The sequence below is a fragment of the Leucopleurus acutus genome (assembly GCF_964270905.1).
Source record: "Leucopleurus acutus genome assembly, chromosome: 9".
In the NCBI taxonomy this organism is placed as follows: domain Eukaryota; kingdom Metazoa; phylum Chordata; class Mammalia; order Artiodactyla; family Delphinidae; genus Leucopleurus; species Leucopleurus acutus.
Window position 1 is genome coordinate 82,564,148 of NC_139144.1, and position 144,179 is coordinate 82,708,326.

At 34.6% G+C, this 144,179-nt stretch overlaps 1 protein-coding gene and 1 pseudogene across 5 annotated transcripts; both read right to left on the reverse strand.

The window, feature by feature from the left end:
* Window positions 1–15,964: 15,964 nt before the first annotated feature.
* On the reverse strand, window positions 15,965–97,672 carry POT1 (protection of telomeres 1). 4 transcript variants are annotated; one of them, XM_082846794.1, is made up of 21 exons: window positions 97,621–97,672; window positions 96,661–96,948; window positions 94,727–94,799; window positions 91,539–91,630; window positions 79,321–79,434; window positions 78,492–78,539; window positions 76,415–76,529; window positions 54,620–54,750; window positions 51,783–52,073; window positions 46,735–46,890; window positions 41,886–42,055; window positions 40,477–40,565; window positions 36,045–36,101; window positions 34,051–34,207; window positions 32,092–32,297; window positions 28,827–28,962; window positions 25,414–25,502; window positions 23,516–23,607; window positions 21,857–21,962; window positions 19,959–20,094; window positions 15,965–16,375 (listed from the first exon to the last, which is right to left on the reverse strand). In XM_082846794.1, exons 2-20 carry the CDS (start codon window positions 96,781–96,783, stop codon window positions 19,982–19,984), a joined length of 2,358 nt encoding a protein of 785 aa, XP_082702920.1. In that variant the 5' UTR covers window positions 96,784–96,948; window positions 97,621–97,672; the 3' UTR covers window positions 15,965–16,375; window positions 19,959–19,981. The 4 variants fall into 4 exon arrangements, with proteins under 4 accessions (XP_082702920.1, XP_082702919.1, XP_082702918.1 ...); XM_082846793.1 differs by lacking the exon at window positions 15,965–16,375 and adding an exon at window positions 18,624–19,452; XM_082846792.1 differs by lacking the exon at window positions 15,965–16,375 and having other exon boundaries at window positions 18,624–20,094.
* Window positions 97,673–134,936: 37,264 nt separating this feature from the next.
* LOC309966634 (developmentally-regulated GTP-binding protein 1-like) lies at window positions 134,937–139,437 on the reverse strand (annotated as a pseudogene). The gene is made up of 3 exons: window positions 139,181–139,437; window positions 136,619–137,874; window positions 134,937–135,005 (listed from the first exon to the last, which is right to left on the reverse strand). The product of its transcript is annotated as a developmentally-regulated GTP-binding protein 1-like (transcript).
* Between the last annotated feature and the right edge of the window lie 4,742 nt (window positions 139,438–144,179).

Here is a 144,179-nt window from a genome sequence, read left to right on the forward strand (position 1 = left end):
TGAACTGATGTGGCCTGTCAGATATATGTTCCATAAATGTTCACCTAAAATTGCCAACAGAAACACTGCAGACAGTTCAGAACTGCAGTAAAACTATGTAAGTGCTTTCAATAGCTTTCAAGTTAACCTAATTCCCAAACTTGATGTTACAAATGGGAAGAGAAAAACAAATAGTCTCCTAGACCCTCTCAAGCTTACTGATAAGAAATGATACAGACAAGAAAGCCTCATCTTTACTTATCTATATTTTTAACAGACGTGTAGCCTTGGTCAAAATATTAACTCTAAGAAGCACAGCGTTTTAAAAATTTCTAATTATACAAGTAAAGTCAACATTGCATTGGAGAAAGTCTAACACATCTTAAAAATCTCTTCCCATTTTCCCATTTTATTTATTTTTAAGTGGCCATACAGAACTTGAAAGTAGTCATATCAAGAACTGTTTTAGGAAGAGAGCAGAATTCATTACATGGAAAAGTCACGCAGCCTTATTTGAAGAGCCTCTCTTGGATCTTCAAAACCAGTGCATGAAAACTTGGCAGGACTTATATACACGGCCAAATGTAAAATAGATAGCTAGTGGGAAGCAGCCACATAGCACAGGGAGATCAGCTCAGTGCTTTGTGTCCACCTAGAGGGGTGGGAGAGGGAGGGTGGGAGGGAGACGCAGGAGGGAGGAGATATGGGAACATATGTATATGTATAGCTGATGCGCTTTGTTACACAGCAGAAACTAACACACCATTGTAAAGCAATTATACTCCAATAAAGATGTTAAAAAAATAAAAGGAGGCGAAGAACTCAGAGCCCTGGCCCTCCTGGCTCACACTAACCCCATGGAGGCATCCTGAGTCTCTGGCCTGCTTCATGCCACCCTCAGGAGTAGCTGTAACATATTTATTTATCTTTAAGTACCCATCCTAAGCTGCAATACAGAATGCATACAAAGGAAGGAGAGGGACTACAATTTTCTGTAGAGACCTCCACTACCTTAATAATATGCATATCAAGGTACTACAGCTCTAAACACACACCACACTCCCCCTTTACCTCCCCCATAAACCCTTCACATTCTCCTAAGTATTATTACTCAAAAGTCTTGGACAAAAAGAAGCCAGAACATATTACAAGCCATTTTTGCTTCCTGCTCAGTCAATGTTTCTGAAGAAATGAAATGCAGAACTGATACCTACTTAAATTGTGGATGGGGGAGGGAAAAGATAAAGGAAAAACATAGAAAAAACAAATGATAATCTCAAAACATTATCTACTCTCACTGATATTTAAGAAAACTCATGATTTGGGAATAACTAAACTTTGTTCCACCAGTTTGCTGAGTTGTTGTGATTAGTTCTGATATTTAGTTTCTCAGCACTTGGATTTGCTAATGTCATAAAGATTTTTGCAAATATTTAAATGTTGTGTTTTCTTTTCCTATATTTATACTACTGGTTCTGCTTCATAAGTTAATACATTGGCCATGATCTCCAGAACTTTAAGAAGCTATAGAATCATTATGCATACTTTTACTTTTCCTAAATGTAACAGAAGTGCTTCCTATAATTCTCTATTATTTTTGATGTTGACTATGTTTATGAAAAAGATATTCATTGTCATAAGAGACCAACAGAAAAGAATGGAAAGTTCAGTTATAGACAAAATACACAGGGTCTTGTTTTTTGTTTCTGTTTTTTTCACATGCTAGAGGTAACATTCTAATAAGCTGAGGAATTTGTAGTTTACCTCATGTCTTACACCAAAATAAATCCTAGGTAGATTTAAAAAGAAATAATTAGACTATAAAATTACTTGAATAAAATTATGGAATAAATATGTTGCTCTTAGAGGCCTAAAAATTTTCTACATATTATATAAAAACCAGAAAGAGTAAGTGATTTTTAATAAATTTAACTTCATAATACATTATTTTGCATGACAAAATAAATAAAATAAAACCCCTAAGCAAAGTGACAAATAGGAAACATGGATGAAGTTCAGCGCTATTGTTAAAAATAGAAATGTCCTGATAGAAAAGTGGGCACAATATATGACAAATGCATTTGAAAAGAATTTCAGCCTCACCATAAATCAAATACAAGTTAAAATGAACTTCTTTTAGGTCTTGAAAATTATAAAGTTGTAAAATTTTGTAATATGACTGACATTGTTTGAATTCTAGTATGGCCACTTACTAGCTATGCAAAGTTGCTTAACATTTCTCTGCTTCAGTTTCTCTATCTGATGAAACCATTCCAGTCACACAGGGATCCATCCATCCTGTATGCCAGTATGTCATCTGTAATAAAGTGTTACTTTCCTTATGGCTGTCCTGTGAATTAAATTAACATATGTAAATACTTAGCACTGCGCCTGGCACAGTATAAGCATTCAATTAATGGCAGATAACTGAAAAGTCTAAAAGTGTAAACTGATTAGGAATGGGTGGATGCAGCTTCAAATAACAGAAAACAGAAAGAGAAGTTTAAGCAAACAGGGATTCGTCTTTCACACAGAACAGTTAAGTCTTGAGATGGGAAGTTAGTTCAGCTTCTCAAAGATGCTATGCGGGGACTTTGGCTCTTTTTTAACGTCATACCCCACCGTCTTCAGTGGCAAGGCTTATGTACTCATACTTACTGCCACCTGATTGTAAGTGATGCTGTGTATCTGGGTCTGCATTCCAGACAGGAGAAGAAGGAACAAAAGGCATAAAGGTGAGAATGCGGCGCCAGATCAATGTACCTCTTTTTATCAGGAAAGCAAACCCCTCACATAACAAACTTCTACTTATATAGCTCTGACCCACAAATGTATTACATGGTCATCACTAGCTGAAATGGATGGGTATTGGTTTAGCCAGCCAGTAGTGTTTGCCATAAACAGTATTGATGGAAAAAAAAACACAAACATTAACAAAGACATTTAGCAGTGGCTTTAACCTTTACACTCCTATTGAAAGTCTTCATTGCTTTGTAACAATAAAACTAATTATTAAAAAAATAAAAGAATTCTGATACTTACATTTCTCTCTCCACTGCTCTATAACTCTCTACCCCAACACATATCCCTAAAGAAGAAAAAGGACGAGGAAGATATAGGATTACTAGTATCTGACATTTCAAAATCATTTTGGTACCTGAAAACATCCATAAATTTCAGTCTCTATTGCCTGTAGAGTATTAGTGACATTTTTTGTATTTGTGAGGTAATAAGAAGAGTTGAGACCACTCCCTTGTATCACATGCATGCATCTTTCTCTCTTTTGTAATAAATATGAGAAAACAAGACAAAAAATTGCACATGTTTCAACTGATTTCTTTATTAATGTTTCCCTCTGTTACAGATACCCACTTCAAGTACAAAGACCTGAGGACTTTCACACCTAAACAATGAATAAGTATTGGAAAAGATGACACAATGCAGTTTCTTACACAGAATTTTAATCTGATTCATTTTAATCACATAATCTCTCATTTCTAAGAAAAGGTAATCAAAGAAGAGAATGTATAATGGAAATAATCAGAGCTCCAAAATAAATATATTAAGGGAGTGAAGAGAAGTCTCACCAATTGTTAAGTATGGTGAGAAATATATAAAGAGTAATTATTTGATGTGGCAGAGGTTTTAGCTAACACTATAGTGGTAATCATTTTGCAATATATAAGTGTATCAAATCAACACATGGTATGCCTTAAACTTACACAATGTTATATGTCAATTACATCTTAATAAAACTAGATTTAAAAAAGAATGATTGAAGAGCCTATGGACAACTATCAAACTGTATTAGGCTATCTCTGTCTCTGCTTATTTGAAATAAAATCTATTTCAAACAAACCAATTTTCTCAACAAAATTTTTTCCTTATATAATGGTACACATCTATGAAATATTTATTTTGCTGTTTTGTACTGGTATTTAGGACAAAATTGTGAATAATCTTTGTTATTTTGATTTAAATTATGGAGAAAATTTAAAAGCCAAATGTATTTGCATTTGAGATCAGAAAATGAAGATTTCTGAGATCTTGAGTTTTCTGCTGACTTTAATGAAAATGCTTTGCAATAATTTTATAAAAGGCAAATACCCTGGTAAACTTCACAAAAGCTTCTTCTTTAGTTCTTATAAAAGTTCACTACAGAAGACAGGTAGTAGTACTTCAGAAGATGGCAAATATATTTATACCTGAACTTGAAAAAAAAATGTAGTCCAAGGACGCAGTTGTTCGTGGTAGATCACATGCTAAATTAATCCCCAAACCACTAAGACATTTGAGTCTAGCTGACTTTTCTCAGTTACAAGAACATTCCTGGCTCACTGGATATTTCCATTCTTGTTCAGAATCTCACGTATACAGAGTTATTCAATTTGTTCTTGATAATCACAGTGGATTATGTATTATTATTGTTACATGGCAGATTCATGCATATATGTTAAATGAATGGACAAAAGACTCACCTAGGGCTTCCCTGGTGGCGCAGTGGTTGAGTGTCCGCCTGCCGATGCAGGGGACATGGGTTCGTGCCCCGGTCCGGGAAGATCCCACATGCCGCGGAGCGGCTAGGCCCGTGAGCCATGGTCGCTGAGCCTGCGCGTCCAGAGCCTGTACTCCGCAACGGGAGAGGCCACAACAGTGAGAGGCCCGTGTACTGCAAAAAAAGAACCAAAAAGTGTGAGATCAAACGTTTCTAAACCCATCTAAATTCATTCATGATTTTTAACTTTTAGACAGATATTGGCTTTCCCATAGACACAATTTTTTTAGCTTATTTGTTCTATCAGGATAAGACAGGACAAGAACAAGGACAGCTTGGTTTGGATTTAATGCAAGATTGATCTCATAGAACTTCTGATATTTTTACTCATATTTGAGATCAAAAGATCTTTAAAGAGATGTGGATAGTGGCTACATAGAAAAACCAGTCAGTATTCTGACATTCTGCCTCATATTCAAGACTTGAATGTTATGTTTCTGATACAAAGTCAACATTTTAAGCTGTTGAAGTTGAAAGCACGTATTTGTAATATGTGCAATAAGTTTCTTTAGCATTCACAATCCCCAAATTCATCCCCTTCTCCTTTTGGAAAGCAGTTGCAAATGAATTTCTGATGGAGGAATAATCAAATCCAAAGGACACAAACCGTATTTGCTCAAAGTGGGTGAAATAGAAAATTTTGAGTACTGCAGAAAAGATCTATCAAATGGATTATTTTCTGCCTATCAAATTCAGAATCACTCAAGTGAAGACAATGAAATGTATTAATTACCTTAATTTTATGAATAAGGCTTAAATGGTCTACTGCCAGCAGAAGTGTGAATTTCCTTGGTTATTTAAAGTTTACTGTTATTTTCTCTGTTGCATGATTTTGGTATCTATTTAAGGGTGTAACAAAATTTAATCATTGAAATCATGGCCTAATTCACAACTTAAAAAGCTCCTGTCAAATCTTTTAATATTAATTTGAACGTATATTCATCTACAAAGTCCTAACAAAAATTAACCTTCTCATCAAGGACAAAAGAAATAATGAACATGGGTTCATGTGAAGCTTATGCAAAATGTAGAAGACTTATTTTACATGATGTTAACTTAAAATCAGCAAGGCTTTTTTTGAATTATGCATTACATCTAGAAACCTAGTGGAATCAAAAAAGTTTTTCCAATAATAATTATAAATTGATAAACTAGTGAGACCATTAAATGAGATTTTTTATCATAATTAAAAATGACAGACCATATGTGGTGTTCTACTTTATTGAGATGTTAAATTAAGTGATTTTATACAAATTTTGAATAGCCAAAGCATTAATAATATAGTATTGTTCTTCCTTTTTTGTATCAATTCTCCCTGGAGACATATGACAATTTTTAAAGAAAGCCTCTCTTAGTTGCAAAATGAAAATACCAGAAAATTGTATGATCTTTCTTCTTTTTTTTGGCTGCGTTGGGTCTTCGTTGCTGTACTCGGGCTTTCTCTAGTTGCGACGAGTGAGGGCTACTTTTTGTTGCAGTGTGCGGACTTCTCATTGCAGTGGCTTCTCTTGTTGCAGAGCATGGGCTCTAGGTGCGTGGGCTTTAGTAGTTGTGGCACGTGGTCTCAGTAGCTGTGGCACGCAGGCTCTAGAGCACAGGCTTCAGTAGTTGTGGCACGTGGGCTCAGCAGTGGTGGTTCGCAGGCTCTAGAGCGCAGGCTCAGTAGTTGTGGCACACGGGCTTAGTTGCTCCATGGCATGTGGGATCTTCCCGGACCAGGGCTCGAACCCGTGTCCCCTGCATTTGCAGGCGGATTCTTAACAACTGTGCCACCAGGGAAGTCCAGTATGCTCTTTTTATTAGTTTTCCTTCTTATTCTAGAGAGTAGCAACATGTGAAGATTATTATAACTGCTATGATGTAATGAGACTGCTTTCTTTCTGCTGGAATTTCTCCTCATCTAAGCATAAAATGATTAAAGTTACAAAAATGAGTTTATGCTTTAGTCCAAATATGAGTCAATACATGATCTTCATGGGATTCTGAAAAGTGTAGACAGGTTCAAAAAAAATCCCAAACTGTTAGCATTCTGGTTTGTTCTACCTGTAATTGTTGGCATGTGTATGATTTTGAGGGAAGGGGCTGTTTTGTTGAGAGCTGTATTGCCAGTTTTCATCACAGTGCTCTGAACAAAGTAAAGGCTCATGAAATGTGCTCACTGAATAAATGCACAGACACACATACTGAAATGGGGTCAGATTGTTAGTATATGCCTTTCTTTTTACCTGTAACAGTAAATATAAGAAGGTTCTTAAATATTCTTCTGAAACATGTTATTTGAGGGCTGCATTATATTACAATTTGGGGGTATGACTTATAATTTATCTAATTAGTATTCTGGGGCATTATGGTTGTTCCCACTTTTCCTAAATAGTATTTTTGGGACGCTATTGTCATTCTCAATTTTTCATAGTTCATAAAAGTAGAATAACCTGGAGAGAGGTAGACACTAAATAAACGTTGTAAAATCATATTTATCCCTTTATCTATTTAATTCATACCACATACATGGAAACGTATTTGTGAGTTCTCTCTACAAATAGGGAAGATCAAATCAATTATTACTGCAAGGTTGGAGCGGGGACATAAGAGAATCCAGGACAAATCAATATTACCATCTATACTCCATGGACATGCATTATAATTTGTGAAGGGTTATTTGAATGTACATTATTATTTCTTTAAGTCTGTAAATTTCCATTTAAAATATCACCTATTTCCTGAATGAACTGCCAAGAATTAAAGAATATTAATGATTCCATTTTGGTTTGCCAGAACACTAGTGCTCAACTTGTTACAGATTGAAATTAATAGTACAAAAACTCCATTCAGATGAAGAAGGATCTCAGTAATTAATTTTCCTTTTTCTGAAAACACTGAAATGAACACAGATAATCTACAGTTCTCCAAGAAAGATCTTTCAGATGCCAAAGAGGAATTCTTATCTTGGAAGAGGAAAGAAACCCAACAGGAAAGGAATTGTGAAACGAATAAAGGTCAGTGGTGAATCTGAACTGGTGATAGTATTTTGGGGTTCTATTTACTTTTTCGTTAGGCTGCTTTAGGGTTTGTTGGTTCTTAAATGATGTCTGACAGGCAGCCCTCTATTGTTTCCTTCCCTCTTTCCATTGCAAATGCTCATTAAGTTAAGCCTTTTAGTTAGATAGTGTAAGACATTTGTTACTGGGTAGAGCAAAGCCCTATTTCAGGGCAGCTAACAATAGCTGAATACAACAGAAGTGTCTCTGGCAAAACTGAAACCAAGATTCATTAAATCCAAGAAATGTGGATTTAAAATGGGAGGGATTTTAAAGATCATCCCAGTTCACTGCTTTAGCATCTGGACTTCTGAACTATTAGAGGACTTTAAAGGAGCAATGAGTAGAAAGTGGGGTTCCTAAACCATTTTCAACTTTTCAAAAAGCTTAAAATGTTGGACAATTACTCATGAGAAATCTGCACTGATTCCTTGCTTTTGCTTAGGATTATATGAATTTAGTTAGACAGCACTAATTATATTAATCAGACCAAAAACACTTATTAACTGTTGTTTTCAATAAATAAAAATGAGAAACAAATTCTTATTTAATAGGTGAAATTTCACAGGTATAACCTTTTCTTTTTTTTTTTTTTTTTGCAGTACGCGGACCTCTCACTGTTGTGGCCTCTCCCGTTGTGGAGCACAGGCTCCGGACGCGCAGGCTCAGCGGCCATGGCTCACGGGCCCAGCTGCTCCGCGGCATGTGGGATCCCCCCAGACCGGGGCACGAACCCATGTCCCCTGCATCGGCAGGCGGACTCTCAACCACTGCGCCACCAGGGAAGCCTGGTATAACCTTTTCAAACTAATCAGTGGTGAAAACTTGGCAACAGATGGTCTATAGATGAGAGTCCAGAGAAGTTAAGAGCCTGACTCAAGATTAAGTGAATTAGTGTGAAGGCAGGGACTGGATATCCAGTTTGCTGACTTCCAGTAGGTGAGATGCAGGGTTAGCAACTTCATCTTCTAGTTCTGCCTCTTCTTCCAAACTTCTTAGAGGCTGGTGCCACCCCACTGCAGTCTGTGAGGGGCCCTCCCCAGATGTGGGCTTCTTACTTCTGTACCTGGGAACCCTGCACAGTCCTCTATTTCCAATAAAACATCACTGAAGATTTTATACTAATTCTTTTTTTTTTTTTTGGCCGTGTCTTGCGACATGTAGGATCTTAGTTCCCCAACCGGGGATCGAACCCGTGCCCCCTGCAGTGGAAGCGTGGAGTCTTAACCACTGGACTGCCAGGGAAGTCCCAGATTTTACACTGATTTTAAATATTTATAACAACAAAATTTTACCTTCTTTCTACACTTATTTGCATTTTATGAAGGTCTAAGGCCTTGAACCAAAGAACTGAAGCTCTTCCAAGAGAGGTTCAACCTCTCACTAGGTATTCTTTTGGCAGAGAGGAATTTCTGGTAAAGAGCCAATGATTACGGCAAGTATGAAGTGGATTTTAACTTTCCAAAAGAACACTGATCTATTTAGAGTGGATCTAGGGAAATCGTGCTATGAATATTTGCAGTGTTGGCTTCCCTTATAAGGGAAGTAACTGAATTGTGCCATGGGGTTTAACCCCCTCTGCCGTGATACTGCAGGTATGGTCTGGTTCTGAAAGACTGGTTTTATCACTATCTTACAATAAGCAAGTGTTGTGTCAGAAAGACTGAGGGATACATGGAAGCCAGGTTTCAGTAAATTTTAAGCACCTAATGTGTGTCCTCTCTATAAGAACCAAAGCTTATTTTCTGAGGTAGATAAATTATGATATGTATCACATACTTGTTTTGTGACCTTAGAGTAGAAAGTACTTTGCACATTCAATACTGAAAATTCAGTGCTTTCAAATAGGTGTCAGTTTTAGTCTGTGGAACCATAAAATAAGCATTTAAAATATCTCACCAAATACACTGGTATAAAACATGCATTTTGATTTAGATTTAATAAAACCATAGGGACACAACATTAGTAGTGTATTACATCATTATTCTTTGTTCAAATTGCTGTTATACGAAGAAGAGACAGGTATGTGGAGTCATATAAGCCCATTCCAAAATTAGATCCTATCCAATATTAAGAAAAAATTTCCTTGATGACTCTCTGAACAACTAATGGCTAGTGAATAAGTTATTAAATATAACTACTTCTGAATGATATAAGCATTGGGAAATCCGTAGCTTTATTTGTATTTTAGTTTTAAGTGACTCAAATGCAGAAACTGAAGAGACTTCTATAAACTGACTACAATGCAAAAAAATTCTCCATAAAATTTACATACAATTGTTTCTTCCTTTTCCACCATTGTTTCAGAGTTGTGGATGTTAATCAGAAAAAATATTTTCAACTTTCTCAGTGATTGCACACTTGGACCTTCAGATTCCTCCTCTTGTCACTTAGTCAAGCTATCCCTCTACTTAAAAATAAAAGTCAGTCCTACAGACCCATAATGACTGTTGTTTATCTTACGTTTCTTTGTTTCTCGTATTTTTCACAATAAAAATGAGATATTGAGAAAATGAGATGAAATAATAAAACTATCCAAGATAATCCTCTTAGGAGAGGATTCTTTGCTCAATTGGTCCAATGATATTCACTCCATTCCATTCCCGTTTTTGTAACAGCTTCACTAGACTGGGTCTGGAGTGACCCCAAGTGTGTAGCTGTTTCCCTTGGCACCACAGCAGCAGAGCTTGCTTGGATGTTAAGGAATCCAAAATAGAAGGATAAATAAATTTCAAATCTTGTTTCTAAGAGAATAGCAATAAAGACTGGTTTTTGTCACCAAAGCTTAGTAATCATATCTAATCCTTTATGAGGATTTCCTATGTGCCAAATTCTAAATGTTTTACATATATTATTTCATTTAATCCACTCTGCCCCACCCTTCCACTTCCCCATGGTTTTCTGAAGTGGGCACTATTACTATTCCCAGTTTTCATGTGAGGCTAACCAATTTGCCTAAGGTCAAACAACTAGTTTGGGGGTGTAGACAGGGGTTGAATCCATGCAGTCCAGAGCAAGAGCCCAAGGATCCAATGCTGCTAAAGCTCCCTCCCAGGCGATTATAATACGAAGCCAAGGCCAAGAACCACAGACTGGCTCAGATTCTAGTTCAAGGTGCTTCAAATCAAATGCTTTCAAGACCAGGCAGTTAAATTAAATGAAGCAAGCAGATACAGACTTCACACTCTAAATAATTTCTAAAATAATGGTTCTGAATCTTTTACCTGAAACGTATCACCTGGGGAGACTGCTAAAAATGCAAATTACTGAGCTTCAGACCCATAGAATCTTTGTTCAATCTGCATCAAAGTTACCTAGGTTTTAATTTATTCATTTATTTTAACATCTCTTCAAATATTTTCTCAGTCCCTTTCTTTTTCTCTTCTCCTTCTGGGTCCCCTATAATTCGAATGTTGGTGCATTTAAGGTTGTCCCAGAGGTCTTTGAGACTGTCTTCAATTCTTTTCATTCTTCTTACTTTATTCTGCTCTGTGGCAGTCATTTCCACTATTTTATCTTCCAGGTCACTTGTCCGTTCTTCTGCCTCCGTTATTCTGCTATTGATTCCTTCTAGAGAATTTTCAATTTCATTTATTGTGTTGTTCATCATTGTTTGTTTACTCTTTAGTTCTTCTAGGTCCTTGTTAAACGTTTCTTGTATTTTCTCCATTCTATTTCCAAGATTTTGGATCATCTTTACTATTATTATGAATTCTTTTTCAGGTAGACTGCCTATTTCCTCTTCATTTGTTTGGTCTGGTGGGTTTTCACCTTGCTCCTTTATCTGCTGCATATTTCTGTGTTTGGGGTCTCTTTTTTGAAGGCTGCAGGTTCATAGTTCCCATTATTTTTGGTGTCTGCCCCCAGTGGGTAAGGTTGGTTCAGAGGGTTGTGCAGGCTTCCTGGTTGGGGGGACTAGTGCTTGTGTTCTGGTGGGTGGGGCTGGATCTTGTCCTTTCTGTGGGCAGGGCCGCATCCGGTGGTGTTTTGGGGTGTCTGTGAACTTAGTATGATTTTAGGTAGCGTCTCTGCGAATGGGTGAGGTTGTGTTCCTGTCTTGCTAGTTGTTTGGCATGTGGCAGCCAGCACTGGAGCTTGCTGGCTGTTGGGTGGAGCTGGGTCTTAGTGTTGAGATGGAGATCTCTGGGATAGCTGTCGCCCATTGATGTTACGTGGGGCGGGGAGGTCTCTGGTGGTCCAGTGTCCTGGACTCGGCCCTCCCAGCTTGGATGCTCAGGCCTGCCAGCCGGCTGGAGCACCCAGACCCTGCCAGCCACACAGCTCAGAAGAAAAGGAAGAAAGAAAAACAAAAACAAAAAAACCAAACAGACAGAACCCTAGGACAAATGGTAAAAGCAAACCTATACAGACAAAATCACACAAAGAAGCAAACACATACACACTCACAAAAAGAGAAAAAATATATTTACATATACATTAAAAAAAAAAGGAAGAGAGCAACCAAACCAATAAACAAATCCACCAATGATAATAAGCACTAAATATTAAACTAAGATACACATAAAACCAGAAACAAATTAGATGCAGAAAGCAAACCCCAAGTCTGCAGTTGCTCCCAAAGTCCCCCTCCTCAATTTGGGATGATTCGTTGTCTATTCAGGTATTCCACAGATGCAGGGTCCATCAAGTTGATTGTGGAACTTTAATCCGCTGCTCCTGAGGCTGCTGGGAGGTGTTTCCCTTTCTCTTCTTTGTTCTCACAGCTCCCGGGGCTCAGCTTTGGATTTGGACCCGCCTCTGCATGTAGGTCACTGGAGGGCGTCTGTTCTTCTCTCAGACAGGACGGGGTTAAAGGAGCAGCTGATTCGGGGGCTCTGGCTCACTCAGGCCGTAAAAGAGGGAGGGGTACGGATGCGGGGCAAGTCTGAGGCGGCAGAGGCCGGTGTGACGTTGCACCAGCCTGAGGTGCGCCGTGCGTTCTCCCGGGGAAGTTGTCCCTGGATCCCGGGACCCTGGCAGTGGCGGGCCGCACAGGCTCCCCGGGAGGGGAGGTGTGGATAGTGACCTGTGCTCGCACACAGGCTTCTTGGTGGCAGCAGCAGCAGCCTTAGCGTCTCATGCCCGTCTCTGGGGTCCGCACTGGTAGCCGTGGCTCACGCCGTCTCTGGAGCTCATTTAGTTGGTGCTCTGCCTTCTGTGGCCACACAGGGAAGGAATCCACTCTCCTTGTGCACCCAAAACAATGGTCTCTGGGCTCTTGGGCAAGTCCAGACTTTTCCCGGACTCCCTCCTGGCTAGCCGTGGTGCACTAACCCCCTGCAGGCTGTGTTCACGCTGCCAACCCCAGTCCTCTCCCTGCGATCCGACCGAAGCCAGAGCCTCAGCTCCCATCCCCGCCCGCCCCGGCAGGGGAGCAGACAAGCCTCTCGGGCTGCTGAGCGCCAGTCGGCACCGATCCTCTGTGCGGGAATCTCTTCACTTTGCCCCCCGCACCCCTGCTGCTGCGCTCTCCTCCGTGGCTCTGAAGCTTCCCCGCTCCGCCCCCCGCAGTCTCCGCCCACGAAGGGGCTTCCTAGTGTGTGGAAACCTTTCCTCCTTCACAGCTCCCTCCCACTGGTACAGGTCCCGTCCCTATTCTTTTGTCTCTGTTTTTTCTTTTGCCCTACCCAGGTACGTGGGGAGTTTCTTACCTTTTGGGAGGTCTGAGGTCTTCTGCCAGCGTTCAGTAGGTGTTCTGTAGGAGTTGTTCCACATGTAGATGTATTTTTGATGTATTTATGGGGAGGAAGTTGATCTCCACATCTTACTCCTCTGCCATCTTGAAGGTCCCTAGGTTTTATTTTTAAATGCAAATTTCTGCGTGCCAGAAATCCCTTTAAATGCTAGTATCACTTTAGGTGCTAATAAATTCTAGTATTGTCAGATTTTGAGTCTCAAATATTTTGTTGGTTCTAGGAATATTACTAATCAACTATTATATGCCAGGAACTTCTAGGCACTGGGTAAATAGCAGTGAACAAATAAAACTCCCTGTTTCTAAGGAGCTCATTTTTCTTTAGGAAAGCGAAACAGTATGAAACAGTAAAACGATGTCAGATGGATAAGTGCAATAGAGAAAATTAAGTCAGGGGTGGGGAATGAAGCATGATGGGGTAGAGTGGTCTTTACATGATCAGGGGAGGCCTTCCCATAAGGTTGGGAAGGCCTAACCTTATATGTTACAGAGGATCGGGGGGCGAGGTGGGGGGAGGTGGGAAACAAGGAACCTGGAAGAGTTCAACAATGTCCAGACTAAAGTAACAACATCAAGTTACAAAGTCCATGAAGGGAGAGACTGCCTGGTACGCAAACAAGGGGACCAGTGGAGAGGAGTGGGAAGAAAAATGTAATAGTAAAATATGTCAGAGAGGTAGCAAGGAAATGGCTCGCGTTGGGTGGTGAAGGCCATGGTAAGCTCACTGGGTGACATTAGAGAGCACTGGGAAATGATGGTATTGGCCTTACGTTTCAATCAATCAGTCCGGCTGCTGTATGCAGAATATTCCATGTGCAGAAATTGTGGAAGCAGAAAGGCCAGTTGGGGAGATATGGCTGTAGTCAAGGCAGAAGATGGTTGCATGGCCAGCATGGTAGCAGAGGAGGTGCTAAGTAGTAGTCAGACTCTGGATGAACTTTAAAGAGCGATCTATGATGATTTTTCAAGTGGATTGGCTGTGGGCTGTTAATGAAAGAGAGGAATCAAGATGAGTAGATCTCATGTTTGGGCAGTTAGCGCTTAGTAACTCTGGTGTAGATAAAATACTCTCCCAGCAAATTCCCAGTTGGGCACCAGTGTGAAGCTTGTTTTACTTATGACTAAAGCAATACCTTCCCTGGACCACTGAAGGTGAAATACTGGAGCATATTATCTTCCTAAGGACTGAGATTCATTAAAACCCATATTCTTCCTGACATGAAACATTGAATACAAGACATCTCTTTTATTTCATTACCTGCAACTAGAAAAGAAAAAGGTAAAAAGAGCTCATTTTCTCAGTGATATTTGCATCTGAAGGGAATTGATTTTTTTTCTCCTGTGGTAATTCATTAATGCTTCTAATAATTCTTGAATATGCATAGGTATTTGAAACACTTTAATCACAAATAACAAAACAAACCAAAAAAAGTGCCTCATATAAAAGCCAAAAGGTGGATAGCCAATGGGAAATTCCCTGCTTTATTTCTTCCATTTGCAGAGCTTACCTCTCTCACCATTTTGGATCAAGTTTCAAGTACTATTAATTCAAAACTTGTTGTTTCACATTTTTAAAAATCCACCTTGTCTTAAAATTGAGACTAATAAAAGGTTTGTATCTAATAACATCATTCTTGTTATTTAATAAGAACTACGTAACCTGTTGCATCTTCATGTAGAAGTATTGTTCAAAACCTGTAGTAGCCCATAGGTTAGGAATTGCTCTTCTCTTTATTTAGCTCCTGTCTTCTTGCCCTAATTCTAAAGGTTGTGTCCCATGTCTGTCTTTTATTATAAACCACATCCAACTCTTTCTGGATAGACACAGTATGAATTATAAATGAATGTATGAGCTGACTTTTAAGTGCCTATTCTGTACTCTGTATTCTTTATCTTAACCTCCATTTAAGCTTTGATCATTGTGCAGAAATATTTGTTAATGATTCCAAAATTTAAGGGCAAGTTTATCATTCGAGAACCCCATCTAATGGGGAATAAGCACATAGGACTTCCTATCCAACCCCATAAAACCACAACCATGCCTATCTATCACAAGCAATATTTTCATCTGACTTCAACAACTGTGATTTTTAAATGTTACCTTTCCTATGAACTCTAACGGCAGCTTGGGACAGAAAATCATTTATGAGGTAGCTAAACTTGGCAAGAGAAGATCTAGAAGGACTTTGCCCTCTAAGGGAGGACAAAAATCTGCTGAGGAATAGAGTTATATGTAAAGACAAATCGGCTTTTATCTGGGAGTTCATATTTCACAGAAGGGAAAAATGATTCTGAAGGTACAGGAAAAAAAAAAATAAAGGTATATACCAGGGCTTCAGGGTTGTATATGAAAAGGTACCTGTTTAGAAACTGCAACAATATTTGATGGAATATTTTATTAATAGAGATAAGGCTTCAATAAACACATGCTCCACATCTTCAAAGTATTGTGAATAGATGAAATAAAAGAAACTTTCACACAAGTTGCAAATGTCTTTCTTTGGCAGTTGTGGACGAGGTTGTCAGGTAAATTCCAACATAGTGCCCTGCAAAGTGAACTCAAAGCAGAGAACAAACGCGCGCACACACACATGCACATAAATACAAATGTGACTTTGTGGCCTAGATTTCAAGGGGAAAAAAATAGACATTCATCAGGATGTTGTTATGGTCTAAAAATAGCAGAGGCGTCTCTGAACTATCCACGTTGCACCAATCAGCACATCTGAGGGAGCATCAGGACACTGATGCATTATCCTTATCATTGTAATTGATGCCTAATAGTTCTCTACCCGTCAAATGCAGCCCTGAATGGAAGGGCCATTAATCTCCATGTAAGATGATCATCGCTTTGAAAGCCTAAGTGATCTCAAACTTTCTAACAGCTTAAATCACAACGCTGCAGGGAAAAATAATACACAGGGCTACTGATTCATTTCCTGACTGCCAAAAGATATGATCTCACATACCTGAGCATGCTGGTGAGTTCCGATACTATTTCCAAGTACCCGAGGGAAGAGAAGAAAGATCACTCTGCCCAGATTTTACAAGCTGTCTAGTTCCCCTCTTTCTAGAGTGGGTGGGAGGCTTTGCCACTATCCGGAGACACTGAGGGACCAGCAGAGGAAGAAGTTTTTTTATTTCACCTAAAATGATGTTCTAGAACTTGAGTGTGACTCATCGTATCGTTCATAGAACCTGAATTTCCTAATGAAAAGCACTACAGGAGGCGTTTTCCTTTTTTATATTAACATAATTCTTTTCACAATGAGTTCTTTAAAGCATAAAAGAATATTTCAAGACAGCTATGTCACAGCAGCGTCCTAACCTGTATTAGGAAGTCTGGACAGACTTTCAAGATTCCGATCACTTGAAAAACTCCAGGAGATATAGTGAAACCAGGTCCCAGGGGCTCCAGATTTATTTAAAGGGAAAATACACCAGATAAAATACAAACTGGGTAATAAAAATAATATTATGAATAACTATAAGGTAATAAAGTCAACAACAGAATACATTCTATAAAAATATGAAATTCCAAAATTGGCATAAGAAGAACACTTAGACCCCAAACCACTACAAAAATAGAAAATGAAATGATAGGAGAATTCCCCACTAAAAAGTGACTTATGCTGAATGATTACAAACAAGTTTCTCTATGTGTACTGACATAAAAAACCAAAATCCACTCTACGAAGTGACAGAGGCAAGTTGCAAAATATATTCATAGCATAATGCTATTTAAAAAAATGTATATATACACATACTTACATGTTCTCCGGGAAAACAGTCTGGAAAATTATACACCAAATTGTTAAAAGTGGTTTCCTCTGGGGTACTAGTTAAAGCACGAATTAGTTCAACCTTATATACTTTATGCTGTTTCAAATTCTTACAAGTACATATCACTTTCATTAAACAAAAATTCTAGATGAAAACAAAACTTGATGAAATGCATGGTCAAAATTCAAAATACTGAAAATAATCAGAAGAATGTAGCATTTTCCCCAGATACCAATGAAAGCTTCCACAGAGTATAGAAGAGATTGGCTGGATTGAGAGTCACAATTAGTGACAAATGCATGCTTTGACTTCAGAAACAAAAGAACAGTCAGCTGGGGAACAGGCAGGAGAAAGATTTTGGCCCATTCCTGTGTGTGCAAGTAGCTTGGGTACAGGATCTACAGATTTGAAAACCGGGCAGCCAGTATTGTGTGGAGACTGCTTTCCCAGGTAGTCAACGATGTATTCAGCTCCTTCTGTTCCATCAACACCGGCCTTTCTCTATTTATTTAGAAACAACACCCAATGTGCAACATGACCAGGGTAAAACGAAATGGGGAATGATGCACTCCTTCCCGGCAGGTGTAGTTCCCTCAAATAAAGCAGTATGAGGTGGCCACAGAAAGAGCCTGTGAGCACTTTTCATTATCACATCTAGATAAAGAGGAATCGGCTGCCTCAGATTTTCTAAGACATGCGCTCTCTTCCTCATACAGAACAGCATGGGGGCCTCAAGAGAATCCAGTAGTGTCTGAAACGACGGATGCTGCGGAGACTGGAGACTGAGGAAGAAGCTGTACGCATACTACATTCTTAAATTTGTGCAATTTAAAATCGGACAGGAAGATTCTACCAATATTCACAGACTACAAAGGGGACAGGGCTCAAAATTGGGCACGATGAACTATCATCTAGTTGTTGCTACAGAAATGGAACTCCCCTTACACTTGGGTTCCCGATTAGGGTAAGGCACATACATCACCACTGGATAAACACTAGGGGCTGACAAACGCTTCTTGTTCAAAACTGAAAAGTTAAAAACAAAAATGATGACAATGTAGGGGTTTACTAAACAAAACAAAAGGTAAAGAGAAATCGTGAAAATTCATAGTTTTACTTTATTTACTGGCAGACAGCACAGGCTGACACGTGTGGCACTCCCTGCACCTCTGACCCTCACTCTCCTAGACTGGGTGCTTCCCGAAGGAAGTGAAATGAAAATGCCTCTCTCACTTTTGTGTCCCTAGCATACCACCAATACCAAAATTTTCTTAAAACATTTCTTAAAAGTTTTTCCTTGAATATGTTTTGAACCAAGAGTGTACATCTCCAAAACAGCAGCATCAGTCTCTTTCATTGTCTTGAACAAGCTGATAATTCAGCGATGGGGCAGATGGGTAGTTAGGTCTGGAGATGTGCTAATATACTCAGGAATTTGAATTTAGAATTATTGTGAGCAGAGAAAATCAGATATTCAATCTTTTTGGCCAGTAAGGTGTGAAAAGCCTTTTGGTTCTATCTGTGATATTACTTCAGATATTTAAGGGAGAATTCACTTGCAGAAAACCCCGTACCAGCTTTTGCTCCAGAGGCCTGAAGTGGCTAACAGTGCAGCCCCTGAGCAGAGACTACCTGAATTCAAGTGCTGACTGGCATTTAATAATTGTATGCATTTGGTCAAGTCAGCTTATCAGTGAAACCTTAGTTTTCTTATCAGGATGATGGGTTGTTTTGAAACTAAAATACATGTTAAGGGCTTACTTAGTATTGTACCTGGTGTGTAGACAGTCCTAAATATCTGCTATATTGACACACTTGCTTTGATTCTTCACCTCAAATCATGCCTCAGCTCAACATAGGGCAAATAAACGAAACAGTTGAAATGTGTACATTTATTTATTCTTCACTAATATTGAACTAGGCAGATCTGTATCTCTCAGTCTTCAGGAAATAACATACATATATCTTTACATATATATAAATATACAGAAGCATTTGTATAAAACTGAATATTCATGATTTTAAATTTGACAAATATCATCAGGTAAAAAGCAGACTATCATACTGAGTTAATTTCTCATTCAATGTTCAACCTGAAATTTAAGTATATTTTACATAAGACCCTAACAAAAAGGGTAACATACCTAAGTCACTAACATTGCAGATCTGACCACTTGATTAGGTTGAGGAGGAATGGAATCACTTCTAATATCATGTAGAGAAACAAGCAATCAAAGCACATAATTCAGGTCTGAAAAAATGGATTTATCCTCAATTGGTCAAAGTCAGCACCCAAAGAAAGCAATTCTGCTACTTCCACTTAAAGCAAATCACTCTTTTCAAGCACACTGTAGCCCACTCAGACAAGCACTTCTTCAAGGAGTACTTGTTCAAGCAGATCCCTTTGCATGAAAACAAAACAGATCAAATCCTTGTGCTCAGTAAGAGTGGAAGATTTAAGGTAAGGACATTTCCTAATCCCATATACATGCTAAAATCATCCAAATTGCTGATATAAAAATCAGGGCAGAAAAAGCAGCTCAACCAGGCATGATGGATGGCAGAGAAATCAGTGGCTGATACATGGAAAAACCAATAGGGAGAGTGACTTCTAGGGTAGGGTAACAAAATAGCTTCTCCGAAAGGAGGAGAGTAAAGAGTAAATGAAAACACAGTCCTTATTTATTCGATGTCTCTCTTTTATATCCTTCACAGCCATCATACTGAATATTTTGAGCAACAGGAACATTTTTAACTTATAAGAGGGCATTAAGATAACACAATGCCTATCTGTCAAAAAATTTTTAAATACTGGTTAAAATGGAAAACTACAGAGCTAAAATCTCTTATGTCTTTTATAGCAATCGCATAGAAAATAGTAATGTCTTCCAAAATTATAGCATTTTACCTATGGTAAGTTGAATGTCAAAATTAGATAAGATCTTCTGCAACTGTGGTGTCAAAAATCTGATAGCAAATTTGCTGCTCTGCTCCACTTGTGACATTATATGACTTGATGAAGCATTCCAACCATGGATATGCATCTACAAATCAAAAAAAGAAATGCTATTTAACCATCAAAACTAAACAGATAACTCTGAAATATGTATCTAAGCATAATGCTTAGCTAGTAAAATCAACATATTTAATTTAGCTTGAAAAGTAAATAAATACACTCACCACATTTACCATTATCTGCTCTTCCAAATACACACTGGATTCATGTTATTGTTTTGTAGCAATTCTGACTAATTTGAATTTTTCCCCAACAACAGGAAAAAGTCATTAAATGTGGGGTTTTTCAAAATATTTGATAGCAAAGGTAGTAATCTACGTCATTCCCAACTTTTATTCTTTTTTTTCTGCTTATCACTTACTGATCTGCCTGTTTTGTTTTTCTTGGTTGACTGCAAAGAAACCAGGTCGCCCTTATATCTGTCTAGTTGAAATTCCCGTCAGGTACCAGGTGTTGTGTCCAGGCAATGTTGGCAGCCAAGCTTTGGTCATGACCACAGTAAATCTGTTTATAACTTCTCGAACAGTCTGTTAACATTTCTTGAAGTTTGAATTTGAAAGACATTTAATATAGTCCTCACTATTGGCAAGGGTCAAGCAAGACAGGCACTCTCCTACACTGCTGGTAGAACCATAAACAGGTAAAATGCTCTTGAAAAGCAATCTGGCCGTATGTAGCAAAAGCCTATCAGGCCTATGCTTTTTCATATGGCAGTTTTTTTTTTTTTTTTTGCGGTACGCGGGCCTTTCACTGTTGTGGCCTCTCCCGCTGCGGAGCACAGGCTCCGGACACACAGGTTCAGCGGCCATGGCTCACGGGCCCAGCCGCTCTGCGGCATGTGGGATCCTCCCGGACCAGGGCACGAACTCGTGTTTGCTGCATCGGCAGGCGGACTCTCAACCACTGCGCCACCAGGGAAGCCCCGATATGGCAGTTTTATTTGCAGAAATTTATCCAAAAGAATCCAAGCAGCCAACAAAAATAAAAGCTGACATCATATAAAAGTATGTAAGTTAGACTTAGTTATGGATGTACAAAAACTATCTTTTTGGAATTGTTATAAAATGCAAAGACTGACCAGGGGAAAATAAAACCTGACTTAAAATAACCTATAAACGTTAAACTGACAACAGCTAGATCTGCAGGTGGTAAAATTTGTTACTGATGAAAAATTGTTAGAAGTCAAGTTATCTTAAAATGACTTAGATCTGCAAGTTTCAATGCAAAGAGAAATAATGGCCACAAAAGGAAAAATCAGTGGCAGTAGGTGTAATCAATACAATTTGACCTGAAGACTGGTTGATGAATCAAATGTTACACAGAAAACAACTAAAGCTGACAAAAATATTTAGTAAAATAAAAACTTGTAAAATCTGAAACTAGTTAATATTGAATAGACAATTTATCAATGAATTAAACAGGCTAAATGAGTTTGTTATAGGAAATGTTTCCTGTCAAAATTTCATCCTTGTTGGTTTAATTTCAACTGTTTGTATGCATAAGCATCATATCAAATGTGCTTGTGATCAAAATTGCCTCTCCCTTATTATATCAATATTTCAAACTATTTTAAAAAACTTTTTTCATTTCAGGAATTATGATTCATACCTATTTTATCCCTGCCACTATCTTCATCAGTAGGTAGATCATACAGTATAAACAATCACTTAGTAATTTATTTGGATTCAGATTTCAAAGTTTTTAATACCTCTAAAAGTCCATAGCTTAGCCATATGCTAGGTATTATTTCAAGGAAAAGAATGAATGGATTGTTAAATATTACTGCCTACCAATTTTTAATCCTGGAGGACAAAACATATCCATGATCATATCCATAATTTGCTGAAGGCCATCTTTGATTAGGACTTCTGATGCTGGAATCTGGAAAAATTTTTCCTTAAGAAAAATATGAAGACACAAGGAAATGATCTTTATCTTCTTCAGAAGCTATAATCAATACAAAATTATTTGAATATTATCTAATTAAAATAATCTCGACTATTTCACCATATCAATAACGTAGAATTCATAAACTAGAGTGCTAGTCTAAACTCTAAAATCTGATTTACTACTTTAATCTAAAAACAGCTATGATACATATATATAAAATCAAGTTAAACCACTCTGACTTAATGATAAGAATGATTAGAATACAGTGAGGCTTACTATTCTCTTGATAGCATATGTATTGAGCACCTACAATGTCTAAGTGTTAAGTTTAAAAGAGTTTAATATATAGTATATATTTATTTAATTTTTTTTTCTCCTCTCCTATTTATAAGTTCCAGGAGGGAAAGGAGTTTGCTTGTTTCACTCATTGCTATATCCCCATCACAAAGAGTAGCACTTGGCATACAGTAAGTGCTCATTAAATACTTATTTAATAAATGGATAAATAATTTATTTAGGCAGGAGAAAAACTGTCCTCAACCTTAACCCAGATTTTTTCCAATGTGTGTAGTAAAAAATTTAACCTCATTGGCTTTTGCCCTCGGTTTCTGAGAGGTAATCTAAGCCCTTGGAATGTCATGCCTCATAGGAGTATTCTTTTTCGCCTGGAGACCCTGGGTCACTCTAACATTGTGATTTAGGGTGGGCAGTTTGGAGCATGTGGTTTTAACTTGACCACTGGAGGGGCTGAAGATTGAGATCAGTCACATGGGCAGCCAACCATGACTACATGATGAAGCTCCAAAAAAAACTCTGGACACTAAGGCTCAGTTGCACTTCCCTGGTTGGCAATACCTCACGAGTACTGTTACATATCATTTCCAGGAAAGTAACACTGTCCACTACTCCATGGGAAGAGAACAAACGGAAGCTCCATGTTAGAAACTTTCCTGGACTCTGCCCTATGCACCTCTTCCCTTGAGGATTTTAACCTATATCCTTTAGCTGTAAGAAATTGTTAACAGTGAGCATAATAGCTTTCAATAAGTTCTGTGAGTCCTTCTAGCAAATTATCAAAACTAAGGGTGCTCTTGGGGACCTCTGAACTTTCAACTGGTGACAGAAGTAAGGGTGGTCTTGGGAACCTCCAAACATGGTACTGTCAGAAATGAAGGTGGTCTTGTGGACAGCTACCTAGCTTCACACATAACTATCTCCCTAACAGAGTAATTTCATTCTCTCTAATACGAAATGTGGAGGCTTAAAAAGCCCAGTGAAATGCTAATAGATAATGCCTGAGGGGGTGGCCATACCTCTGCCTTTGGCTCCTGGAATAGAACTTCCTCAATTTTTCATTATTCACATATTAAGATTTACAGTGTCAAATCAAAAGAGAGATAAATACATAGACAATTTAAGATTTATGTGCTTGTCTTTTATTTATTTTTCAGAGTTGCCTTAAATCTCCTCAGTAACAAAGTATGCATGAATAAATATATTAAAATTTTAAAAAGTACTATTTTTTAATTAGAAGTATCTTCACTACCTCTATTACTTACAGAATCCATGAGGTAAGCTTCCAGTACTCCTGTTCCATCGTCAAGAGTAAATGTCATCACAAACACATGTTGGAGAGGTACAATACCCAGTACTAATGAAGGAAAAAAGTTGAAACCATATGAATCTCCTATGCCTTAATCAAAGTAAAGAAAAAATTGTTTTATGATATTAGATACCTGTTAGTCTTGTTTACTAAAATAACTCAAGAGATTAAAAAAACTTATCCCTTTCTGTTCTCTAATACCAATATATTAAGCTAATTTTAGAAGGGTAATTTTGGAACATTACACTACACCTGTATAGGGATAATGACTCATGAGCAATAGTATCTTTTTTAAATTAAATATCAATACAGCATTATCTTTAAAATGAGTTGATCTTGATAAAAAACATAAAAACCAATTCATGAAAGGCAATTCAGAAAAGCATACAGTTCGATAGTTAGGATTTTTTTAACATGTCTCTCTCCTTTGTATTTTAAGCATAGGGATCGATTATTTTTTAAGAGATATCATCTGGTTGAATGATGTGAGAACCTGAGATTTCATAATTTGGTAAGATGAGGAAAAAGGAAGAAATTAAAGAGATGCTAAATCAGGAAAATTTACAGGTTAAAATGAACATCTTACTTTGTGTCTGGAAATGGAAGACATTCAATATGCTTATATAATGGAATATTGTCTTCCATTTGTGGAATCCATATTCAGTAATAAAGGGAGCAACTAAAACAAATAAATTAGGGCATACAGACATGAGAGAAATTGCTAATACAGAGGAATTGATTTTTAAGATTCAGAAGTTCTCGATAGGCATAAACTGTGAGCTAAAACCAAGAAGGATGAACATAAAACCTACCCCGAGGGACCATATAAGCAAACAAAAAACTACATTTAGTACAGGATGAGGAGACCAAGCCTGAAGCACATAGTAAGAAGCTCATGCAAAAGTAACCTGGAATTTCACTGGACCACAAACAAAATATTAGTTAGCAGTATTATATAGCTGGATTAAAAGAGAAAGGAAACAAAACCAAGTATACAAATAAATATCTACAGAATAAAATTTTCAGGCAAGTAGGAGCAGTATCCAGTCTTAGGTAAATAAAGGTTTTCTTCATATTCTGAATTGGCCAACACCTGCAGCTCTATTTCTAGCTTTGAGGACCAAACTTTGAGAAGAGCATTAGTAAAATGGAATGTTTACTGAAGAGGAGAAATAACATAGTAAGGAATGTGGGAAAGTACCAAAGGAAGTGAGGGTACCTGCTTGGAGAAATAAAGACTCAATGAAAACTTGACAGATTATCTTCAAATGTACAGTTTGTTGACTTTATAGAAGAGGGAACAGATGTACTTTAATTCTAGTACACAGAATGTGGCCCATGTTAAAATTACAGGTAAGCAGATTTTGCCTCACTGTTAAGTACTGCACCTAAAAAGTAAGATATGTTACCTTGCAATGTGATGAGTCCCCAGTCACTGAAGAGTTTTAAGCCAAGGCTGGATGACCACAGTTAATAACGTGATATAAAAAGATTCTTGTTGCTCCAGCTAAAGACTTGTATTGGGTAAAAAGTTGTAATAGCTATCTCTACAACTCTTTTCAATCCCAAGATACTATAAACTGGAGAGATTATTCACAAGTTGTATTTATGATTACTAAATTATTAAAATGTAATAATTGAAAAACATTGGCAGATGCTTGAAAGTAAGTTTTCAATTATTTTAAACATTTATACTTTTATTATGACCACTGTGAATGGTTATACTTAAGGACAATTAAACTTTAGTTCAGCCTTTGCTCTGGTTTTACAATATCCACAAATACTGAAATATTCTCAGTGAGATCACGTTATACAAAGACAGTTACAATGACAGGACACAGAAACTTAGCTTACCTTCTGCCACAGAAGAAGGAATCCATGATGTTTTATCAACCAGGGAATTCAGATTCTGTATTGGTCTCAAACTAGAACACTGTTTACATCTAAATTAATAAAAGAAAAAAATGATTTATTATAAGTAATTATTACAACTCATTTAATTATTATAACATTTCTGTCATTCAAGCATGCAGTTTAAAAAGTATATTATTAAACAAAAGAGCACTGCACTTCCTGTATTGTAATGTGCATATTACAAACAGAATTACTAAAAAAAATAAGCTTCTTACAATAGAAGCAAACTAAAAAGATAGTACAGTTCAGAATAAACAACTCTAAGTTGACAATGAGAGAGGTTCCAGGTGCAGATTGTTAATTAATTTGGCTAATTTCCTTATCTGGTAAAACAAAAAGTCTAAAGAGACAAACTCTAAGGACTCTTTCATTTTATGGCTCTGTGCACAATATGGAATAGCCAAGGTCTTAATTTTATAAATATAGCAACAGGAGAAAATTATTCTAAGGAAGTCAGTACTAGCACATATTTAGAGGATCACAGTTTATGATGCCTAGTACTATAGTTATCCTTTGTATACAAATCAATCTAAAATTACATAATACACTAAAATTGCATATTATCTAGTATAGGTATTTTGCTTTACTTACAAACATTTTAAGTATAAGCAATTTAGTTTTTACTATATGTAATAATGTTTAGGAGATGTTGATGAGAAAATATGCTTGGATAAAAATATAAAAATCAACATTCAAAAAGTTCATGCAGATTCCTTTTCATTTGCAATCTGGGGGAAAACAGAGGGTAACTATATTAAATGTTATCCCCTTCCATTCTTTAAATACATAGAAGTTTTTTCTTTAACAGAAAAAGGTAATTGAATGACGAGTATTAGTTTCTTAAAAAAAAAAGGCTGTGATATTAAACGTTAGACATTGATAAAGCAAGTATACAAATTAAAAATTAAGAGTAATAAGCATAAATTAGAGAATTCATTACTTCCGAAGTAATAAAAGAGGAAAAAGGAGAAAAATGAGAACATTTTTATAAATTAATCCAATAGAAGACTGGAAAAAAAAATAAAGTAATAACAAAAAAAGGGGTGGGAAGAGAAACAATAATAGTATGATAAGTGGAAAACAACAAGAAATACAGTATAGAAATAAAACCTAAATGTTTCAGTAGTTAACATATTTTAAACTCATCTATTAAAAAACAACTAAAACCTACTGATAAGTATTTATTTATGAGACCTACTAAAATATAACAACAAAGAAACATAAAAGCAATGGGATGAGAATAAGATACACCATGCAATTACCAACCAAAAAAACTCTGATATAGTAATAAGAAAACGAGAAAAAAATAAACCTTACAGCAAAAAATCACGATTAAAGATGAAGTCATTACATAAGGCTATACAGTACAATGAATTCACCAGAAGATGAAATACCGAACCTGAGTGAGCAAGCAAAAAGGACTCAAAACATATAAAGCACACATTGACAGAATAATAGGTCACAAACCTACAATCACAGAGGACGTTAAGCACAGTCTCTAAGAAGTGATTAGACAGATAAAGTTACAAAGGAAAGATAAGTTTTGGATACGATTAACAAGCTTGTCTAATGGACATAACTAAACATTATTAAACACTAAACACAACTGTTAAAGAATACACATTCTTTTTAAAATCTATGTAATATGTACAAATTATGAAGAAACACATTCTAGGATAAAGCGAAACTAAACAAATCTCAAAGAATCATTATGAAATGCATCACGCTACTTGGTTAAAAAGTAATCTAACTAAAATACAAACAAAAACATAGCACCTAAAATGAGTGTGTGGAAAAATTTAAAATACACAGTGAAATAATTCATGGGCCAAAGAAATCATAATAGGAATTGCGAAACATTGAGAAGTGACAAGAAAAACACTACATATCAAATCTTCGGTTAAAGCTATGGCTATTTTCTCAGGAGGTATATTACAGACTTAAATACAAATATTTAAAAACATATTAAAAATAATGAATTAAGTGAGGTAAACATTCAATTAAAAACATTACAAAAAAGAATACCAAGGAAACCTATAGAAAGTAAAGGAAGAAAATAAAGTTAAGAACAATAATAAAAAAAATAGAGAGCATCAACAAAAACAAAAGCTAGTTGCTTTGGCAAAAAAGTCCAAGGGAAAAAAAGGAGCAAATAATATGAAGTGGATTCAAGAACAGATGAAGAGGAGATTTAAAAATCATCAGAAAGTACTATGAATTATTTTATCTCAATAAATTTAAATTTAAAAGATAAATGAAATACTTCTCTAGAAAACTTTCATTAATAAAATAGATGCAAGAAGAAACAGAAATCCTTAAAAGATGTGTAACTAGTAAGAAACTGAAGCATTAGTTTCTGTTCCATTAAAAAAGCATCAGATCCAGAAATCTAAGTAAAGTTTTGCAAAAACTTTGTCTTGTCAAACATTTTGGCAAATATGACTATATTAATATTTTAAAAATCTGTAAAACATAAGGAAGCATAGAGTTAAAAAGTACAGGACTAGAAGTTTGATGAAATGCACATAACTGACAAATGTTTAGTATCTCTCATATAGAAAGAATTTTTACAATCATCTAAACACACACACAAGAACCAAAACAGAGACCGTAATTGAATAGAAAAATGTGAATATGGAATTCACAGAAGAGAAAACCTAAATAGCCAATAAACATGAGACTTGTTTAAACTCCCCAGTCATCTAGGAAATGCAAACAAAAACAACATAGATACTATTTGATGCTCAGCAGTCTAACAAAATTACAAGTTAGACTAACACCAAGAGCTAACCCGGGGTAAACAAATTTTTACACACTGCTGACTGGACCATAAAATGTTACAATCATCAGAAAAACAATTTGGTATTTTCCAATAAAGCAGAAAATATTCTATAATCCAAGGTTTCTCAAAGCAGAGCACTTCCAGGGTGCTTGTTTCATCAAGTGGAAACAGAGATTCTATCTATATTGCCTCCTTCCAAACCTAGACATCTGTTTGTAGCTCCTAATGTATTCTGATATCTTCCAGTTTCTCAGTGGCAACTCATTTATAACTTTGTGGCACAAAAATTCTGGAATTCAATCACTTAACTTTTACTAGGATACAGCTTTGAACTTTCTCTGTAACTAATATCTAAATTGTTATGAAAGAAAGCAAATGAATATTAGCCTTTGGGACAGCCTTAAACTTAGCATACTGTAGGCACTCAATATATATGGTATCCAAAGAATAGATACATGCCAAAAAATCTAGTACCTATAAATTGGTACTAAATAAGTATCCACTGAATATATAGTAACAAGTGGAATAAAGTAATAAATAAAATTAAAAATTCCCATTATTGAAGACATACCCATAGTGATGTATTTTTCCTTGTATAAGGAATGGTGCTGCAAGGTCAAGGACTTCCAGGTCTTCATGGCCAGATCTCACAGGAATTACACTATGAAACTTGTTTGAGAGTTTGCAGATTTCATTAAGTGTACCTCCTATTAAAAGAGAACAAATAAACCCTTCAAGTAGTACAAATATAAAGTAAGCAAACTGGGGTACTTATTAAGTAACACATGATCAACAGTAAAGGACTAAAGGGATTGACAGAAAAAGACAACAAATACCATGAATTTAAGAGATTTAATGCACTTATACATTTATTGTTAAAAATAATAATTTGTAAGCTTAGGATCCTATTCATTGATTAAAGAAAACACTGAGCAAAAATGCTGAGATTTGAGCAAAATATAAGGTTTGTGAAATATGAACTTTTAAAATTTATACAAATTGCTCTTTATGCCAGGAATACTTTGGTTCAAATGATCTAAAAAGAATGAAGTTGAGAGTCAAAATATGACAGGATTCCCATTATTAAATTTGCTATATACTACTAATGTCTAGACAACTTTGGTCTTGAGTTTGAAATAAATCTTTTCAGTTTAACACTGAATTTAAATATAGATGCAAACAGTTTATGTAATAGGAATTCCTGTAGAGTGTTTATTCATTTTTCCTATGGAAACCATCACACTTACTTACCCTAATGCTACGACAGGGTGGGTATTAAAACCATCATGTTGGCTGAGAAGAAAGAGTGTGCTCAACGGTGCACAATTATTAAAAGGCAGCATTATCTCTGATTACTCAAACCCCCCGGTACCTTTTCTGGTGTATTTTTCACTTAGATTGATAATTCCTCCTCTCCAGGGAAAGAGAATATGATTTATAAAAATACTTCTGAGTATTTCCTAAAATTTGTGTAAAATTTGTAATGTTAAAATTCAATTGTGAGGAGGAAGCATTTCTGGCATAGCAGAGTAAGGACGTCCAAAAATACACTTCTCCATAATAGCAAAAACAACTGGCAAAAATTGTCAAATTCAACTTTTTCAGAACTCTAGAAATTAACCAAAGGCTTGCAACAATCCAAGGAGTGTTTATTCAAAAAAAGTGGATAAATCTTATAAGAACAGCAAGTTTCATGGCATTTTAACTTGCCCAGCTCCCATACCTCTTCCCTCAGCTCTGTGATAGCTGGAAACCACAGGTTTGCTGTGTCATCCTACAGTTAGATCTTAGCCTATGCTTAGAGTTACAATACTCAGAAATATGATAAAATAAAAATAGCTTACATTTTGATGAAACCCTTTTAAAGTGCTTTCACAAACACTTCCATTTGACTTTTTCAAAAGGCTCTGTAAGGTAAACTGTTACTACTTTGGATGTACTTATACATTCAATAAATATTTACTGAGAGCCAGTTACATGCCAGGTTTACTACTCTAGGTGCTGAAGATACATAGATTAAAAGAACATGTATTCTGACCTTGGGGAATTTACATTCTAATAAATAAACAAATCTACAAACAGATAAAAGACAAATATAATATAAGAAGTGCTCTACTAGAAGTTCATACAGCATGCAGTAAGAACCACTCAAATCTGCCTGATAAATCAGAAAAGTACTTGATGCATGTAGGTGTTTGTTAAATATTTTATATGAATTGCTGAATAAAGGGAATTATTGAGTTTACTTCTGAAGACGTATTAGAGCAGAATTTCTCAGAACAGTGACAGAATGGCAAAGAGGCCCAGAGGAATATACTAGGTTTAGGAATTATCACCAGTTCAATATGGCTAGAGGGTGGGATGGGACCTGCGATAGGAGGTGAGACTGAAAGCTTGAGGGTTGACTGGTAATTTTAAAGATAGGATCAGGAACTAAGGGGACTTCTTTATTCAAGCTTCCTTTGGACCGTCAAGGCCAACATGGCTTCAGCACAGAATTCTGTGGGAGGCAGCAAAGCACAGAAGGAGCCGAAGGCATACTTGACATCCTCTGAGCTGGCCCTACAAGGACAGTTCTAATAAAGCCTGATGGGATCACAGCTTTATTTTATTTTTAGGCCATATAAATAGATTTACTCCATATGTATGTGTGTGTGTGTCTTTGTCCTTCTGTTTTTACATCTATCTCCTGGTACAGATTAAAATACTGCTAATGGAATAAAATGTCACATCTCACTCATCAAAATGGCCAAATTTTTTAAAGCTAGTATATTAGGAGGAGGGTAGGTGAACAGATAATCTCACATGCTGCTAAAGCATGTGCACATTATGATAACTTTACTAGAAAGTAATTGGGCAACATTCACTTAATTCCTTGTGCCCAAATACACTTCAGACGGGAGATAAAGTTCATCACAGAGTTGCTATGTAAAAAACTGGAAGCAATTCAGTTTCACCACCCACTACTAGGGAAGACATTTATCTCCTCTGTGGTTCAGTTTTCTCATGTATAAAAAACAGCTTATAATAGTACCAACTTCACAGGATTGTTGTGATGATTAAATTAATTAGTTTCTGGTATGCTATAAATGTATTAAAACAAGTGATGTTCATAAAAATAATATCAATGTTTATATACATGTGTATTCACATATATACATTATTTTCTAAAATGATTATGTGTTACTTTTATAAACAGAAAAATGCCAGGAATAAAAATGATCATAATCCATTGTAAGAAAGATCAGTTCATTCACAAAATGAAAGATTTCTCTAATGCAAATTAAAGATGATGGTCCCCTTTTATTATGGATTATTAGATAAATATTAGATAAAAATAAGACAAAAGTATAAAAGAAATGCAGAATTAAATTTGACTCAAAGTTTCATTCTCTTAAAATATGTCAGGTTATCGTTACTTGATTTAACTATCAGTAGATGACTTTCATTCTATTTTTATGAAACAAGAGTGACATCCAGAGGCCAAGATAACAGCAACTATACATAACAAGCAGCTTCTTGATTATTATTCAGCTCAGCAGTCACCTTGGGTCTCATTAAGATGACATGTAGGAATCCAACAAGATGGACAAATGCAAACACTTGAGTTTAATGTGTAATTTCAAAATGTCATTCAGATAAATTTACATATATATGTGTATATGTATGTATTTGAATCTAGTTGCTATATATATTACATTATTTGAAATTTAAATTAACAGTATTTTGACTTTACATGTCCCAGGTTGCCCCTAAAATATACTTAACAATAATCAATCAGAGAAACACATAAGCAAAAGCTATATTCTAATAGAACAGCAACTTAAATATCATACCTTCTATCAAAATTAGACAGTCATTTGAAAGTGGGAGAATACCATTATTTTTCACAAAATGAACAGCTACTTTTCGTTCTCCTTGATCTTTAGTGGTCCAGATATTTGAATCATATAATGATGTATTTTGTAGTTTGCTATCTGGGGTTTTGGTTGCACCCTCTTGCAAAATTATATCCAAATCACCCTCATGTGGAACTTCTTGCCTAAAATCATTGACAATGAAATAATACAAAAACAATTGGTATAAGCTTGGAAATTCAAATTTAACAAACTATCCAATAAAAAAATTGTTTATATGCTTATGAACCAGCTACTTATTTTAAAACATGGAGATAACACTCTGCAGATTACATGGCTCATTCAATAGAAAGATATTTGATGACATTTTATGGCTAATTAGATCCATATCATAATTACATTAACCACCAGCAATTTCCTTGCCTGGTTTTGTGACACCATTATTTCTAGCACCAAACTGTTCTCCTCTGTAAGGAATGCTAAACTTCCCAGCAGGAGCCCCGTCTTCACTCCAGCTAAATATCCACTTACCACTTAAGTAATATCACTTTCATAGGGTACCTACTTTGCAAACCAATATTCCATTTGATTCCTTTTAATCTAGAATATAATTTTCAAAAGTCATATGGTAAAATATGATACAGTAGAAATCGCATAATCTGGAATCAAAAGGTCTATTTCCTTGTCTTGGTTCTGTCACCAATCAGCTGTGTAAATTTAGGTAAAACCTCTTAACATTTCTAAGATGATTTCCCTATTTGTTAAAAATATTATCATAGAGGGTGGTTTTGTTTGGCAAAGCTATATGATTTTTACAGAATCTTACGAACTATAATTTGATAATACTTCAAGACTATCTAAAATCTGTACTTATATTTTAATTCCAACTACCATTTCAAGCCAAAATGGGTAGAAGATGGTCCCCTGTTTTGTATAAGGAGACCTGATGATCAAAAATCTCCACAAACAGTATTATACTTAGATTGTGAAGGGGAAAATATATGTACATTAGTGTACACAGCACACACACAATGTACACACACATAAATATAATGGAGATGTATATACATGTTCATGTTACATATATAGAGGGAAGACAGTCAAATTGCATAAAAGAGGGATTAAAAATAATTTTCAGAATATGTCTTGAGTTAGTAAGTACATATTCATTCTAATGTCTTATAAATTTATTTACTTATTTATAAAATAATTGATGTTTAGAATAAAGCTTTTGAGGAACTGAGAAATCCTTAATCACCAACAAAAGTTCAAATTAATGTCCACTGTGTGGTAGTTATTAAGCAGGACAGGAATATTTCCAACAAGGCTTTCTCTTAACGCTTAATTAGGAATTTCAACTAACCAGAAATCTTTTCTATTTAAGGATTTTAGCTAACAATGGTTTACTTTCAAGATTGTTTTGTGACAAATGAGAAAGCCCCCCCCAAATATTTTCTTTTTTTAAATTATTATATTTATTTATTTATTTTTTTATTGGAGTATAATTGCTTTACAAAGTTGTGTTAGTTTCTGCTGCACAGCAAAGTGAATCAGCCATACGCATACACACATCCCCTCCCTCTTTGACCTCCCCTCGGCCCCATCCCACCCAACTAGGCCATCACAGAGAACCCAGCTGAGTTCCCTGTGCTATACAGCTTTTCACAGTTATTATTTGTCTGCATTTATCAGAGCTACTAAATTGAATTTCAGATCTGAAAACAGCAACTACTTTTATTTACTATTACTAAGAAACATCAAAAGGATTTATTTTCTAAGAATTAGTGTTTTCTCTTAAAAAGATTACCATTCTTTCAAAATACAATACATTAAAATCACAATTTACTCATTGTCAGGACTTAAACTGACACATAAGAAAACATATATACACAAATTTCATGAAATGAAAACTTTGGTTTTGTTATGGAAAATACTTACAGTGAATGACACTTAGGACAATAAAGTTTAACAGACTGAAAGAGTCTTCTGGGCTTATATGACCTCAATTTTGCTCGGATACGATATTGTTGAGGAGCTTTTTGTTTCAAAATAGCACACAGTGGGGTTTTCTCCAAATACTGATGATCCGTAAGTACTATAAAGAATTTTTGAATTAAGTTAGAGAAATCTGCAAGGATATAAGTATATTCATGGCATGAATCCCCGTGAAACAAACATACACAATCAAATCCAATTAAGTTGTATTAATTGTCAATTTTGGTAACATTTTGCCACATTTATCATCATCTCCAACTGTCATTATCTCCATCTCTCCATATATACATAAACCTTGCAGATACGTGATAGTAACTTCCATACATTTTGTCCCTTTTCCCCTAAGTACTTCAGTATGTATTTCACAAGAACAAGCAATTTCATTAACATATTACAATGTAATTTTCAACATCAGAACACTTAACACTGATTATCACGGAATCAACAGACATTATTCAAATTTCTCCAACTATCCCCATAATGCTCTTATTTAGCATTTTATCTTCAGATCTAGGACCCAATCCTGAACCATGTGTAGCATTTATTTTTCCTGTCTCTTTGGAGTCCTTCAATGTAGAGAATGGTTCCTCAGCTCTTCTTTGTCTTTCAGGACGCTAATATATTTGAGGAGTAGAGGCCATTTATTTGGGTGTGTCTGGTTTTTCTCATGATCAGATACCAATTACACATTTTTGGTAGGAATACTACTGTGTAAGTGATATTGTGGCCTTCTCATTGCATGACATCAAAAGGCACATGATATCAGCGTTTTCATTCCTGGGTATGTTAACTTTGCTCAGCTGATTAAGGTGGTGTTCAGCAGGTTTCTCCACTATAAACTTATTATTTCTCCCTTTATAACTAATAAGAAAGTATTTGATAAAATATAAATATCCCAATTTCATTAAACATTTAGGATCCTGCTAGTTTAAGATCCATTGACGATTAGCAACTAAATAATTACTATCATGATTGAAAAACGGTGATTTTTCTCTAACTTCATTATTCTTTACATTTATCTGCTGCCATTCTATTTTAAATAACAGTTTTCCATTCAACCTCATTTATTTATTTGTTTTGTTCATTTATTTACTATCCATATGGACTCATAGATTCCTACTTTATTCAATCAGTTCTATGCCATCACTAGTAATTTTTATTTTGATACTCAAATTGTATGAGATTTGACATCTGCCACCATTAACCTGAGAAATTCTCTACTTTCTGGCACAACAAGATGTTCCAGAATCACCTTATAATTCTCTTGTCCCAACCCTGGAATCTGCTATTTCTCCAAGAAGCCCTGATTGGGGATATTACTTATAAACTAAGATCTGTGCACTAGGTGTACTCATTGCTACTGGGTGTCCTTGTTTTTATGCCCTTTCATCAACAGAGCTCGGGCACATATGCACACATGTTCATACCTATACTTATACACGTGCACCTGCATGTGTATGAATGCATATGTGAGTGAATACATATATACAAACACCCATATATCTATTTCTGTATCTGTCTCTAAAACCATGAGTACATACTGACACCTCCAATTCTAATACAATACCACAGCTTCTTTCTTCTAGCCCATTTCATAATTATATGTCCTTTCTCCAATAATGAGAAACTCATATCTTTATAATAGTATATTACAGAATTTTATTTAATAGACTTGTGCTTAGAAATAGTTAATTTTTTTTTAAATCTTAGCTGAAGTATCAGAAGGTGGGTATCTGATAGATTAACTATCATTGCTTACATTAAAGTTTTGGGGCATATTTTAAGGAACTCCTTTATGGACACACCACTAAATACATAGTGTGAATTGATTAAAATTAACACGGATATGTTTTTGCCCTCGTGGATAGGTAAGTATAAGGACAGACTTCATAATACTCACTCTTGTGCCCATAATACAAAAATGAAAATGGTCTTACTTGTAGCTGACAGTTGTTGACATCTTTCTAACTCATATAGTGATACTGATCCAGAGCCTATCAGGAAAAAAAGAAAGAGGAATTACAGTTTTAAAATCCATTAAAAGCTCAATGTGGCATTGAAAACTATAAAACATTACTGAGAGAAACTGAAGAAAATCTAAACAAATGGTGAAATTTGTTTATGGATTCATGTCATTTGTTCATGGATTGGAAGGTTCAATATTGTTAGGAACTGACATTCTTCCCAAAATAGATCTGTAGATTCAATAAAATCCTAATCAAAATTGCATAGGCTTTATTATAGAAAAGCAGATTCTATCACTTAAGTGGAAATGGCAAAGAATCTAGAATCTAATCTTGAAAAAGAACAAAATTGGAGGTCTTATACTATATGACTTCAAGATTTACTATAAAGCTATAGTAAACAAAAGAATATGGTACTGACATAAAGAATGACAAATAATATTATCAGAATTAAATAGAAAGTCCAGAAATACACCCACATTTACATGGTCATTTGATTTTTAATAAAGGCAGCAAAGCAATCCAAATGGAAAGCAAAACGCTTTTCAAAAAATGGTTCTGCAACAACTGGAAATTAGTATGAGGAAAAAAAAATGCTTACTTCACACCACACTACTAAGTACTGAACACAAAGCTCAGAAGTAAATCCACATTTATACTCATTTGATTTTTGACAAAGACACCAAAGCCATCTTTAAAAAAAAAATGGTGCTGCAACTGGAAATTCATATTTTCAAAAATGTCTATGTCATACCATAATACTAAGCATTAAAAAGGAATAAACCACTGATATATGCAACATGGATGAATCTCAAAAACAAATAGTATGTACAAGAGTACATAACATGTTATTGCATTTATCTGAAGTTCTAGAACAGGCACAATTAATCTATGGTGGAAAAAATCAGGACTTCTGGGGTAGGGATGGGGGTGAGGATTGATTGGGAAAGAGCACGAGGGAGATTTCTGCAAAAAGGTAATGGTCTTGATTTTAAGAGGGACTTAGGTTTTGCAGTTTATGTGTTAGCCAAAACTCATGAAATGATACACCTAGGTTGCCCATTTCATTGAATATAATTTACCTCAAAAATAAAAGAGAATTCTAAACAAATATTTAACTCTAGATAATGATGTTCATTCATTGAAGTGTTTAGGAGATGTACTTATGTCTGCAAATTACTTTAAATGCATCAAAAAATAAACTGGATTGATGCATTAAAAAAGAGATAAATGACACAGCAAAGAGAATAACATGTTAACTAGAGAATCGGATGGTGGGTATATGAGTGTCGACTATACAATTGTTTCAACTTTTCTGTGTGTTCGAAAATTTTTCTTATGTTGAAAAAATACATTGAAGGGAATAAAGGGATAGGTGGATAAAATAATATATTTACCAAACTTAATAGGATGACTTGATGAATACCATAAAATATGATTTTACTTTAACAAAAAAAGCAAAAGTAGTGATCATAGCAATAAGTCTTTTTTTTTTAACATCTTTATTGGAGTATAGTTGCTTTACAATGGTGTGTTACTTTCTGCTTTATAACAAAGTGAATCAGCTATACATATACATATATCCCCATATCTCCTCCCTCTTGCATCTCCCTCCCACCCTCCCTATCCCACCCCTCTAGGTGGTCACAAAGCACCTAGCTGATCTCCCTGTGCTATGCGGCTGCTTCCCACTAGCTGTCTATTTTACATTTGGTAGTATATATAAATCCATGCCACACTCTCACTTTGTCCCAGCTTACCCTTCCCCCTCCCCATGTCCTCAAGTCCATTCTCTACGTCTGTGTCTTTCTTCCTGTCCTGCCCCTAGGTTCTTCAGAACCATTTTTTTTTAAATTTAGATTCCATATATATGTGTTAGCATACGGTATTTGTTTTTCTCTTTCTGACTTATTTCACTCTGTATGATAGACTCTAGGTCCATCCACCTCACTACAAATAACTCAATTTCCATAGCAATAAGTTTTAATAATGCTTTCCAAAATGAAGAATTTAACACTTTAAAAAGTATCCATATTTTGCAACTACTTTAGCTTACTACATTCTATTATATATAATAGTATGTTATATTTTTATAATTTATTGTATGTGGCATCATATACAAACATATGTATTACTTGTCCATCTTACTCAACATCACTAATAAATGGCATAAGAATCCATGGCAAGAGAACCTTAAGCGAGCGAAGTATAATTTCAAAGAATCTGATTACTTAATATCTGCCATTCTGCATGAAGTTAAATAATAAGAAAATAGAGAAAATATTGCAAAATATATACAACAATCTCCCACAAAACTGATAAGACAAAAAATAAAGAATCCGACAGCAAATCAGGTATAGGGTAAGAGCAGACAATTCAAAGAAGGAGTAAAAAGGGCCAATATATACGTAATAAGATTTTTAAGTTTCCATGTACTCAGAAAAAATAAATAAGATATCACCTTATACCTACCAAATTGTCAAAAAATTACTTATAGTGTCAACGGCCAATACCACTGAGAGTGTGAGGAAAGGACATTCTCCCACACTGTTATTTGCATATGAATCCTATGACATTTTGGCATATAATCTGGCATCATTTATGAAAATAACAGATGTGCTTACTCTTTGATCCTTCAACCCCACCTTTAGAAGTTTATTTTAGAGAAACAATAAGCATGAATGTACAATTGTTCAAGGGTGTTTATTAAAGAAGTATTTGTAAGAGTAAGAAACTGGAAACAACCTGAATGTCTATCAAATGGAAAATGGCTTAATTAATAATGTTAGATTCATATAAAATATAATGTAACTATTAAAAAATGAGTTTGAGCTATATGAATTACGCCAGAAAGAGGTCTGTGATACACTGTTAAATAAAGCAGCTAGTCTAGTATCGTCCCATTTTTGTAAAACTTTTAAACAGAGGGAAAACTCGTATCTGTTTATGTAGAAGTATATATATTCATACAAACATGTTGATGTTGAAGAAATCACACTAAACTGTTAACTTTACCTCAGCAAGTGGGCATAAAGGCATGGGAAGGCTACGTACCTTGATACTGTCACATGTACTACTTTTGTAATTTAAAAACGATTAGAAAAACCTTTTAAAAGGAGAAAAGGGATTTCAAAAAGTATAATTACAAATTAATACTGTCTCCAAATGATTGTCAATTGAAGTAAACTGGCCTCTTAATGGCAGCTTAAATAATCACAGATTAGGCCAAAATGCTATCACCAGCGTGCTAGGAAATATGAATAATTCTAAGGCAGAGAAAATGAAGAAATAAATATGTACAAAAAAATCAAATAGCCTGCATTTGAATCTGACTGACTTTGCCATCAGTTAATAGCTAAGTGACCCTGGACAGATTATATGACTCCCATCACTCAAAGCCTCAGTTTCCTTTCTATAAAAGGGAAGAATAATATCAACCTCATAGGAGTGCTGTTAGGATTAAATAATAATGGCTGTAGGCACTGACTAAGTGCCTATCAAGTCACACATGTTAATTTTAATGCTTATCATTACTGATACAGAAACAGAGTAAATACTCATAGATCATAGTAGGGAAGGAGTTAGGTTGTAAAAAAAAAAAATAGGGGATAGAAACATGACATAGATTCTAGGTGTCAGAATGTATAAGCAAATACTGACACAAAATGGTAAAGAAAAAAATCTTACAGATTAAGTGTTTTAAAATTTAGATTTGAATAGTCACCTGTTCAGGTAGGCAATAATATAAATACACAACCAATTGTTTGTTAACATTTTGTAATTAGGTACTTAATAAAACTGGGAACTCTAAGATATGTATGATCAAAAAATACTTGGGCTATTTGAAATAAAGCAGCAAAAACAACCTTTGTTCCTTTTAGAAACTGATGAGCAAAACTGTTTACTAGGAAATAAATACAGATTTATAATAAATTCATATATAAACACATTAACACTACATATATCACAAATCAAGTAATCCCTACCACCGCAATTTGAAAATGTAACTATACAGGTAAGGGAGGAGTAACGTTTACCTTTGCACAGGACACTGATAAAGATTTAGCATGTTTCTTTACAATGAATATGGATTTAACAACAACAAAAAAATAGAGATAGGAAGATATTAAAAAAGAGAATTTATGTTGATAAAGTCATTTTACTTAGCAGAAACTAAACTGGCAACATTAAAAATCATCCTTACTCATTAGGAGCATGGGATTAATAAATAAACACCACTATATATAAAATAGGTAAACAACAAGTATTTACTATAAAGCACATGGAACTATATTCAATATCTTGTTAATAACCTGTAACAGAAAAGAATCTGACACTGTACACCTGAAACTAACACAATATTGTAAATCAACTGTAGCTTAATAAATTAAAAAACTGTCCTTACTTGAAATATTTGAAAAGCTGTCCTCATGTTCTGATTGACATATACCCTCTAAACGCTGATTGGCTGGCAAATCTACAGATTCTAAAACCCTGTAATTGAAAGAACAGAATTTTTAATTGCATAAAACAAAGTCAAACAATGATCAGCTTAGCTCTACCCAAAGAAACCAAGAGCTCAATGAAATTGTATAAAAAATTCTGTGTGTGTATGCATTTTTCAGGAAGACTATAGTTTTTTAACAGATTATCAGGGGATTCCAAGAGACCCTCAAATTTTAAAAACCTAAGTCTAGAAAGACACAAGTACAATAGTGGGATGATGAAATACTGCAAATAAGCTGGGTATTTAATGGATGACATTCTAAGTCAGAAAAATCTCATTCTAGAGTCAAGTAGTGAAATACTATGTGGCTATATATTGCAATATGAGAAATAAAGTAGGGAAACTGATAGAAGGTTATTAAAATAGCTAATTTCATTGATGATAAAATCATATTGATTTCAATATATTAAAACCTGGAAAATAGCTATGTCATTTTAATTTACTGAAAAGGATATTTTCTGTAACTCTTTGAAAATATGTAGAAGAATTTTTATTTCCCTAGAATACGGGTCGAAGAGTTTCTGCACACATCATTAACAGGAGTACTTCAAGGAAAAGGGAACTGCAAGTGTAGCAGGATTTAAGGTACTATTCACTTTCTGGGCACACCTAAAAGTTTTAAAAATATGATACCCTGAAATATTTCCATTACCTATTTTCTTGGTTATACGCACTTTAAAAAGGCAGTATTGGGGCTTCCCTGCTGGTGCAGTGGTTGGGAGTCCGCCTGCCAATGCGGCCCCAGTCCGGGAGGATCCCGCATGCCGCAGAGCGGCTGGGCCCGTGGGGCTGTGGCCGTTGGGCCTGCGTGTCCGGAGCCTGTGCTCCACGACGGGAGGGGCCACGGCAGTGAGAGGCCCGCGTACCGCAAAAAAAAAAAAAAAAAAGGCAGTATTTTGTCCATGATTGATCAAGTATGTTTGGCACCCTAGACATATATATCAAGTTTTCCAAACTTTAGCTAAGCTCCAGTTTCCACTGTTTGTTTCTGTACCTGGAGAAGGTGGCAAATGGTAGAAGAACATGAGTGCAAAGAGTAGAGGTAAGAGCATAAGTAACTATTGGAAAACCTAGACTATAAACCCAGCTCTGCTACTATGTAGCTATTTGAACCTACAATCACTTGATTTGTTTCATTTGGTTCATCTATTTAAAAAAATGAATAATGAATGGCAAGGAAGGCTCTGAGGATCAATTACAAGAGACCTCTTAGAGCCCCCCTTCCCACCTCAGAACAATATTATCCTAGAAACCAGCTTAATTAATACCTTATTTACAATTTCTAAATAGGTTTATAATATGCTTACTTTTTCAGTTGATCCACATCAGAGTTACTTTCTGGCAAGACTCTGATTCCCCGACCGTAACTGGTGCCTCCATGGAGATGAAACTCTAGGGCTAAAAATGTTGCCAGGTTCTCTGAATTGACTGACTGAAGTTTGGTATGTAGGCTATAAATTCTAAGAAAGCTTCCAACCTAAAAGCAGATGATTTATTATTTAGAAAATGGAGAAAAATCAAACAATTTTTGATACAATATTTAACTACTAACATGGGGCACAGACCAATAACCCGGGATGTTGACTCATCAGAAAGGAAAGTGGTATGTTCTACTAATGTGTACTCAATATCAGCCCCAAGGACACTGTATCAAAACCAAAACGTGTGTGTGTGTGTGTTTGTATACATACATATGCATGTATAGATATGTATGTATTTTTCAAATGTAAAGGCATATTTCCATTTTAGAGATATTAAAATGTTAAATAAGATTGAGTCTTAGCATTGGTAAGATATGGTAGCTAAGAAAACTATTACCTAAATCAAATCCAAGCCCTCTATTTGATTAAGAACCTATTTGGTTAAGGTTTCTGAAAATAACCTACTTTAACTAATTTAAGGTAAGATTTAATTAAATATGATCACTAAAACACTCTCATTATGAGAATACTAGAAAGTATGTTGAAATGTGCTACTCTACCAAAATAATAAACCCCCTCTATTCCACAAGTTCTATGGAAATAAAATTTCTGTAAATATTTTTCTCTGTACACCATAATGTGAAAGACCTTCTATGAGTTCAAATATAGATTTAAACCAATTATAGTTTTGAACGAAATGTCCTATAATTTTAGATGTTTTGCTAAACTTAGTCTTAAAAATATCTTTAATTACGGAGTATTTGATATTCTTTTAATGTAGAAGACTTAAAAAGAGACAGATGCAGAATGTTTATTAAAGAAACACATACTCAAAGGAAGAAGCTGTATTACCTAAATCACATTTTTATGAAAAAAGAGTTATAAACAAAAGGAGTTAGTTACCAACTAGGAAATTTAATTCATTTGTATAAAGCAGCACTCCTGACTGCTGATGACTGTGGGACTACCATTCTTTTTTTCCTACAAGGTCAAGATTAACCGTGGTGAGATTCTGTGTAACAGAAAAGCTATACATGGGGGAAAATAAAGAAAGAGAAGGTAGTAAACCAACCTCCCACCTCTGCTTACTGCTGTTTCAGTTCATTGTATTTCTCCTCATCACCCTCTGGATGTGATGGAGGAGAGAAATGGGGGGAAAAAATAAGGGGAAAAAATCCACACTCCCAGAGCTACTCCTTCATCCTCAAGGATCTTTTTCCCATCCAATCATGGGTTTTATAAGGAGGTAAGGCACTTAGTCTTTTCTTCTCTGACTTCTTCCACTGACAGAACAGCAGGGGAGCAGGGTAAATAGAGTCAGAGAAGGAAAACACACACACACACACACACACACACACACACACACACACACACACACACACACACACACACACACACACAAGATGACAAAACTGATTTTCCTCATGTTCTCCAAAGTAAGATGATGGAAGGAAATATGTCTATTTCTATTTACTTTTATGTCATTCTTTTTGAACATTTATTACTCTGTAATTCTTTTTAATATACATAATATATTAGTGCAGTAAATGTATATAATCTACAAAGGACTTAAAGAAGGCCAGACACAAGGCGAAAGATACCATAATCATAAATGAAAAGTTTCAACATTATAAAGATAATTTCCTAATTAATTATTTTTTAAAATCAATGCAGTTTCTATCTAAATCTCCAGTGCCTTTCAAGGAATTGTAAAAACTGATCTGAAAGTGAACAGTCAAGTTACTTTTGAAGACTGAACTGGGAGTGAGGGCTTAACCTATGAAATATCATTTAAAAATAAAGGTATGATTATTAAGACAGGATGGTATTAATGCAGACATATATGAACACGGATAAATCTTACAAATATAATGTCAAAGGAAAAAAGCAAATTATAGAATGATACATAACCATATGCATTTTTGAGACAAAAGTATATAAAATAAAAGCATAATAAACATGGGTGTGCACACGTACATGTTAGGATAAATAAAAAGAGTATATTTGGGAGCAAAAAATTAGAACAAGCAGAGGTACAAAGAAGGTTCCACATGTAGAAATTTCATTTCTTAAAATTAAAAGTACCTGAAATAAGTGTGCAAAACATTTAGAAATGTTAAGTTTGGATGATAGGCACGTAGATGTTTTTTATACTATCTTCTTTACTATTGTATTTCATAATAAAACAAAATTATACTTTAAAGACCAAGAGAAAATTTTATATATATAGGCTATAAAAATGACAAACTGTTATTTCCAGAAATTCCTTCTGGAGGCAGCACTGTATATTTTTTTAAGCTTGCTAAATATATTATAAAACGTGCCAGATGCTCTGTTATAATAGACAAATACATAACAAACAAATCATCTTATTGGTAATAACAAAAAAATTATAAAACATACCTCTAAAAATTGTTATAAAAGCCCTTTTTAATACAGAAACAGTAAAAATAAAGCAAAGCAAACTGGCTATTAAGAAATGTTTATTCCTTTAGAAATAATTTAAATATTCCTTATAAACTTTCAAAAATTTCCCTTTAGGTTTAATATTTTTAATTACCTGTATGTGTCTGAAAATAACCAAAATATAGTTCTTGGGTCACTGAATGCCAAACATAATTAGAACTACGTGTGTTTTATAATTATTTTTAAATTGTGTCAGAATAAGTCTGGGGATTGAAAATACACTGCTTTTGTTTGTAGACAAAAGGTTTGAAGTATGTGTGTGTGTGTGTGTGTGTGTGTGTGTGTGTGTGTGTGCGCAAAATGTTTAGGGAAGGAGATAACTTACTTAAAAAGCAAGGTTTAGGAAAAATGTTAAGGGCAACTTTAGCTGTAAAATATATCGTATATAGAGTTCAATTATATTGTGCTTTACAATTGCCTTAACTGTCCTCTTTATTACATAAAATAAAAATCACATTTTTTTCCTGTTCCTATTCAACAAAAATACATGTAATCCATGCATTTCAATATAAATATGCAATTTTAAGCAGTTATTGTCGAGTGTTGACAAGAATTAATTGATATCAATATCATTTGACTCTGGGCACTTCTTAAATAAATATGAAATGGTTAGTATAGAGGTTGCCTCAGAACAAATAAAATGTGATGTCAAGGTACATTAAATAAAAGCCTACAGTTATACTACTTACACATAGAGAAAATCCTTTTCATTTTTCTATTACATTGTAGATAAATGTCATGATATCTTTAGAGAAAAATTAATTGCCCTACATTTTCTTAATTATGTATGCTCATAGCACCCTCTAGTGGGTGAGATAAAGCAGACAAAGGAGATGAAAAAAATCTGAAAAAAATTCACAGCGCTCATTGATTCATGCATTCACCAGCAGATATTATTTACTTAACCCTTACTACATGGAAAGCACTGTGGCAGGTGCTGTCCAGGACTTGGGACAAGGAAATCAGGACAAGAGAGAGGAACAAAAGACCTATAGAAACAGCATAGGGAAAGAGAAGGGAATTAAAACAGTGAAAGTCGAATCTAAAATGTAAATCTTTTTCATTCATAAAGAACTATATCTGTATTTTAAAAAGACTTTAGAATTGGCTTTATCATTACATTTATTTTTGAAATAAGCTAATCAATGCAGATAAAATCAAGGAAAAGCATCAAAAATATATTTTCAACAGTCAATTTTCTGATATGAAAGGTATGAACACACTCATAAAGGACAAAAGAGTACAGTTATCACCTTCCTTGACCTGGACTTTAACCTAATTTATTGAGTTGGGTGGGCTTCTTTGTAACACAGTGTAAAAGTGGAAATATTTCCTTCTCCAAGAACATTTATTTGCAAAAAAGAAACCGGGCACTAAAATTCAGATTTAAAAAAATTACAATTCACTTTCCCTATTTTCTTCCCATAAGTAGGTTATATACCTCCCTAAATGTAGGATGGAAGCTATTTGCAATAAAGAAATTCATTTCTTTATACTGCTTAAGAAGATTAGCTCTGGAAACAGACATACATTCAAATACAGGCTTCACGCAAGTAAGTGCGAAATCTTGGGCCTCTGAGTGCCTCAGTTTTCTCATTTGTAAAACAGAAATGATGATAGTACCTACAGCACAAGACAGTGCTAAATACATATGAAGTGCTTTAACAAATGTTACTATTATTATCATTATTATCAATGACAGCATTCTTTGCAAGAAAGATTACTTGCAAATAAATGGCATGGTAAAATGAAGAAAAATATTCCTTAAAATGTTACTAAGAAGCAAGAAGTGCCCAAACTAAGCAGCGTTATTTTACCTAGAAAACTGCATCTCAAAAACAGTGAGCAAATTCTAATAAACTGTATGGTATACACAGACAATTTATCAATATATTTTAGAGGTGGATTAAAAAGTTGAAGACTGGATTTTATCAAACCAAGTAAAAGAGCTTATCATTTAAGTTTACAAATATTTTATACATCCTTTGTTATTTTAAAGCAAATTTTATGGCAGAAAAAAATTTTTCTTTCCATAGTAAAATTGGGCACAGCTTTAAGATGTTCAGGAAACATTCTTTAATTTTAAAAAAGCTGTTCAAGCCATTATAATTTAATATATCGTCTAATAATTTAAATACACATTTTACAAATTAAAGAAAAAAATTAATCTGGAGTTAATTTCTAGACCTCAAATATCATCTAACATGTGATTTACCCTAAAATTTTTAAAAATACAAAAGAGCAAAACATGCTTGCAACACAACATCACCTTTAAAGATTTGGCCACTTGAACATGGTTGTCATAGACTAAAATGTCTATTGTCAGATTCTGCACCCGCTGGATGTGACTTAAATCACCTTCAAGAACAAGGTCTTGTATTAAGACTCTCCAAGATGGGAATGGGGTCCTGGTGCCATCCCATACCTGCATAAGAAGTAGAACAAAAGTTTAATGATCTTTTTGTAAAACTGTGGAGGCTAGAAGAGTTTTATTTGCTGGTAACATAGCTTAAAAGTAATTAAATATATTCCCCCAAATATCTGTTAAACTTTGAATATGATGTATATTCTTTCCTGATTGTAAAAGGACTACATATGTATAGGTAATGAATAAAATGTAAGGGAAAAAACTCAAACAGCTATGAGCTTAGAAAAACTATTAACATATTGTTGAATTTACTTATCTTTTTTTTCTTCTATGTAGTTATAATATATATGTCTTTTCTTCTTTTTACCAAACTGGCATTCTATTCTGCTTTTCATTTCTTAATTTATTGCTGGGCAGTTTTTCAGGCAATTTAAATATTCTTCTAAAATAGGACTTTCAATGGCTTCACATTACATTATAGATGCAAACAAATTTATTAAACCAATCCCTTTTCTGGCCATTTGTTTCAAAATTTTTGCTATTTTAAATAATTTAGTAATTACCATCTTGTATATAAACCTTTACAAGTATCTCTGCTAATTTTCTTAAGTATAAATTCCTAGCTTTTAGGGAACTAATCTGACCTCTGCCCATTTTTCCACTTTGTTCTGATTTGGAAAAGGCCTTTGAAAGCACAGATATGAATATTTTGTTTATGTTAGAGGTTATGAACACAAGTGAATTACAATCATGGGTGATGGAAAGGGAAAGGTAGGTTGGATTGCTATTTAAGTCACCTTGAGGTAAGGATGGGAACAGGGGCCCAGGACGAGTATGCACTATCCCATCCTTAAGACCTGAGCTAGCTTGTGCTGTGCTAGGGCTGGAAGAGATGAGCTTGAGGCTATGCTATGCTATAGAAGGGCTGGACAAAAGACATTTGGAGAGAGGTGAGAATGCCTCTGCATGTCAGAAGTTTGGCTGGGTAAGAGTGAACAGTCTACTTAAACAGAAAACACCACATTTCCTTTTCTTTTTAACTGTTATTTTTTTTTTAATTGAAGTATAGTTGATTTACAATGTTGTGTTAGTTTCAGGTGTACAGCAAAGTGATTCAGTTATACACACACATAGACACACACACATATATCTTTTTCAGATTATTTTCCTTTATAGGTTATTACAAGATATTGAATATAGTTCCCAGTGCTATACATAGGTCCTTGTTGCTTATCTATTTTATATACAGTTGTGTGTATCTGTTAATCCCAAACTCCTAATTTATCCTTACCCCCATCCTTTCCCTTTTGGTAACCATAAATTTGTTTTCCATGTCCGTGAATCTATTTCTGTTTTGTAAATAAGTTCATTTGTATCATTTGCTTAGATTCCACATATAAGTGATATCATATGATGTTTGCCTTTCTCTGACTTACTTCACTTATTACTATAATTTCAAGGGCCATCCATGTTGCTGCAAATGGCATTATTTCATTCTTTTTTTATGGCTGAGTAATATTCCACTGTATACATACACCACATATTCTTTATCCATTAATAGACATTTAGGTTGCTTCCATGTCTTGGCTATTGTAAATAGTGCTGCTATGAAAATTGGATGTATCTTTTCAAATTAGAGTTTTTGTCTTTTCCAGATATATGCCCAGGAATAGGATTGCTGGATCATGTGAACTCTATTTTCAGTTTTTTAAGGAACCACCATACTGTTCTCCATAGGGGCTGCACCAATTTACATTCTTAACAACAATGTAGGAGGTTCCCCTTTCTCCACACCCTCTCCAGCACTTGTTATTTGTAGACTTTTTAATGATGGCCATTCTGACCAGTCTGAGGCAGTACCTCACTGTAGTTTTAATTTGCATTTCTTTAATAATTAGTGAGGTTGAGCATCTTTTCATGTGCCTGTTGGCTATCTGTAAGTCTTCTTTGGAGAAATGTCTATTTAGGTCTTCTGCCTATTTTATGGAAAACACCGCATATCTGTACAGGTATCTGCCAGGGTCAGATTACAGAGAAAGTACTGAATAATGTTGGTGACAGTACTAAGTTGTAAATAAACAATCATGAGTTTGTGTCACTCACTCTGTTTCCTAAATTATTCAAAGAACCAGGACAATCACTTTGGGAGTAGTAACATTATGTCGCATTTTTCTTCACTTGGAATTTGTTCTTTCATTTTGTGTACATGTTTTTGAGACTTTAAAATGGCTTTACAGACCAATCCGTGAGTCTTCTGAAGGAGGGGTTGAGAGAGTAGAGTATAAGTCAGACCTTGTGTTGAAATTCTGGAACTTTTGTAATCTTGTATCAAAACTCAATCTGTTAGGTATCTGCATATTTTATACAGATCTAATTCTTTTTTCCAAATAGATAACAATCACCATTTAACAATCCTTTGCCAATTTGAAATGTTATTTTTATTATTATAGCAGCACGGGGACAAGAGAGGAAGTCAAGGAGAGAAATTTTTTTACTATATATCACTTTAAAATATCTTTTAAATTTCTGGGCAATGTTAAAATTACCTATCCCAAAATTAACTACCTTATTAAAATACTACCTCAAACTTTCTATAGTTGTTTGTTAATTTTTCAATTTCTTGACTTGAAAGATTATTCTGATATGCTATACTTTTTTTTCTTTCTTTGTTCATCAAGACATTTAAGGCTCTAAATTTTATCTTTGAGTATACCCCCAACCATAGCCTTTAATCTCTTCTTATCAACATTATAGTCTTAATAACCTATAATTAAAATTAACTTCTTTTAGAAACAACAGTATGTGGGGGAATCATATCTGCTAGAATAATTAAAATGAATGTATTGTAGTTACTAATAAAGAGACCAATATTAGCATCATAGCTCAGTTGAGACAGGAAATAATTATGCTATATTCCATGCTGACCAGAACTCATTTGGAGTAAGGTCTGGCTCCTTCTGTTTTCAAAACAAAATTTTAAAAAATTATTCATAGTTTGGGATAGGAAAACCAATTTCAGAAAAAAAAAATCACTTAAAATTTGACTTCCCATAGATAAAATGAGCAAAATATTGCTATATAGTCCTCTCAATATATTTTTTGCTATGCATATAATACATTTTTAGTATATAAATGAAAGCACATTAATCACTAAAGAGAATATTGTGAATTTCTATATCAATAAGTATGTCTACAATGTCATTTTATAGTCACACAGTATTCCACAACACATAAATAATTCACAAAATTCTCTATTGCTAGTATGCGAGTTTTTTCTGATTTTTGTTACTGCAAGAAATATAAGGATAAATATTCCTTTAAAGGCATTTTTCCACATTTTAAATTATTACTATAAAATAAATTTATGAAAATAGAGTTTGAGACGAAGAGCATAGAAAGACTTTTGAGATTTCTTTTAAACTGTCCTCAAGAAAGTCTTACTAATGTAATTTCTTACATTCACTTCTGAATGCTGTATTTTAAAATAATATCTACATGAAAGCTGTTTTTATTTATCCGAAAAGGCTATCTATAAAAATGGGATGCAGGCATGTTTTCTTGCTTTAGAAGGAAAATGTAGATTCAGCTACGTCAGCTAAAAGGTGGCAGGTTTTATCTCAGAATTTAAGAATTTACGCTCAATACAGCAGCCAAAAGGTGGAGAATACTTCTCTGCACAGCTGATTTGTTGCCATTGGAAGTGTTCAGTGATTAGCAAACACTCATTTGTTAAATATGTCACTTTGGGCATAAAGTATGACTGGCTGACCTCCTCATTTTGTTTGGATGATTTTATGTTGCTTTAGCTTCAATTTTGTCATACTTAATTTATTTATGTTTTTTTATAGCATGCATTTACTTTTTCAGAGTATTTCATGGGTATATAAATATGTGCTATTTTCAACTTCAAAAACTTTGTATTTTATTCAATAATTTCTATCTTCACTATTCTTTAATATGGGCAAGGTATAACTGATAATAATGCTAAACCCCAATATTTGTCCAAGGGCCACTGTACTCCATTTCCTGTTCCATCGTTCCGAAGAGTCAGAAGCTAAAGAACCAGAGAAGCAGGGCTGAAGCAGTGTTTGTTTAAATGCATCCTGCCTAGGCTAGGTAGGTGAGGATGGTATCAGACAACTGTCCTCTCCAGAAGCTATTCATGAATAAATTGGGATAGGTGTAAACAAAGATTAGATGGGTCTTATGTCACTTTTTTTTCCTACAGATTTAAGAACAAAATAAAATATAACAAGAAAAATAAACACTTCAAAACCATCCATCATCTACCTATGAAGCAGACAGTGAAATAACATGGGAAGAGAACCCAACATCAATGGGCCAAGAAGAAGGCAAATGAGTGAGAAGGAAGGCTACATCTTGATAGGGAAACAGAAATATGCATTTTTAGAGCTGCAACTTAAAAATAGCAATAGAAAACAACTCATTTTGCTAGTACTAATAAGAAATATATAAACACAATATAAACAATACTATATTTAAAATGTAGATCTGGTAATACTATTTTTCTCTAGAAATATAGGATAAAGAAGAGAAGTTCAAGAGTAAAGTTGCATAGAAATTACAGGCTCATTAAAAATGGTTAGATTTTAAGTTCTTAGTACACAGTATGCATATTTATTCCACCAGAATGCTGAAAATATAAGCTCTTTACAGGCTTATAGGTCATGGTAACTTACAAAACAATTTCCAGTATTTAAAAATATCTACCTGTGCTCGCTTTGGCAGCACATATACTAAAATTGGAACGATACAGAGAAGATTAGCATGGCCCCTGCGCAAAGATGACACGCAAATTCGTGAAGCGTTCCATATTTTTTTATAAAGCAGAAACTAACACACCATTGTAAAGCAATTATACTCCAATAAAGATGTAAAAAAATGATTAAAATGATAAAATAAATACATAAATTTAAAAAAAAATCTACCTTTAGAAGAAATGATGCTCCATCCACTTCTGCTTTGCCCAAGAGCTGACAAGTCAGGTCAAAATACTGCATTGGCTGGACATCACACAATTTCACTAATGTTGAAGAAGGTGAAATATGAGTAGATGCCCAAACACGTAACGCTTCTACCATTTTGTGGTCCTCAGCGGTGAAGTTAAAACACTTGCTTGAAGTACGAGGTATGATAGGAGCTCCCAAAGTTCCCTCAAATGTTAAAGATGCAAAGCCAGAGCTGGTGATACCCTGAGTCTCCTTTTTATATACTTGGATCTAAGAAAGTGGCAAAGTAGAAAACAAAACAGAAACAAACAAAACAGGTTTACTGATCCAGAACCTAGGAATTGGAAACACTTGTGAGATTATAAAATCCTGCCAGCATAGTTAATAGAGGACATAATTCTTTAAATATTTCATTTAATTAGCATAAGAAATTATAAAATCTACTGGGCTATATCAAAATCCACAAGCACCATGTAAACCGTAAAACACTATGCAAGATTATTTTTATTTTTTAAAGAGCTAGGTGGCAGCCTCCCTAATACTATCAGGCTTGCAGTTTTACTAACAAAACATTTATTAGTTATTTTATTAAGGTATAATTCATAAAAGGATAATAAGTAACAGTTACTTATGAATATTATAGGGAAAACTAGAACACTTAAAATATAAGAGTTTGAAGTGAGTAAAATGTAGCTGAGGCTAAGGGCTCATCAGTCTGACTGAGACAGCTGGGATATGCCTTAAAAACATTGGCTTTCTGAATTTCAAGGCTCAGTTATTAGATGCACATGCATTTATGACTGTTATATCTTCTTCATAAAGCAACCCTTTTGAACTTATGAAATACCTCCTTTAGTCTCCTGTAATACTGTCTGATATTAATAAATGTATTTATATATTTACTGGAAATTAGAAAATATATTGAACTGAAGGATACTTAAGCTGTGATGTGCTAAAACTTGTTGGATATAACTAAAGTAGTATTCAATACATAGAGAAAAATTTACAGAAATAAGTGAATATTTTACAAAAGAAGAAAGGTTAAAAATCAGAAATTTAGGCTTCTATCTCAAGAAGCTGCACAAAGAATATTATTTCAAATCCAAGGAAAGTGGAAAGAAAACATAATCAAGGTACGAGAAATAGAAACATACAATAGAGAAAATCAAAGCTAAAAACTGGTTCTCTGAAGAGATTTGGAATTCTCTTATATCTCTAATGGGAGTGTAAGTTGGTAAAAAACACTTTGGAAAACTAAAGGCTAATATATGCACAACCCTGAACTCACGAACCACACTCCTTGGTATACAATCAACTGAAATGCATATATATCTATGCATTATACAATATATAATATGTAATATATATTATAATTACATATAAATGTATATATTATATTACATATAATTATATATATTCAGTAAAAGGTATGTACTAGACTGTTTATAGCAGCATAATAACCTCAAACTGAAAACTACCTAAACGACCAACAGAATAAATATATAAATTCTGGTGTATTCAAACACTGGCTGGACAGAATACCATTTAGCAGTGAAAATGAACAAAGTAAAACTATATGTAATAGTACAGTTGACTCATACAAGCATAAGCCAGAAACTAAAAAAAAAACAAAAACAAAAAACCCCCAAAAAACTATAGTGTATTTCCTTTATATAAAGAACAAATACATAAGAAACTATATATGTTGTTAGAAGTTGTGAGATTATTTACTCTTGGCAGGGGGGAGTGTGAATGACAACCCCAGGTAGGGGTACAAAGGACGTTTCTAGAGTGTTAGTAACATGAGCATGCTAATACTGTGAAAAGAGAGATGTATATTTTACTTCAGTTAAACAATAGCAAGAATTACAAATACAGTTGGCCCCTGAACATGGGCGTTAGGGGCACCGACCATTTGTGCAGTTGAAAATCCCCTTATAACTTAACAGTCGGCCCAAAATCCCCTTATAACTTAACAGTCGGCCCTCTATCCTCAGTTCAGCATCTATGGATTCAACTAACCGTGGGATCCTGTAGTACTGCACTGTTTACTACTGAAAAGAATCTGCACATCAGTGGACCCAAGCAGTTCAGAACTGTGCTGTTCAGGGTCAACTGTACTACAGGAAACAGCAGTGTGTGAGAAATAAGCTATTTTTTTGAAGTTTGGATAAGCCTGTAATATAGTGCTACAATAGTAATATTTCTAGTTCTCTTTATCTTTAAGCAAATGTTCTCCAATATTCTTCTATTCTCAGGGAAAAGGCATTAATAGAGCAAGAGAGCTGTTTCCCACCATATCTTAAGACTAGAAGACATCTGGACTATTGCACTCATTTATGAGCATCAGTGACCATGAGGACCACAGATAAACTGAAGCAATAGAAGAAAAGACAACCAAGATAGTGAAGGGGTTGCGTGAAAACCCATGTAACAAAAGCAAACTATGAAGGGACTGAAATGTTTAAAACCTAAAAGACTGAAAATATTAAAGGGTTAAAAAGCTGATTTTTTAAAAATCACATACTATTTAATAGCTCTACCTTTTTATTGAATGTTTTCTAACGGAATGCAACTAGTCGGAATCGCGGCAGCTAACACATTTCTGTGGAAGGATGTCAGGTAGTTTGCTCAAATGAAGAGGTTTCCTAATATAAATCATTTGAAGTCTGATACTATTTACATTTCTTCTTGTCGCTTGAAATGCCTGACGTCATGTTCTAACAAAGCAACCACATAATTAGTGTAACTAGTTTTAGTGAGCAATACAGCGTTCTCTTCAAACAAATATAAGTTCTAAACAGTATGAATTATACCTTCAGCCTGTGAAAGCGAACAATATCTCCATTTTTATAAATCATTGGAAGGGCTTCATAATTTCCACTAAAGAACAGGCAGGTTAACTTTACGTGTGTCTGGTCCACAATTGTTACAACTGAGCAATAATCTGGAAAACACAAAAATATTTTACCTGACTTTTCGTATTTCAAACATTTGACAAAATAATACTGAGTTCAAAACACCAAACATTATTCTACCCTTTAATCAAGTCTTCTAAGAATAGGATCAAAACATAAAGAAATTTTCTTGTCTCTCAAAATGCACTGCCAAATTATTTTGCAAAAGTGTTCCACAAAAATTCATTTTAGAAAGTTTAATGAAACAAAAATAAAAACCGTACTTATAAATGTCTGGAGGTGTAATAACTTTATTACCTCAAAGTTTAGAAACCATGAAGCAGATAAACATATTCAAATAATATAATTTCTAAAATAAACATAATTAAATTGAGAGTGAAAACAAAAAACTAGAAGATATTTGCAGCAAATGTGATGAAGAGTCAATATACTGCATAAAGATACTATGAAAACTGGTTATAAAACCCAGATTTTACAGTAAATATGAAAGTCAAATGAACAAACAACTCATAGAAAACTATATGAGAACAACTCAAAAGGGAAAATGATGATTTGCCGGTTATCTATAAAAGGTTACACATTAGAACGAGAGCAATTTTATATAATTTAAGCTGGCAAAAAACCCCCAGCAAATTTAATGATAGTTGGGTTGCTATGAAAACAAGTAACTTCAATCACTGGTGGCAGCAAAAACTGTAGTTTCAGAAAATTGCACACTGAGAGTATGTCTTGACTTCCTTCCTTCTCAGTAATATACTCAAGACAGTATAGACATAGAAAAGGATAAACCCAGAACAGTGAAGGGAGAGGAGAGGGGATTGAAGGAGAGGGAGAGACGATATCAACATATTTCAGGAAGTTGGGAAAGTAAATGGTTAAGGGATCAAATGGACAGAGGAGGATGCATCCGGAAGATACTCTAAAGTAGCTACAGCAAAGATGGCAGCCATTGGAATTAAGGGTGACAGTGAAAAATAGAGCCAAAATCAGGGCTCATGAAAAGTTTACACATAGGACAACTGTTTCAATGAGCACCCATCCTAACCCTCACTCCCCTTGAAAATAATTCCAGGTAGGCAGGTAGGGTATCTCAGTGTTTAACACCAACCCCTTCCTGCAACACAGGCTGCTTTCCAAGGAAGTTTCACTGATAGACCAGGAAGTGGTAAGGCTTCTAATGAGTGTGTTAGCACCCAGAATAAATCCATCTGCATTATCACATTAGGGGGTCTACAGTCAGAAGGCTCTCTTCCCACCCACCTTAGACTGACACTTTCAATCAATGTGCCCTATGTAAGTACTATTTGTCTCTGTCAGATTTCCAATTCAAAAAAAGAGATCAAGTTGAAAAAACAAACTCATTATATACAAAGCAAACAAATGTCTACAACCTAAAATAAACCATAGCTACATTTGTAAATTTGTAAACAGTAAGCCATTACCACACACAGAACAATAACGAATAGAAGGAAGGAAGGAAGGAAGGAAGGAGGGAAGGAAGGAAGGAAGGAAGGAAGGAAAGAAGGAAGGAAGGAAAGAAAGAAGGACGGACACTGGGGAGGGGAGGGAGTGGAGGAGAAGAGATGAGTGGAGAGAAAGGGGGAAGGAATGGGGGAAGTGGGGAGAGAGGAAAGGAGAGGGGAGAGGAATGGAGGGCAAGAGGAGAAAGAGAAACCTGATTCTGTGAGGAGGGGACAATAATTCAGAGAACATAAAAAAACTTTAAGAACAAAACCTTAATAAGCATCTTCAAAAAGAGTAAAAAGATATTACATCTTCGTCTCTTGATATACAGGATCTACTGGACCCAATTTTAGTTTTGGAGTTTCCATTTTCAGTAGTTTTAACTATTTGTAAGGAGTGTTATTTCAGGACATTTTTCTTTCTTAGAAGTCTTCCAAAGATTAAAGATAAATTTTACTTATTTTTTAATAGAATAAGACACATTCTTCTTGTAATGATCATACGGCTCTACTGCACCCTTTTATAAATTTAAGATACATTATGGAATCTTAGTCATCTATTTTCCTTTATCTCAAAATATTTTGCTATTTCATTATCCTATAAATTATTTCATCATTATTCCTACCTATGCTTAAAAAAGACTAAATTAATTTTTAAAATGGGAAAATGAGAAATTTGCCTAGAGGAATGATGCAAGAGTGAAATTAATCATCCCTATTGCACTGCACTGCTCAATGTGTTATAACACCTTTCAAGAAGATATAAACCAGGTTTGAAAACTATCTTTGAAGTTTCTTCTTCAGCCTTAAGAATTCAGAACTGAAATTTTTTTGCCAATAGTCACAGAGAAGAAAATTAGATGGATCAGAAGCTGAACGCAAAGACAGGTATAGCAGCATGTTAGATACTATGGATAATGATGAATGTACTTTGAATAAAATACAAATGCTCTGAAGGTTTTAAGTTTCATATAATATCATGACAGACTAAACACAAGGGCAAAGAGATCACTAATCTAATGAAACACATGAGACCTTAAATTAAATTTCATACCATGACTGAAGTTTAATCAGAGTCTGAAATTATGTTTAATGTTAAAGAATATATTTTGGTAAAAGGTATTTACAGTCCTAAATACAGTTCGGGGTTATCAAATAATAATTAATAATGTACAAAATGTCAATATTCTAAATTAATTTACAGAAATGGAATAATCCACTTTACTTCTCAGACAGAAAACAAAACAAAAATACAGTACTTATGTTAGCAAGATATCTTATTCCCAGGCCTATAACTAGGGGGAAACTACATTATTTAGCAGTCAGCAATTACTGAGGGCTTACTATATGACAGGTAGTGTGCTAAGCAATTTATATGCATTATCTCCCTGAATTCTTAGATAGTTGTATGTAACAGTTTACAAACGAGAGAACTTAGTTTCTTAAAAAGTCCAGGCAAGGTATCCAAGTGTGAATGTCTTATAGGTCACATATAACTCAGCATATCTGACTCCTGTTTCTTCATTTAACCAGAACACCACACTGTCTGTATGTTGCACGCTTTTTTAAACATCAAAAACAATCCCAAAGAAAGTAAAATATTATGCTTAAAACTGTGATGGAGGGTTGAGAGTTTTCCTAAGTAGGTAAAATTATACTGAATCTTAACTCTATATTATTTACTATTTCATGCATTTATCTTGAAACATACTAAAGGAGAGTTCATTACTGAAGAATAACATATCATTATAATGAAACTTCACCTATAATTTACTCCAGAGGCATCACAGAAACCCCACGAACATCACAGAAAGATTCTACAATAATTCATTCTTATGAGGTTTATATGCATTTGTACATTCTTTGTAATAATTATTTTTTGACTCATAAACTGAAAGAATAAAAGAAGAAAAGGAGACAAAAAAGAGTATCTCCTGAGGTAGCTGAACAAGAGTTAAATCCTAGTGGAAAGACAAAAGCAGTAAAAGAAGATGTATGTTTAAGGCTACTTAAAGAGGAGTTAACTGAATTGTGAGTGTAAGAGGACAAAGGAGAGAGCACAGTACTATAAATCAGGAGTTGGCAAACTATGGCCCATAGCCAAATCCATCCCACCACTGGTTTATTATCTTTACAAAGCATTCAACTTAAGTTTTCCAAAAAAAAATCTTTTCACATTCATATTCAGTTGGTTATATCAGATTTAATGAAATTACTTAATTAGAATAACAAGTAAAAGGAGTAGAAAGAGATTTGGGAACCAAATTGTAAGAATGCAATTCTTTTGAGAATACAGTTCCACTAGTGGGAGCAGAAATGAGCCAGAGCATCAGGGCTAGGCAACTCCCAGTCACCAATTCCTAGTTGTGAAAGCTTAGGATGACAAAAGCATCAGTAACAGCGTTTTACAGATGGAGTGTAGAACATTTGTTCATTGTCAAATTAGATAAGAAGTTGCTTAAGAAAGTTTCTAATTTAAATAATAACTTAGCTGTAGAAAAACACCCAATGTGTCATGAAATAAATTACATATATTTATTGTGTAACAAAGATATATGTGTACATAGTAAATAATTTTCAGAAGTGATTATAGAAGTGAGTATATAGAAGATTTCTGAAGAATACCAGAAGAAAAGTAGACACTCTTTAATCAGAAAACATAGAAATAGGCTTCCAGATTTACGTCTTCACAGTTCACAGCATCTATAACACATAGTAGCTGATCAACCATCTTTACTAAATTAATGCATGTCATTACCTACAGCAAATATACAGTACTTGCAAAATATCTCCCTCTCTGAAGCCTACTGCAGACACTGAAAATCATTTAGCCTCTTTATGCCTCAAATTCCTTACCTAAAAAACGGGGAAAATAATACTATTCACCTCATATGATTGTTAAAATTAAATAAGTAATTACATGTAAAGTATTTAAAATAGCACCTAGAACATGGTTAAATGCTATGTATAAGAGGTGGCCAGTGGTGGTAGTAGCAGCAGCAGTAGCAACAGCAGCATTTCTATTACTGATAATTAATCATAACATTTTTTTCTAATGAACACAGACATGATTTTAGAATCTGTCTTAACGAAGTACATGAAGATACTTTGCCAAGATACAGTGCCAAACGGATCACAGTCAGAACATAAAATCAAAAGTATAGATGTAAGGGATTGCAAAGGAATTCCGATTTTAATTTCCACTGGAATCTCAATGAGTTGTTTTTAGATATGGTGCTATCAACCTTCCACAGAGAAATATCTTGTAGTTAACAAGAGCACCTGGTCCTCAAGAGAAATTTCATTTGGAACACAAAGAGTTTCTGAAAAAAACTATAAGGTGGAATATAGCACTAACCACTTATTCAAAAATTACAAGATAATATAGAACAATTTTAATGGATCAAAATGGTAATCAAGGGCCAAGAAGACCTAATACCTCACTTAAAAATTAGGATAGGGCTTCCCTGTTGGCGCAGTGGTTGAGAGTCCGCCTGCCGATGCAGGGGACACGGGTTCGTGCCCCGGTCCGGGAAGATCCCACATGCCGCGGAGCGCTGGGCCCGTGAGCCATGGCCGCTGAGCCTGCGCACCCGGAGCCTGTGCTCCGCAATGGGAGAGGCCACAACAGTGAGAGGCCCGTGTACCGCAAAAAAAAAAAAAAAAAAAAAAAAAAAATTAGGATAAAGAAGTTCACTGTGTCAGCTTGAAGAAATGTTCAAGTTCCTGTAGGGTAACAGTTCTCAAAGTTTGCTCTGCAAACCACTGGGGGGCTCCAAGATATGTTTATGGGGTCCATAAATTCAAACCTATTTTCATAGTAATATTAAGATGTTATTTGCCTTTTCAATTGTGTTAACCTTCGGACTGATGGTATAGAAGCAATGGTGAGTAAAACTGCTGGTGTCTTGGCAAGAATCAAGGCAGTAGCCTCAAACTGTAGTAGTGGTCACTGTATCCTTCATCAACACACACTAACATTAGAACAAAAACCACAACAGTTTTACTAAAGAATAAGGCCATTCTTGATGAAGCATTAAAAATTTCTTATATTTGATCCTTGAGTACATGTCTTTTTAATATTTTACGTGGTGAAATGGGAAGCAAAATATTTCAACTGCTTACCAAAGTATGATGGTCATCTTAAGGAAAAACACTTGTGTGACTGTTTATGAGTTACACTAGCCACATTCTTTTCATGGTACAGCATTTTTATTTAAAAGGATGACTGACAGAAGAATTTTAGTTATTCAAGCTCTGGTATTTGTCAGATGTTTTTACAAAAATGAATGGAATTAATCTTTCAGTTCAAAGAAAACTGGCATTTTTTTGCCAATGATAAAACCAAAGTTTTTAGGCTAAAATTACAATATTGGAAAAGTTCCACCTTCTACCATGATATTGATGGTTTCTCAATATTCAAAGACTTTTTAAAATTTAATTTAATTTTATTTTTAACATCTTTATTGGAGTATAGTTGCTTTACACTGGTGTGTTATTTTCTGCTGTATAACAAAGTGAATCAGCTATACATATACATACATCCCCAGATCTCCTCCCTCTTGCGTCAAAGACTTTTCTGATAAAATTGACTGGTGACAGAAATAACTGTTATATTTTGGTATTGTATGATACTGTACAATGAAATGGGTCAACATATAGAAGATCTGCATACCTTAGGAAATGTTTTTTTTCAAATGACCTATGCACTACAAATCATGCATGATTTAAAGATCCATTCAAACTGCAAGATGGATCAATGGATTTTAATTCAATAGAATATGAAAGTTCACTGCTATGGTTTCAGATTCCTCATTGTAACCAACCTTTAAGAAGGTTATCAAAGAATATCCAAAATTACCCGAAGACTTTTATAAAAGTCCTCTTCCCTTTTCCAACTACATAGCTGTGTGAAGCCAGAAATTTTTATGTATCTCAACTGAAATAACATGTTGTAACAGACTGAAGGGATAAGAGAATCCTGCTACTTTCATTATTTTTTAAAGATAAAAATATCATCAAAAATGTGAAACAATACCACACTTCATAGTTTTGGAAAATACATTTTTCATTAGTTACTTATGCTTTACAATAGACTATTTTTGGTTTAAATGAATTATTAAATGTCATTAAATATGTTAGTTTTTCACTTTCAATTTCCAGTATGTTTAAATATCTATAACTGTGATCCATAAAAATATACGCTCCTTGAGATCCTGATAATTTTTAGGAATATAAAAAGCTTAAGAAGCACTGATTTAGGACATCAACAATATTATACTTTCTGAAAGTGAAAATTCATAAAGTACTACATTTAATATAGATCACTACAGAGACAGTCCCTTGCAATTCTACGATAATCAAAATTGCAAAGAAGTAAGAATTGGTCCTACCCCTTCCCTGTTCACAATAAATAAAGGTTAAAAAAATATGGATAATGAATTGCTTGAAAGTGAAGCTCTATCAACTTTAATCTAGGTCGATAATCTCTAAGCTTGATTGTATAGACAATAGTTTCAGCAAACAAGAATCAGAGTACATTAAAAAGGGTTCCATGTCAAGTAATTCCAAGTAAAATTATGTTAAAAGTAAAGTTAAACAGATTCCTTTATTAAATCTTTTCAGAGGTGATAACGTGTTAATAATGCACCGTGAATCTCAAGAGCCAGATACAGTATGCAAAATTTCCCACTTTTTCATGGAATGTTTCACAGAATTGGTAGTTCTCCCACTGAAAATGCTTTGCTAAAAGCTGATGTAGATTAGATCCCCAAGTTATTTTAAATGAAGTATTACTGAGAAAACTAGAGAACTTACAGCCTCACTTGATGAAGAGGCAGACAGCTCTTCAGGACTACAGTTCACTGTTGTCTTGGGACATTCTCTTCAGCAGTTCCTGTCTCCCCATTATCTACCCTATCTCCTGGCAATCCACTGTTCTAGACTTTCTCTTTCTTGCCTTCTTATCTCCCTCTTTGTTATTACTTACAAGAGAGAGAGAAAAAAATAATCATAAGAGTAAAATCCCATTTTGATGCTTCCTGATACCAAACCAATTGACAGTACTATGAAGGATAATAAATAAATCAATAAACCCTAGTTTTGATCTTTGTTCTTTTCTCAGCTTGGAGTGTTCTCCTATCTATAACTCTACATGAATCTTCTTTTCAGTTATATAAGGTAATTGTGTGTGATGATACCAGTTTTTCAAAAGTATCACGTATACTGGAAATCAGAAGCCTGATGATTCAGCTAAAAACTGATGGATAGCTGCTAAGGTGGTGGTAGAGATTGGGGTGTATACATTCTGTTTATGATTAAATGATCAAAACTATTTCTAGTGTTGATAGAAATTCATTTGTATTTCTAAGTTCTTATTCTATGGCTGTTACATGTTCCCATTAATATTTTGCTTAAATCTAACTTATATAATACATATAAATGACAATAAATCTTTCAAATATTTAGCATAAAATACGAGCTTTCTTGTCATGACATTTCTGCAAAGCAGAGAATATGTATTCAGTTTATCATTCCACTCTAAAAATCAAACTCACTGTTTTTCAACTAGTAATAACATCCAAGCATATACACAAATCCTATGAAGTCCGGATACTGTTTTCCAAATAAAGCAAAATATTTCATATCCCTAAAACTAAAGAATTAAAAGTATAAAATAATTATAAGAAATACTCCAATGCATAAGCTACTTTTCACTGGTTTCTCTATTTCAAACTCCTACTTTTTTTCTTAATTCTTTTCATTTTTTAACCAAAGAGAATTTTTTGTGTGTTTTCATTCAGGGAGGGGGAGATGGGAAGGTGGGGTAACATTAATATATCCCTACCCATTGTAATTCTGTGTTATGTTAACGCTTCCAAAAAGCATTTCAAAAGTATTCACAACAAAGCTTAGGACTCCACATCAATAAATTAAAATGTTTTGCCTTATTCAAGTAGTTACAGCAGTGTATTTTATAAACATCTGGTGCAGTGACTAAGGGAAAGGGTACATAAACTGCACTCACAAATACTGCACACTGGAAAGATAAACTGAAAAATTATAAAATCCCCCCGTATGTACATTATTTCTCAGATTCGTTTTATTGCTCTGTTTCCACAGCTTAATTTTGGACTACTGTTATAATGTGGAATTATTTTTCCTGCTCGTATTTTGTTCTCCTCATACCAAATTACAAACAATTAAAACAGCATCCTTAAAATATTTCACTACTCTTAGCAAAGACTTTTAGTGCTACCACATTATCTATGGATATTTCTGAGTTGTTAAAAAATGCTTATATGTAACTATATGTACAGATACACAGATGTGTATATAGAGAACTATCAAGTAAAAAACTACTTTCTTAATATCAAGGATTGAAAAAACAGAATTTAAAATGACCTCACCTAAGTTTACTTCTTAGTATATTAAATCTAACCTTAAGTATTTTCTTTACAGGCATGCCCACACACACAATCAATTCAATTACTGAGCTGCAGGCCCAGACAGACTTACTGTAGCAATATTCTTCAAAATAGCATCTACCTGCTACAAGGCAAGCTCTCCAGAATAGCATAACTAAACATGAGGAAATTCTCAGAGTCTCCTAAGGTTATCTATAAAATAATGAGGAGTTTCAAAATAAAATTTTATATACATATTTTATATACATATTTTTGGGTTTAGATATGTATATAGTTATAAAAGAAGGAAACAAAAGTTCAGATTCAAGAAACAAGTGGCATTTTAAAAAATCTGTCCAATAATTTGCTCTCAAGGACAATAAAGAAGTAATATAAATGAAATATTAAATAGCTTTCAGGTTCTTTCACAAATTACCATTAGATTCATGACATAACTGGAAACCAAGCTACTCATTTTAACAAACACTAACAAGGCAAACTGCTAGAGTAAGTTTTATTTAACTTCTCCAAAGACGTAAAGTGTTTCACCAAGTAAGTAAATAATCCTTCAATAATGACTACATAAAATGATAAAAATATTTATTTTCCCCATGCCTCATTTTCTACTCATTCCCAAATGAAAGAAAAATCATCTTGTAAAGTTAGAGTCAACTTACAAATTAATATTTTAATAATAAAGTTACAGAGCTAAGAGGTAATTTAAGTCTACTTTCTTGATAGCCTGTATCAGCAGGGAAGGTAGGGAGAGTAGAGAGACATTTAATAAATCAGTATTCTTTCTTAGTTTATCTAAATAACAACCTCTAAAAATACATATTTAAACTTTGATAAAGAACTGACTTTAGGGCTTCCCTGGTGGCGCAGTGGTTGAGAGTCGGCCTGCGGATGCAGGGGACACGGGTTCGTGTCCCGGTTTGGGAGGATTCCACATGCCGCGGAGCGGCTGGGCCCGTGAGCCATGGCCGCTGAGCCTGCGCGTCTGGAGTCTGTGCTCCGCAATGGGAGAGGCCACAACGGTGAGAGGCCCGCGTACCGCAAAAAAAAAAAAAAAAAAAAAAAAAAAAAGAATTGACTTTAAAGCTTCAGTAAGACTTCATCTTTAAACTGTTGACGAAGTATTTTAACTACTTTAACACTTAGGTAATACTTCATTTAACTTGATGTAAATCTAGAAAAGGTAACAAATGATAAATTAAGCCCTACATTCTGCGATCTTCAGCAATTCACCTAATTTCCTCAGTATGATTAAGTGTAAATTGCCTTGGAGTTTTATTATAAGGGAAAGCTGGTAGTTCATCTAAGTAAGGTCTTTAATCAAAGAAGCATGCATGCATGCATGCTTATGTATTTATATAATCCACAAAAAAATTCCTCCATGAAAGTTGCTTCACCACCTTTTTATCTACTAGGGTGCTGTTGTTTGTATTTATTTATTTTTTTGAGGTAATTCGGCATTTATTTATTGAAAGTAAGTTGAAATCTATTCTATCGTATATTATTACAACAAGTGCTGTTCTTCACTGAGGCAATCTATCATTGATTTTCTAACTATGTTTTCTACATATGCAATTCAAGATTTGAAAATTAAAATAATATTTACCTTACAAAGAATTCACATATCTATTAACAGCTACTGCAACTGGCTGTTACCATATTACAGGTACAGTTGCATATGTTACTTCAATTGTTACAGCAAATTCCATGAGAGACCATGACCATCATCATCTCCATTTTCAGATAAACAAATTAAGCAAGAGAAGCAGAGCAAGTTGTCTATGGTAAAACAACTAAAAATTTCTCTTAAGCTTATGTTGTAGAGTGTTGTTGTTTTTAAACCAATCAGTACTTCATCAACAGTTTTCCACTTGTATAAAATTTTATTATTGAAATACTAAAGTAAAAGCCATGAAGGCAAATCACTGAGCTAAGGCAATACTATATGCTACAATCTTACTTGTTTACAAGTTAAGGATACTTGCTATACAATACACACATAACAGCACTCTCTTTATTATGCTGGTGTGAGGTTAACATAATTTCCACTCATGTTTTTATAATGTTGAAAAAGGTCATGGGAGGCAGGAAAGAGAAGCGTAAATATTATGATAGATATAAGTTCTAATATATAGATATATATACATGCACACACAGATGCGATAGGTAGACAGATATATTTATGAGTTCATAAATGTTATTCTGAAATTACACCTGGGGGAGTTTTCCTCTTATGTTTTACTCTATGCATTGAGCAACCATAGGTCATAGATGGTACACCTAGGTGTAAGAATTTCAACTAAGACTAGCAATGGTCTTTATCTTCACAGAGTTTGTGTTTAAAATAAGGGAGACAAAACAGTAAGATTAATTTTTAAAATAACTATAAAAGTATATTGCTATTCATCAATAAAAAGGAATAAACTATTGATACATGCTATAACATGGAACCTCAAAATCATTATGCTAAGTGAAAGAAACCAGAAGCAAAGTGAGCCTATCTATATGAAGTGTCCAGAAAGGTACAGAGATAGAAAGCAAGTTAACGGTTGCCTAGGACTGGGGATGGCAATGAGGACTGACTGCAAACAGAATGGAGATCTTTTTGTATGGTGTTGTTTGCTCATGGCCATAAAAATGAAATTCACTCTTCGTGGTTGAATCAGTTACCATCAATCATACAAATGTCAGCATATGAAGTCTTGCTGATATCTTTTGTTAACTATGATCTCCTCATCCATTTGGTTTGACATTAAAAATTATCTTTTTAAATCATCATTTTAATTGTAACTTGGGAGCAAATATAAACACATGTGCTGTACCGTCTGAATCCTTCTTAAAATTTGACAAAAACCATAACCATGAATGAGATCAGAGGTCAGCAAACTATGGCCTGTGGGCCAGCTGACTTCTGTAAAATCAAGTTTTATTGCTACACATTCATTTCCACATTGTCTATGGCTGTTTTCATGCTATAAGGCACAACTGAGTAGTTGTGACAGAGACTACCTGTCATGCAAAGCCTAAATTTTACACTATCCAGTGCCTTAAGGAAAAATCCAACTCTTAAACTAGATTAATGGTGGACATACAAAAAGGATACTGGAAATAAAGGACTAATAGCATAATACTCTGAAATAGGAAAAGAAACTAAAGTACACTACAATGTCTTTATTTAATACTTAATCTTTCAAGAACTCAATTTTTCAAAGTAATGGTACTAGTATGTAAACAGTCCAGCATCAAATGCAGTAATATTTACACGACCAATTTAAGAAATTTCAAGATGAACTTAGTATAGAAGATAAAAGATCATGATATTCAAAGCAACTCAACAATTATTTCTGATAAGAAAAACGGCCTACAAGAAAAAAAATACTCAAAAAGACTGTCAATTCCACTCTTAGGTATATATCTAAGAGAAATGAAAACATGATGTCCACACAAAAACATATATATGAATGTACATAGCAGCATTATTTGTAACACCAAAAAACAGAAAGAACCTAAATGTCCATCAAGTGACAGATGGATAAATAAAATGTGGTCCATCCATGCAATGGGATACTTTTCAGTAACAAAGAGAAATGAAGTACTGATACATACCACAACATGGATGAACCTTGAGAGCATGCTAAGTGAAAGAAACGAGTCACAAACTATCAGATATTATGATTCCATTAATATGAATAGTCTAGAATAAGCAATCTATAGACAGAAAGTAGATTAATCGTTGCCTAGGGCTGGGAGGAATACGGGGAATTTGGGAGCTAAGAGATGCAGAGTTTCTTCCGGAGGACATGAAAATGTTCTACAATTGACTGTGGTGGTAGATGCACAACCCCATGAATATACTAAAGCTACTGAACTGTATCCTTTAAATGAGTAAATTAGATGTGAATTAAATCTCAGTAAAGCTGTTTTTAAAAAAAGGGACTATCAGTATCTGGTTAAATAGCTGCTTTAAGGCACTAAATACATGTTTAAGTGCCATGTAATTTATAGATATTATTTATCTTGCTTGTTCATATTTTTCTTTCAGCTCTTAGGTACTACTAAAACTACTCTAACCTATTCTTAATCACAACCAAACTCTCCTCAAATTTCAAAGAGGAAGTTACTAGTACAGCTACCAATTAGATTATTATCCTAGGAATACTCCCCAACTAAGCCACCTGATATTTGTTTTGCTGATTCTAAGACTCATAAAATTGGGCTTCAAGCTTCACATTGATGAGCAACAGCCAGGAATGCCCACAAAGAAGTGGCATTCCTGAACAGTGTATGATACTGCGAGCTGGTAACTGGCAAAATATGTGATTTGTTTAAAAGCCTTTTGGAACAGGAGAAAGCATGACCAGTGCCACTTCCAAGTTTCCACATCTATAAAATAGAGGCGATGCAACACCACACTTAGGGTATTTTGTAAAGCAGAAACGATAATCATATGAAAGACATCATAGAATTTAGTAAATAAGAGCTGCAATGTTATTATTTAGATGGCCATGCCCCTGAAGAATGCAGGCAATACAAATTTTACAGAACAAAAGGGTCAACCTCTGTGGTTCACAAACAGAGGTATTATAATACCTTTGAACTCTTTTTATTCTTAATTTTGTATTAAAAAATTTCACTAGCTGGAGATGGGAGTGAAATTAGTCTCTCAGTGGAAAGAGAGAGTGTTCTTCATGACTTTAGAGCCTTATGTGGTTTAAAAGTAGCAACAGGTTCAATTATTCAAAGATCAAATCTATTGTGGAAATAGGACAATTAATAACATATTCAGCAGAACTTCAATATACTGGACTAGATATAGCAATGCTTAGCATTTATATGCATTCGAGCTTTCAAACAATTTCACAATAAATATATAAACATGAACTTAGTATAACATAATTTTATTTAAGTCTACTACACTTCAGCTTCATTTAAAGGAAAATTTAAAAGCTATATAAGTATCTCAAATATACAGCATATTATACTTCCAAAAGAAAACTGACACTTGTAGAAATAAAAATACTATGATTAATGTATAAATAAGGAGAATAATTTAAAGTGATAATAATAAAAGTTCAAATGAGAGGCAAACTACTTTAACTTCTAACATATTCCTTTATAAGCTAAAACTCATTATACTTCTTCATTAAAATCCAAGCACTAGGACAAGTGACTTGTTCCTCTAGTGAATTAAATGTTATTTTATGAATTTTATATTCATTCTATTAAGTACTGATAAATTATTAATAATACGTACGTTTAACATTTATCTTACAAAATGCACTAGGGATATATTACACACACACACACACAGACACACACACACACACACACACACACACCCTTTAAGAACCTGACACCATTTATTCTACCTGTAGGAAAAAAAAAAATCACAACTTATGGTAGAGTTTCATATAAATCCTAATCTGATTTCAAATATTTTTAAATCCTGATACCAGTATGTATATGGCAAATGCACCCAATATATTTCTGTAAGGCTTAAAAGTATATTAAAATTATGAATGAAGAAACAAAAAGACTGAGATTAACAAGGAAACTATATTATTACACAGTAAATCAGAATTGAGGATAAAGAATCCTACCAACCCAAACATCCTCAAATATTCATGTAGAGATTGTAGCAAATACTCTGCCTAATGATTAAAAATTGGGCAACATCTAAATAGCCCTCCTTGTTTTTGAGGAGACCTATTGCAGGTCACATATTGGAAGAAGAAAATTCACCTCAGGCTCTCTGTTAGGTGTTGCTCCACGGATCCTTATATAGCGGTATAGAAATTATACATGATTTAAACATGACATTATTTAATAAATGATTTTGAAACAAGGCAGTTACCAACAAAAAGTGAGATCACTGCACACTACATAAAAAACAAAATTCCAGGCAATATATGCAGTTTTAAAAAATATATAATAATAATTTTAAGGAAATATAGGGTAATAGTTTTCAGATCTTCTAATAGGTAAGCCTTTCCAAACAAACAAATTATGACTCCACAAGCATTTTAAAGATTTAAATTTCAAAAACTGCCAGCACAAAACTAAAATGCTGCAAAAAGCATCTGTAACATAATGACAAAAAAGAGATTATCATTTATATATAAGAAGCTGCCAGAAACCACTGCAAAAGGACGAACAAACAAACTGAAAAATAAGGAAGAGAATATACTTGGATTTTCTTAATTGATGATATGTAAAGTTGGGAGGGAAATTAATACACTGAAGTAGAAGAAAATCCTAACAATGCAGATGGAAATCAAAGTAACTTGTAACTCGAAAGTAATTTTTGTGAACCTGAATATTACCAGAATCCATTTGACCTGAGAAGTAATGTAACAAAGCATTCCACTGATAGCCACTTGAGATATATTTGTAATAATTCTGAACACATAATCTTTCAAAGACAAATTGCCAACTACATGACAGCTATAGCATATAAATAAAGCTGATTGCATATATAACCAATACAATCTGAACAAGCCAGTTTTACCACATATGGAAACCATAAAACATAGAATTAAAAAAAAATTCAAGAATATAAACAAAATGTACACCACAAAAGTATCACAGGTCCTTAATAACGATCCCTAAAAAAAGACTGCTACAAGTGCATAAAATTATGCATCAATATATTGTTGACATTCTATTGCTTAAAATTATATTTAAGTCAACTGCTTCAGCACTAGTTCACATTTTCATTATAAATCTGACAACTTTTGTTGCTATTTTCAAACTCTGGAATGTTGGCCTCTTCTTCCTCATCTATCAAAATCCAATTTACCCTTTAAAGTTCAGCTAAAATGCTACATCTCTTAGAAGCTTTTCCCCTGTTAGCATTAATCTCTCCATTCCCACTCGGAAAGCACTTTGCTTATTCCTTTAGTCACAGCATAAGACTGTGCCTTCTATTAGCTAGCTGATTACATTTGGGTCTCCCTCACTTGTAAACTCTCTGAGAGTTATTTTATCTATGGACAACAACCTATGAGTCTATAGAAAACTACTAAGTACAGTACAGTGCTACACAAGGCTAGCAAACATATTTTTTAATTTAATGAATAAAAGAATATAACACGAGTTTCAAGAAAAAATGGGAAAACAGTACTGATTTTATGATTCATGAAAATAATTCAAATTAAAAAACTCATGAAAAATAAGGGTAACATCCTAAATAAACAGGCTAATAATTTTTAGAGGAAAAGGTCATGAGAGACAGATTCTTAGGATATGGACAGGAAGCCAAATAGAAGCCTCAAGCTTCATCAAAGAAGTCATTCTTGAATATAAGAAAGCAAGCCACACAAAGGTTCAGTGACAGGGGAAGAAAGATCTTTCTTCACCTTCTTTCTCCAAGTGGAAACCTACTTCCTACTGGCACGGACAGAATAGCTGGAAAACAGTGCTGAAGAGAGGCTTAGCTCACCTTTCCAAATCCTTAAAGAGATAAGTGATGACTAGCTGTGCCCTGGATGCCCTCCATTCCTGAAAGCAAGACAGCCAAGCACTTGAAGATTCTTACCTCACTCAACTAGATATTATCATTTTTTAGCCCTTGCGAAATGGAAAACTCTGTGCCTGCCCACAACCTGCATCTTATATAAAAGGTAAATCCGTCATTCAACTTTAAAACACACATTCAAAAAGCATGGTACATTTTACAACGAAGATTCTGCTTTACATAGTCAACAATAAAATGGACAAGTAGAGTTTTACAAATTGGGGAAAGACTAAAACCAAAGTGAAATCATGAATAATTATAATCATTGATTTATAATGGTTATCTGCTTAACTACAGACTTTAATTTCTTGAGGGTGGAAACAATCACATAAATCTTTGAATGTCTCATGTCTATAAAATATAACACCTGGCACACAGAAAGTTCTCAATAAATGTTTGCTGAATAAATGAACAAATGAGCAAACTGAAAAGCAAAACTGTGCATTCATTTATTTTGTTTTAAATGCCATACATTAAGCCAAAATGTATGTTGTAGTTTTGACATTAACTGAATAGTCAAGTAAGTGAGTATGAACATACCACAGATCAGGATTTTGCAATCTGAGGCTCAGAGGCAGCAGGGAATGAACTCTGATATTGCATATTTAAGTGCTTAAGCATGCATGTGAATTTTTCTAGGACAGGCTCTATAACTGTCATCACATTTTCATAAAGGTGTAGGACTACAAAAGGGTTAAAAATTCTAAAGATGCGTTATCAATTTTAAAAAATAAAAAATATAAGTAAATATTACATACAATTTTATGTTGTACTAGAAGTTTTAATCTCCCTTTGATGAATCAGAAAGGCTCCTGGATCTTATGGAATACCCATGAGTCATTAATCATTCAGTAATTAATAAATTCTTTTTCAACCATGTTACTGTGGAATATGTGGGAGTTAATTATTATACTTTAAGAAATTAAAAGACACTAACTACATAATAATTAATAGGCAACCAATATTACTCAGGCAAAACAAAAATATTCAAACGATTATGCTACATAACATTAATGCATAAATGGCAAGTCATTCTCATAAGTGAAAATAGTACTTTTACAGAGCCAAAATTAGCAATCCAGAGTTAGCTGGAATGTTTAACAGAACAGGAAAAGAAAAAATCCTAGGGCTCTATATCCTATCACTCTATCCTAAGAACTAAAAGTAAGTGAAACAGATAGGAGCTCTTAGAAATCCAATGTTTTGGATACAATTTTAGTAATTTGATGATAATGCTCAGTAAGTAGCTAAAACAGGTGTCCTTTTTCTAAGAAACTGAATAGCATAAGTCTGCTTGTAGAAACACTGTAACATCCAAAACTGTTCAGTTTAACCAAGCTGCTTTTCTAATATTGAGAATTTTTGATGGGAGGAGGTGTGAAAATAGTTTAGCAACATAGAGCATTCCTGAGGAAAGCTAGGGAGCCACAGGTGATGTGCCACATTGTGTGGCATGAAAAGGCTGAGACCTCTAGGGTCTCAAAGTTGGACAGAGAAGAAAATAAAAAAAGAAGTGAACAGTAAAAACTGATGCTATGAATACTCTGACTATTGTCTCCCTTCCTCTGGACTCAAATATTAGGAAGAATAAGCACAAACAGTGTTCCCTCTACTCTTCGCATTTGCTCAGAGTGAGCAGGCATTATGATATTAACCAAGCAAGCAGGACCACATACTATTAACAGGTCTGGATGGATATGTTTTATGGCCTGCCTCTACTTACCTTATTTAGCAAGAACAGACAATAAGAACAGAGTAAAGGTGTCTCAAGTTTCAAAAAAAAATTAAGATACTCCTTAAAATCTGAGACAAAGCTAAAATTAAACTCCTTTATACATGTTATCTAAGAAAAATGCCCAATGTTATCTGTGCAGGGCAAAACACTGCATACGTAGCTCTACCTACCCAGCTCTTCAAAGCAAAAGTAACTGTGCGAGAGAAGGAGAAGTAACTGCTTTCAGAGAAGTAACTGCTTTCAGAGAAGATAACTGCTATAAAATCTCAAAATCCCAAGAATGTGGCAATAACCTTGTCTTCCTATATGAAAGAGGCCACATTATGTACCCCTGCTGAGTCATGATCAAAATCAATTTTGATGATACGATGATCTTTTAATATATGCTGTTTCCATAATCCTTGAGATTCTCAGTTTTCATGATGAATCTTATCACAGATGAATAAGAATGTGAGCATCGACAGTCCTTTTAAAAACAGGACTGATAGACTTCTGTAAGAATAAAAGCTACAACTCCTCGAAGACTGAAGATAAAGCTTGGGAAATAAAGCATTTGCTACAGAAATAAGATAGCAGTATGCTACAGGTCATGTATAATCATTATTACAGAGGATGAGAGGAAAGTCAAGAAAAATTTTAGTCAAGAAGGATGCTAAATTGCGCCAAATTGCTTCTACTGCATTGAATTTAACATTTATAAAATGAATTTTAATGAAAAAGTCTAGCTAATGATATGTAAGAGAATCAACTTTTTTCCATCTATCTAAATTTGAGTTGCATAAAGGTAATTTTCCTACACATAACTATTATGTACATCAAGATGTAATATTTAGGTTGTGGCCCTGTATTTGTGAAATAATGTTGCTTTATATAGTACAAAAAAGGCTCAGCTGTGGATTACTCCTGTACATTTATTTTAGTACTTCTCAGTGGTAATACTAATGAAGTTGATTCTTTCCTGAACACGAAAATCAGTGCTATTTGTCTGACTCTCCTGCAGCATGTTGAAGGATAAATTCTATCAACAGAAAAAAATGTTAAGTGTAACTAAAATTATAAGACAGATAGTTTTAAAATGTTACCATCTTGGTAGTAGTAAAGACATCTCGCTGTATCTTCAGACAAATTTTAGAGTTTTAATGAATATATTCAGAAAAAATTGATGACATTCATTTTAATTTAGTATCTCAGAAGAAACAGAGAAACACATTATCTTTATAATAAAAGTTGGCTTATTACTACTCATGAATGTTTTTATTAAAGGACTGGATCTAACTATAAATATACCTAAGAGATACAGGATACATAGAATATATAATAAATACTACAGTTTCCCAATGTTTTCATTATATACACATGATTTAATAACATTGTCAGAAGAAAATGATTATGCTATCTAATAACAAACTAAAATTGAGTCATCATAGCTGTTTTAAAAACAGCTATCATTTTATTCTGTAATACTTTCATTTCATGATATTTTTGAAAATAATGTATTTGCTGATTTACTAAAAACTTTCAATGATAAGCATTTGAACCATACCAAGTGCAAAAAGGTTTTAAAATTATATCTTCTACCAAGTTAGATGAACATTATTACCAGTATTGTAGCTTATTCCTGAATTTGGCAGGCCTATTAAAGCTAGCCAGATAACACTGGCAACTGGAAGAAGACTGCAGTGATTACACTCTACAGGGAATTCACAGAATGGGCAATGTAAAATTCAGGGAAAAAAATTTGATGATGAGAAGAAACTACTAAGGTGAAAGTATGCATATGTATGTTGAATGGCATGATGGGGTGTGGAAAGTAGACCGCAAGAGTAAAGCTGAATGAAAATATTTGAGAAATTCAAACAAAATTTCTCTGCTTCAACCTTAATGTTTAATTCTTCCCCTCCTACTGAAACAACAGAAATCAGGGTTTTCAATAAAACATCCTTCTGTGGTCTTCAGACTTAGCTACCACCTATTTCAAACTTCTCATCTCTAGATTCAATAGTCTTCACATAGTCACTTGCACATAAACTAAGTCTTTACACATTATCAAAATATTCTGTCAACTATACTCCAACAAAAGTTAAAAATAAATGAATAAAATAACGGAAGCAAATATGGTAAAATCTGCCCAGTAAATATAATATAGGGGTCATTTAATTATTTTCTGTATGTTTGATATATTTCATAATGTAAAAAAAATCAAATAATGCTCAAAATAAAATTTTAAAACACACTAAAAAAAAAATGCTGACCACATGAAAATGAGACTTCCCCCCCATCCACCCCACCAAAGAGTAAACTTAGAGCTCATGCCACAATAAAATTTGCATATGTATAATTTAATAAATTAAATCTTTTAAAAATATTAACTCACTGAGAACATCTTTGTGTTCGCAGCATGAGCCACAGCAGCTGGCAGACATACAGTCGATAAAGACAGTATTTCATCAACACCACCACTGTTTCACATTTTTAACATCTCTACAATATGGTTATATCTTACAATTGACAGTGAAGCATAGCTTTTCTTAATGATACATAAAATAATGATGCCTCTTACAAATGTTGCTGTTTCAAATTAGACTAAACAGAGCAATAAACGTTAAATTTCGTTGAACTAAATTAAACCAAGGTGAAAGTGCCTGTCTGTTAATTACATTAACTCTCAGAAAGCTGAAATCCACGTTTTTTTGATTCATTCTTTTACATGTTAGTCTGTTTAAAAGCTTACATTTTTATATAGAATAGGTTATATCTCCTTAATTCTCTTTAAAAACAACCCAAGTACTATGCCTTTTGACTGGGATGTTTAATCCTTTTACATTTAAAGTAACTACTGATAGGGAAGAACTTACTCTTGCCATTTTGTTCTTTTCTGTCTGTCTTGTAGCTCTTTTGTCCCTTGTTTCCTCTCTTATGGTCTTCCTTTGTGTTTCACTGATTTTTTTTGTCATGACCTACTCTGATTCCTTTCTCATTTTCTTTTGTGTATCTTCCATAAGTATTTTCTTTTTGGTTACCACAAAATTTACATAAAACACCTTACAGTTATAACTATCTTAAACTGATAAAAAATAAATTTCTATCATATACAAAAGCTCTACACTTTTACTCCCCTCCCCCAATACATACTTTATGTTACCTAGTCACAATTTACATCTTTTTATGTTGTAACCACTAACACATGTTTACAGGTAGCTCTTTTTTATACTTTTGTCTTTTAACTTCTATGCAAGAATTAAAATGATTTACATAACAGCATTACATATTCTGTACGTGTCTATATATTTACCTTTTCTAGCTTATTCTATACTTTCATAGGCTATTTTATACTTTCATATGCTGTCATGTTGCTGCTTAGCATTCTTTTCTTCATTTATTCTCTACAACTTACTTATTTTATAAGTAAAAATGGCCAAAAAATTTGCATCAGTATTTTTTGACAATTATAAATCACAATTAAGTTTCTAAGACTTAGAGTACTGAAGGAGCTGTGTTCCTGAACCAATAAAACAGTTCCAGTCCATTAAAATCTTGACCAATTTTAATAATACCTACCTGTTCCTTTGCTCAGATATGGAGGCTTAAAGAACTTCACAACACCATAGACATTGACAATCATGCCACTCTTAAGTTGATTCAGGGGTGTATATACATAATGTGTGGCTGGAACCTAAAGAAAGACAGTGAATATAAGTATTAAGATTTTAGAATCATGTTATGATCAAATTTGTAAGTTAGCAAACTGATCTGCATTTTTTCCTTCTAAGTGTCTAAAAAGAGACTGTAGCCTGAAAAAAGGAGAAATGCACAGCTTATAAAGGTTGCTATATAAACCATCTAGTTTTTCATATAAATAATTTTGATTATAAATGGTGTAATTTGTACACAGCTCTAAAAAATGCAGTTTAAGAGACTTTTGTTCTGGTTTTTAACCTTAACTAATATCACTTCAAAACTTGTGGCATATATTTATTTTTTTTCCTATACTGCTATGAAGATTTTAATAAGGCCTAAATAAAGCCAGATTTTGATTATAAATGATATAAAGACATTAAACATGGTAATAAAAGAAAAAATTTTTTTCTGAAATAACTGTACAGAAGTTTGGAACGAAAAGGGGAAGTGATTTCACAAGAACGTCTGATGTTAGTCAAACAATCCTGAAAAGGGTTCAGACATCTGGCCCCATCACCCACCCACTTCACTCCCAACTGGAAATAAGGTTACCTATCACATTAAGAGTTAAAATTTTAAAAATCAAATCAAAATGAATTGTTTTTTTCAAGGAAGCTGATCCCTCAGGCCAAACACAAGGGCAGGGCTTACTTAGAAATCTCATCAAACCATGATATTAAAAAAAAGTAATGAAAGAAAAACAATGGTCAGCATATGGGACAGAACAGAGACAATAGGTACTCAGCTGACAAACTAACTGGATCCAATATATTATCTTAACAAATATCTCCCTAATGTGGAGATGAATGGGAAGGCCAGCACAGCTCAATGACCCTAACCATTATGGTTTTCCAAGTAATGTACTTGTTAATTCACAACCAGCAATCAACATCTTGATTGTAATTTGGCTCTCAATGTAAATAAGCCAGTATGTGTGTGCAGAGCAGCTACGTTATATTCTAATAGTTCAGAATACCTGAGCTTCCTGAAAAACCGTTTTTGCCAAGTTCAGAGGCTCTCTCATTTACTTCTGCCTTACTACAAGTGCATGGATGTATCAAATATTTGAAGCTGACCTATCTATAACAATTTTGAAAAACACTAATATCAGAGTTAATTCATATTTTTTAAAAAGTACATCAATACTTTTATTGGTTACAGTTACCCTAAATAACAAATTTAAGTTATACAATTATGGTAGTATTCAGAATTTAAAACCTGTATTCCGTAGTCACTGTCAACTAGAAGCAAAGTCCTTGAACTCTGTCCAATAGAAACTAAAGGTAGAACATAAAATTTATTTTAAGGAGCCCATGGGTCGCAACTAAGGAGCCCATGTGCCACAACTAAGGAACCCGCCTGTGCAACTAAGGAGCCCATTTGCCATAACTAAACTTTATCAACATATTACCTTCTTTCCAGTTTCACTCAGCTACAAGTAGCTCACCTTTAAAAATGGGAACCTTCCCATTGCTATGAGATGACAAAATTTTATAAAATATTGAAAATATGATTTAAAAGAAAAAGCAAAATATATCAAAAGTGTAATAAAATTCTCTACTTAAAATTACATAATTTGTCAAATCACAATTCAGCACATAACAATCTGTTTAAATATAAGCTGATGAAAAGCAAAAGAAATGAATTTGCCTAAGATTTAAAAGGAGTAAAAATCCCAGTGTCTTCACACAATAAAACTTCTTTTCCATTTTAATTTTCTTGTGTACGTAACTTCTGCAAAATGCCAGCAAATATTCCAGACAACAGATGAACCAGGTATTAATTACCAGGGAAATATATAACTCAAATGTAATATCATTATATATCAAAAAAGTAGAGATTATGTTTTCCCACTGTATTGATACTATTTCAAAATCAGTCTATAAAGTGGGTCAAATACATATATGTATGTGTGTGGGGGGTGTACATTTTTAAATTAAAATTAATACCATCTTACCAAAGACATTGATTCTGTAGAAAAATCTCTTACGGATTTAACATAAACCTGAAAAAAAAAGAGAGGACTTATTTGTATACAAACATGTCCAATGTGATTACAGACCTTTAATTGTAGTAAAACTACACACTTTATAATATTCCAGTTCACAGAATGGCATAAAGTTATAGCTTACAAATTAAGAGTCGCAGGTACAAAGTTGTCTAAGCTAAGCTTCAGTTTAATTCACCAATTTTAATATCACAGAACCACACCTGGCCCATAAAATGCCCTGTTCAGACAAAAAAATAAAACAAAACAGGCAGATGTTGGTCTGCAGGCACATAGCTTGACCCAACTCTACTTCTCCACCTGACAGCCTTGACCAAACAGGCAGTCTCCAAAAGTGTATGTGTGTTTGTGTGGGGAGGGGGCGGGGGGTGGTGAAGTGAGAGGGAGAGGATGAAGACCTTCATAAAGAATGAAATAGGAGGAAATCAGTTTTACCTAAAAAGGGGCATCTGATCAATTTAAGATAAAATCAAGCGGACCACCAAAAGAGGATGACAATATAACTGCAAAGAATATATTGATCAGGTTTAGAGTGTCTGTGAAGCTTTAAGAATTTCAGTAACAAATAACTATCTTTAAGGGATCCTTCTCTGCTACCTGGAATCATTCTAAATATAAAGCCAAGAAAAGGATTTTTATTTTTTAAACTTAAAATATTTAATTACAATAATTCAGTCAGACTAAGTAGTTTATCTGCAGATACACAGAAATACTACTTCTATTCCATTACTTTAGCTCATTAAAACTACAATTAGAGACTAAAAAGTTGCATACTTACATAAACAGTTGATTTGAAGTCCTCAGATGCTTTCAAAAATAAGCAAAGTTTACCATCTCTGCTTGTAGATGAAGATGCTGACAAAATAACAAATCCGGCCACTGCAATGGTGTCCTATATAGAAAAAAGTAATTTAAAAATCATCAAAATACCATAATTCTGAATGCCATATAGATTCTTATTTTTATTACTATGTAAAAACAGGACTCATTTCTATAAAATGAAAAGCTGGTTAGCCTAAACTTGTTTAATGCTTTCTGAATATAAGATTGAGACTACCACCTCCTACAAAAGGGTATCAGCAATGTAGCCATAGATAAATACAGTGCTCCTCTTAATGGACCAGGAAAACACTACCTAAATCACTTAGAAATTTTTATTTATCTAGTAGGGCTTCAAAAATCAATGTTTATCTCAATTTATGTGAATAAGTGTGCATGAATAAACACAACGAAGAGATAGTAATGAGCCAACAGTATTAAGAATGGAAATTAAATGAAACTAAATCTCTGAGAGACTACATTGAGAAAGGCATGTCATTATTGCAAAAACTCCATATTGTTATAAAACTAACATGAGCATAAAGATCCAGGGTATGAGACATAAATAGGACATTTCCATTTACATACTAATAAGAACAAAGATACTTTCTTTCCACGTAGGTTTATAATAGTAAGAAGAAGCCAATCTCCATGTATTCCTGCCTCTCTCATTCTTTAGTTAAATCTCTTTTCTTATTTTCCAAATACTGGAACATCCACACTTAGTGAGTCTTGTCTTGCTGTATTTTATATATATATATACACACATACACACACACACAGACATACACACACACATATTATTATCTTACTCCTCTAATTTTAACACCAAAACCTTAAGATAAACAGAAATTCCTGGGCTTTAGGCAGCTTCCTTCAATAATCTTCATTTCTACCAAATGGAACTCCTCTGCATTACTGATTTTTATTTTGCACATATGAGTGTGGTGTCAACCCCCAGGAGTCTCTATTTAGGTCCATTAATTAGGCTGTAAGCACCTTGAAGACAAGGGTCATGTCTTATTCTGCTTTGTATTTACAGGGCTTGGCACAAAGTAGGCCCTCCATAAACTATCTGTGAATCAAAGGAAGGATCATAAATGGCCTTTCTAAGATCTCTGGCCCTATCCAGATATTTTAGCTCTGCAAATTTCTGCATTTTATTTTCTTCAGGTGAGACTGCAAACATAATTGTGTCTGTGCTGTTAATGCTAATTAAACACAATGCTTCACAGTTAAGTGGGAGAAAATTTTCCTTCCCACTGAAGATTTTCTATGTTTGTACCACGGTTTAGGCAGTTTTAAAGGGGAATAAAATAAAGAGCAAGAGTGCTTCTGGAATAAATTACTATTATAACTGAAAAATATGCAGTTTTTCCAATTTACCTTTGAACAGTATATTCTGATTTAAATGAAAACTTAAGATTTCAGTCAAAGATGTAAAGTTGTTTAATCAAGCTAACACAGGAGAATAAACAGAAGTAGGGAAATCATTGGTCAGTTCTAAATTCTCTTCAAAACACAAAAAATAACATATCTCATTTTATTTTTTATTTTACTTTAAAATGTCTTAAACATAAATATATGGAAAGATATACACTAAATCAAAGTGTTAGGGGAAGAAATGCATATTTTTCAATTTTTCTGTATAAACCAAACTTAAAGAATAAAAGTATTTCTTTTATGATGGAGAAAACATTTTTAAATAAAGAGAATAAATCATTAAAAGCAAGATATCAGTATTCATAACAAAAATTTTTCAAAAGTCTATTCTAACATTAGCAACAAAACTCAGTAAAAGGTTACAACTTTTCCTCTAGCATACAATCGACAAAATGGAAATAAGAACCAAAAATACTTTTTAAGAACCTACATGCCTGTTGACAGACGAATGGATAAAGAAGATGTGGTACATATATACAATGGAATATTAGCCATAAAAAGGAAATTGGGTCACTTGTAGAGATGTGGATGGATCTAGAGACTGTCCTACGGAGTGAATTAAGTCAGAAAGAGAAAAACAAATATCGTATATTAACACATATATGTGGAACCTAGAAAAATGGTACAGATGAACCAGTTTGTAGGGCAGAAATAGAGACACAGATGTAGAGAACAAATGTATGGACACCAAGGGGGGAAAGTGGCAGCGGGGGGCAGTGGTGGTGTGATGAATTGGGAGATTGGGATTGACATATATACATTAATATGTATAAAATAGATAACCAATAAGAACCTGCTGTATAAAAAAAAATAAAATTCAAAACTTCAAAAAAAATAGTTATTAAAAAAATTTTTAAGCTACAAAATAAAGCTATAAAAATAAATGTTCAATTTATTACGTTTGTTTTATTTTTTTAATTTAATTTTACTTTTAATTTTTATTGGAGTATGGTTGATTTACAATGTTAGTTACAGCGTTAGTTTCAGGTGTACAGCAAAGTGAATCAGTTATACATATACATGTATCCACTCTTTTTTAGATTCTTTCCCCATATACATTACAGAGTACTGAGTAGAGTTCCCTGTGCTATATAGTAGGTCCTTATTAGTTATCTATTTTATATATAGTAGTGTGTATATTTCCATCCCAAACTCCCAATTTATCCCTCCCAAATTTATATTTATAAACATGAATTTATATTTAATTTACACATATAAATTGCATTGAAGGCCCTCAGTGATCTCATCCCAAGTTACTTTGCCTGCTTTATCTCCACATACTTCCATTCAATACAAAATAAATCAGATTCTCTTATATACTCAATGTTTTTCCACATATATTTTTTGCATTTTCTGAGTACCTATCTTTTAAAATCTGGGCTGTAAATGCTTCTTCCCTGGGAGGTTTATCTTAGCTTGTACCCCAAAGAAGGAAGAAGGAAAAATAAGTCTTCCTTCCTCTGAACTCTCCTATGCCGCATTTTAATATTTTTCATGTGTGTTATTTATAAACTTTCTTAATGTTTTTACTGCCCTGAAAACTCTGTAAGATCCTTGGGACTAAGAATGTCTTATCCATCTGAATATCCCACACAAGTGACTAGTGGAGGCTTCTGTTCATAATCAGTGGTCAACAAATATTTGTTGAATAAATTAATCAACACTGGTAGAAACTGAAATACAGATCTAAACAAAAGAGAAAAAAAATAAATGGCTTAGGATTCATGTCCCATCAATTTATTAATCATAATGACTTTCAAATTAATTCAAATACACAGAGGATTAGAAACATAAATATATAATAGGCTGTTTTAGCTTGTATAAACACTCATTAGATTGAGTTGAAAATGAGATTTAACACACACTGTTCTAAGTTTCTGAGAAGAGCACAGCATACTGAAGCCATTCAAACAAGAATGGGAATTACACAGTTCAGTGGTGAGACTAAAGTATTCTGATATGTCAGAGTAGGTGCCTATCTCAGTCTGCTGAAAACAGTATTAGAAAACCAGCTTGAGAAGCATAACCCTGCTGCTAAAAATGATAAGGTTTTAATTGCTATCTTTGCATCAAAGTTATAAAAGTGAAAACACATTTGAAATGAAATCTTTGAAATAACTCGGCATACTCAGATATCAGCAAAGCAGTCATTTCCCTTTTGTCACAGTGCCTTAGATAGATTAAGCCCTCATCATTAGACAATTTTCAGTGTAGCCAACAGGAATATTTCTACCGCAAACGAGTTGCAGAGAAAATGAGTGAAATCAATACGGGTCTTTTTAACGTAAGTGTTCTTTAAAAATGAACAATTGAAGGAAAAAAAATCAGACAACTTACTTGCATATAAACAACCATGGTTTTTACATGCTAATATCTCCCAATGAGGAACACAATCAGTGGTGAAATAGGAAGCAAACCAATAGGTAACAAAAATACACAAAACCAGTGTATTAATTTGCTTATTTTTAATGGATAACATACTAAAAATTCTCAAGTCATCACTGAGCAGGAAAAGGGCAAAGAAAATATGAAACAGTTGATAATCCAAAAAGAAAAACTTATCTGACTTTAACAGGCATTAAGTAATTTTTACTATACTGACCTTGCAAATACTGTTAGGTTATCACATCTTAAAACACTGTTAAAGAGTGAAAGGGTACAGGGAAAAACCAGGGACCTGATGTCATTGATAGTGCAGTGACTGACAGAAAATGTTTCTTTAGCATAATAAATGTATTTCATGTGTATTAGCACTTATTGGATCATGTAACACCAAGGACATAATTGGAAGTAATATATGTAATATTAGCATAAAAACCAAAATCTTTAAATGGTCTACAAATCATTTTATGATCTGATGCCCACCCAGCTCACCAGCCGCATTTCGTGTGACTCACTCTGGAACTCTGCCTTACTATAATTCCTTAGCATTCCAGGATCCTCACTCAGGGCCTCTGTATATGCTGTTCTCTCTTACTTATCTACTCTCCCCGTACCCCTATGTTCATTCTTTCGGCTATTTTTCTCATTCTGCTACTCAATCTTCTTAGTACATATCATATCTGGATAAAATAATTAATTACATAATAGTTGTTTAATTCCACTCTTCTCCATTGAAAACTATTCCATGAAAGCAAGGTCCATAACTGTCTTATTCAGTTAAAATGTCTCTGACATGGAGCAGACAAAAAACATTCAGCAAGTGTTTAGACAACTCAATGAATACCTAAATATATGAATATACACACACAAACACACAGACATTACATAAAATATACCTTCATTAAATCTTAACATAAACTATACAACTACTACAAAACTTACTTCATAGAATCTTAGCATTTTAGAATTGTGAAGGACCTTAGAGATCGCATAATCAAACACCTTCATCTTTCAGATAAGAAAATAAGGGCCAGAGAGAATAAATGAGTAGTTTAAGGTCACACACAGCTAATTAGTTGTAGACTAAGACAAGAACCCAGATCTCCTGACTTCTACGGTAGGTACTACTCTATCTCCTCTTTCAGAACTAAATCTTATAGGAATGGGAAAAAACGTATTAACAAATGTCTGTAACTTTGACAGTTTTGTAATAAGACCTTTTTTTAAACTTTTAAAATACTTTGGAAAAGTCTTTCCTATTTTGTATCTACATATTAATGTTAAAACTTTCTTTAAATGAAAGTTAAAACTGAAAAAAATGCCTGAGATGGAGGGAATTTCAATTAGACCATTTGTATTCCCACAAAATGTACCATTAATCTAGCAAAGCAAAGATGTTTTAGGATTGCTGTATTCAAATACAGAGCTAATCTTAAGGAAACAAGTGACAAAGAAGAAAGGTGTAAGAATCGAGCTATAAAAATTCATTCTTTTTTTTTTTACCCTGTGTATGTCCACATTTATTTTTTATTTTTAAAAATTTTTTTAACATCTTTATTAGAGTATAATTGCTTTACAATAGTGTGTTAGTTTCTGTTTTATAACAAAGTGAATCAGTTATACATATACATATGTTCCCATATCTCTTCCCTCTTGCATCTCCCTCCCTCCCACCCTCCCTATCCCACCCCTCTACGTGGTCACAAAGCACCCAGCTGATCTCCCTGTGCTATGCGGCTGCTTCCCACTAGCTATCTGTTTTCCATTTGGTAGTGTATATATGTCCATGCCACTCTCTCACTTTGTCCCAGCTTACCCTTCCCACTCCCCGTATCCTCAAGTCCATTCTCTAGTAGGTCTGCATGTTTATTCCCGTCTTGCCCCTAGGTTCTTCGGACCTTTTTTCTCTTTCTTTTTTTACTTTTATTTATTTATTTATTTTAATCTTTTTTAAATTTAGATTCCATATATATGTGTTAGCATACGGTATTTGTTTTTCTCTTTCTGACTTACTTCACTTTGTATGACAGTCTCTAGGTCCATCCACCTCACAATAAAAATTCATTCTTTTATGCAAAAAGTTTTACCTTTGATTTGCAACAATCTTTAACCTTAATACTATAAACTCTAAAATAAATAGCCTAATTAGACCTCCCAAATGATCAACATTCGTGATTTTAACTGCAGAAAGAATTTAAACTAAATTGTGACCTCAGTCTTCACACCATTATATTTTAAAAGGAGAAACCTTGACTTACCATTACCAACATCCTATTATCTGACAAGTACTAATTAGTTGTATGGTTCTATTTTAATGAATACCTATTTAAAATATATTTCAAAAGCAGAAGACACCTTTCATATCAGTTAGGAAAAATAATAATATCTAATATATCATACATGTTTTATAGATAAATGTACATGTTTTGCTAACTCATTATATTATAAACCTTTTATATTATTTTTCAGGTAAGAATTTAATAAATACAAGAATGTTAAGGAAGGATAAAAACATATTTAAAATATAAGCAAACAGATCCCTAATATTCAATACCATGTATTTATTTTTAAAACACTTCTCTAAGACGTCCAAGATACATTGTGAAAAAAGCAATTTACAAAACATGGATTGTATGATGTCATTTGGTAGAAAATGTACATATATGTTTATATGTATATAAAGATACACACATACATATGTAAGTATACATATATACACACATATATAAAAGCTGGAAGGATACCAAAAAAAGAAAAAGACATAGCAGTGGTTTTATCTAATAATGGGAGTAGGTAATGAGAGTGGGTTCAGAGGGAGTGGGGCAGCTTTTGCTTTTCTGGTTATGCCCTTCCATGCTGCTTAAATGCTTTTAAAACCATGGCCACACAAGAAGAACAAAATCTTCTAAGGCAAACATTTCCAAGACCTAATTCAAGTCCACAATATCTCCTTGAGGCAGGACAAAAATACAGTCGTGGAGACAGAGCAGCTTCTGTACTTACTACAAGGCTAGCTTTAGAATAACTGTACTACTGACCATCAGGACAGAGGGTTACTAATGGCTCAAACGATAAACGTATATGGAAGCACTTTGCAATCTGTAAAGTTCCATACAAATGTAATACGATATTCTCAATAAAAGATTAGTAATATAATATATAAAAGATTAGTACCATATTTTAGTAAAAGATTCCAAAAATCTGATTAAGCATTAGAAGCTAGCTTTAATAGATGTTTGAAAAATAAACAAATGTGTTTTGTTGCCTAAACTTAAGCAAACTCTAACAGCCTCTTAAGTATGGCCTTTGCTATTGAACTACGTAAAATAAAGGACAGAAAAAGGAACAGAAAAGTAAGTTCTTTAATCTCCTTACATCACTAGAAATTAGAATTTACGATCTCTTTATATAATTTCACTTCAAAACATCCAAACATGCCAGCCAGAAGAGCTCTTTAATTATGAACCCCTCCAAAAACAAACACACACATTCATATGCACACACAGATACACAGTCAGAGATACCCAGGACTAATGAGGAGGAAGGAAGTATAAGATAAACAGATATCCATGCACTAAGGTAAAAAAAAAAATTAATATATGCATAATAAATGTAATACACACAAACCTCTCTAATAGCAACTCTACCTAGAACATTTCCTCCAAAGATTCTTTTGTATTGTCTTTGTAAAATGTTTCAAAAAATTCTTTAAGAAGATTAAAACATTACATTCATATTAGCACTTGACTCTCATGAACATAAAACATTTCTAAAAATAATACAGGAAGATTTTTGTAAGATACCAAATTCTAATATCAGATCATTATTATTTCTGTGGAGTTCAATATTAACTCAACTATATACTGTGATAGAATCCTGAAATTGGGCCTTTAAAAAGCAGTTCTTGATGATCATACGTTCATGGATCTCTTTGAGAATGAGGTAAGAGTTACAGATGGCCTCCTCAGAGGGGGAAAAAAAATACATAAATACATTTACATACACTTTTAGTTGATTGAAGAACCCTTTTTGGCTATCTATACACTGTTGGGGATTCACTGGAGACCCGAGCACCCTAGGGTCTCATCTTCATCTATAAACTATAGGCCCTTTCATAAAAATGAAGCAGGCTTTAGTTTTATTGCCAGTTGACTCTTAAAACAGGATGCTAAAACCTCTTCCTGATCATGCATTAAAATCAACTTTTCTCCCCTGAAGGAAACGAAGCACAGAGTGTAATGTCGTACTTATTAAAAAAAATATCAGGAGCGAAGAAAAGAAAGGCAACTTTAATGATCTTAGCAAATTGAAAGGAAGTAGGCTATTATTTCCTGGCCCAGGTCCTTGAAATCTCTAAAACTGTTAAAAGTGTACTTCTTTACAAAAAGGAAAGAGTTCATCTTAAATAACATGAAACTACATTTCATGTATATTTCAAATATTCTATAACCCATGAAAACTAAATATTACTAATTCAATGTACTATCGCAAAACTTGCCTATGCATACCTAACAGCCTGAAGAATGAGAAAGCTATTAATACACTGATTTGGGGTTTTATTCGTTTGTTTTGAAGGATGGGCAGCCAGAGAAAATATCTGTTATAACTTAGTATCCACACGCAAATTAGGCATTAAACTGATTTTTTTCATTTTCCCCTATCTCATCAAAGTATTATAATAGAGAAACTGTTTTCTAGATCAAGGGAAAAATATGTAAGCTATTTTTCTAAATAAGTGTATCTTTCCCTGTTAAACATCTACTTAGCATTCTCACTTTCATTCCTCTCTCTCCCTCCCTCTCACTCTCATCATTTCTGAGGAATATCTTCCTTAAAAAATGGCATGGGGCTTCCCTGGTGGCGCAGTGGTTGAGAGTCCGCCTACCGATGCAGGGGACACGGGTTCGTGCCCTGGTCCGGGAAGATCCCACATGCCGCGGAGCGGCTGGGCCCGTGAGCCATGGCCACTGAGCCTGTGCGTCCGGAGCCTGTGCTCCGCAACGGGAGAGGCCACAACAGTGAGAGGCCCGCATACCAAAAAAAAAAAAAAAGCATGATTTAGGGAGTTATTAAACACTGAATTCTTAATAATTCAGAACTGTCATCATAAACATTAATTATTTTAACAAAGCTGAAATAAAGTCATGCCTTTAAGGGCAAGAAGAATAATAATAAGGAACAATAACAGGCCTTTACTGGAGCCACCCACAAAAGTGCCTCATCAAAATAGCTATGTAGAGATACTGGATCCTACCCTACCTAAACGGCCTCAAGCAGGTATGAGTGTGTGTGTGTGTGTGTGTGTGTGTGTGTGTGTGTGTGTGTGTGTGTGTGTGTGTGTGTGTGTGTGTGTGTGTACACATGCTTTATATACTTTATTTCCTAGTCCCCTTTCTTGATAAGACTGTCAGATAGTACTTTTTTAGTATACTTGCCTCTAGAACTTCACAGTGCCATACCAACCATATTAAAACTATATCGCATTCAAAGTTTTTAAAATTGCATCGAAAATAGTCCAGTTATCATTCTGAAGAGAAACAGTCTAATGAACTGTCCTAGGAATTTCTGGACATGAATTGCATGGCAACTATTTGATTTCATGAATTGCATGGCAACTCCTATTTGATTTCTTCAAATTGTGAAGTAAGATTTTAAGATATACCACTGACTTAATAACAGCTTTTCACTGAGGAAAAAAATCACTACACTAATTCTTTTCTTTGTTCAAATTATAAATTAAGAAAAAATTAACTGATTTACCACCTCCTTACAGAAACTTAGCAAAAAACTCCTAGGAGAGAACACAGGCAAAACGTTCTCTGACATAAATCGTGCAGTTTTCTTAGGTCAGTTCTCCAAACTACAAACACACACACATATACAACTAATCAATTCTAGGTCAATTCAACAAATGCTTTAGTTTTGGTCTTTATACATCCACAATAGCTTCTGAATTACTGTTAAGGTCTCCTCACTGAGTTCCCTACCTAAAGTCTCCTCCTGGTAGAAGAAAATAAATTTAAAAATAACTTATGAGATAATCAGGGAAATTGGAACACTGACTTGATATTTGATTATATAGAGGAATTACTGTTAAATTATTTAGGCATAATGATGAAATTGTGTTTATTCAAATAGATAGTAAGACACATAGATATACATAGATATGTGTGTATATATACATGAATACATTGATGATATTTCATGGTTTATAAAAGCTGATGTTAATATTTCAGTAGTATAAATTGTACTATGGTATGTATTCATTTGTATATATACATATACACATACACATATAATTTTAGGATGCTTTCTCTTTTACATACTGAAATTTTTAGGATTTAAATTATATAATTCCTGATATTTGCCTCAAAATAATCCGTGGCAGTAAAATGAAAAGATGAAACAGATGAAATAAGAGCCTGAATGCTGATAACTGAAGTTAGATATTTGGAATATGGACAGTCGTTATACAATTCTTACCACTTATATATATGTTAGAAATTTTTCATAATAAAAAGTTTAAAGACAAACAAATAAAATATTCCACTAAAAAACTAAGTGCCTACTCGTTGATGTTTCTCCCCAAATCCTCCAGGCAGATTCAGTCTATTGAGGCTGCTATTCCAGTTCTATTATAGTTACCACCATTAAATGATTTTCCATTAGGCTAGAGATAGTGGACTCCATAAGGTCAAGCACTGTGTCTTATTCATTTTGGTTTCTCCAGAGCCTAGCACAGAGTCAAGCAAAATGTCAGCACTTAATAAATGTTTACTGAACCTAAATGAAAAAAGAGACAGAGTACAGACAATCTCATCTGACTGTGCCATTTTGCAGAAACCACTGTTTTTTCCCACGTCATTTACTTGTTAGTAACAACCATAAATCAAAAAGGATTGAAACCGTATATCTAATATTCCTGCAACATCATTATAGAAGTACTGTCTAACTCTGAGCAACTTATTTGGAGACTTATCAATGACTCAACAATGTTTTACAGCTATATGCTTCAATATTGTTTAATTACCAAAACTGGTTTTGCAAATATCTAGAGGATCTCCAATTAACATCAAAGATGTTATGAGATTCTTACAGAAAGTTAATTTTAAATCATTTTAATACGCATGCAGAAAAAATCTGTAAGATTATACACCAAACAGTGGTTAATTTCTGGAGATGTGCTGTCCAATACAGTATCAACTAGCCATATGTGGCTATTTAAATTTAATTAAAATGATATTATACAAAGTTTAAAATTTAGTTCCTCAGCTGTACTAGCCATATTTTAAGGGCTCATTGGCCAAATATGACTAGTGGCTACCATACTGACAGCACAGATATAGAACATTTCCATCATCGCAAACAGTTCTACTGGATGGTGCTACTGATTTTAGTGTGCTGATCTTGTAACCTGCAACATTGCTGAATTCATGTATTAGCCCTAGTAGCTTTCTTTGGGATTCTTTAAGATTTTCTATATATCAGATCATGTCATCTGAGAAGAGAGATAGTTTTACTTCTTCTTTTACAGTTTAGATGTCTTTTATTTCTTTCTTATTTAGTTGCTCTGGCTAGAAGTTCCAGTACAACGTTGAATAACAGTGGTGAAAGCAAGCATCCTTGTCCTGTTCCTAACCTTGGGAGGAATGCTTTCAGTCTTTCACCACTGACTATGATGTTCACTGTAGGTTTTTCATAACTGATCTTTACTATGTTGAGAAGTTCCCTTCTATTCCTAGTTTTCTGAGTGTTTTGATTATGAAAGTGTGTAGAATTTTTCAAATGCCTTTCCTGCATCAATTAAGATGATCGTTTGTGTTTTTTTCCCTTTGCTCTATTACTGTGATATATTACAATGACTGATTTTCTTATGTTGAACCAAACATCATTTCTGGGATAAATCCCCCTTGGTCATTGTGTTTACTCCTTTTAATATGCTGTTGTGTTTGGTTTGGTATTATCTTGTTGGGGATTTAGCAGGCATTTCTTTTTATAACAATTATAGAAAATATTATAAAAATACAGAGTTATAGCTCATTATTTTTTAGTTAGTGAGAATTATTTTTTAATTAAGTGAAGAGAAAATGTATATATCTTTAAGCTATTCTATTGAACACTAAAAATTAAACTTAAGTGAGAGGAAAAATTGTCCCTTTTTATGTCAATGATAAGTTTTACTAACCTCTTACAAGTGTTCAATTTTAAAGATGTTGCTTTTTTAAGTATAATTTTTTATATACCTACAAATATATAATGAATCACTAAAATATGGCCTATGGGATAAATACAGCATCTTCAATAATTCTAAGCCTACTGCAAAAAAGATAAAGTAATATAAAAATACTTTACCCCTTCATAGAAAACTTTAGCACAGTCCTTTGCTAATTTTCCAAAAAATAATACACTGAGGGTGTTGATATCCGAATTTGAATTTTCTTGTTCTGTGGAGAAACACAGACACACAGAAAAACACTTTAGATATAAAGGTGTTCTAGACAAGAAAATTGATGACAACTAAATTCTAAAAACTATAGATAATTCAAAATATAATTATGAAGAAGAGTAATTAAAACGTTTAAAATTCACTTGTAGTTTACTCTTAACACCTTAAGTATCATAAAAATAATGTATAGAATGCTACTAGGTGTTAAAACCAAAATTATAACTAGTTGCACCTAAAATACGTTTTACAAATTTCTGTAAATACTACATTAACATCATATAATGACCACTTTCAATTTATTTTCACATGGTTATGATCAAAAGAACTGAATAAGTTACAATTATTCAATTTTTATAGTGTATAACATATCACTCCCCAAATACTTCATTTTTACTGATCTTCTGGTAATCTATAATTATTAGAACATGAAGTTTTAATCTAGGGACGTGTGTTCTTCTCCCCCAGCACCCGCATGTTGAAGAATAAAAGAGCATGTGTGTGTAAAAACCAAGCTATTTGTGATTTTGACAATGAAAATTACTAGGAAAAGAAGAAACAAACATTTTACAGTAATCTCATTTGTATATTCTAGGCTTTGATAATGTCCATAATCTTCATTCTTCAGAGGCCACCTCCTAGAACCACTGAAGCAAGTCCAAATACTAAGATTCAATTACTATATCATCGGAGGGAGGTCACATTAATATAAGCTTTCAAACATTCAACTACTCGAAGAAACTGCCTTTATATCAGACTTTCATGTATCTATGAAGTACATGAAAGATCTTTCTAAAATTTGCAGTGTTACTTAAAACTCCTGAATCTGCTACTTTATCACCAGCAATGAAACAACTACATCTGTCTATTGCCTCCTTTCACTTACCTCTTTCATCCAACTCCTCGAAACAAGTATATACATAAACTGAAACACTAATGTTCCTTAAAAACAAAAACACAATGGCTTCTAATCAAGATATAACTTACTTCTTTAATATCTTAAATGACCTATCAAATGTCTATTTCTGGCCATGACAGAGTAACAGGGACGGGATTTGCTCTCCGGCCTTAAAGCAACTAGAGAAGTAAGAAAATATATATAAAACAACAGTTTTCAGACACTGGACAACAGTAAGTGCAGGTAAGTGATCTCTTTGAGATGCAAAACAAAGCAATAGCCCCAGCTTACTTCCTGGAAAGAGTTTCCAGGCAGCAGAAAATGGAGGTAAAAATCCAAAGAAAGCCCAACAGCCTCACTGAATTCAGAAGAGTTCAGATTTGAGGACAGCAAGGCAGCTAGAATCTGCATGACATGGTGCTGAAAGGAAGACAGCAGCATAGATAGATGAGAGCGCTCTGGAGATGGGTGCCTTCTGGTCTTTGGTTGAGTACTGATCTACAAAAGCATGGGAGGAAAGGGATTAGAACCACTTGAAAGAAACAGGCAGAACAATTCTGAGACTCACACAGGGCTGTGAACTGTTCTGGTTCCAACCAGCCAGAGTGGAATCCTCATTCACAAAACACATAGTTAACTTGTCAGAAGGGCACTTCCTTAGTGATAAGGGCAAATTAGCCCCCAAATAAAGGCTGCTCTAGATCCATCCTACCAAAGCTAATCAAACTGATTCCAAGAGAATTTACAGTATTCCAAAACAAAGACAAATAATATATAAAGGATTACAAATAAATCCAATATTTGATAATATAAAATTCTAAATGTCCAGGATCCAGTTAAAAAACTGCCAACCATACAGAAAGGAAAAACACATAAGGATTGGGGCAGGGGGCAGGGAATCAATAGAAAAAAACTCAGAAATGACAGCGATGACAGGATTGCCAGAGAAGATTTTGGAACAGTTATTAAAGGTACATGTTCAAGGAAGTAGAAGAAAATAGATGAGGAGAACTGGCAGATATGAAAAAACTCAAGATGCACTTCCAGAGTTGAAAAATATAATATTAGAAGCTAATAGTACAGTGATTGGAGTTAACAGCAGATTAACAGACAAGAAATGTTACTGAAAACTGGAAAATAGAGAAAAATTAATGAAAAGAAAGGCCGATTTTAAAGATCAGTAAAATAAATCTCTAGCCAGAATGATCAGAAAAAAAAGTGAGAGAGAGAGAGAGAGAGAGAGAAAATAGTCTCAAATTATCAAATCAGTGAAATGGGACACCACTACAGATCCTACCAACATTAAAAGCATATAAAAAGTATATTATGAATGACTTTATGCCAATATATCTGACAACCAAGATGACCTGATAAATTCCCTTAGAAACATAAATTACCAATCACTGCAGGAAAAGACAGATTCCTATCATATTTTTCATAAATTTAACAAAATATTAGCAAATCATACCTAGGAATATATAAAAGGATAATACATCAGGCATACCACCATATCCTGCTCTATTTGTCTACAAACCACATTTCTATCAATTATTACTTTATATAATTATTTGCTGAATTTATTTATTCCCCTACAATGTAAACTCCATGAACGCAAGAACGTTGTTTTGGTCACTGCTATATTCCCTGTACTTAGAACAGTGTCTGATATATATCTGGTTTTCAATAGTTGTAGAAATGTGGTTCAAAGTTTGTTTCCCATTCACTGCTGTAGACCATTCTTCATTCATTCAACTAATTTCAGACTTCAGATGAGATTTACTTTGGTCCCCAAGTATTCTAAACTCTTACCAGGATTATTTAAGGGTTACTAGGAAGAAGAATTCTCTCTCATGTAACTACACTTGGGTAAGAAATAACATGCTGAAAGTAGCATTTTCTTAAAATTTGCTAAGCTGTTTGGGTCACATTAGTGAAACTAGAAGTCGGGGGATGAGTTGGTTATTGTAATAGTCTAGATAGGACGTTAAAGGAATCTGAAGTATAACAGAAGCAATGGGAGAATGGGGAGAGGACAGACTTCGGAGAAAAAAATTTAGAGAGGAAAAGAATAACTTTTCATTCCATAGATTTTTACACTAGAAATGATTTTTGTGCTTATGTGTGTATGTATACATACACAAAGTTACCCATTTCCAGATTACAAGCAAAAAGTTAAGCAGAAATGGTCTTCTTACATACCTTGTAGTTCAATCTTCAAAACAGCTCTTCTGTTTCCACCATAAGTTAAAGAAGAGATAAGTGAGAGTTTTCCCTGAAACGAGAGAAAAACAGTTACACAGAAAAGCCAAAAGAGATTATAATACCAAGATACAAGTAAAAATTAGAATAAATTTTTTAATTTGCTTTATTCATCATTACAAAATACTGGAAAGAATCCAAGTACTGCTACACTGGGGAATGGATAAACAGACTGTGATGGAATTCTAGCAACCAATAAAAAGTAATACTATTGGGCTTCCCTGGTGGCGCAGTGGTTGAGAGTCCACCTGCCGATGCAGGGGACACGGGTTCGTGCCCCGGTCCGCGAAGATCCCACATGCCACGGAGCGGCTGGGCCCGTGAGCCATGGCCACTGAGCCTGTGCGTCTGGAGCCTGTGCTTCGCAACGGGAGAGGCCATAACAGTGAGAGGCCCGCATACCGCCAAAAAAAAAAAAAAAAAAGTAATACTATTGATAAACTCAACAACCTGAAGAATCTCAAATGTCTTGAGTGAAAGAAGTCAGAATCGAAAGGCTACCTACTGATACCTGTAACATATAATACTGTACATCAACTATATTTCAATTAAAAAAATAAAAGGCTACATACTGTATGATTCAATTTACATGGCATTCTTGAAAGGCAAGAATACTGTATACTCTCAGAAAACTGGTCAAAAGTGGTTGCCAGGGATTGAAATTAGGGTAGCAGCTGACTCTAAAATTTTTTGGGGGAGGGTGATCATCTGTTCTATAGCTTGATTATGGTTGTAGTTATACGTTTTTATATATCTCTCAAAACTCACAGAACTGTATAGTAAAAACAATGAATTTCACAGTAAAATGTATTTAATAAAATTCAAGAAACATAAATATGTTTCTTGAGATATCTACAGACACGTGCAGGTTAGACAAAGGAATTTAAGAATTCAAACTGACATTTTACTTATATATAAAAGGGTTTATTTTAGTAACACTAATAAAAGTACTAGAATTTAAAAAATATTTCATTTAAATGCTTCTATATCAAACACACAAAATAAGAGAAGAATGATAAAGTTAGATACAGCTCAGTAATAATTAGTATTAATGACTTGTCACAAAGAAAAGGAATCTAATCACAGCACTTTATTAATAAATACAGGTATGCAAGAAACATCATCCGAATCAACCAAATGCAAAATGAGTTTACAAATACTAACAAGCATTTGATTAGGAATTTAAATTCAATGAAGTAGAGAAGACCAACTGTAATACGTAATACTCTATTTCATATGAAACAAAATATAAGGAAAATGGAAAATAAACAAAGGAATAAAAGATAAATGTCTACATGGAGAATATTGATTAGAAGGGCAAAACTGAAGTGTGGCATTATTTCTCCTTCTTTTACTATCAGACCCATTTTATCAGTAAGTCCCTTACCTCCTTCCCAGCATTCTTAACTTTGTCCAAAACTTAAATATACAATAACTAAAATTAAAAATTCACTAAATATGCATACAATATTGGATATAACCCCAAAAAAAGTTCAGTAAACTTAAAGACAGAACAATAGAAATTCCACAATCTGAAAATCCCTCAGCCAAAAAAGAAAACAAAAACAAAATAGTACTGAAGAAAAACAAACTACCTCAGAGACCAGAAGTACAGTATCAAACAGCCCAACATACAAACATACATGTAACCGACATCCAGAAGGAGAAATGAGTAATAATACACTAAAAAAGAAAAAAATCCAAGGAACATTAGCCAATAATATCCCTAATTTGATGAAAAACATTGACTTGTGGATCCAAGAAGCTCAGTTACCTACAAGCAAGAGAAATTCAAAGAAAAACCACACCTAGGCACTTGACAATCCAACTGCTGAAAACAAAAGACAACTATTCTGAGTTATGAAAATTCTTACCTCGATATATTTCCTGCTATAATCACAACCTGGCTGTAGGTATCTGAAATCTACTTTGTGTAATTTACTTAGCAGATCAACTTCAGGCAGTCCTTTGACTTCTTTTATTAATTCAAGTGGCATATCAGATCTGCTTCACAGTGCCGTGGAAAGCAAATTCAGTTAGGGAAGTTGATAGCTTACTGCTGAAAACACAAAGCCCAGTGTTTTATCCAAAATGTAGTCAATAATTTGCTTTAAGCTTCTTTGATTTAGTTTTGCTTTTCCTTTCCTTTATGTTAGTCATCACTGTTGGGGGAGAGGGAGGAAGGATGGATTATGCTATAATTTTATTACAGGGATCAATACACGCATCCTCCTAAGGCATTGAAACTTAACCTTTTTTTATTTAGTTTTATATTTAAAGAACTACTTCTAAAAGCCAGTTTTAGGATCTGTACACACTGCACTAGCAATTGCCTTTACCACTGTGCTTTAAAATGTACAAACTATGGGGAAGGGAAGGGAGGTTGAAAAGTTTTGGGTTTGGTTTTTAATCCCTTTGGCAGTTTTAATATTGTGTGGGCAAATTGTGCACGAAAAGCTTATTACTCCAAAATATATCAGTTGCCTCCCCCCCTCCAGCCCCTATGCAATCGAAAGAAACGACTATTGAACTGATGTTAACTTGTGCATTGCAGATTCAATCTTTTTTCTCAAACTTCTTGCCTGGGACACGAACTAGTGTCGATATTTAATTTTAGTGTGTGCCCACCAAGCTTCTCCAAGCCAGCTGGCCGTCTAGAGGGCGGGGGTCCTGCATTAACTCAAGTCAGCTGCTCACAAAACGCCAAGCAAGATGGTCAACACAGCAAGCTCACAAGAAAGACAAGTACGAACAGTTTCTCTGCAATAACTTCTCCAAATTTTTATCTAAACTAAATCAGCCTCTTCATAATACTGGTTCAGGTCCCGACTCACCTTGTACCCAAGCAACGAACTCCAAACGTACTTGGAAATTGACCAGCGCTCTAAACAGAAACCCGGAAGAGTTCAGACTGGCGCGCCCGTGACGTCACACGCACGCTAGCAACCCAATCCTACGCATGCGTACACAGTCGGTAGGCGGGGGTAATCTGCCCCTTGCTCCTGGGCGCTTGGAAAGACGAGTTGCGAGACGGTTTCCAGGCCTAAAATGCCCTGGAAGTTTCACGGAACACCTAGAGGGTGCGGTACTTGGGGAAGCGTGAGGCGGCTGTACTTCTCCCGCTCCCCGAATTTCCTCCGCTCCCCTTAGCCCCGCCCCCGCCTATTTTGGGCAAACCGTGTGGGGGAGGGGTGTGCGGGGCGGTGGGAGACGGGAACGCTATGCTCTGTGGTTCCTAAATCCTGTAGCCAATGAAAAGCCTTTCCAAAACCAGAGCGGGTTTTAAGATTCCGTTTGGTAGGCTGGAAGTTCCTGTGGGCAGGGCCCTTATTTTAGCTTCCATTTCTCTCCCCCTAAAAGGAAGCGCTCAAATGCAGCTTTTACAGTGAAATAATTCCACCAATGAGTAATGCTACTTTTCAGACAGATTTGATTAACCACTTTGTTTATAGGGCTATGATTTTGTGCTATAATTAATGAGACATTGTTAAATGTGAATCCTCTGCTAATTTCTGATTTATGCCTCCAGTCATTTGATTTAAGCGAAACCACCTCAGTCCAAAACTATAATGAAATGAAGAATTACATAAATATTTCCAAGCCTATTTGGACTAAAATATCTGCCGTACATATATATTTGCAGGAAGAAATAGCTAACTATATTTAAAGAAAGTATTTTTTTCAGCAGGAAGCACTTGGTGTTAGTCCATCTTCCCTTTCTCTCCCTCCCCTGATTCATATATCACCAGTTGTGGTAACAGTCTGAGCTCAGCAGCTGGCCATTAGAGGAAAACTTTCCTAAGTAAGGCTTAGATCCTCTCCTTGTTCCTACCCTGGTCTCTACCAGCTCATAAAATCTGTTCTTGCCTAAGTGAAGCCCTCCACCTTGGCCCTGGATCCTTGCCATGTTCATTTCACCTGTCATAAATTACATATCTTCTCTCAACCTATTTTCAACTTTTCCTTCTTATTCTTTGTGTTGATCTGAAACAAAGAAACTACCGGATAATTCTCCAGCAAAGATGGGTTTATTTGGGATCAGCAGAGCATGGCAACTCAGGGTCTGCAGCCAGGGGGAGACATGCAAGACCCAGACTGGCAAGGGAAGAAGAAAGCTGATACAGAGGGGGAAAGGGAGTTGTGAGGGTTTTAGTAAACAAAGAGTCCATGGCTTTTCATTGGCTGAGTCTTTGCCGGGAAAGAAGTCTTTCTTCTTCCTGTTGAGGTCAGCAGGGTGTGAGAGCTCCCTCTTCTGGTTTCCCAACTCTATTTAATTGAGGTTTCTGTTTATTAATTTTTTACATTTGCCGTTGGCATTAAACACATTCTTCCACAGCCTAAGCTTACTAAGGGCAAGGAGAATTGTTTACTATTGTATGCATAAAACTTGAGCAGTTCTGTAGGTGCTAAATATTTGTTGAATAAATGAATGTTCAGGAAAAAATTTTCTCTTTCCTCACCTCTAGCTTCCATCATTCCATTTCACCCCCAATTCTACCCTATTAACACTGAAATTGCCTTTCCAAGATAACTGAAGACCTCTTTGTTGCTAAGCCAAAAGGATACTTTTTAGTCTTTCTTACTCATCTTTTTAAAAAGTATTTTCATTTTGCTACTGTAACTGAGCAGGACCCTATGAGGCCTTCCAGGGACAGGACCCACCCCCCCCACCCCCCACCGCCAATGTCCTTCACCTGCTTCTTGTCTGTAGAAAACCTTTAGCCAAACAATAAATTCAATCAGAGAAATGAGAAAATGCAGAAACAAAGGAAAATAGTCAAATAAGACAAAATAATGATGGTTTAGCCATTAAACAAAGTTAAGGACCTTTGGCTCCTCCTTAAAGGCTATAGAAAACATTCTGAGCCATATCCTTTGAGCTGTCTTGCAGATAGTGAAACGCCCACCAGGTGGAAGATGTTAACTGTATGCTGCCCACAAGCATGTAGACCCCCAAACCAGTTGGAACCAGAAGGTTGATGATGTTGATGCCCAGTTACCTCACCACCAACCAATTGGAAGAATGTCCATGTACTGATCATGTGCCCCCAAACCCTCTCCTCAGCATGTAGCCCTTTTCCTCTTTACCCTGTATAATCTCCAAGCAAAACCTAGGGAGTTGGGAGTTGGTTCTTTGGCCATAAGTCCACCTTCTCCCCAGGACTGCTAGCTTCCTCAATAATGCTATCTTTCCTTTTACCCAATATTTGCCTCTCAGTATTGGATTCTTGAGCAATGAGCAGCCAAGTTTGAGTTTGGTAACACTACCACATGTTCTTAGTTTTTCTCTTATCCTCCATCAACTGAACCTTTCAAAGTTTTCTTTTTTCTTTCCTATTTAGCCTGTAAATGTCCATATCCCACTGTGATGCAGATATCTAACAGAAGTGTACATAACTGCTTTTTTTGTTGTGATTGTTCTCAATTACTCTAGAACCCAGGTGTTCCCTACATATCCAAGTAACTTCCAGTCTTGTTTCTTCTTCACAACCTCCCAATTAGTGGCAGAGCTGGGGATGCATCTGGCTCCAGATCCTATACTTCTTTCCCTGACATTAGCAATTAGTTTGTCCTACCAATGAAGAAAATTGAACATGAAATACAGCATAATTTAAGACAATAAAAGGAGAAAAAAAAGAAACTGAATCAACTAGACAAGGTTACTGAACTCATATAATGCCAAAACAATCCATTATTGTTTTTCTACATCCATTGAAGCAGCATAAAAAGCTACTCCAAGACTAATAATTAATGTAATAGCTATTACAAATTATAATTTTTAAACATGCGGAGAAGAAAGTTTTGGTATAAAATCTACCATGTAAAAATTTTCAATTTTTAAGAAAAGTTAAAATGAGATTCTCACTAATAAATAATGAGCACTAAAAGAATTTTTTTAATTGAGAAAAGCATAAATATAAGGATTCAGTGCTGTTATTCTCAGTAATTGACCAAAATGAAAGAAATTAATCTACAAATTTCTGGTACTTTTTATCTCTTATTAGCATTTTTAAACTGCTTTTTAATATTTACTTTTTAATGTTGAAATTTTGAACTGAATTTTCTAGACACCCAACACTTCAATTTTATTTCCTTTGCATTTCATTAATTGTGGGGCCATTAACCCATTCCTATTGCAATCAACTATCTTCCTGCAAGCATTTGTTATCATGTTGCATCCCAACAGCTTGACAATATCATGTTCTACTTATTCCTGAGATTTCCCAACAGTAATATCTAGGCTACATTGTTTAGCATTCATTTCCTCATAATTCAATAGCATTTCTGTCCAATCCTATTGAACATCTCAATAAATGTATAAAATTCTATTTCTAAAGCATCAAATTTTTATATTGTTATACAGTTGAACCAAGATATCTCAAACAAATTTATATTTCAAGTATAAATTTAAATATGTAATAGGTATGTAATCACAGTGCATATTAGGAAAACAACAGATCTTTTTAGACATAATATTGAGTATCACAAATTGGGGAAAAAAAATCAATGTCTATTGAAGAGATTGCCCAATAACATGTATTTTAGTAGTATTTTTAAAAATTTACATATGACTTCCAGTTTTCTTCAAACGAAATTCAGTGAAAAGCCCTGTCTGAGAGGAATACTAAGGGACAAACCACACACTAAGGAAAAAGTGAATGGCTGGAAACAGAAAATAACAGCCTAAAAGCCTAGTTAACATTACAGGGATACACATGTGTGAAGCAAGGCTGCACTAAGCAAGAAGGGCCATGATTTTATCATGAAGAAGAGTGGGATATTCTCTGCTGGACCATGCCATGAGGCACGTAAGTAACTCATAGTGTCTAAGAGGCACAGGGTTGATTGAGACAGGCTGTCTCAACAGAGATAATCTTCAGTTAAGTTACACCAAAGATATATATTGAGATGAAAAAAGCCTGCATTCACAACATCAACATGAGTTAATTCAGAATAAGATTCTCTGACAAAACCGTTTATAGAAAAAGCAAAACAAAGAAACAAACAAACCAAAAACCCCCCAAGATCCCCAGGTGCCAATGTGTGGGAAGAACCACGTTGCCTAAGAAAATGGTTGGTTCTTCAAGTTTCTCTGTAGAGGTGGGGAAGAGGGAGAAATTGAGAAGGAACCAGCAAAAAGCCAGAGGGTATGCATGATTCCCTGAAGAGATGTCATTTTTTGATGCCTGTGCTGTCCTTCATTCACCCATTCAAAAAAAAAATCTTTAATAAGGTAAAGTTATTGAGATCACAGGAAGTAAGGAACTTGGTCTATGTTCAGATTGATACAAGTATAATTGAGGCAGCACACACAGAAGAGAGATAAAGAAAAATAAGAGGGAAAGACCTGCTGGAAATGAACAGACATGAAGAATAGATTAGTCAAAGGGGAACTTTCAACTTCTTAACACTGTAGACGAATGTAACTTCTTAACACTGTATGCCTTGAGTTTAGAGTCCCCATTTTCTGAATGCCCTATGCTTTATACCATGTGGATATGTCCTAGAAAATCCTGCAATACTACTCACATATAGAACTTTATATCTATTTAATCTTAGACTAAAAAATTGTGTTGATGGCTCGTTTTAGAAAGACTCTGGTCCAGTTCTGAAAGTTGGAGAGTGTGGTAGCAGGTAGCAGTATGTAATCTGATATTTTTCTCTTTTGTTCCCATCTTTTTTGAGTGATCAAAAATGGGCACATTTTTAAAACCTTTATAATGAATAGTTTTGAATAATGGAAAATTGATTAGGAGGTTGCATGTTTTTTTAAATTCATCATGGTTATTTGGAATAATTGAGAACCATGTGCTTTAGGTTCAAAATGCATTTTTAACACAAAAAGACATTTTGTACCTTTGTCAGATCTTTCTTCTATTAGTTTAAATAAAATCTGCATTTATTCATTACCTTCATACATTTTTTTTCAGGAAATGGAAAATTCAACATCATAGAGCCCCCTTGATGAAAATTGAGGGTATCTTATCCATTTTTCACTTGTGTACAACAACGAGAATTTCTATAGCTAAATGACAGTTTTTCTTTTCTCCCTACAATGATAGATTATAGCTACCGTATTAATTAGAGAATAAAATATCATTTGTGTTGGCCCTACTTTTTTTTTTTTTTTTTTTTTTTTTGCGGTATGCGGGCCTCTCACTGTTGTGGCCTCTCCCATTGCGGAGCACAGGCTCCGGACGCGCAGGCTCAGCGGCCATGGCTCACGGGCCCAGCCGCTCCACGGCATGTGGGATCTTCCCAGACCAGGGCACGAACCCGCGTCCGCTGCATCGGCAGGCGGACTCTCAACCACTGCGCCACCAGGGAAGCCCTGACCCTACTTTTATCTAGTCCTCAATAGTAAAACATTAGTCCAAAGTATCTTTCCTATGATTAGAGTGGAATACAAATGATTACCATGTAATCACATTTGAAGAACTTCAGTTTAATTAGGGTATATTCAACCCAGAGTGCAGTGTCAAAGTCTGGCACAGTCAAAGGAATAGAACAGATGGAGAAAAACAAACACTTGACCATTCCTAATTATTTTCATATTAAGGTGGTATAAACGAGTCCAAAGTCTAGAGGCATGTTTGTTTAACAGAGTCTTGTAAGTCTATTAGAATGTAAGGAAATGGTGAAAAGGAAATTTATTCTTTTTGCCTTGTCATTTATATCTGACCATGAAGAATTTTTTATGTACTCCAAGTAATCTGATAATCAATTCTATTCATATTAAACTTACAAATACTAATAACATTAATCTTGATAAATCTCCTCCTTAACTTTTCCTTATATTAAACATTCTTTTCTTTCTATCTCTGCCCATTAGCCTTTATATCAAACCATTCATTCCTCCCTCAGAAAAATCCTATCCTCTTTGCCACAATTACAGATTCAGGAATGAGCATGTGACCCAATGCAAGCCAAGGAGAGACGAAAAGATATTTGATGGGTACTTCTGGGAGAGATATTTTTCCTCTCTCTGTAGTGACAATATGACAAATCAGCCTCCCATCTTCCTGATACAAAGTGAGGAAACATGTAGACTAATTACTCCTGGATGCCATTCCATGACCAGAAAGGAACCAGATTTAAGATGAAGCCAGTCTGTGGTAACTGAGCAGAATGTCAGATTAAAAAAAAAAATTCTGCAAACTTGATAGCCTTAAGCCCTTGAATCAATTAATTCTGAAATTCACATGCCTCTGAATTTCTAGTTATATGAGCTCGTTTCAGTTTTACATGACTGGAAGTTGAAAGAAGGTTTCTTTCAGGCAAGCAGAAGGGAATTCATAGGTACAAGACATCTAACATCACTAATAATCTTCACTTAGCAAAATCTGAGACGAGATGGGAGGATTTTTAAAAAAACAGCCTCTAAGATCTATATTTCCAAAATTCTTATTTCCCATGAATTCCAGACTTATATTTTCAGATGCATGCTAGATATCTCCATTCAGATGTCTAGAAGATATCTCCAACTTTCAAACCATAACAGGCCCAAGAGAGAACTCAGGATGTTATGAAACTCCAAATTGCTCCTTTTTAATATTCCCTAACTCAGTGAACACCACCATCTTCACGCAATTCATTACTCAGGCTAAACCACCTTGAGGATGCCCTTAATTATTCTTCTAACACTCCACAACCAATCTGTAAGTCCTTTGCCTCTGTCTTCAGATCATGTCCTATCCTGGATCCAGGCACTTGCCACCACCTCCATCAAGCCAATTATCTTTCATTGTTACAAAGCAACAGCTTTCTAACTATCATTCTTATCCTCTTACATCCAATTACCCACATAAGATCCAGAGTGATTCTTTAAAAAATATATTCAGAAAATGTCACTTCCCCTTGCAATATCTTTCAATGGTTTTTCATCACACTCAGAAAAATATAATCTGGCCTCTCACCACCTCCACCTTTACATTCAAATATTCTCCTGTCTCTCTGCTAAAATGTACTGACCCTCTGCTGGGTTTGAAACATCCTAAACACACTGAAATTCTCTTCTCCAAATATCCATGAAACTCGCTCTCTTCCTTCAGGTGTCTGCTGAAAAGTCACCTTACCAGAGAGTGCTTTCCTAACCATTTGTTCACTAGTCTTTTACTATCTTGTGTTAGTTTTAAAGCAAATAGGTGACTATATGTTATCAGTCCAAATGACAATGTTTGATCTCCAGATCTGTTGATAACTGATCATCTACTCTTAGACTTTTCAGTAGTAAGAGCTAATCCATTTTTGCTTATGACATCTTGACATGAATTTTGTTTTGTTTTGTTTTTCATTTGCAACGAAATAATTAGTACAAGTTTTTAACTCTCCATGAGTCAAAAACTGAGCTTGGCTATACTATGTAAACCTTCTCCCATTATGGGCTTTGTAAGCTGACTCATCTCTTTTTTTTTTTTTTTTTTTTGCGGTACGTGGGCCTCTCACTGTTGTGGCCTCTCCCATTGCGGCCTCTCCCGCTGCGGAGCACAGGCTCCGGACATGCAGGCTCAGCGGCCATGGCTCATGGGCCCAGCCGCTCCGCAGCATGTGGCATGTGGGATCTTCCCGGACTGGGGCACAAACCCGTGTCCCCTGCATCAGCAGGCGGACTCTCAACCACTGCACCACCAGGGAAGCCCAAGCTGACTCATCTCTTAAACACATAAGGAAAAAACATTCTGCAAGTGACAAATTCCCTCACCAAAAATATCACCAGAACAAACAAACCGCCAAATTTCTAGAAGAAATAAATCCACACAGATACTATATAACTTTCTTAGAAAAGTTCAACCCAGATCAGAGAAAAAAATCAGGCTTCAGATCAGTAATCACAGGAAGTGCTGAACAAGGACATCGGATGAAGATGGCTGACTAAATATAAGCACCCTCTCCAAGCCAAATCACCCTTAAATGGCCATATATATTTTACAAAATGATAAATATAAAGTGGTGATGGAAAACTAGAATACCTTTTATTAATTAGCCATGTAATTTGAAGAATTAGTTAAGTGTATAAAACAGAGAAAAGAGGCTCATGCAAACTACAGCTCAAAAGACATTAGGAGGAGGGCTGAGGGGCAGATGTGAAATGTTTACCAAAGGATGATTCAAGTCCAGAGAAACACATTAGAACAGTTGGGGAGCCCCCCAGAGAAGCGATTATTTGAGTGAATGCATGCGGAATAGCTGGATGGAGCCCTCTCCTTCTCTGGGCATCAGTTGCATTTGCCCTCAGAGCAAAGTGGCGAGGGTCAGTGCCTGCATCACGGAAACCAGACATAATTAGACAGAAATTTCAAGCAGAGTTTACCAGCACTTTATGCCCACGCTCTCCTGAGGCCTGCTCTGGTATCAGAACATACATCCACAGCCAGGCAAGCAGAAATTAGCAAACAAAATTATAAGGAACTAGCAAAAACATCACCAAAAGTTTGAGGAAAATATGCTTTATTAACATGTCACCAAACCCAATTTTTGAAGAAATTAATCTCAATATTTTAGACACCAAACAGAAGACTTTAAAAGGCACAGAGTTAACATCTTCAGAGTGAGTCAAGATGTTACAAAAATATCAGAAATAATAACATTACCTATCATAGATGTAGATTATTAGATGTGTATAAAATAATGCTCTGTAAAAACTTACACCAATAAAATTCAAAGGCTAATTGAAATAAATAAATTGATAATTTTCTAGGGAAGTATAAATTGCTCACATTGGTTCTAGAGTGATGGACTATGAATCAATGAACAATTATAGATAAAATAAAAAAAATGAAAGATTTATTCTTAAAAAATGCACAACAAAGACACTTTTAATCTGGAGTAGGAACAAAATCTCTGCCCACTTCTAACAAAGAAAATGAGAAGTAGAAATAGTAATTTTATTTTAGATTATATTAGCACTAAAAACCCCCAACTTTAAAGCACACTAATAAAGGATACCAACTGCATTGGACATTGGAGATGAAATGTTGAGAACGATTACATTAAGAGAGAAAGTTTGGAAAGATTAGCAACTACTTCTGATCATGAGCAAATCTGTCAGAGTAGCAGGTTTCCATAGTGCTTGGTACCACTCAGTGGAAAATTAACTCTTGCGTTAGACATCAAGACCAAGTGCATGGGCTGAAGAAGCCTTCCTGAGTGTCTTAGCCCTCATGGATTGGCAAGGGAATTGGAGTTGAAGGAAAAAAACCCTATATATATATTCCATTTTTGCAGCAAAGAAGTTTACCACACCCTTCATCATGTTAGCCTAAAGTAATCTTCCGGTCTCTTCCCACATTAAATTCTGTAAACAACTGGGGCCAGAAAGAACTTCTCACATTCAAGGGTATGCAGAAATGTAAAAGGGACATGTAAGGAAAAAAGTCATAAAAGAATATAAAACGCTGAAAACTAAGATGGCCTACAAAATATTTTAACATGGAGTAGATAAAAACTTTGGTTAAGTATTTTCCTATAGAATCAAATAGCTTTTTAAATTAAAAAAAGAATTTTAATTGTTTAAAGCCCTCCATGTGTGAAGATTTCAAGACAGAAATATAGGAATCAGAGGAGAAATAATAATACAACAAAAGAAGTGGAGACAAAAATAAAACCACAATAAGTGATGCAACAGTTGAATCATCCACACAATTGAAAACAAATCTACCTAAAAGAAGGACAAATTTCAGCATATTGAATTAAATGTAATAGAAAAGAAAAAAACATTTAAACAATTAGAAAGAGATAGATGTAGAAGTTCGCCAACGTAGACCTATTATACACATACCTGGGGTCCGTGTAGAGGAGAATAAAGCGATTTGAACAGAAAATAGAGTTAAAAATATAAATCAAGAAAAATTCCTGAGATAAAAAATTTTGATTCAATAAATTGAAGGTGGACATTGTATTCTAATTAAAATTGGCTCTGACTTGTTAATACTATGACATTTTCATGTAAATTTCCTGGATTTAAAACAACAGAAAGATTTCTATGGCATTCAAGCCACCAAACCAAAATATCCAATAAAATAAAAGATCAACTCATTTTAAGCCACTTGTCAGATTGGTTTTAACCTTTGCTACAGCATTTTTCAATGTGAGAAAGAAATAAAGCAATTCTAGGAAGTCCTCGAGTAGGAGAAGTGTGACTCAAATATTTTGTACTGTTTTAAATTTTTGTTTATCTAAAGGCAGCAGACAAGTGATAGTAGATGACTCTTTTGCTATAGCAAGCTCTGAAAAAAAAATTAGATTGTTCTAATTTGGATAGTCTATGTTATTTCCAAGAAAAAAAAAATTAAAAGGATTCCTCAAAAGCTGGACTTCACAGAGACTTTAATATGAAAATGTAGTTTGTGAACCTCCTACACAGGGATGCAAATGAAATGTTTCTCATTCTTATTCTTCCATGCATTCTTCTTTTCTCAGAGTATGTTCCAGGAAATGGGTTTGTGTAAAGCTTGTACAGATCTTCCCAGTGAAATTCTTTTTAGCTTACCTTCCAGTTACCTTCTTGGAACAATGAATACTGGAGCCTGGACACAAGTAAAGGAAGTTTTCTTCTATTTTTTTTTCACATATGTAAGCATCATTTTATTAGGCTAAACTTACATTAGATATAAATGGTAAATATTTCTTAAAATTTAAAATTTTTTACATATGATATATATTTTCTTTCGTAATGAAAACTGTCTGCCTTGATGTTACTTATTAATAAGTAGTTTAAAACCAAATATCCTTGATTTCTCTCTTTAGCCACTTATATTTTCTGCATCTTAAGTCTGATGATACATGGCAGAGACTTTCTCTTTGCTTTTCCCCTTTCCATTTCCAATTTCTTACTTCTACTGTAAGTGCAAAAATAAATTAAAAATAAGAGACTTAAGAGACTTCCCTCACCCCTTTTCTTAGAAAACTTACTTTGGAAAACCGTAATTGTAAGTTCTTTCTTTGTTACTTTGAAAAGTATGTAAATCTTTTAGAAGCTAAATAAGACTCTTACCAGCGTTATGACCCAAGTATGTCTCTCTCAAGGAAACTGGAAGGCATCTCTTTGAAATGCAATCATCAAGGAAGATAGCATCCAGTCTTCCCATTTTTGAGGGAGGGTTGCAAAATTACCTCCTGGAATGAGAAGAGAAGAAGGGGAAAAGGAAGTTGGGAGGGCTATGGTAAACAAAGAGTCCGTGGGTTTTCAATGGCTGACTTGCGACAGTTCTCATTGGCTGAGTCCTTGCTGAAGGAGGAGGAATCTATCTTGTTCTCGTTGAGCCTCACTATCTATTGCGGATCGGTGTGAGAGCTCCCTCTTCTGGTCTCCTGACTTTTTTTTTTTTTTTTTTTTTAACATCTTTATTGGAGTATAATTGCTTTACAATGGTATGTTAGTTTCAGCTTCACAACAAAATGAATCAGTTATATATATACATATATTCCCATATCTCTTCCCGCTTGCGTCTCCCTCCCTCCCACCCTCCCTATCCCACCCCTCCAGGCGGTCACAAAGCACCCAGCTGATCTCCCTGTGCTATGCGGCTACTTCCCACTAGCTATCTACCTTACGTTTGGTAGTGTATATATGTCCATGCCTCTTTATCGCTTTGTCACCGTTTACCCTTCCCCCTCCCCATAGCCTCAAGTCCATTCTCTAGTAAGTCTGTGTCTTTATTCCTGTTTCACCCCTAGGTTTTTCATGACATTTTTTTTTTTTTAAATTCCATATATATGTGTTAGCATACGGTATTTGTCTCTCTCCTTCTGACTTACTTCACTCTGTATGACAGACTCTAGGTCTATCCACCTCATTACAAATAGCTCAATTTCGTCTCTTTTTATGGCTGAGTAATATTCCATTGTATATATGTGCCACATCTTCTTTATCCATTCATCCGATGATGGACACTTAGGTTGTTTCCATCTCTGGGCTATTGTAAATAGAGCTGCAATGAACATTTTGGTACATGACTCTTTTTGAATTATGGTTTTCTCAGGGTATATGCCCAGTAGTGGGATTGCTGGGTCATATGGTAGTTCTATTTGTAGCTTTTTAAGGAACCTCCACACTGTTCTCCACAGTGGCTGTATCAATTTACATTCCCACCAACAGTGTAAGAGGGTTCCCTTTTCTCCACACCCTCTCCAGCATTTATTGTTTCTAGATTTTTTGATGATGGCCATTCTGACTGGTGTGAGATGATATCTCATTGTAGTTTTGATTTGCATTTCTCTCATGATTAGTGATGTTGAGCATTCTTTCATGTGTTTGTTGGCACTCTGTATATCTTCTTTAGAGAAATGTCTATTTAGGTCTTCTGCCCATTTTTGGATTGGGTTGTTTGTTTTTTTGTTATTAAGCTGCATGAGCTGCTTATAAATTTTGGAGATCAATCCTTTGTCAGTTGCTTCATTTGCAAATATTTTCTCCCATTCTGAGGGTTGTCTTTTGGTCTTCTTTATGGTTTCCTTTGCTGCGCAAAAGCTTTTAAGTTTCATTAGGTCCCATTTGTTTACTCTTGTTTTTATTTCCATTTCTCTAGGAGGTGGGTCAAAAAGGACCTTGCTGTGATTTATGTCATAGAGTGTTCTGCCTATGTTTTCCTCTAAGAGTTTGATAGTTTCAGAAACTATCTCCTGACTTTTTAAAATTAAAGTTTCTGTTTATTAATTCTTTACAACCCAGAAAAATCTCACTCGAGTCCCAGTGCTTTATAACCAAGTTCAGTTCTTGTTCTATACCAATGTCTAACTCTGTAGTAATACTGCAGTTTTATTACACGATAGAAAAATTCAAGGTTGTTATTATTGATAAAATCTTTGGAAGTATAGTAAAATCATTTTTGTGTTTATGCTCAGAAATTTATTTTACCAGTTGTTGTCATCAGTTCTAGAGAACCCTTTTTTTACAGTAGTTAAATAGCAGAACCTAAGAAAGACACTGAAAAATGAAAAGTGGTTTAATTAAGTTTCCATAACTGGATCTGAGCATTTTTATTTTGGAATAAAACTGCAAGCACTTAAATATTTTGAAGTTAACACTTTATTAAGATAAATAGAGAAAATTCACAGCTCTCTTGGTGTTAAATTGTTCCAGGCTGTCTGGCTTCATAGCAGTTTACAAGAAGCTAGTGCACTGATTTACAGCATAAAGCTATCTCTGCAACCAGAGAGGCTAGCTATTTTATTACTTGATAACTGGAATCTTAGATTGTGAAAACACAGCAAAATCTACACTGAGAGGAGTATGCCCTCACAATCTGTTGTTCATATACAGAGCTTGTGTAAAATTTAAAGTAAATCATCTGAAGAATGAAGATATTTTAAAGTGAAAACAGAGTCATATTTACTCTCAATTCTTATGTTCAACCATTACCTCACACTGATTTCAAAATCTTTCTGTGAACACATATAACAGAAAAACTGATAGGTAAACTATAATACCAATGAGAATCTTCCCAGAAAATTTAGCAAGTGACAAAAACTTATATATTGTATTTGTGCTTGACATTATTCTTGCAGTTCTGCTAATTTATCACAAACACTTAAGATTTTTTTAGGACTAATTTTTAATTATTGGAGTTTAGGAAATTGTCAACATTTTCAAAATCCCTATGGGGATGAGTCAGAAATTAAATTTTCACTGTAATGGAAGGAATGCAGGCAGTGATACGTTTTCCTTTTACCTTAACAGAAAACTTCTGAGATAAATTCAGTGAGGTTTTTCTTCTTGTCATTTTGGGGAGAATGGCATTTTTTATTTTTCAATAACTAATTGAGAGACTATTGAATCTTACATATTTTTAATTAAAAACCCTGATATTTATTTTGTGATACTACTGTCATTTGACATAAAACAACTCAAAGGAAACTTTTAAGTAATGGATGATATAAAAGTGAATGAGCTGCAAAAACAGGTATGCTTAAAACAAAAATCTTACACTTTCACCTAAATGTGAAAATGAGTAGATTATTTCTACAGGGGGAAAAAATATGTTATTTAGAAGGTAATTAACATAATAATGAAAACATCACTTGTAAAAATTTTAAAAGATTAAATGATGATAAAAAGATTAAAATCTATTGGGAAATGCGACATAGCAAAACAAGTCTTTATGAAATAAGCTCACACAGCTAAGGCAGACTATATCAGCTGTTCATCTTCTTGAAACAGCATGCTTAAAGCTTCATCCTACAACATCAAACCTACAGAATTATGCAAAACCAAATATCTATTTTAATAAGTTGGAAGTATGCTTAAATTGGATCAATTTTCAACCAAAACACAAGTTCAAAAATATATAAAACAATTTCAGCATGTTATATAAAACAAAGTTTTATGTTCTGTAAAATGTTTGTGTTGAAGCTAAGAAAAATTATGTTTATACAATGTGGTACATACAGTTATGAGATGTATGGCTTAGCACCTGTTCTAATTGATGGAGTAAGACATATCTACAAATTCATACAAACTAAGCACATTGTATACCTTGATTTTTGCTTGTCTTCTTTCCTGAATAAACCCCATAGATATTTAATACAGATATCCAGCGTGTTAGCTCTCTCACCAGGTAAGACGAAGGTAATCAAAGCTGTATGGCTAGAAGATATTTTGGGACTATGTGAAATCACTCATGTTTTGTAAGAAAACCTCTGATTTGTAATAAATGTTTTATTGCAATATTTATTTGGAAGAATAAGTTTTGGTGTTAAAATACTGATTTATTGCTTCTCAAAATGTATTTGACAACACACAAAACAGGAAAAGCGTTCCAGAAAGAAAAATATTTTGACAAGAAAAAGTTTAAATGTTTAAAATTTTAGTTTAAAAATATATTTCATAAACATTTAAAATAACATTATCATCAGTGTGAATAAAATCAGAGCTTTAAAATAAAAATATTAGAAATACGTGTTTATCTTATTGCCCCTTCATTAGAAATGGAAGCAGAATGGTCCGTCTCAAGAATTAAAGATAAATGTTCTCAAGATTATTGTGGTTTGTTGCATCATTTCTGTGCATTAATAATTGGAGTTGGAGAGTTTCCCATAGCTAATTATTTTTGCAATAAAATAGTTAAAGAATTTCTCTGAAACCTTTCTTCTGAGATTTTAAAAATCATTTATTCAAATCATGCATTTCCATGAATGTATCATCACAATGAGAGCAGGAAAACATTTAGAAATTGCATGCTTCACTACAACATAACCTGCCTTTATATTTGCCTAACTGCTTTTGCCTTAAAGCAAATAGAGCCTTATGTATAATATAGAATGACAGACACCACTTCCTTTTTATTTCAAAAGCCACTTGTAAATTAGTTATTTGGAACTCAGAATGCATTTTTTTCCTATGGAATAAGAAATATTAAGTATTTAAGTAACTCTCAAGGTAAATCATACACACATAATCCAATGTATAACTGAATAATAATAAAATTAACATCGTAATTTCATGAGTGGCTACTAACTTATTCTAATTACTAATATCGTTGCTCAGACTACCTCATTTAATCCTGAGACCGTCAAGAAAGTGAAAGGATAACTCACTGAATGAGAGAAAACATTTGTAAATATCTTATATGATAAGAAACCAGTAACCAGAAATACAAACACATAACTCAATAATAAAAATACAAATAACACAATTTAAAAGTGTGGAAAGGATTTGAATAGACATATCTCCAGAAAAGATATGCAAAATTCCAATAAGCCCATAAAAAGAAGCTCAACATCATTAGCTATTAAGGAAATGCAAATCAAAACTATAATGAGATACCACTTCACACTCAGTAGAATGGCTACAATAAAAACAAATGTTGATAAGGATGTGGAAAAATTAGGACCCTCACACTGCTGGTAGGAATGTAAAATGCTGCAAACAATGTAGAAAATAGGCAGTTCCTTAAAATGCTAAACACAGAGCTACCATATGGTGTAGTAATTCCACTCCTGGGTATATACTCAAAGAGAAATGTAAACATACCTCCATACAAAAAGTTGTATATGAATATTCATAACAGCACTATTCATAAAAGTTAAAAAGTAAAAACCACCCAAATGTCCATCAACTGATGAAAGAATAAACAACATGATGAAAGAATATATAAGTATATCTATACTATGGAATATTATTTGGAAATAAAAAGGAATAAAGAATTGATACATGTTACAACATAGACAGATGAACTTTTAAAACATTATGCTCAATGAAGAAAGCCAAAAGACTACATACTGTATTAAAATCTAGACTAGACAAATACACAGAGATAGAAAGTGTATTAGTGGTTTCTTGGGGAAGGGGATGGGTTGACAAGCAATTTCTAATGGATACACCCTTTCTTTTTGGGATAATAAACTTTTCTAATCTTAGATTGTGGTGGTAGTTGCAGAACTCTGTGAATATAATAAGGCCATTGAATTATAAACTTTAGTAAATTTTATAGTATCAATAAAGATGTTTAAAAAATTGTTCCTGGGGCTACTTATGGCACACTGGAAAAAGTAAGTGTAAAATTACTCTGAAGAGATATTTCCATAATCTATGCTGCACAAAAGACCTTTGAAATAAATAGTTGCTTTGGAAGATAACAATTAAATATCAAAAAATTTACAAGGAAATGATCCACCTGAGATACAGCAAATATAAGAAACATATTTAAAATATATAAGAGAATAATGAAATAATTTGAAACAGAAAATAAAAAGTATATTTAATATAGTTAAAACTGTATACCAATAGAAACCATAAGAAAAGAATTAAAGACTATGAAAAAGAGAGCAAGCTGATTTGAAAAATCATCACTTAAAACTTCTAGAAATTAAATTTTTTTTATGATTCTTGAAATAAAAACAATCAATGAGCAGGTCGAAAAGTAGATTAAATAAGAATGTTGACTTGGTTACCTGGTGAAATTTCTCAGAATGTAGCCCAGAGAGATATGAAGATTAAACATATGAAAGAGAGACTAAGACACAGAGAAGATTGAAGAGAAAATCCAACATATATATTTATATGAGTTATTGAAGTAGAATAGGAGAGGAGTAATATTTGAAATGATAATGGTTAAAGTTTTTTCCAGATTGAGGAAAAATAAGAATCTTTACAGTCCAGAAGCAAAATAATTTCCAACCAGGCTAAATAAAAGTAAAGTTATACTAATCATATCTAGTTGAAACCACTGGACACCAGAGGCAACAAGAAAAATCTTAAAGACAACCAGGTGAAATAAGATTACTAGGAAAGAAATGGTGGGGGCAGTTGGAGAGGGACAGATTCACCACACAGAAATAATATTTGGACTGCAGCAACAAAGTCCAGAAAATAAAGAAGAATAATATCTTCAAAATTGCTTAGAGAAAATAACTATCATACTAGAGTTCTATACCCTGCTAAATAATTTTTCAAGAGTTGCCAGGGGCACGGGCAGGAGGAGGAAGAGATTTTCAGTTAGAGAGAACTTTTTGTTTGTTAGTTTATTTTTTAATTGCTGGAGACCCTCCATCACTTAAATTACCATTCAATGATTTATTTTGGGAAGAAGAAAATTACACCCACAAGGTAGGAGCAGGACTCATAAATGGATGATAGGAATGGATATTGATAAATTTGTGGTAAACCTAAATTAAAATTACTATAAAGATAATGACTAATAGTGTATGGTTCAAAAATAAAACATAACTAAACTATTAGACATGAATTATGTGAAAGAGGGTTATAAGTTACTTATATTATGAGTGAGTGGTACAAAGATAGTGATTAATTTTAGACTTTGTCAGGTTAGGCTCAACATATTAGAAATTTAAGGGGAACCCATAAAATAACAGAAAAATAATGTATAACTTCCAATAATTTAGAGGAGAAAAATGGAATAAATACACTTGATCGTTCTAACTTAAAACAGTCAAGAAGGAAGAAAGAACATAAAATCACAGAGTAAGGCGACAGAAATAAAATACTAAGAAACAGTACAGGAAAAAGTAAAAAAACTTAACAATTAAAAGATGGAAATTTTATGATTAGATCACACATTTCCGGCTATACGTTAATTAAAAAGGCACATCTAAAACGTAGTGACAGTGGAAATTTGAAAGTAAGGGGAAAAAAAAGGATATATCTGACAATTATTAACTACAAGAAGCTGCTGTGGCTATACAACTCACAGGGAAAACAGTTTAAGGCAGAAAACATTAAATGAGGTTAAAAAGGGTCACTGGAAAATGATTTTAAAAATACTCACTAGGAAGATGTAAGGAGAAAAAAGATATAGAAATCCATTTTCCTGTTAGTTATGTATGTATAATTCTCAAAAGGTTTGAAACTAGATTAGTCCTACTTGAACAAACTTCCTTTTATTCCTTGACATGTCTCCTTGAAAGTTTAGAACACATTTCTCCCACTAAGCCTTCCAGTATTGATTTTTTTCTAACGCTTTTCTACCTCTCCCTTTGCTCTTATATAGTGTGTTGTATATTGAGTTAGATGGGAAATCTCACAGGAGCTTTGTCTTTTATGTGTTTGTAAGTGCCATGTACCCTTACAACTATTATAAATAAATAATAATCACCACCCTGGGATAAAAATAAAACAAAGTGTCAACCTTTCACACCAAAATGAGTTACCTTCCTTTCTTTAACAATGCCTTAGAGATGCATTCTTGTAAAATTCTAGAAACTCTTTTAAGAGTTTAAGTTTAAGTTAGAAAAGGAAAAATAATGCTATACCAGTCTACGGTGAACAACCATTTGGTTTGTCTGATTTTAGCAGTGAAAGTCCTGTTTCCCAGGAAGCAATTCAGTCTCAGGAAAACTGGGATAGCTGGTTGCCTTCTTTTAAATAATCTAAAGCACAAACATCTCATACTTTTTATTTAAATTTTTATCTAAGTACACGTTTAGGCAAAGACCAAAATTAATATCCATAATGGAGAAAAGTATTAACAATTTTCCTTAATCAAAGTCCTCTATTTCTATTGTTAAAAAAAAGATCATGTCTACACTTTTGTAGCCTACGTATCTCCTTCTAATTTGCCTAAGTATTGAGCATTTTATTAACTGGGAAATTTGCAAAATGGTGGAAAATGACTTTTCCTTTAAATTAATATGTGTTGTCAAGAAGTCTCTGGTACTCCTGGAGTTTTTATTAAGCATTATAGAGAAACTCACAGTTATTTTCAGGCATCATAGCAGCTGATAAGCTCAAGAAAGTGAAGAAGTTATGAAGCCAGTTACCAATTTTTAAAAAGAATACTTCAGAAATGTTTCATAGCCTTGTATTTTCCTATACTGACAGCTAATATTTTAGCTAAGGAAGTGGTTAAAATAGAGTATGGAATTTATAGGTAAAGAGAATATATGTAATTAAATTATGACATTTTCATAAGCAAATAATATACAACTCTCTGCTATGTGAATTATAAAGAAGTATATTTTCCATATTTGATAACTTGGGAAATTTAGATTTTCTGATGTGGTCAAAATGGTTCTGGGTACCCAATAATATTTTCTCAAAACTGTTCATCTATTCACAAAATTCTAGGCTAAGTGGGAGTTCCAAAGAGAAATAATACATGACCCAACTTTTAAGAGACTCATTCTGTTAGAATCAAAAGTGAACCCATGGGGCTTCCCTGGTGGCGCAGTGGTTGAGAGTCCGCCTGCCGACGCAGGGGACACGGGTTTGTTCCCCGGTCCGGGAAGATCCCACATGCCGTGGAGCGGCTGGGCCCGTGAGCCATGGCAACTGAGCTTGCGCGTCCGGAGCCTGTGTTACGCAACGGGAGAGGCCACGGCAGAGAGAGGCCCGCGTACCGCAAAACAAAAACAAAAACAAAAACTGAACACATGAATTTATTAAAGTAGAACACAATACAACTGTATATAGAAGGTGCCATCATTATAAGAAGTTACTAAGGTGCATAGCAAAAACTTTACAAAGGATATGACGCTTGAATTGGTTCTTGAATTCATTCATTCATTCATGTATGCTAGCATGCAAGTATTTATCAAAATTATTAAGTATCAGTCTTGTGTCAGGCACTGTGCTTAGTGCTGGTTATAAATTGTAAACGAGAAAGAGAAGTTCCTAACATCACATAGCATATACTCTATTAGGAAAGAGAGATAGTAATCATGTTCACAAATAAATAAAACACATTCATTACAGATGGTGTCAAATGTTATCAAACATAACAAGTGGAAGGAATTGAGTAACAAGCAGGAGTTGTTCAGGCAGATGGGGGTGGGGTGAACAAGGGCATTCCAAGAGAACAGGTCCTCTTTTTCTGTTTTTTTTTTTTTTTGGTACGCAGGCCTCTCACTGTTGTGGCCTCTCCCGCACAGGCTCAGCGGCCATGGCTCACGGGCCCAGCCGCTCCGCGGCATGTGGGATCTTCCTGGACCGGGGCACGAACCTGTGTCCCCTGCATCGGCAGGCGGACTCTCAACCACTGCGCCACCAGGGAAGCCCAAGTACAGGTCCTCTTAAGCTGTCTGACCTCTGCAACACACAGTTGGCACTTTACATAATGGTCACCAACACCCTTTTTCCTTTTTAACTGTCTTCAAGAGTAAATCCTAATATTACATTCACCACATTTTAATTTGTCTCTGATAGTTCACCCTTTTAACTTCACATCCTTTTCCCCTGTTTATTGCCCTGCCAGATGTTTTCTTTTTGTTTGTTTGTTTTGTTTTTTTTCTGTGGTACGCGGGCCTCTCACTGTTGTGGCCCCTCCCGTTGCGGAGCACAGGCTCTGGACGCGCAGGCTCAGCGGCCATGGCTCACGGGCCCAGCCGCTCCACGGCATGTGGGATCTTCCCGGACCGGGACACGAACCCGTGTCCCCTGCATCGGCAGGTGGACTCTCAACCACTGCGCCACCAGGGAAGCCCCAGATGTTTTATTTAATAACATTTGCCTGCCTGCAACCTTTCCTTCATTCTGATTCCTATTCATTCCCTGGTATGGCCAAAGGTAAAGGGAGCTGGAGAGTAATGGGATTAATATCAAACCAGAAAGCCAAATCTTCTATATAACTTCCAGGATAATACATATAGGAGCAGGGTAAATAAATCAAGAATGGAGCTGGACAGAGATGAAGTGATGTAGAAGAGGAAAAAAGAAAAAAGATCAGAGCAAGAAATGAAGGTCCAAATATTTCACCATTAACGGATGAAACAACTAAAGTTCTACCTCATTGGATACAAATATAGGAGAGGGTCAACCTCAGATATAAGTCCAGGGTTCTTAGAAACCCACCAACCCTTTGGCACCAACCAATACTGTTACAAACTTGGGTACCAGTTCCTGGCTCTATATGGGTTGTAGAAAAGATGAGCCTAAGCAACATTTACTCCTAGAATGCTCTATCAATGTAGATCTGTGTTTCCTCCTGCTAAGCCCAGCCCTCTGTGAAGTCTGCCCAACACATTTATGATCTGTTCCAACAGCTAAAAATGAGGAGTTAGAGTGCACAGTACATGAGGGCTTATATTCCTGCTGCCATAACTGTCTGCTTTAGAACCAAGACCTGAAGAAAATGACTGTCTTCCTCCTATCCCCTGCTTGGGCTCTACCTTGCTACACTGAGCAAATTCCATTGATAACAGTTGCTTTGATGAAAGACTGCAGCAGGTTAAAACAATAATTACAAAATTATTATGTGTCAAGGTATTACTCTCTTAACTGCTACAAAAAATGTCCCTAAAATGAGGGAAAAAATGGTTACTTAAATAGAAGTGCTAAATGATCTACAACCTCACTGACGCTTGTGATACTTTTATACCCTCTTCACTGTTAGTGTTTCATTTGTGGGGTGGGTAAGACATTTATTTGGAGATTGTCATTTCCTTCACATGCTTTAAAAGGGAGCAGAAGAGTCTGTTTAAAATGAGATATCTTGGCTTCATGCCCAATTCTCCTTTCCTTCTGTTTAGTGTTACACTAATTAGTTCAGCATGATCATCCAACAATCAGATAATATTTAATTCAATTAATTTCATTTCCACCCAACACCTTTCCATAAAAGTGAACAATGGCTTGTTTGTTTTCATTGATAATTTGTCATGGTGAATGCTCTACATTCAGGGGTAGTGATCCTTACCTTGGCAGATAAAAGATTCTGTACACAGACATGTAAATACCGGTTTGCTGATAAATTCTAGCCAAAAAAAATGCACTCACCTTACTAATGAACTATTTCATAAACAATGAGCTTTTATTACATACCTTTTTAAGTATCTTTAGGGATATTTTGTTTTGACTTTCTAAATGAAGGTGGACAGTATAGGGCACATGATATTTTTTTCAATACAAACCCCAAATTATTTTTTATTACATTTTCACTGAGCATTTAACATTATAAATATTTGCCCTGAATATTTCTTTGTATGATATTTAAAAATTACATGTGGATGTATTATCTGTGACATAGCAGCTTAGTAGCCAATTAAATTCTGAAAGTCGGTATTCTTTTAAAAGTGAAAAAAGCAGGCATGGAAAAAACATTCTGTACAGAGCAATTATGTGTAAGATGTTTTTAAGGATGAATAAAGTTATTTTTGTGAATGCAATTTTAGTTCCAAATGCTGGCAGAATTATTAAGGTATCTGTCTATGTAAAAAGAGATTAATATTTTAAAATATTATCAAATTTTTCACTATTTGGTATGAATTTGTTTCCAAATGTGTCCTAATTCTCTCAGTGCATCTGGATAAAGACATTTGCCAAGAAGATAAGCAGGCATGGCTCCTAAAATGGCTAATTTTTTGGTCCAGAGAGGAATGAGGTTTGTTAATGAATAGAAATATAAATTTATTGAATAAGATGTAAGCCTGTTTATGTTACAAATGTGAAACTATTTGTAGTTATAGAGAACAAAATAAACAAAACAACTAAATCCTATTAATATTCACAAGACATTAAGACTGAGAAGTTTTCTCTGTGTTTGGAGAATTCTTGGCTCTCCTTGGTTGATATAAATGCTCACCAGGACTGGCTTAATGTAAGGGAAGTGTAGAAGTCGCCCTAGTCTGCACGGTTTCAAGATATTATCTCCGGTCTACACTTATAGTCCTTTGTGTCTCCTTGGGAATAAAGGCAAAGCCCATGATAATGGGATTGACAGGATGGAGGGGGTGGGAAGTGAGGAGTACCCAGGGCACCTAAGATGGGGAGGCATGTTGACCATGAATGGAGAACATTAAATTTGCTGCAGATTTTTATTTTTAGAATTATTGTTCAACTTTCGCAAATGTTGACAAGATTTCCTATATCTCAGTATTCATTATGGTAAAAGTATATTCATAGGGAAAACTCTAGATCTTATTGCCAGAAAAAGTATAACATTCCATCCTAAAATATAACCTTTAAAGATAAATTTCAGAGTTTTAGCTTTGAATGATGTCTTATTCCAATACATTCTGATTGTTATGGGGGATTAAAAAAAAGTGTGATTAGTTGTTTGGGCAGGTGGGAAAAGTCCATATATCTCCTATTTCTGACAAAGATTGGTCCTAAGAGCAGAAGGTTGGGCTGTTGCTCTTGGAAACAATACCGGGTGGTACATGGTGTGTATGACCAATCTCATCCCCAGTTTGTTCCCTTAGCCTTAATCCAACACCACCAAGGTGTACTCTCCTTGTCCTCCTTTAATTAGTTACAATTTGATTTTCTTCTGCCTGGAATGTTGTCTGTCATCGACCTATTTTCACATCTGTGAGATGATGGAATCATAGAATTTCAGAATTTCGGGAGACAAAATATACAACTTTCCACCTAATCCAGTGTTCACTACTCTTCTCTTTACTTATCCTTTGAGAACTAAATTTAAAATTATATTTTTGGGGAAGCCTTTCCTCATTCCTTCAGCTGACATCATTTTTGCCTCTATTGGAATCTATAATGTTTCATTTTTACCTTTTTTAGCAGTTTAGTACGATAAGTACCTTACAATTTAGGTAGTCTTATTCTAAATTAAAAGTTCCCTGAAGGAATGAGTTGTCCTTACATGTTTTCTATAAACCCCTGTTGCTCCTAAAACAGTATCTTATTATGAATAGAAATGTAAACATTTATTGAATAAGATGTAAGCCCGTTTATGATACAAACGTGAAACTATTTGTAGTTATAGCCAATAAAATAAACAAAATAACTAAATTCCATTAATATTCACAGGACATTAAGACCGAGAAGTTTTCTTTGATGAAAAACAAAAGCAGAGAAACCATAACCGCAGGAGCATGGGTGTATTTATTTCAACTCATAAATTCTAATAGTTTTGAATAGTCATAAATTTCTGCTAACAAATTTGTTACGGATTTAATGTTGTTCTCCAAAAAGATATATTGAAGTCCTAATCCCCACACCTCATAATGTGACTTTATTTGGATAGAGGGTTATTGCAGATATAATTAGTTAATTAAGATGCTGTCATACTAGAGTAGGGTGGCCTCCTAATCCAATATAAATAGTGTCCTTATCAGAAGAAGAGAGGAGACATAGAGACAGAGAAGCACAGGGAGAACACTATGTGATGATGGAGTGATGCATCTACAGGACAAGGAAAAGTAAGGATTTCCAGGAACCACCAGAAGCTAGGAGAGAAACGTGGAACAGAGTATCACTCTCAGAGTCTCCAGTAGGAACCAACACCTCCTGTCAACACCTTGGTTTGGAAAGTCTATTTTTAAAAATTTAAAAAAAATTTTGGCCTCACCTTGTGGCTTGCAGGATCTCAATTCTCAGGCCAGGGACTGAACCTGGACAACGGCAGTGAAAGCACCAAATCCTAACCGTGAGACCACCAGGGAAACACCTAGCCTCCAGAACTGTGAGATAATAAATTTGTTTTATGAGGTCTCTCAGTTTGTGGTAATTTGTTATGCAGCCCTGGAAAACTGATATACCATTCTTCTCCCTCATCCATTTCTCACAATAAAAATTTTAAATTAAATGCTTTTAACAAGCTGAGTGACAACTGGTATTTGGGAAAAGTTGAGAAGGTGAAAACTATTATTCGTGATTGCCTCCTTCAGGCAGTGGGTAGAGAAGCCCCAAAAGAACTGCAGTGAATGAAGCCAAACACAGACAAATATAGTATGTCCAGGTAAGAGAAGTAACCAATGCCAGGTAAGCAGATAAAAGAGACAAAGTAGAGCAGGACTTCTAAGATTCGTGTAAGTAATTGGCAACAAAGAGATCTGGAGAAATTGAAGCAGCAGTAGGAGATAGGTTGGTGAAAACATTGATGAATCAGAAGTCTTCATCAATTGAAGGAGCAAGGGCAATATGACTTGAAAACAGAGATACAGAGCCAGAGTAATTAGAAAGGAGAGGAATGATTCTGAAGCTGAGGCTGTTTGCTCCCCACACCCCAACTTCCTTTATTCTTGTCTCACACAGATGAGTTTCAGTCCCGAGTAACTCTTCCCTGAATGCCTATAGGTATTAGAATCTAAAAACAAATAGCTGACTTCTGTGGGATTGCCAGAGCAGAAAGACACAATTTTCTGGCAGAGGCAGTTCTTATATTGATCATTTAAGCCTGTGTCTTCATAAAATATTAACATTACAAGGCTTAGTTAGGAGACGTTAACTGCTGAGAGCCTCTGGTGAGATCTGAGTTCATGTCAGACTATAACTCCAACATAATACTTTTAAATCAGTAAACATAAAGATCCTTTTCCTTTTCACCACATAGGAAAATTCAGAATGTTATTGTGGAATACCCTGCAGTTATTGCACAGCAAAGAAACATTTCTCATTTTAGTCTAGCATCTGAAACTCCACACATATATAAAAGTATAGAATAGTTATTGTCAACATCTCATGCCTCCAACTTTAACATTCAGCATTCAGAGTGCAGTCAGTGTGATGTTTTGTCAAGAGACTGCTGTTAAAATACCAGATGAGAAGAAAACGTGTGGTGCTTTTGGGAATGAACATAGGAAGTTGTGGTCAAGCACCAGGAGACAAATATGCAGGTAAGTCTAAGCAGAATTTTTCAGAGATATGTTACTGCCCTAGAATAATAGTTGGGTGCTCAAATGGCAAAGTAGAAATGTGGCAGAAGACCCCAGAGGATATTTTTCCCCATTTACATAAAATGGGAAATCAAGTCTGCAAAGACCTTCTGAGGTTTTTGTTCATTGTTTTATAAAAGATATTTAAGTGTAACATTGATTTCCTAATCTGCTTATTAATTCATTTAAATTCCACAAACCTTTCAAATAGAAATGGGATACAAAGTGACAAATATAGCTCTTGTACTTTTAGGACTATAAGTAGGGAAGAGACGGATGTATAAAATTAACTATAATTTATGGCAAAATGTGATGAGTCAACTAGAGAGTCAACCCAAATCTATATGTGCAAAAAAAGTATAATTCTTGCTAGGAAATCAGGGTGTTTTCTTGGAAGATATGGGATTTGAGTATTTGAACTGAGAGTTAAAAAGTAGGTAAGATTTCTGCACTCAGAAGAGAGAGAGGAGTTCAGGCAAAGAGACTAGCAGTGAAGGCTGGTAGGCAGTAAACGTAGACATCAAAAAAGTGGACTAGTAAAGCAGAAACTTTATATGGAGGGAAAAAAAAGGAAATGCCAAGTCATAAAAATATTTTAGTGGATGACACAGTTGAGTTTAAAAAAAAATCATGTTCCACTCAACATGTCTACTATACATCTGTTTCTTGATTTCATTACCCAGATGACAGATTGCAGGTTTTAGTCTGCTTTCAGAGAATTACTTTTTTTTCCCTATTCCTGGACCGCTTTTCCCTTCAGATTCTAACTTTTGAAGATCTACAAGCCACTGAACTATAGTGTTGGTATTGGATTATTTGATTAAGCCATAGAATTATATCTGTATATTATCAATGTTTGTTTTAAACCTTGGTTAAAAACAAGCTTACTCTGTGATAAAATTTTGGCATGAATGTCACCACTGCTCTGATGACATTAACTAAATGTTTCAAAATCAATCTGACTCACGTTACTTTAACTTGATTTTCAGCTTGAGACCCACAGAGATTACTCACCTAGCATCAAAATATGATGTAGGAATAAGATAACTGAATTGACAAGTATTCCTTAGAGCAACTCTATCCACTATTTCTTTCTTCAAAAGAGTTTTGACAGCCTGTCAAACATTTTCTTATAAAGAAATCATATGACTACCTTCATCAGACTACCTGTCCGTTCACACCCATTCAGGCTTGAAACAGAATCAGTGTTTCCCCATTGGCTTCTAGTGCTGTGAATAAGAATTGCTCAACTCAGCATATCCTGAGAGGTAACATGGTCTAATCTATCAAGCAACAAAGAGAAAGCTTAAAGTTTTGGCATCTATATCTTGGGTTTATTTCCCCCATATATTTGTCATATGACTTTAGAAGATTTTTCTTCATTCTATTTTCTCTTGTCTAGTTCCTAAACTTTCCTTGTGGTATTTGCCATGTGACATTAAGAAGATAATGCTGATGTACAACATGCAATCTATAGAGGAGAGCATTATTTCTAAAAGCTCTTGAGAAGATATTTATTGAGAAAACATTGACCCTATCTGTCTTTTTCTCCAGTTGTAAGTTCTTGCATCGTGATTCACCGTGTAGCTCCAAATTAAACAGAATTCTTGTTCACTCTTGTTAAAACACTTGTCATATTTTGCCTTTCTTTTTAAGATGTTAGGTCTGTTAAAGCGAAATGTTCCATATTACTCTTCTGTTTCCATGGGACAAAAATGAAATTTATTTCTAAAGGGAAAAAAAAATGGATTCCTCTGTCTCTCTCTCTCTCAGTCTCTCTCTCTGGTACTCTGTCTCTTTTGTTCTTGAGAATGATTATAAAAATGTTTACTTTCATGAAGTACCCCTACCTAATTTTGAGATGTATATATTTATTTATTTTAAATCTTAATTTTCTTGTTGCTAGACTTATTTAGCTGTTCAATTTTACTCTCTGAATAGGAATGAAAGGTGGAAGATTCAGTGACAAATTTGAACAACTTAATCCTTACTGCCACAGAAACAATTTCAAGTTCTACATGCATAGCAACCTATCTTTAAGAAACAAAATGGCTTGTAGTATATCAATAAGGTCTTTAAAGGGATATCTGAACTTTAAATGATCAGTGTAAAATTGTTTTTCAATTACATGATGCCATGCAAATTTTTATTATTACTATAATTATTTTAAATAATTCTGTTGCAAGTTTTTCCATTAGAGAAAGAAGTAAGTTTTAAAACTTGCTACTTGTTAGGATTAATTTAAAAACCAGGAGGAAAAAAATAAGTGAGAAAATATGAAATGCCAACAAGAGTAAAAGGTGCTCAGAAGTGGCCATTTAGTCCTCTTAACTGAATAGTGGGTGACCACTGGAATGTAATTTGTAACCTCTGATGTAATTATTTATGCATTAGTTCCATCCTAGTCTTTTAAGAGAGCTAATGGCAAACATTTTCCATTTCTGTAATAATCAAATGATTTCTTTCATGCACTTATGCATAAACATGTTAAGTCTATTTATCTTAAAAGTTAAGACTTTTACATCACTATTTAAAAATGCTTCCACTTCTGACAGCTTTGGTCTTTCTCAATGTCAAAAACTAATTCAATTTCTGTCTGGAGTGTGGGTTTCAGGAAAGTTTAGACACTTTTCAGTTCTTCAAAAAATATTTCAGGCTCAGTAACAGGGAAGCTCTTGATTTTCTTTGTATTTGAAGCAACTACTGCAAAAGAGGTGAATTGTTCACAAGATTATTGAGCATGTCTTTTCCTGAAATAATTTTTATTGTATTGTATTATGCTTACTTGAAAACTTGATAACTTGCTCAGATTTCAGAATCTCATCACATTTTCTTTCTGGGATTGAAAGGCATTTCTATCAGCAAATAAAAAATCTATAGCAAAAGGTTTGTCACCTTTGAATATGATTCATTGTCATCTCTCTAAAATATAAGAAAATTCAACATGAAAGGTATTATCTTTTTACATGTCATAATTCATACTCAAAATGATTCACCTGTATTGTATTTGAAAGCTGTTTATTTTTCTCCATCCTAGAATAAAAATAATTAGGTTGGTGGGATTCTTTGTGATCTCTAATACTGTTCATTTAAGCTGGTCTTTACACATGAAATTTTTCTACATTTTTCTAAAGTTCCAAATAACTGAAAATTCTCAAGGGATAAGAGGATGCTATTATAAGTACAAAGATCAGCATATCACAAAGACTAAAGAACAATACAAAGAAACTGAGATTATAATGATTTTCCTTTCAAATATTTACTTAATGTTACCTAAAGACTTTAATGCTTACTGCAGGGCTGCACACATATCACTTGATTAAACCTTGTTCAATAAATGAATGAACTTTGCATTTAATTTTTTTAAACTTTAGTTTATTTAATGTGATATTAACACATTTTACTACATTATCAAATGTCTAGAAGATTTTAGTACTTTGCCAAGGAGAATTTTTTCATAATTAATTTGATTTTATAATACACAGCTTATGACATGACTACACTTGGAAGGTATTAAATAAATAGCAATGAATAGAAAAAAAGCTAGTCACTTTCCACAAAACATGTTTTAAACTAGTCTAAACAGTTTCTTTAAGTTTTAATATTTATTTAAATCTACTATTTCAAAAGTTTTATTGGTACTCTAAAGACTGAATTGAATTAGGCAATATTTCTGCTATCTGAAAGGATCATAATGACAAAAGTTTATGGTACTAATAATAGATTATGTATGATACTAATATAATATTATGATATTTATGTATATATGATACTAATAATTTAGAAAAATATTATATGTAAGAAGGAACTCTAATATTTAACTAGTATTAGAAAAGAAAAATAACATATACCTAAGGGATATACCAGTTATTTTCTATTCACAGATAAAATGTGTTGGCAAAGTATTTCTTCAATACTATGTCTCATTATATATCATTTTGTTTCAGTGATGTTCTTTTATCCATACCCTTTATTTCAATGATGTAATATATTCCAAATAACATATGGTAGTCATTTAAAATTTCAGAATAACTTTACTTTTCTCAAAAAAAAGCTATCAGATCACTCACTGCATAGAACATGATCAAAGCCTTTTATACTTTAATAAGATCTTAAAGACAGTGTAGCTTAACTCCTATCTTCTTTTTCGCATTTTTCTTATCCACATTTTGCACATTGATAAACTGAGGAGGGATGAAATTATATGTGTTGAAGGTCATACTATGACTATTGACAGGGAGAGGACCAAAATCTCCTGACCTCCAATTTTTGTGGCTTTGCCCACTGCACCATTCTGTTTCTTCCCCAAATTTGGGCTTTTAAAATATCAGTGACTTATGGTGAAACTCAAGCCCTCACAAGCAGAATTTTCCATTAGTTCCCTTCAATCTCTGTACGAATATTAAAAGCAGGAAATTTGGTTGAGATAAAAGTCACTCCCAAAGTTTAAGGGACACGTTTAAGACTGTGCATATACTTAGCATAGGTGCCAGGATCACAAGTCAAACCTAAGACTCTATATTTAGTACATTTCACTAGATCACACAGCTTTTGGTCTAAATGTGCATTCAAGCCAGAGCATCTTGCCGTGCTGGAGGAAAGACGAGGGAGGTTATGGCCAAAATATGTAAATGAGCACCTGCTGAACACCACCAGAGCCATCTGCTGGTTGGATTCTCATATCCACTCGCTCACCTCTTAGCTTTTCCCTCAGTCATTCAGGATGTGAAGGAAGAGCCACATTCTCTAATTATGGATTTTCAGGCATTAGCAGTCACTGTGATCACCTCATAATGAACTTGTCAAAGAAGTACCTGCTTGATCTAGTGTACTAGTATCTTAAGCTACTTGAGGACTCCAGGTTATTCTTAGATTGCAGCTTTCACGAACACTTAGAGTTGACCCTATGGATTCCCAGAGTCATTCATTCTAGCATTCATTCCAGCATTGGCTATGACTTTGATTTATGATTCTTGGGATCTTAGAACCTTAATTTTCAAATCAAATCGAATCAATGTACTTACTAAATACCTTTTTTTAGTTCTATCAGTGTCTAGGACTGATTATTCAATGGATATTAACATTATAAAAATAAAGCAGTCACAAGGAAAATTGGAAACATACAGAAAAAAATAAAAATAAAAGAATAAAAGACAAAAAATCACCACCCAGATACAGTTGTTAATTTTAGGTATATATTTTTCATTATATATGCGTGTATGTAAGTTGTATATAATTTTAAAATATAAGTGAGATGAGGTAAATATTCATATATATATATTTAAAACATATCTGGGCTTCCCTGGTGGCGCAGTGGTTGAGAGTCCGCCTGCCGATGCAGGGGACACGGGTTCGTGTCCCACATGCCGCGGAGCAGTTGGGCCCGTGAGCCATGGCCGCTGAGCCTGCGCGTCCGGAGCCTGTGCTCCGCAACGGGAGAAGCCACAACAGTGAGAGGCCCGCGTACCGCAAAAAAAACCAAAAAACCAAAAACAAAAAAACATAGCTAAATAATCCCATTGTGCAAATTTTACCATTTAATAATACATTATAAAATAAAGTACCCTGTTTTCCAATATTATTCTTCAACATCATTTAAAATAACTGCATGGTGTTTCATTTTATACATAAATCATGATTGATTTAACCATTTCCCATTTGTTTAATATTTAGGTTACTAACAATATCTTTGTTCTAATTAATTTCTATGAAAATCATTACATATAAATCTTGGCATATACATCTAATTATTTCTTTAGGAAAAGCTTCTCAAAGTGGAAATTGCTGGGTCAGAGCATGAAACTTACTCATAAAAGATAATTCATGTAAAAAAAAAGATAATTCATGTAATATAGATCAGTGGAACAGGATAGAAAGCACAGAGATAAACCCATGATCATATGGTCACCTATTTTTGATAAAGGAGGCAAAAATATACAATGGAGAAAAGACTGCTTCTTCAATAAGTTGTGCTGGGAAAACTGAACAGCTACATGTAAAAGAATGAAATTAGAATACTCCCTAACACCATACACAAAAATAAACTCAAAATGGATTAAAGACCTAAATGTAAGGCCAGACACTATAAATCTCTTAGGGGAAAACATAGGCAGAACACCACTCTATGGCATAAATCACAGCAAGATCCTTTTTGACCCACCTCCTAGAGAAATGGAAATAAAAACAAAAATAAATAAATGGGACCTAATGAAACTTAAAAGCTTTTGCACAGCAAAGGAAACCATAAATAAGAGGAAAAGACAACCCTCAGAATGGGAGAAAGTATTTGCAAAGGAAGCAACTGACAAAGGATTAATCTCCAAAATTTTCAAGCGGCTCATGCAGCTCAATATCAAAAAAACAAACAACCCAATCCAAAAATGGGCAGAAGACCTAAATAGACATTTCTCCAAGGATATTATGTCTTCATTTATGTCTGTGAATAGCTAAACACTGTTAGTTTTAAAGTTATTATCTGATTTTTCTAATAAAATATATAGTAAATCCATGTTCTGATTTTTATTCTGATGGCTGTCTTTCTTCATGAGCATTCTAAGTTTTGTATGCTGACTAGTTTTATTGCATTTTGAACCTTTTCTCTCCTTTCCTCCCTTTCCCTACCTATATGTCCCTCTCATCCCCTTCCCCCTCTTTTAATTGCACTTTTCCTTTTGGAGGATTCAGAAAACTGTTATTATTTTTGCCTGGATCTTTGCTTCAGACCAGAGCCTACTAATGTCTCATAACAATGTTTCAACCCACCCTACCTGCATTGCAATGATGCATCAGTTATTATTGCTTTTGGCTTTTGTAACAGAATCAGTGGAAAGAGAAAAGGTCAATGGATCATGCCAACTGCAATGGTTTCGTCAAATAAAGATCATTTTTTTTCTCACAAAAGAGAAATTCTGGATGTAGGCTATCCCTGATATCATATATGTCCAAGCTTCCTCCAGTCCTCAGTTTCCCCATTGTACCATGTGATTTTCATCCTCATAGACTCCAGAGAGCTCTTGTACCTACATGCATTTTTGATATTGAGGATGAAAGGGAAGTGAGAAGAGCGAAGGTCAGTGGAGCATGTCTGCTATACTTATACCTGTCTAAAAATTGCTGGAAATTCCACTAAGCCCTTTGCATATATCTTCTTGGCCGGTGATATGTATGTGACTATTTTACCTCCAAGGGAGTCTGAGAAGGCAAGTAATTTTATTTTATTTTTTGTTTAATATTATATTTTAGAAGGCAAGTTATTTTAATTGGATATTTTTTAGCTGAGGAAAATTGGGGGCATCTTAGTAAGAAAGAAGGGGAGTGGGGATGCTGTATGGGAAACTAGAAGTGATGTGACAAGAGACACTGGAGTTAGTGCAGATTCATCCTCCAGGATGGGGGCAACTTGGCTTAGTATCTGGTCACATGGCTGCTTCTCCATCCTCTCACCTCTTCTAGGCTGACGGCTTCTTATAAAGCAGGGTCAGAAACTACTGATGGCAGGCCAATTTCAGGCTGTTTTGCATGGCCTTTGAACTAAGGATGATTTTTATGTTTTTAAAGGGTTGTTCAAAAACAGAAGAAAGAATTTGTGACAGAGACCCACAAAGCCTAAGATATTTACTATTTGGCTCTTTGTAAAAAAATCACAAACTTTTCTGGACCCTTTTTAAAGGTCCAGACTCAAGTTCCAGCAGTCTTTCCTCTCATCTTCCTTTCTGTTAACTCTAGCTACTAGATACATTGTGGAAAATTTTAATTTTCCCATATCCCACAGGAATTATGTTTCCTACTCTCACCTTCTGCTTTAGCTTGTATACCCAGCATCACTGCAGCTTCAAACCACTTATTACTTTGTGTTTATGTTTCATTTCTGAAACATTGTACACATATACATTTTTATGACTATATATACTTACATATATACATGTTCATGACTATAGGTATATGTTTACATACATATGTTTATGACAGTGACACTGGCCATACATTTTCATTTTATTCTTTTCATGTTCCCTCTTTGTGTTGCTTTATTTACAAAGTTTCTGTTATGCAAAATATCTTAATGTAATGTGAAAGTCTGTGTTTATAATAGATAAATCTCACTCATCTCTTTTTATTTTTTATTTTCTGTGATGTCCCCTCTTTTCCTGATTTTTTGACTGGAGCATTTTTATACCCCATTTTTCTTAAATATTAAAAAGGTTCCAATTCCATTATATTAATCATTGCTTCTTCATTTTCCAACACTTTATTAATAGGAATTAATTATTATCTATTTCTTCAACACTCATTTCTTCATCCTTCCTATTCCTTCTTTTTTGGTGTTGTAATTTCCATATTTATTTTTCATTTTCCCTAATGTTTACATCATACAATTCATTCCTTTATTTTTTATGCTAAATTGAAGTAGAATTTGTTGGCTCAATGTTATACCTCACCATTTCACTTTTCACTTAATTAGGATAAATCATCTCCTCCCAAAACAGTGAAGGACTCATGTATCCCAGCTCTGAACCAATCACACATGGCATTTCCTCTGGCTGCAGGAACTGCTTTAAGAGGTCAGGAACATGAGCTCAAGTCTTTGGTTCATTGAGGGTGGGAAGTGCTCTCACCAGGTGGACATAAATGAGGAAGGATAAAGCTCAAATGCTTCTTACAAGACATCCCATGGTTAAGGGTGAAATCAGTCTTAGAAAAAAACCGACATTGTGGATGGTAGTGTAGAGAAAGAGAAAGATATATATAGAGAAAACAACAACAGGGTAAACCAATCATGAATTCTCTGTCTGGATTTCATGTGAATTATGTCCTTACTGTTTAAGTTTTGCTACTCAGAGTGATTCGTGGACCAGTAGCATATTAATATTGCCTGGAAGCTTGTTAGAAATGAAGAGTCTTAGGCCTCATCCCAGACCAACTAAATCACAATCTACAGTTCATCAGAATTCGCAAGAGATTAATATAGACATCAAAATTTGAGAAGCGTTATCCATAGCAGTGGCTCTCAAAATGTGGTTCATGGATCCCTGGGAGTTTCCTAGGCTTTTCCATGGCGTCTGTGAAATTAAACCTGTTTTTATAACTATTATAACTATCTACTGTACCTGGTACTACAATAGTTTGCACATTCTTAGGGAGGAATAGTGCTGAAAGGAGAACATAGATTAATACTGACTTGGAGGTTTTCTCTCTTCTTATTCTAGAAGGGGCTTGCATTGTTTCGATTTTCAGCAACTTTTTCTCTTTCTTTTTATACCATTGACTTGAGCCCACTCTCAATCTGTGTGGTTTAGGCGTGGATGACCTCTGGCCCTTACTGCTCTCCCTCCAGGCACACAGATATAACCTAAGTCTGGCCAATTACCTCATTTATTCTCTTGGCCACAGTGATTGATTCTGAAATTGGCATATGACCCATGTTAGCACATTCCGAAGAAATACTGACACTTGTTTTTCCTGGAAAATATTGGGAACAAGAATCTCTCTTTACACTGTTTTCTTTTTAAAAAGATAATATAAGCTAGCACTGCCAGGAATTCCCTCTGGACATGGCTTCCCTGTTATGGCTAGGTATAGAATTTGGATCTAAAATAATATTTCTCAGAATCTTGAGTCATATGCTATGTTACTGCAGGTTGAGTGTATACTATGAAACAAAGGCACGGTATAAGATTAACTAAAACCTTGAAAATTACCAGTTCACATTCATTTCCTTCCAGAAACTGGTATTGATTGTTATTAATCTTAGTAATTGATGATGTCAAGCCATTATTTTTTCCCTTTATTTTCATGAGTATTTGAGAAAAGTCTGAGTAGGCTTCATGAATATAGATAATCAGATATATGTTTGAACTGAAGGTTCTAGTGACCCTTTCTTATTCATCTTTCAATCTCAGTACCTAGCACACTGCCTGCTTCATAGTCATTGCTGACATGAATAAGGAATTTTGAATATAGGCATTATAACCTCAAATCTCTTCTTCACTACACTGAATTTATATGTTATAAATTTTGTAAGGAGTTGAAAATATTTTTTCACGGTTGATATCACATTATCTTTAAAGGACCCTTAATTATAATTTGACTTCTAAAGCTTTAGAGAATATCATGACAAACTTTATGGGAAAGGTTTTCCTTGAAGTTAATAAATATTTATTGTGTACTTAATATGCTTGGCCTTATGCTGGTTGAATAAGATACAATCCACAATGTCTATACTCAAAAAAGATCCTATCTAGCAGATAAGATGGACATAAGCATACTTTTATCTCTGTGTTGTAAGAGCAGCAGATGTTAAAACATGGACGGAGTGAGGAGTGATAAACTTTATCTGTGAAGATCAGAGAAGTGTAATTGAAGGATGGGAGAAGTGGAGATGGAGGGTATTACAGGTAAAAGAAAGGCATGTTTAAATACACCAGTATTTGATGCACCAATATTTGGGGGAAACCGTAGACAGATTAGAATTATTTGCAATACGGACGGTAGGAGACAAGACTAAAGAGAAATGCTGAAGGCATATCAAGAAGGATCTTGGGTGCCATATCAGGGAACTCTGACTTTACTCAGCTGACCAGTGTTATTTACCTTTAAAGAAAATCCACTTGAAAAACATACAAATGCCTCCTGAAACAATCTGAGATTATAGTAGGTTGTGTATTCCTCCTTCTGTGGAAACCAATTCTATAGATGAAGTGGATTCTTCAAAACATCTTGCAGAGGACAGAGAAGCATTCTGGAAACAATGGGGAGGGGGACTGGATGATAGACATGAAAGCTAGACTTAAGGCAGTGGCTGTGTGAATGGGGAGGTTGACAGATTTGAGAACCTTGAGGGATGGTATTTCTGTAAGAACCAACAGGAGTTCTTATAGAAATCAGGGCTTTGATCTAATTTATTTACTTATATTTAAGTCAGAATAAGAAAGCTTTAAAAATAATTATCCCTTAGGGTTCCAGGGACATAATCACAGGAATTTAGATTTGGTAGTATATATTATTTAACTTTACAAACATAGAGGTTATTTATAGTCCCTTTAGAGAATGATTATTTATAAACATATTAAATAAAGGGGAAGGGGACACAGCCTCATAAACTGAAATGATTAATTTATACCTTGAGACTTTTGACCAAAGACGCTGCTTACTCCTTTACTTTAGATTCGATGTCATATTCCTGTACAGTATTATATTCTCTGAAATAGCCTAAAATCTGTTGGTTCCAATTTTATACAGATAATATTAAATTAGTTTTGGTGCTCTAAAAGACTTTTTAGAGCTTGACAGTGACTATTTCCTAATTTTCTTCTGCTCTTATAATTTACTTTTTTCTTTACCTACATTGTAATATTTGCATTTTTTACTTTATAACTTGATTGGTTAGAGTAATAATTCCCAATTTCTTTTACATCATGGTATACCTAGAAAATGATATACATATACAATACGTAAAAGGCACTAGATCAGGTTGTTTGCTTTAGAAGCCCACAAGCCAGGTGCTCTAGCCTACCACATCCTTATCATACTCCTCTATAGCTGGAGGGAATTGCTATCATCTCACACTCCCATAGCCCCTTCACACTGGTTGGAATGCTCTGAGTTAGGAGTGGAACTTAAAGAGGTCATGATTATGGGATGGACACGTGGGTTGTTCAGTGAATATCGTGGTAGTATTTGATGTACCATACAGCAAGTGTCAATTGGCTCAAGGAACAGTTGCTAGTGGTCACATAAGAATTTTGCAACATGGTATGCATAACTGAGGACAACCTACAATTATTATGGAGAACATGACTGAAAGCATGTTTTATTGATGAAGACTCAAGACTCAGGAGTCCTTGATAGGGTATTACAAATACCCAATTCTTTCATTTCATAAATAAGAACACTTGAGACCAAAAAAATTATGTGTCTTGACTAGAAAGTAAATGACTTGAATGGAGGTTAAATGACTGTACTGTAAGCTTTATGAAGCTGGGGACATTTTGGTAATTGCTATATCCCATTGCTTGGTAGAGTGCAAAGCACTTGGGAGAAGTTCCCTAAAATTTTGTTGATTTGAATAAATGAACGAATGAATGAATGAATAAACTGGCCAGGGTCAAACAGGTTAATGGCAGAGCCAAAAGAAGAATTACAATCTTCGTCTCCCAGCTCAATGATTTGATCCCCTGTGTATAAGACTGTATGTCACACTGTTATCAATGTTCTATGAATAATTCATCACGTGGCACAAGGCACAAAAGGTCATGGACACATTCTAGAACTGAATATTTTAAGGATTTACCTTTTCTTCTGTTTTGTAGCAGCTCCTATTGATCATACTCATAAATGAAGAGGAAATATTTGGGTTACTATAAAGCTTATATTTATCTTAATGTATTTCTGTAAATACAGATATTTTAAAATACAACAAAATTGGTCTAAAATGAGCTTTCACAAATTTTTTTTCTCTTTGGTAGTTATAATATTTTGTCATTTTCTTCAATAATAGAATATATTCAGGTTTGTCTTTATTTCCATTAATTAAATGATGAAAGACAAAAGTTTAAATAATTACTGATGTGTCCTATATGCAAGCATGAAAAGCAGAGCGAGCACTGTCACTGAAAGGTTATGTCACTCAAGCATTCATTAAACATTCATTAGCCTCACCTCAGGTAAAGGTGTCCTTATTTACATATTTGCATACTCATGCCCTGAACAAGATTTCAAAAATGTTTATGATCCTATGACCACCTTAATTATGAATTCCCAAATAGATAAAGAATAAATAAATAAATAAATAAACAAATCCTAATGAATGTGGTCATTTTTTTTTCCTACCTGGTCCTTTATGCAGTTCAAAGTACAAGGTGACATGAAGATAAGTGCAGTGCCAGTTTGGATGCCTCCATCTCCCTCCTGAATCTTGATCCAAAGCCAGAAGGGGTTTGGGGTAGGATGCTTGGTCATTTGGAAAGCTGCAGGGGTTGGCCTAGCAGATGGAGAAAGGGGAAGTTTTCCGTGTCTGAATGACATCCTCATCCCCCAACATATGGCTTTAACCATTTTTTTGTGTTTCACAGAGAAACCACAGGCTGGAACGTATTTAAATTCTTTGATAAGATTTTCGTGAATTTTCAGCACAAATCCTCCACTGTGGTTCTGGGGTAAGGCAGAACACCACTGGGGATGTGTAATCTGGGAACTGGCCTTTGCGTCTGGTCTAAGTCCTCACTAGTTTCAGATACTCCCAGATATTTTCCAACAAGTCATCAAAATTCCAGCAGTGATGGGCAGAGATGGGTGCAATGAGGCATCTTATAGACGATATGCAATTTCTCAGTGTAGATCTGATCAATCTTATTTAACTAACACATAGATATCAGGCGATATAAATTTTGTTTCCTTGCACCACTTCAATGAAGTCACTAGCTGTGGTATGGCGACGGTCACATCGGCATTACGAATTTCGTACTCAGCCAGAAAGCTCTTCACAGTTTCAGCATCCAGCACACCCTGAGGGCAAGAGGCTTTCAGATGAATGCGTCCCTTATCTTCTTCTAAAAACCGATATTAGAGGGTTTGTTGCTCAAGAGAATGCCAAAGCCTTCCAGCTCGTTTTCAATTATCTTCTTATGTCTCAACAGTTCAGGACATCCAGAACAACCAGGATCAAGTTACATGTTCGGGCCACTGCAACGACTTGACGGCCTCTGCCTCTCCCATCCTTGGCACCCTCAATGATACCTGGGAGATCCAGAAGCTGGATCTTGGCCCCTCTGTATCTGATGACACGGGGCACAGTGGTTAGAGTAGTGAATTCAGGCTGCCACCTCAGAATATACCCCTGCCAAGTTACTGAGCTGGGCTGACTTCCTCATAGTTAGAAAGCCCACAAACCCAATTCGAGCACCACCTGTCTTGGCTACAACAAAACCTTCCGGCTCACCAGCACCACCACCTGTTCGAGGAATGAGTTCTCCGCGAAGCTTACCAGAGCGAGCCTTAAGCAGCCCTAAGTGGTGTGCTGTGGTCTTGTTCTTTCAGTTCGAGCCATCTCGGCTTCGATCTCCGAGGTGTTGGCTAAGGTGCTGCTCCTAATGGCGAGTCCCCGGGGGTGCAGTGGCCTCCACACTGACTGCGTCTGTCACATACCCGCCAGCGAACCTGCCAAAGCCAGCAGGACCTACTGCATTGCGCCGGCGCGATACTTCCTACTTCTCGCGAAAGTTCAGGGTGTGTGTCTTCTATTCACCGCGACGATACAGCGCGCGCGGAAAGGTCTCTCGCCGACACCCTTCCAATTCTGCCGCTTTTGGAGGAAGGTTTTCTGTCATTTCTTTTTTGGGTCCTGGACTGCGTCAGTGAGTTTGGACCTCTGTTCTGGCCCCTATATGCACACAGGTATGTATTGTCAAAAACACACAGTAAAACAAAGCAGAAAGATGAGTTTGCAAGGCTTACGACCTGCAAAACCGGGAAACTCAAGGCTGCGAGAGCAGTAAGTTCCCTGCTAATTATTGACTAAAGGTGTTTTGTTTGTTTTTAAACACTACATGATTACATTTTAATACATAACCAAAATACAGAACACCGTAGTACATTTTTTTTTTTTTTTTTGTGGTACGTGGGCCTCTCACCGTTGTGGCCTCTCCCATTGCGGAGCACAGACTCCGGACGCGCAGGCTCAGCGGCCATGGCTCAGGGGCCCAGCCGCTCCGCGGCATGTGGGATCTTCCCGGACCGGGGCACGAACCCATGTCCCCTGCATCGGCAGGTGGACTCTCAACCACTGCGCCACCAGGGAAGCCCCACCGTAGTAAATTGATGGCAGTAAAACACAGCATTTCATTTGCATTGCATGACAAATAGTTAACATCCTTAGTCATAAATGAGTTCTTAGAAACCAGTAACAAAGGCATTGATATTATAAAGAAAATGAAAAAAAAGAAAGTGAAATAACACAAGGGACTAGTAAGGACTAAAGGGGTAAATGCGGAATTTGTCTTTTTCAGCTGAAGCTTGGTGGCTTTCTTCCTTATTTGGCTCAGAGTAGCTGAGTCAGGAACAAGGAGTGCCAAAGATGGTGTGAACAGATTTGGCATCTGCGGATTGGCTGGCGTCCTCTGCTAATTTCTGAGAAGAGCTGTAAATTCCTGTAGCTAATGTTAGGTAAGGTTAAGCTTCATTTTTTTCGTTAATGTGCCTGCATTAGCCAACTCCATTTTGTCCCCAACAAAAGTGATTCCATTTTTGTTTTGGTTGTATGGTACACATGTATGTATACACACATCCACATAAGACCAAAGGCCTGGTGAGCTGGGAGGTCAAGCTCTTTTACAAGAAGGAATTAGAAAGAGACCGATTCCAGAGGATGGATAGCTTCTGAGTCTGAGGCCCCACCCTGGCGGGAAGCCAGTTCTGTCCAAATGCCAGGTTGCAGCTGACAGCACTGGGGGCCTGAAGGACTGGGCTGTGAGAGGAGCTTGAGTGGACAGAGGAGCCTCCATACCCGCTCCGGGGCTGGTGGCAGGTCCAGCCCTGCCCCAGAAGCAGACATTGGGCCCCATCTGAGGGTAGGGGGCCTGAAGAGCTGAAGTGCTACATGGGACCATTCCTTGGTCCTTCCCTATGCTCATGCCATGCATGTCAGAGTCCATGACTCTTCATCTTTCATAATAATTTATAGTGATCAAATGTTTGAGGGAGGAATGATATTCTGAATATAATAAAATTCAATATGGAAGGTTTCATAAACTGTGGGTCAAGAACCACTAGCAACTTGGCAGATTGATGTGAATTATACTGTTTTCCCTTTCACCATTTATCCATCTAGGCTGTGGTGTTTACAAAGCAGACACTGAAGTGGATATTTAGCAATTGGCCCATTGTCTATGATTTTTAGGTATTATGGAAAAGGGAAAACTTACAGAATTTAGAGTATGGAAAAACTGTAACAATTTGATATATTTTTTTAAAGTTTTGTTTTAAAAACTGTGGGTCATTAGGTTTGTAGTTAATACTAGAAAAGAGTTTGGCCTTTGTTATGAAAGAGATAGTTTATTCACATACAGAACAAGGTGCATTGATTAGAACTAATACGTAGTGACTTAGAGTAAACTTTGCCCCCAAAACTCTAATTTCAGCGTTTGGCAGGGTTTGGCTGCTAAAGCAGAAACAATATGTTGTATTTTTAGCTAATTACTTAACAGTTTTTTAGGCAAAATACAGGCATGCAGACAAGATGATTCTAAAGATGAGTAAATTTTTAGCTTGTTATACCAATGTAACAGGAGATTCCTACATAGAAATTGCACAAATAATTGGCACATTTCTGTGACATTTTTTAATGACTTAAGATGCAGAGGCATACTTATGAAATTGATCAACATTCATCTAGCATTAAAGAATTAATAGCTAATATGATCTGGAGTAGAATCAGAATTCAGAAATATCATTAGACTTGAAATAATGGGCTGAATTCACTAAGAAAGTATTTATATGAGATGTCCAGAATAGGCAAATTCATAGAGATGGAAGATAGGTTAGTGGTTACCAGGGCCTGGGGTAAGTGGGAATGGGGAGTGACTACTAAGGAATGATTTCCTTTTGGAGTGACAAAATGTTTTGGAATTAGATGATGGTAATGGTTGCATAATTTTGTGGCTGTGCTAAAACCCACTAAATTGTACACTTTAAAAGGATGAATTTTTTGGTAAGTGAATTATATCTAAATAAAAACTTTAAAAGGTATTTATGTTTAACAAACTGGGAATAGAAGAAAAATTTATGAAAAACAGAAGGAAATTGAACACAATGAAAAATTTTTATCTTGCACATGTAACCGGGTGAAACTTTAGTTGCATTCTCATTAACTCATGCATCAAAAAATGAATAAAAATAGAAGTATTTTATCTCCATTATTATTAAGCCTTGTTTTAGATAGTCTAGCTAAGATATATGTTTTAAATATTCTAACATATTTAAATGCTGGGAAAGAGAAGACCCAATTATATTCAGTGCAGACGGTTTGATTGTCTATATAGAACACACAAAGGATTTAAAATGAAAACAGATTTGCAAGAATTCAAAAAGGTGGCTGGACAAAAAGAATTGTTTAACAAAATCCACAGCTTTCCTATATGCTATCAACAAACAAATATAACAAAATGAAATGGAAAAAAGAACTCATTCACAATAACAGTCTAAAGAATAAAATACTCAGAGTTAAATTCATGAGATATATGCAAAGATGAAGTCCCCTTATATGGGTCTCAGAGATGGATAATTGTAGGAAACTGAATGAAAGCAGTTTTGTGTATGCCCATACGTGCATTTTTCTAGGTATAGAATCCAAACAATCCATCAGATTCTCAAATGGCTTTAAGAAATAAAAAAGTTTACATATCATTGCCCATAAAGCAGCAGTATCTAGAATAGCGTCATAAGAATACATTGATAGATAGGTAGAATAGCTTGATAGACAAGTTGGAATAGACAGATAAATGGAATCATGAAGAAAATAAAAAAACTAGGAACTAGTATGTTTATGTATTTGGTGTATGGTAAATAATAAATAAGTAAAGAATAGGAGAAATGATTAATTTTTAAATGGTTTTCAAGAAAAGAGATATTTAGAAAAAAAATGTAGTTTTCTACTTCTTCCCATACACCCAAATTTCAGATTTATTAAGGATTTTATATAAACATTAAAAAAAATCCTTTTTTTATATAAGGATTTTATATAAACATTAAAAAAAATCCTTACCTTAAAAAAGGTAAGGATTTTATATAAACATTAAGTCTTAAAAAAGAAAATATAGGTGAATTTTTGTGTAAGTGTGGGTCTTGAAGAAGACCTCAAATAAACCATTATTAAGAAATGAATATTCTTTTGAAAACAGGAAAACATCAGAACTTTACATAGAGTAAAATAGGCAAATAAGAAATCAGGAAAAGCATTGCAATATATTTGACAAGGTTTAATGTTAATACATAAAATTCTCTAAAAAATACTTCAAAGAGAGATCAAAAGGAAAGTGATCAAAGGCCAAGAAAAAAGCAATTTCTAAGAAGAAATACAAATAATCAGTAGACGTATAAAATGTTCAGATGTACTAGTAATCAAACAAACTCAAATTTAAATAACAATACTATAGCACTGGCTAATACTAAGAAGTCTGATAATATGCAGTGTTTAAACTAGAGTTAAGAAATGGGCTTTTCCATTCGTACACTGATGATTGGGGTCTCAATTGCCATTGTCTATCAAAAGCCTTAAAAATGTGCTTAAACTTTGTAATCACTGTTCTCAGAATATCCTACAGAAATAATTGTGTAAATACAAATGTCTATTTGAGAATTGTGTTGAAGCATTTTTTATAATGGTGGACATTTTAAACAGTATTAAGTAGGTGAAATGAATTATGGCTGTGGCGATAGTGATTTCCAAAGATAGCCATAACAGTATTTCCAGTCCCACGTGCTCTTCAACTTTGTCACTCCCCCATTTACATTTTCCCCTCCCCTGAACCTAGGCAGGACTTTGTGGCTCCCTCACTGAATAACATATGATGAAAGTGAAATTGGATGACTTTTAAAGGCAATATGACTTTCCACCTGATTCTCTCTCCTTTGGGGCTTTTCTTCCTTGAAAACCCAGCTTGTAAGGAAGCCCAGACCGCATGGCAAGGTCACCTTTAGGTGTCCTAGCAGAAAGCCCCAGTTAAGATTGTTGCTGACAGCCAGCGTCTACTAGTCATATAAGTGAATGAGATTTCAGATGATTCCAGCCTCCAGCCTTTCAGCCACTACAGCTGATTCTAACTAGAGCAGACAAGTTGTTGAGCGCTTCCAAATTGCAGATTTGTGAGCAAAATAAATGTTGTTTTAAGTCACTACAGTTTGAAGTGGTTTGTTACACAGCCATAGTACCTGGAACAATGTTACATCTAAAACTGGAGTATTGTGAAGCTATTTCAAAGGAAAATATAGATGAATAAATATGTATCTTAAAATTTTAAAGGTATTTACAAAGTGCAACTTAGAAAAAAGGTAGATCATAAGAGTATATGTAATTATATTTTGTGTGTGTAGACAAAAATTCACATAAATATCCAACAATCAGCATATGTATGCATAGAAAAGGCAGTTGGGAAAGTATTTACCAAAATGTAGATAGCAATTGTCTTCAAATGTTTGGAATAAAGGGATGATTTATACTTAATTTATATTCTTGCTTATCTTGGTTATCTTGCTGCGTTTTCTAATTTTTCTACAAGTGGACATTGATCATTTGTTCAATAAGAATGAAACAAATTTGGACTTAAAAATCAACTGGTGGAGTACAAAATATAGAGGAACCTGGCTCAATAGCTGTTCATAAGTAAAAGACAGGTGTTTTAGTTGATTACAAGTTCAAAATCAGCCAACAGTGTGTTGTAACTGCCAAAATGTTAATACAAACTTAGGTAGCAGTTACAAAATTCTAGAGTCCAGAGGACTGGAGACACACTGAATAGATTACATTTTGAGGCACCACAGCTTTAAGAAAAACAGCAACTGGATCTTTTTCAGAAGATACTGACCCAGATGGTGGTAAGGTCTGAAGCAGGGTTACATGAGGGACGGTAGAAACAACAGGGAATCCTGTAGTGCTACAAAAGAGAAAACATAACAGATAGAGGTATGGAGAAGTGGGTTAGACTTCATCTGGATAATTTCACAGAGCCAGAATTAATAAATGAAAACCTCAAAGAGACAGATTTGGCTCAGTTGAAGACAATACTTACAATTAAATTGAGCTATTCAAAAATTGAAAGGATAGCCAAAGAATGTAATGAGTCCTTGGTCTCTGGTTTTGAGGTTCCCAGGTGTCAGGATGTTTTTGGAAGAACTCTGCTCTTAGTGGGGAAGACTGGCTGGGCATCATTCAAAGACCTGTTGCTGTCCAGATCTACAAGTTTCTGTCACAGGATCAAAACCCCAACAATATACTCTGTGGGCAGTACTCTATAGTTACTCTTTAGCATACTTTTTTCTAACAGCCAGATTTTCTGAATTCCCAATCTTTGCTAATTAGCACTGAGTTTGGCAGTGATTTTTCGCAGAGACTCATGTTTCTGAAGATGTGTGTCTTAATTAAGTCTCCTCATTAAAACTCCCTAGCTTGGATTGCTAGTGTCTGTCTCCACACAGCACAAAATAGACATTTGGCCATTTCTTATGTAATTTGATTAAAATAACAGCTCATCTTAGCCATTCAGCTCCACAAAGCAAATTTTTAGGATTTTGTTTAGATGGGCTGTGTAGACACGCTTCTTATTTACTTCTTTTAAGTGGGGTTCCTGACATACCTGCACACTCTGGTTAGCTACAGATGTAAGATTTTATCAAGCTGTTT

What these genes read in the sequence shown, in the direction of transcription:
- POT1 (XM_082846794.1), bottom strand. Translation starts at nt 96,783, where the DNA reads ATGCCACTTGAATTAATAAAAGAAGTCAAAGGACTGCCTGAAGTTGAT. An exon ending in CTACAGAATCAATGTCTTTG is followed by an intron (nt 76,530 to 78,491) that starts GTAAGATGGTAT and finishes GTCTTTCTTTAG; the next exon opens with GTTCCAGCCACACATTATGT. An exon ending in GAGCATCATTTCTTCTAAAG is followed by an intron (nt 46,891 to 51,782) that starts GTAGATTTTTTT and finishes CTTCTTATGCAG; the next exon opens with GTATGGGATGGCACCAGGAC.